Consider the following 113540-nt stretch of genomic DNA (forward strand, 5'->3'; position numbering starts at 1 on the left):
ACACATCAAACGAATGGATAACAACTGTCATATTCGTGACTTGTTAAATGCATTTTCTTATAAACAAAAAGATCTACCTAGATAAGTACATGAACAGAATCATAACTAGTAATGGCTTTTTATATAAGTTTGTAGAATAAATAGTCACAATCACTGTTCGAGAAACAATGAAAATATACAAAAACTTAAAACAATATAAAATGAATAAAATATTTGCTTAAGATTGAAAGTTTAAAATCAACTAGAGAAAAAATTAAATGCACGTTTCCTAAATATATGAACATACCTTTTACGTAAATAGCTAAAACTGTGGAAAATAATTTACTGCTGGTTCAAAGATTTCGTGTTTCCAGTCTAGTAGGTGCATGTCAATAAAATTAATGGCGACATAAGGATTTTGCAAAAAATCTACAAAATATCCCAAAATACTGAAGGTGACAACTGTAATACACGATTCCATATTCCGTCGAAATATGGTTTCATGTCATATTAGATATTAATATGCTGTCATTTGTGGTGGTAATTAATTATGTATTTCCTCTAATTGTTTATTTATTGTTTGTAAAACATCCTGTACTTAATGTAATTTTAGATATAAAACAATACAAAAAGTAAACACACCTTTTTTGGGACGAAGTCATGTTAACGTTAGGTGTATATCAATTAAAGTATGTAACGTATACGGAAAATATAGCCAGCAACGCTACAATAAAGTTTTATAAAATGAAATGAAGACATATAAGGGTCACCGTTTGCCCTTTGATAATAAGCTGTGAATCAGTCATTGCATGCTATAAATGATAAGTCTAAACGTGCATATGTAATCCCTAAAAAACTTTAAAAAAAACTCGTTCACACGTACATTTAATTCGAATTTAATTCGAGTCGAATACGAATCGAATTCGCTAATCGCGTTCCCAACCTTATCTTTCATTTAATTCGAATCGAATTATAGTACACATTATCCAATTCGCATTACAAATTCGTTTTCGTTTATACTAAATAGTTACTTTGCATTAATTCGAATTAAACTGTGGTGTGGACACTTTTTTAATTTGTAATTGGAATTATTATTGATTAATTAATGATGAGAATTAAAAGTTAACGTCGTTCGGACAGTTAAGCCAATTTGACGCGCATTGCAATTTGAATCGGAATTTACGTTCGGACATAAACGTTCAAATGCGAATAAACATATTCGAATTACATATGAACATAGCATCAGTGTTGGCGGACTAGTGATACAATAGTGTTTTTATTCTCTCGACATACAGGTTTATGTTTGTTTTATAGTAATTAAAGTCATATGAAACGAGGGATCGGTGAAAAATAATGTTATTCAAATTCTTGAACCAATGCATACAAACATCATCAACTTAGTCTTATGTGCACTATGTTGTCACTTTTTTCGCATAATTTCGTTTAATCGCTAATTATTTTTTCAATCAATCAGTGTTGTTGTGAAAAGATGGCAGGTAATTAAATATAAAAAAGAAGATGTAAGTTCATGATTCGAAGCCGAAGTTTAACGATTGTCATCTGTTTGTCAAAAACCAACAAAAATGGATGGACATTGAGCACGTTTTCAATCAGATAATAGTTTATTTTAAGGACATCCATGCGTATTGCGATCACCGGATTTTTACGAGATGGGTCACACTGGGGTCATTTTGCATACGGAAAATATGTCGGCAAATTGCTTAGCAATGAAAATAAAGTAAATTCTTCTAAATATGAACAAATTAACGAATTTTCTTCAGAAAAAAGTATATGTACATAAGTTTTATAATGAAAACCATCATTTGAGTTTTAAAAAAGCATATGCATTAATTTTTTTTAATTTGAGGTTTCTTATTACTATAAGATTATAACACAATGTTGACTGCTGTACCCTTATTTAACTTATGCCTAAAATGTTTATTTTTTTGTTTACACATCATTGCCATTATAATGGAATTTTATGCGACTGTTATACAAGTGAGGGGTTTAGCTAACTATAAAAAAAGTTTAAATCCACCATTTTCTACTGAAGAAAATGTCTGTCCTTAGTTATAGATACGGTGGTTATTCATTCGTTTGAAGTGTTTGAACTTTTGATTTTGACATTTGATTAATGACTAACCGTTGAGAATTTTCCTCGGAGTTTGTGATTTTTGTTATGCATTTAACTTTTGATTGATAAACCATTCCTCCACAAATTCCATGAACATCAAAATCAACAAAAAATATAACAACGCAAAAAAACTATCTCAAGATAAAAAAGACTAATTGGGACAGGTATAAAAAGTAATTCGAATGAAAAACTGCAATCATCGAAGAGACGTTTTACTACACAAAAGTCTTACTACATATTAGTTCAACAAACTTAGCCATACTACGCCACCGTGAATAGTGTAGTGAATTGTCACATGTATTGATTTTAGGTATATAACCATAAAAATCGTGACATAATGTAATAACAGTACTAAAATATTGCAAGTAAAAAAACGTCAATAACAGCAGTATGAACAATCATAAGGCTTACAACTACACCTCTCACGGCATTATTCAATCCAATAAAAATATTTAAAAAAAACCAAATTAAATAGTTGGGATAACATTAATGTTTTTTTTGTTGATTGTTATATAGGTTGACACACTATGAACATGATCTTCATCATGTTCATTATATTTGCGCGTTTTATATTCCCTTTATCAGTAACGCATTTGTAAATACTTTTCATAAATATGTCGAAAAGTTTGAATTTTGAAAATGGAATCTGCTCAGACGAAATCAGCTTGTTTCCATCAGGATATGTTTACCTTACTCCAGAGTATTTGTTTTCAGTTTCATTCATCTGTGTTTTGCAAGTCCAATACGTTTTATAGAGCTTTCTTTTACACGATACTAGTTTATGTGTCTGGAATATTCCTCACGATGAAGAGATAAAAAATTAACGAACAAACTAATACCAACTACCAAACATTTAAAAAAACCTTAACCAATCAAAACAACCTTGTCATATGGTCTCAAGTGAAGAGTTGTCTCCATGGCAATAATACCACGTTTTCTTGTTTGCATACTAAACAGAACAGCAAAGACTGTCTAAGCCGACATTATTAGACGGGCTTAAGGTGGTACCTAACACTGCAAGGAGATAACTCTGTTGTTAATGAAATATTAAGCTTCCCAATGATCAAAATTAGGGTTAGGCAAACCGCTACATAACAAGTGTAATTTTTCTGAGTGATTGGTTCAATTTTTTAAAAATTTTATGTTTTTGTCAAATGGTCAAAGTAAACATTGTCAAAATTTTATGAAAATTTATTTTAGCCAAGGTGTTGGTTACCACCTTAATACACGATGTTCCAGTTGGTGCTTTTTTTCCTCAGAAAATAAATTGAACTCACAAAGTTTTTCAGAACCTGTTGACAAATAGATTTTTAATTTTCAATGTAGCTGTGATTTGTTATCAAAATACCAATTTCGTGTTAAATTAAAAGCTAATATCAAAAAATAATTTAATATAAAATAAATCCTTGATTCTGTCCTCCTTCATTCCATTAATAAAAGCCATAACCAGTTATTGGTGTTCTGTGTTTCCTTTTCTGCCATCATTTGCTGCATCAGCCACATTCGAAGGTAACCATTTCCTACTTGGTTGCCTAAAAAATATACACAGTTTTTTTACTTACTAGTATTGACTGGGTATGAGTGGAATAGTTTAATGTCCCCGAGGTGTAAGTATTATAATATTATAAACTTACTTTTCTAAAAATATCTAGTCAGTAAGTGTTTCATAAAATAGACACAAAAATGTCGTGGCTAAATTCCGAGAAATATTATGACGCTTGCGGTCAAATAGTTTCACTGCGGTCCCATAGTTGGAAACTATTGACCAGTGAAATAGTTCAAAGCTTGCAATCTAAGAAATAGTGATAATATGGTGAACTTAGTACATGTAAAAGAATGGTAATCCCTTTCTTCATGATTAATTACGAGCGATAGCAGTAAGGGATTATCATTCTCTTACAAACTTAAAATATTGTAAAGTGCTCAAGGCTGAAATGATTCGTTGATTGGTTTTATTCAAGAATTAGTTTCATTGTCAGCATGGTTAATGTAAATTAAATATTTATTATTGATGCATGACTTCATTTTTCAGCATTTCATTATGCCCCACCTATGATAGAAGAGGGGCATTATGTTTTCTGGTCTGAGCCACCGTTCGTTCGTTCGTCCGTCCGTACGTCCGTACGTCCGTCTGTCTGTCATGCTTCAGGTTAAAGTTTTGTTCAAGGTAGTTTTTGATGAAGTTAAAGTCAAATCGACTTCAAACTTAGTACAGATGTTCCCTATGGTATGATCTTTCTAATTTTAATGTCAAATTAGAGTATTGACCCCAATTTCACGGTCCACTGAACATAGAAAATAGTGCGAGTGGGGCATTAGCTTACTGGTGACACATCCTTGTTTATGGGTTAGTTTATGTGGTGTAAGAAATGTTTTCTTATTTTTGGGAAATAAATAAATAAAAAGTGCATTATAAACAATAGGTGACACCAGAGTATAAAGAAAAGATGGGAACAGTAGTTTGATTATAGTGAAGTTACAAGCGTCCAGTCGGATAGAGTATTTTTTGAAAATACCACGACAGAGAGGGTAAAAAGGCATATACTTTTTTGCATATACCACGGTGGCTTTAAAAAAAGGACCGATATTCATTTGATAATAGTTAATTGGTGAAAAATACATTGGCTATCAACCAATCAAAACCCAGGATTCTTACATAATGTGTAATTAGTGTAAGTGTAAACACCAATAATTAGACAATCTACAACAATGACATAGCATTTTATAGACTGAAAGTTAAACAATTGATCACTCCGATTTGGGCTTTTTATGGAATACAAAAGAAGGTGATAACACGTGCACGTTTACGTCACTTATAAGAATATAACAATGCACGAAAGCACAATTATCAACGAAAAATAAACATGTAATTGTTGGAAATGTTTTATGTGTGAAGGAGTAATTGCTGGTTTTGTATATTACGATAGAATTCGACTAAACCAAAACAACAAAAATAGCATAAGTTGTCTACATCCCTTCAACTAGTCTAATAGAGTGCACATAGAATTGGTAAGAGCAGAAAAGTTCATCCAAATTACATTTACATGGATATAATTGGTAGTACAATTAACACGAGCTATAGATGCGTGGTGCATATCTGTTCAAAACACAAATGTGTCCATAGTATACGGATACTCTACTCAAACTATCTTTAAATTTTGAATTTTTAAAATACTAAGGCTTTTCTTCCTCAAGCATACATAACCTTAGCTGTATTTGGCAAAACGTTTAGAAATTTTGTTCCTCAATGCTCTTCAACTTCGTACTTTATTTGGCCTTTTTAACTTTTTTGGATTCGAGCGTCACTGATGAGTCTTTTGTAGACGAAACTCGCGTCTGGCTTATATACAAAATTTAGTGTCCTGGTATCTATGATGAGTTTATTTTCTATATAGAGTGAACCGTGAAATTGGAGTCAAAACTATAATTTACAATTAAAAGGATCATATCATCGGGAACAAACTACCCTAAGTGACCAAAAACTTTACCCTGAAGCATGAAAGACGGACGAACGGACGCACATATAAAAAAAACATCATGTCCCTTATGCTAGGTGGGGCACAAACATATTCATCTCGCCAAAATAAATTGGAAGCAAATACGTTCCAACAATAGAACACGTTAGGTTTTAGTAAAGTGGAGGCGAATGATCTGAAAAATTAACTGACAACCCTATGCTAAACACAAAACAACACCACCAGACAAATAGTAAACAAACCCAAAATAGACAACTTAAGACTGATCTTCACGATTCTCACAAAAAAACTGGGTGATCTAAAGTACACTATAATAGTGAACAGATCCTGCTCCACATGTTGCAGCCGTCGTGATGCTTATGTAAGTTCAAAGCCGGTGCTACATCAGATGTGGTACTAGTACTCTGTACGTCAAATTTAGAAAGCAGGTTGATAAACTCCGTTTTATAAATGTAATGGTTCACTTACTTGGATGGAGAGATGACTCATTGGCACTCATACCACATTTTCCTATATTCAATAAATCAAAAGGAGCTAAAACTATAACTTAAAAAGTTGTTTGCTATTTTTCCATATATATGTGTCTAGTTACCTTGTTGTATGACAGGCTTTGTAGCTGGCATTGTTGTTTGTGCCTCAGTTATCAAGAACGTTATACAGAGGATTACCAGAAACAAACAACCGGAAGACATGTCTATTATCTGAAATTTAATAAAACGTAAATGTACAATATTATTCTTTATTTAGGGAGCTACCATTTTATTGTTATGTGGGGTGGGGTGGGGTGGGGGGTGGGGGGGGGGGGGGGGGGCTAGGATGAAAAATTGAGTCCGGCCTTTTTTTTAGTTGTAATCTCTGTCCTGTCTTTTTATTTCTCAGTCTATTCGGTCCTGCCTTTTTTTCTTAGCTTATCCTTACTTTTTTACAACAATTGTCATCCTGCCTTTTTTTTGCCAAGTTACTCATCCTTTTTTTAACTCAAAATCCTGTCCTGCCTTTTTTCAAATTTCATCCTAGTAGTTTAGTTATCTTGTACATTCACATCTATATATAAATATATAAAAAAAGAAGATGTGGTATGATTGTCAATGAGACAGCTCTCCAAAAGAGATAAAATAACTCAAAAATTAGCAACTATAGGTCACTGTACGGCCTTCAACAATGAGGCTATATGTTGTGTATTACAGAAAGTTCAGGAATGCAACTCGTATACGCAAGTTTGGGATGTAGATGGTTGGTTTCCGTTCTATTGGAGTATATTATACAGCAAGATTTCTCTAGCCTTTGCAGACATTAATTTTAAAGTGTGTTTGATAGAATAAAGAACAGGTCTCTTGAAAAAATGTTCTAATGCTTATCGAATCGTAAAATCATAAATACATAGTTCATACGTATACACGTGGGTAACATTTCAAATAACACCCATCATACAAAACAATAGGTACTCCTGATAAAATTCTGATAATGTTGACCTTAGACTGTTTTGATTGCTCTGTTTGCGACCTCTGTGTGTTCTTCAATCTTTGATAATATGTTTGACTTTCCAGATGTTATGGACTATCGCGTTCCTCGTGCAGGTAATCTCCTGGTCACAATTTGTTCAAACGGAAATTATATGATAGAGCTTACGTTTTGGTAGGAACTTATATGAATAATTACATATCTAAAAAAACATGAACATACAAAACATAACAAAACAGCACTGAGCATTCAAATAAAGCATCACAAACATCACAAAACAATAGAAAAAGAGGAATGGGTGGGTTAAGTTATGTACTCTGTAAGATAAGGCAGTACTTATAACTCGCCATGTTGCTAATGACAAGTTCAATACAATAATAAATTTTATTCAGTGTTCAGACCCCATTGATGAAAGTTATAATGCATAGAAAATACGAAAATATCTTTTTTGGGCGACAAGTCGAAAACAATTTTTTTCTTTCAATTTTAGCATTACATACAGTGGCAGCTGAGGGTGAAACAGATACTTTTTTTTCTCTGGGAAAAACAAATTATTTGTTTCTCCAAAAACTAGAAGAAAACTTTTTTTTCTAAAAAAAATCTATAGCCCCCCCCCCCCCGAAAATCAAGTGGTTGCTGCCTTATTCATAATCGATCTTAGAGTAAGGGCACATCTTCACAGTCAATCAGCTGTTGTTCAGGTCAGACACTGCCCTTTAGCTGCATTTTAAAGAACAAACCAAAACCAGTTACAAAAAACATTTTCAATATTAATGCGATTTACATGTATTATTATTGTCGCCTTTAATTTTTTCGTATAATATCTTGTTTATCCGTTTTATCCGGTACGCTTCCGTTAGGTGTCCATTTTATGCGGTATTCGTCCGTTGGATGTACGTTCGACATCCGTTCTGTCCGGTACGTCTCCGTTTCTCGTCCGTTGCATGTTCGTTATGCATTCGTTAGGCGTACGTTTTAGTTGGTCAGTACATCAACGGACTCCCGTGGGTTATGATAATGTTATTCAATAGAATATAAGATTATATTATTAGTTAATCATTTGATAGAGTAAAAGGTTAAGGTATACATGAATTTTAAAATATTAAGAACTGACACGAAGACAAGTATAAACACATGTAGGTCACAATATGATTTCTTATTTTGAACATACATGAAATATTTGCCACTGGACGTAAAGCACGTAACCAAAAATGAATTAACCTTTTCAGTTTGACTCAATAAGATTTTCAAAACCTTACACACGAATATGTTAAAATCTTGATATATTTTATGAAAGTCTACATTAAAATTCATCTGACATATATGATAATGTTTTTTTATTGTAGCGGTAAGTTAACACTACGGGGCGCCGAATGGGACTCTTGTGGTTTTGTACTCAAAATTCAATTTTGTACGGACAAAAGTGACTTTTGTTCAACAAAAATGAGTTCAGTTTAACAAAATTTGTATCATACTACAAAATTATCTATCAGCGGACAAAAGTCACTTTTGTCATGACAAAATTCATTTTTGTTACACAGACTTGACTTTTGTTACCTAATTTGAAAATTGAGCGACAAAAGTCAATTTTGTATTTAAATTAGTTTAGTTTGGTTTCTGTGAACTAATTTGCATACAAAATCGACTTTTGTTACACAAAATTGACTTTTGTTACACAAAAATTACTTTTGTTACACAAAAATTACTTTTGTTACACAAAATTGACTTTTGTTACACAAAATTGACTTTTGTTACACAAAATTGACTTTTGTTACACAAAATTGACTTTTGTCTCAACAAAATTGACAAAATTGACTTTTGTCTCAACAAAATTGACAAAATTGAATTTTGTCTCAACAAAATTGACAAAATTGAATTTTGTCTCAACAAAATTAACAAAATTGAATTTTGTCTCAACAAAATTGACAAAATTGAATTTTGTCTCAACAAAATTGACAAAATTGAATTTTGTCTCAACAAAATTAACAAAATTGAATTTTGTCTCAACAAAATTGACAAAATTGAATTTTGTCTCAACAAAATTGATTTTTGTCTCACGAAAGTCAATTTTGTCTCACGAAAGTCAATTTTGTCTCATAAAAGTCAATTTTGTTGTTACAAAATTGAATTTTGTCACCACAAAAATGAATTTTGTCGTCACAAAATTGACTTTTGTCTCAACAAAATTGACAAAATTGACTTTTGTCTCAACAAAATTGACAAAATTGAATTTTGTCTCAACAAAATTAACAAAATTGAATTTTGTCTCAACAAAATTGACAAAATTGACTTTTGTCTCAACAAAATTAACAAAATTGACTTTTGTCTCAACAAAATTTACAAAATTGACTTTTGTCTCAACAAAATTAACAAAATTAACTTTTGTCTCAACAAAAATGACAAAATTGAATTTTGTCTCAACAAAAATGACAAAATTGAATTTTGTCTCAACAAAAATGACAAAATTGAATTTTGTCTCAACAAAAATGACAAAATTGAATTTTGTCTCACAAAAGTCAATTTTGTCTCACAAAAGTCAATTTTGTCTCACAAAAGTTAATTTTGTTTCACAAAAGTCAATTTTGTCTCACAAAATTGAATCTTACCGTACACAATTGACTTTTGTGATTTAATTTCCATATCAGGTAACAAAAGTCAATTTTGTATGCAAATATGTTTATATTTGCATACCTTTAAGACAAAATTGACTTTTGTCATGACAAATATGAATTTTGTCTACAAAAATGAATTTTGTCTACACAAATGAATTTTGTCATCACAAAATTGAAGTTCTCACAAAACAAGTCTGTAGCACATAGTTTTGTAAGACAAAAACGATTTTGTTATGACAGAATTGAATTTTGTACAAAACCACAAGAGTCCCATTCGGCGCCCCGTAAACACAACTTCACGTTATTTGTTTCTATTAAAATGCGGGACTACAATGACGGTTTCTTTTACACCTTTGATAGGTCATCCATTGAACTTTGAAAAATAAATTTCCAAATCGGCAACAAAAAACTTTTAGACGAATAAAGTTTTGAAGTAAATCATAGATTGCCTGTTTATCAAGGAAAATAATGACCTAACACAGGTCATTATTTTATGCCTTGGAGCATATATCATTGCAACATGGTATTGTCCGGGTTGATTCTGAATAAAAATGACCTGTCGTTCTGAAAGAAAATAACTCCATATAGGTATATAAGCATGTATAACCACATAATCCTAAAATTGTATTTGGAATTATCGACAAAAATCATTGAAAAGTCAGTACATAATTTTCTTCTTAAGTCTATTCACTTTGAAGCAATTGTATAATTAAAACCTACCTTCATCTGCTCAGCGTAAAGATCTTGTAAAATATCCTTGCAAACATATTGTCAACTGAAATATATACCCACCGTATTCTTTAAAAAAAAAATCGAGAATAATAGAAAACAATATTGAATTTTATTCTGTCAAAAAGGACACGCAAATGTCATTTTTATGTCTAAATGACACGTGACATAATACTTTTCATTTTTTTTTCTATTTGTAAAAATTGGTAACTAATTTGTTTGTTTTTAGTGCAAATACATTTGCATTACTAAAGGTGTTATTGATATTGTTTATGTAATTTTCTTGAAAGCAAATACATGTTTTTGTAGAATGGAGTTTCCAAATTTTTAACACCATTTTAAAAACACTCAGTTCTTTCCGGGCGTATCCAAGACACCCGCAGACACGACTTCACCTCGCTTTACGCAATGAAATAATAAATTAAAAACCAATTGTTCAGAGAACAATTGAAGGTCTTTCCACTAGTAAAGATCTATTTTGATATTGATATAGTAAAAATCAGTTAATAATATTAGTTCCTATGACTTTATGATGTATTCATATGAATTTAAAGAGAAGGTCAAAATCTAGAACGTCCTATTAACCTATGACCTTGACCTCAATTTCAAGGTCACAAACCAAGGACCTCAAATCAAAAGACTATAAGTCTTATTTATAGTTGGTTAATGAGTTATATCACCATACGCGTATTTTTTAATACAAGAGGGGAGAAAACTCACTTTTACGTTCAACGCACCCTTGCAATCAATATTTACATGTAACGACATGTCGCAACAAACAATTTAGGTAAAATAATTTGTCGTTATCTTATACAGTTTCTGGAAATAAGAGAGAATAAGCCAAATTCAAAAATTAGAATATGACCTTGACTTTTGACCTTGACCTAATTTTATTTTTTTTGGACCAAGGACCTCAAATCAAAAGATCCTAGGTCTCTAGCACTTATGGTTTACAAGATAGAAATGCATATCACTTATATCAAATGCATAAGGGGAAATACCTCTCATATGGAGCGTTCATATCACTTCGGTCAAAATAGGACAAATCATGCGAAGGATATAACGAGCAATTTTGTAAAATAAATTTGTCATAATATTTTACGGTTGCGAAGGAGTTGCGCTCACAAGGAAAACAGTGTTTGGGGAGATACATTTTGTAACTCCTACAAAGAAAAGTATTCGTTTACGCAGGGTAAATTTCAAAAACGCATAAACTATTCGGTATCATATACCAAATATCTAAGTGACATATTGCGAAACAAATGTTTATCGCAAGAACAAAATTAGGCGGAAGAAAAAAAAAATAATCAGAAGAAAAACAAAAGGTCTTTCCACAGAAAAGTGGAAAGACCTAATAAAGTATAACAATACACGTTGAAATGACTAAATATGATATGATGATAGAAAGATATATAGAAACATTGAATTTTGAAATTTTCACAGATGAAATTAACAATGCATTTATCAATGTACCACAATGTCACACCTACAAAACTTAGTATTTTAAAAGTTTGAACCTTGAACTCAAAAACTTTTGCACGTTCTTCAGATGAATAACTGGTGATCATTTCAATGTAAAAAAAATTAAAGATAACAAAATATTTAATTAAATTATCATGATGTTTTGTACTGACAGATAGCCAGATTCAGTAGTATGCGTCAAATAGTGAATCCAGTTCTATGTGTCTTGTATTTTACATTAATTTGAGTTACTTAGTTTAAGATAAATCTTAGAAAAAATTGGAGATTTTAAATCATGTAATATCAATAACCATCTTTTTGTATTCATTGAAAGTTGATATGTTTTACCGAACAAACCAAAATAGACTGACTTACCAGTGAGAGTTTTTTTTTAATAAAAGATGGTCATTACTGTTCTACTCGCACACAAGTAAAAACAAATCTATCTCAAATTTTAATATAGGAATGTATATTATATACCCAATTCACATCACTTCGGTTTTTTTAGGCGTCGTCGTGAGTTGATCGAACTTTGTCATAGACAACCAAGTACGGCAGAATGTGTTTTTTCCCCGATTGCAGTACTGATTTCCCCAAATGGTTACTGATTTTCCGCAATTGATTGCTGATTTCTACCGATGATCATGTTACGTACAGTCAATATCTATGCAACCTTCCTTTTCATTCATACGTTCTTAACATTGACCTCCAATCCCTTGGGCAATATGGATTATGATTATCAATTCTATAATACACATGAATATCAGGATATTTTTTGGTTGAGTTTGTGTTGCTTAGCACCTATCATTTTGTGTAGTGATTTGCAGATTCTACTGTGACAAAAAAACAAAGAAACCTATGAATCTACACATTTTAATAGTGATTTTCCTTTCTTCGATCATGGGGTTTGAATCATCTTTCGTAATAATCCGGTTCTGTTTTCTCGTATCCTTTAACCAGCTGCAACGATATTGATGATGTAAAAGGTAGCCCAGGTAAATATATCATGCACACTGTTGCAAAATATTGTATACTGTAATGTAATTTGGATCGGAACAGAAGGCATAATCTGCAGAACACGATATCAAAACATTTGTTTTGAATGAAGGATAATAGGAACACAGATCCAAATGCATCTACTTTCCTTTGAATGATTATTGAATGTTGATGAAAAACTCTTAATAGATGTAGGAAGATGTAGGAGTACCAATGAGATAACTCGCCATCCAAGTAATAATTTATAAAAGTAAATCATCAAAGGTCAAGGTACGGCTTTCATCGCGGAGCTTTGGCTCACATAGAACAGCAAGCTATAAAGGGCCCAAAAAATTACTAGTGTGTGTCAACCTTTCAAAAGGAAAAACCAGTGGTCTAATCTATATAAATACGAGAAACGAGAAACAATTATGAACCACATAAGCAGACGACAACCACTGAACGTCATATTTTTGACTTAGGACAGGTGCAAACAATTGCAGCGGGATTAAACGTCTTATATTTCCACAGGCGATGGGGTAGGAGGATATTCTTACACTAGAACAATGAATTAATTTTGTGAAGTTACTTTAATATATATAGAGAGAGAGACTGTCGTTGTGTTTAGACCATTAAACTTAAAAAAATCTGAATGGTAAATGTATCTCCCTAAGGCTAGACTGATTTTTGAAACAAACAACATGTTTACCTGTCGTGTGGCTTTACTCAATGAAATTGGACTGATTTAACCTGAAAGATTGATTGATTGATTGTTGGTTGCTTAACGTCCAGTGGCAAATATGTCCTGCATATTCAGGACGAGAACAAAATCATAGTAAATACGATAGATAGGTATGTCTTGTCATAATAGAGCCCATTTGGGATGACGGTCGGGGAAATTTAGACTGCCACTTGAAAATGAGGGTAAATTGGATATGGACAGATATTGTGCCTTGCAACAGACCACCTACGGGCCCTCAAAGAGTTGTTGCAAGGGTTCTTAACGTGCAAAGAGAGTGGCACTCTCTTTACACGAGACATCGGATTTAACGTCTCCATTCTCACCAGACGTGACTGCGAACTTAATACATCCCGCACAGCCAAACGGACGCCCCATTTCGGCAAGCATTTTACTACCGATCGGGAGAAGACCAAGTGACCATATTTCTATTCCCCAGTCACCCTTCGGGAGTTAACCTGAAAGAAACGATGGCAAAGTAAGGATATAAATGATTTGAAAAGCTATGTAGTATTATGATAAAAGAGTTATTTGGGAATAAAATGAGTCACTTTCTAATAGTTTATATATAGTTATCAAAGGTACAATTAAGGCGTATAATTCAATATGTCAGACGCGTGTTCCATAAACAGAAGACTCATCAGTGACGTCATCACAGCATTGGTGACCAAAAATTCTAAAAAGTAGTGCCGAGTATGGCCGCTATGGTTATATATTCCTGAAATGGAAAATCCTAATGACAGATGACTTTCCACCTTTCACATCCAAATCGTATATTATGCCAATATGCTTAATATAAACAATCTAATTGGAGCCATTAACCTATTATCTACAATAATTACAGTTTCACACATGTATACCTGTTCAGACGACTTTGGTTCTTTTGGTAAACGGCCACTTCACTCCTACTTCTTCACTGGCGTCAAATGTACGTATGACATATCAGATAAATGAGACGAAGCCAACGACATAAGGGAACATCTAAGGTTCATCATACATGTAGCACTTGGTAAATAACACCATATTACTGTATGCACAAAAACATATGCATTTATTTACGTCCGGTCATCGGCACGTGATTCTGAAAAAAAAACTTCATCAGATTCTTTAAAGCCAAAAGAAATGGACGTTTGGTTCAATAAACATTTTAAAACCAGAACAGTCAAATACATGAAAGGTTATCTTAGACTGGTCCAATCAGTAACGGATACGTTTTCATAAAGGGACCCACTGACTGCCATAAAAGGGGGGCGCTTCAGTGATTTTCTAAGTAATCAACATATTAATTTTTCGCATAAAAGGGAGACAGGCAGACGCTTTTCATACTTACTGAACGCTTTAAGTTTGTTTGTAGTTGAAGACCTTAAGGTTGCAGTCTTGTAATTGACTGCTCTATAGGCTTACATGCAAAACAGCTGATCTTTGAAAATAAAAACATAAAAAATGCTACATAGAAAAAAAAAATCATGTTCAACTTCATACCATGTATATACTAATGTGAAATTGTGATTAAATCGGAAAAAAGGGGTCATGCCACGAAGAATAAAAAGTTACGCAATCCTGAAGTCAAAACATTGTATTCTACTTTCTGTTTGCTATTTTTACTAGGCCGCACCACTTCCAGTAAACATGATATCCTTTCACTTTCCTGGAGTGATATCCCCAAAAGATGCCAGATTTTTTTAAAGTCTATATATATGTTTCAATTCAGCAGAAAAAACTAAGTTCAGTAACAAATTAAGAAAAACATGCACTATTTTGTTTCCCTCCATGTTTTGACATGCACCGGAAACTGGAGTTGTAATACAAGACTGGAACCTTAAAGTGACCTCTATTCGGTTATTCTAAATACCCTTGACTATTATATAGTTAGCAATCAAAATAACTTCTCATCTTCATAATTATAAATGTACATGCAAAATAAACGTCTCTATTTCTCAATTCAATCTTTTAATTTCCTTGTCATGATTTCCTGTCATCATGGTTACATTAATACTTATTTCCTTTGATGTTCTGTATGTGGGTATATATATTAAAATGATAGTGTCGTGTGTTGGACTAATTAATGACAGTATTCGTAGAATTATATTTGATTTCGCTGACATCATTCAGGCGCTGTCAGGATTGGGAACAAAAATACAATTAACCGTATTTTCAAGTATAATATATAATAATGTCTTTTTTAAACCTTTTTTTTTGTAACCTTCATATTGCAGTTTTGGCGAGTAAGCAATGACATGAATTATAAATATTCAGCATAAGGCGTAAGAGAGTAATGCAAATAAATCATTGTAAGGAAATTGCGGGTGTGTATGTATCAGCTTGCCATGCAACAACACAGCTTACACACAAACATCGTTTTATTCATTTCTAGTCTAAGAGGTCTTTTCAAAACTTTTACATTAATTATGTCACCCGATCGACAATGTCGGGTGACATATTGCTTTTCCTCCGTTTCTTTTTTTATTATTATGGCACCCTCAACGGAGTTGGGGTGACATATTGTTATTCTACGTTTCTTTTTTTTCTTATTATTATTATTATTTTTCTTGCAACCAATTTTGTCCAGGCGATTTCTCGAAATCCAATGGACCAATGTTGATGGAACTCTACTATAGTAAGGACCCCCACATGCAGAGTTGCAGTAAGCATGGAATGGTTCAAGATGGCTACCGTTTCCATGGAAACAGAACAAATGGGAAAAAATCCAGTTTTGGGTTTTGGTGAACTGTTTGGTTATGCTTTAACTCAGAATCATTATATTTTAATACAATGTAGGTGCCCACTATATACAGGTTTTGGATGAGTTTGGCTCTCATTGGAACTACTATGTTGCCATGGAAACTACACCAAATATTCCGAAAATCTCAAAATGCTCCAAATGTCATGAAACTTCACAGTAACGATGAGCAACATTAGAAGATGTGGCATTTGGAGTTGGAATTTCCAAAATAGCTCTTGTTACCATGGAAACAATGCAAAAAGGTAAAAAATTTCAAAAATTTCAAAAAAAATTAATATGCTGCAAACTGGATGAAACTTTAGTTTTTTTGGAGCCATTGGAACCAATCTTGGTGAGAGTTAAGTATAATGAGGAACACAAAATTTCGGGTTGCAATAGGTCTTAAGACCATAAAAAATGGCTGCCGTTACCATGGAAACGGAACAATTGTGAAAAATTCCAGTATTTGGTTTTGGTGAATAATTTGGGGATGTTTAAACTCAGAATCATTATATTTTGATACAATGTAGGTGCCAGCCATAGACTGGTTTTGGATGATTTTGGCAATCAATGGAATTTTTATTTCATTATCTAAGCTTTTAAACAGATGATGATGAATGGCCGTTTTACATCCAATGACAAATAAAATGCATATTCAAGACGATGTTAATGCAATATGAATATTAACCACTCCGTTTTGTACACGAACAGCATGCTGATCCGGGCCGTTGGGTCAAAGTACGGCCATCAACACGGAACCTGAAATCCAGTAAATCTGTTATGGTAGCACATTTGAAAGTTTTCTCTGGTTTAAAATTTAGCTCCTTCAACACCACGTTATTAATGGTTGTTTCATTTAAGAATTGCTTTTGTTGGGGTGTCTCGTAAAACTATTTTTGGCGCTACTGGTGTAGTAATCTTAGATTCGAAATATTGGCATGGTCAGACAGATCATAGATGTAAATTACCCATGAACAGACTATTCTAGTAGATTTTGTTAAAATTAAACTGCTATCAAACTTATTAAACATGTCTCACGTACGAAGCCATTTATGCCACTTTAATTGTGTGATAAACTTTAAATTAAAAAGAAATTATCTCTCGCCAATGTTTATAACTGTTAAAATCCTGTAATTTTATACCACATCTTTATATATGACGAAAACAACAATATTTATATAATATATAATTTTTTATTACCATGGATTATAGAAAAGCAATAAATATACATCAGAAAATAATTTTATTTTGAATGTAACGCGTCTTCTGATTGGCTGACGTTAATTTGTTATGAGCCCATAGAAATACTTTAGTCAAGTGACCGTGACGTCATCAACGTTTTTCTCCATGATTTTCTACGGTTTAAAATGGAATTTAGAATTAAATTATAAGAAATGACTGTAATATTTGTTCTGTCTATTCGAAATAACATTAAAAAAATGTGGTGCACACTGTTAAATAACCCGCTACGCGCGTTATTCAGTGTGCACCAATTTTGTTATATTATTTCTTCATGCACAGAAAAATATTACAGTCATTCCTTGAATAACATATCATAAACTAGCACATATCAATAACCTCATGTACACATTAAAGCATAGATTTCACGCGGATACTGTAATAACTTTTTATTAATAAAGATCAACCTTTATGATAAGGTCATTAGCATGTGGATGTTCAATTCGGACCCGTTGAAAAATCAATTTATGTCTTCAAACGATTTGATTGAACAAATATATCTGCAATGTAAATAAAAGTGTTAAGAATCTGAACACTTTTTGAACACCCTTTTGTAACACTTCTGGAACGCGTAACAGTGTTCTAAATATTAACATTGGTGTTCCAGTTTTTAATAGTATGTGTGCATCTTTCGAACGCTATGTGTGTTATTCTTGAACGGATAGTGTGTACTCCTTGAACGCCGAGTGTTTGAATCTTGAACGCGTTACAGTGTTCTAAATATTAACTTTGGTGTTCCAGTTTTTAACATCATGTGTGCATCCTTCGAACGCTATGTGTGTTATGTGTGTTATTCTTGATCGGATAGTGTGTACTCCTTGAACGCCTAGTGTTTGAATCTGGAACATGACCTTGTGAGCAAAATTGTATGCCGTTACGCGTTCCAAGCCTTGTAACACTTCTGGAACGCTGGGACTGTGTTCCAGAAGTATGTGTTAATATCCAGAACACATAGTGTATACATGTATTAGTGGAACACAATTTTACATGTTCCAGAAAAAAGTGTTCTATTCTCTGAAACATTATTGTGGTCTTGTAAAACAAATATTTAAATTGATTAAAAACATCTTTAATTGATTAAAAGAGGCAAAATTAAAAAAAAAAGTACAATACAATGTGAAATATTGAAGCAACTTTAAAATGACAAGTTAGACAAATTAAAAATATAACATTTGTAATTTGCAAAAATTAATGTGTCCAAATATTTAACCATAAACAAATTGTTCGTCATATTTAAAATTAGTATGTAACAACAAAGTTTAGTGACTTATGAACACAGTTTAACTCATCGTTTGCAACTTCTCAAGTCAAGCACTGTCCTGAATTACAAAATACTTATGTCAATGACTCGTTTATCACCAATATTTTCGATGATCCACAGCTTTCATAGCACTCAGATAGTCAATATCAAACATAAAATACCCTGTGTATATGCTGCTACTAGTCGAGTCGGTGTTCATGTAACACTGCTACCTTAGGTACTTTTGAACATGATTTGAGTCGTCTACAACTGATTTTGAGCTGCCATGTTTTTAGAACATTCGTCTTTTGAGCTTCCATTTTTTAGAACATTCGTCTCCTTGGGTTATAACTACTCTTTAACCTTGTTATCCATCAACTGTGAGTTCTAAAATATGAAATATAAAGTGTATGAGTAAACAAATTATGGATCATGTCGATATTCCTTAAGAATTAGAATTAAACTCTTATTTCGTTTTTTTTTAATTCCATTATACTTGTCAGCATTATTAGATAAGATACATTTGTTAAAGAGTGGTATACATGCATTTTCAAGTATATGGGCTCTCGTGTTCTAGAGCTTTTAAAAAAAGATGGTAGGAAGTGTCCAGCAAATGCTCATACAGTAGGTGTTTTAGGCAAAACTTTGTCGTTAGACTTGTCACTAAACTAACTGCTCACATTTCTAGAAACTAACTACCTTTTGCCTCTTTTTTTTTTTTAAAAAATATGTAGTAATTTCACTTATGATCTGTATACGGTAATTCCAATTTAAATTGATGTTATTATATCGAATTTAGCTGAAATAGTTTTCTGATTATAATGTTCACCAGTGAATGGTGCACATTTTATTGATAAATCTGCAATAACAAAACTTGTAAGAAGTCAATGGGCACTCCTAAAATTCTTAAACTTACATATGAAAGTACTTTTATGGTGCAGGATAAGTAGTCATCTCTTGAACTGCGAAATTTTCTCTTCATTCTCGGCGAGGTATGCACGAACAATTACCCCTCAGTACTGTAGTTGTGTTTGTAAGAATACATAACAATACATGTATGAACGGTGGACATTTGCTAAAATGAATTACTAAGATTTAAGTATTTAAGAATGAGAAAGCTATTAATATAACATATACATAAGAAATTTAAAATTAGTGTTGCAGTATGCCTTTTTACAAACTTCTGTCTTGACATTGGAACACATGGTGTTCAGAGAAAACGATTAGCTGGAACGTTTCATGTTCGAGACTAGTAACACATTTACAATAGCAACGATATCATTAAACATTTACGTATAAATTTACATTGGTTATTTTTTTTTATAGCATGATCATCTAAATATATTCTCTCAACGAACCTCCTACTTTTTAAATCGAATTATGGCATAACAGCACCGTTATGTGTTGACACAAAATGTTCTACTTCCATTTATACTTCAGTGTGTCCTGTGAAAGTAGAAATTTGTTGATTTAATACTAAAAAAAAATATGTGATAAATATAGATAATTAAACATACCTATTAAATCAAGCTTTGCTGTAATTCTTCAGTGAAGCTTCTTCAATCACTATCAAAAACCAAACTTCCGGTACATTAAATACGTCACGCGCTGTTATGTACGAGGGCATGTTTCGAACACATGGCGTTCGGGGGGGAATGGTAAATTTGAACGCATCATGTTCGACGCCAGAACGCTTTTACAATAGCAACGTTTTCATGAGCATTTACACATTTACATTGTAAAAAAATATACCCAAAGAACTTAAGTCCTTTAGAAAGAAGATTTATACTAAAAATCAATCATTTGCACGCTTATATAAATACGCTCTTTCATTTTTTTTTTTACCAAACTACAAGTATGGACACAGACGCAAATTGTCAGTGGGGTTAAAGGTCGTTACAAATGTATTGAAAGCTAGACTAGAAATGTGTATTAGCAAATTGAGTTGATGTGTACATGTCTTCATTCAAATGTATTGACTGATAAAAAAGGGGGCTTCAACTTCCACCCCTCTCTATGAATTAGTTGTTTGAGTGTTTGAATATGGAGTTTGTTAATAAATAGCTGCACTCTAAGCGCATGATATGTCTTGATTCCTTTAAAGCTTGCTTAAAGGTTGAACTATTTTGTTTTGTACAATTATTAGTCTATTTGTTTTCTCATTTCATTTGCCTTATATTTGTCATTTTAAGGTCTTTTATAGCTGACTGTGCTGTATGAGCTTTTGTCATTGTTGAAGGCTATTTGGGGACCTGTAGTTGTTAATCTTGTTTTAAATTTTGGAATGCAGCTGAAGTCAACAGACATAGACAATTCACCCAAGTTTTATAAAATGATGTGGAAGTGTTTATGTGAATAATTGAGATGGGAAATGAGAAAAGTGTCAAAGTGACAACAACCCAATAGAGTAGACAACAGCTGAAGGCCTCCAATGGGTTTTCAATGTAGCCAGAAACTCCTGCACTTATAGGTGTCCAAAAACTATAAAATCCCTTCTTTTTTTTAGCATATATAAAAATTCATAACACAGAAATGTATAATCTGAAATTTATTACAATCAAAAGGGACCTTAGGTCAATAGTGTAAACAATTCACCAAAGTTTAATTTAAGGTGATGGATGCATTTTTGTGTTATTGTTCAAAATTGGAAAATTCTCTCTTTTTAGCTCACCTGGCCCGAAGGGCCAAGTGAGCTTTTCTCATCACTTGGCGTCCGTCGTCCGGCGTCGTCCGTCGTCGTCGTCGTCGTCGTCGTCCGTCGTCGTTAACTTTTACAAAAATCTTCTCCTCTGAAACTACTGGGCCAAATTAAACCAAACTTGGCCACAATCATCATTGGGGTATCTAGTTTAAAAAATGTGTGGCGTGACCCGCCAAACCAACCAAGATGGCTGCCATGGCTAAAAATAGAACATAGGGGTAAAATGCAGTTTTTGGCTTATAACTCAAACACCAAAGCATTTAGAGCAAATCTGACTGGGGTAAAATTGTTTATCAGGTCAAGATCTTTCTGCTCTAAAATTTTAAGATGAATCAGACAATCCATTGTTGGGTTGCTGCCCCTGAATTGGTAATTTTAAGGAAATTTTGTTGTTTTTGGTTATTATCTTGAATATTATTATAGATAGAGATAAACTGTAAACAGCAATAATGTTCAGCAAAGTAAGATTTACAAATAAGTCAACATGACCAAAATGGTCAGTTGACCCCTTTAGGAGTTATTGCCCTTTAAAGTCAATTTTTAACCATTTTTCGTAAATTTTATATATCTTTTACAAAAATCTTCTCCTCTGAAACTGCTGGGCCAAATTAATCCTAACTTGGCCACAATCATCTTTTGTGTATCTAGTTTAAAAAATGTGTGGTGTGACCCGCCAAACCAACCAAGATGGCCGCCATGACTAAAAATAAAACATAGGGGTAAAATGCAGTTTTTGGCTTATAACTCAAAAACCAAAGCATTTAGAGCAGATCTGACATGGTGTAAAATTGTTTATCAGGTCAAGATCTATCTACCCTGAAATTTTCAGATGAATCGGACAACCCGTTTTTAGGTTGCTGCCCCTGAATTGGTAATTTTAAGGAAATTTTGCTGTTTTTTGGGTTATTATCTTGAATATTATTATAGATAGAGATAAGCTGTAAACATCAATAATGTTCAGCAAAGTAAGATTTACAAATAAGTCAGCATGACCAAAATAGTCAGATGACCCCCTAAGGAGTTATTGTCCTTTATAGTCAATTTTTAACCATTTTTCATAAAATTTGTAAAGTTTTACTACCAGTAACATTTATAAAATCGATGTGGAGCTAATATCAATAGATATAAACATTTCAACAAAGTTTCTTGAAAGTAGGGAGAAGTGTTTTCTAGTTATTGTCTGAAGTGTGGATGATGGACTGATAGACAACAGTATACTAGTATAATATGTTGTGTGTGAGACATTGGTATAATAAAATGGTTTTGAATGAATAATGATTAGAAACTGTTTAATGCAGTTATTGAGGGAACGACAGTGAAGAAATTGCTGAGATCAATGCGTTTGAATCCTAAGAATTCAATTTTTGTTGAAATGAAACAAAGTTCAATTTTTGACCCTTTGGATCTTAATGTAGACCAATTTGAAAACTGGACAATCCTGTGCAATTGAATATTACTGGCTTTTGGCAATATTGTGCAATTGAAAATTTCTTGCTATTGCGCAATATTGTGCAATTAGATATTTCTTGCTATTGTGCAATACTGTGCAATTAAAAATTTCTTGCTATTGCACAATACTGTGCAATTGGAGATTTCTTGCTATTGTGCAATACTGTGCAATTGAACATTTCTTGCTATTGAACAATACTGTGCAATTGAAGATTTCTTGCTATTGCAGAATACTGCGCAATTGAAATTTTTTACCAAACTATAATTTGCTTAATATGCTGATACAGCTAAAATACATTTATCGTCAAATTATAGTTCGAATCACCCTTATTCATCGTCTGTTTGACTCTGAAGCGATGAAATATTTTTTCACTCCCCATTACAATATTAGAACATTTCTAGTGTTCAATTTAGAACACTTGTCTTGAACATGTGCGTTCAAAGACTGAACACAATGTGTTATATTCTTTAACGCTGGCGTTCAATGTGGAACACGAATGTTAATAACTGAACATATTGTGTTTAAAAATGGAACGCGTCTAGACGCGTCAGGCGTCCGCAATATTTGCAGTGTGTTTGTTTGATTTATGGGCTCAGTCTAGTATGATATACTGTCATAACAGAGGCGGATCCAGGACCTCGATGTCTGGGAGGCACCATGTACCAAAATTTTGTTTTGGGATATATATATATATATATACAACTCGTCTAAACATCAACCCAACAATGTTAGATCTGTAAGTTTGCTTTCGCAAATTTTTGGTTCTTCCCTCGCCGGGATTCGAACCCATGCTACTGTGATATCGTGACACCAAATCGCCTGCACTGCAGCCGTCCCGCTAGACCACACGACCACCTGGGCTCTCAAAAAAAGAGCTTTCGGTGGCCATATGTTACCTTTCCACGTCAGTTTTAATCTAGCGGCGTACTACAGTACATGATATATAAGGCATGAAGATAGTATTTATATATGTGTGTGATTGGGTGCTAGGTTATTTTTGTGGGGGTGGGGGAGGGGTCAGATCATCGCTTTTATATTTCGATATGTTTTCAGTTTTTTTTACTTTTTCACTTTACTGCCAATTGATCTTTATTATATTCGACCTAAACATGCATCAAATATTTGCCACTGGACGTTAAACAACCATGCAACAATCAAACAATATTTTCTTTATATTTCATCACCTCTATATTATTTTATCTATATTTTTTGGCCTCGCTTCCAGACTTACTTTTTGCACGTTATTCTATTATCTGCAAAACACCTTCATATCTTTACAAATGGTGACCTTTTGCATAGTCTATACATGCTCATGGCATGCATGGTAATTGAAACAAGAACAATAAAAACATATTAAACAGCATGCTTTTAGAGAAATGCTTTTAGAGAAATGTATAAGTCCTAGATTCTGTTACAAACTAAATTTTAACAAAAATCAAATAGCATTTTATTAATGATTATCTAATAGGAAATGTCAATTTATTTTGCCTGGACAGGGGGGAAGCATTAGCGGAGAGGGGAGGGGTAGTAAAACAAATTATTGATTTCCCTTGAAAATAAGAGGGGAATGAAGTATAAAATTCCAATTAAAAAACATATCTGCTAAGTTATCAAAAAATAAATAGTTTATTTTTGTTGCTGAATAAATTTACAAACAGAAAGTTTTGGAAAAAACGTACATTTACAGGAAATGTTTGTACCTATTCTTCAAATACATAGATCAGAAGTTTCACCTGGTAATCAATCTTAATCGGTATTGTATCATGAACAAATACAAATTTGTAATATTCCAATCAACATGTAAATGTATTGTATATAAAATCTTTTGCATAGAGACATTACACACAGGTGACAATTAATATTTACACACCCACCGATAAGTTCAAGTGTCATAAATCACGCATAGGGACGCTGGTATTAATTAACGGCCAGTTTAAGAAGTCTAATCAAGCTGTGACAATTTCCGCACTAGATAAGAAGTTTCAGTAGTAATAAAATTATGTTAGAAAAAAAAATTGGTGACCTGAACTGGGGGGGGGGGGGGGCACGTGCCCCTTGTGCCCCCCGGTAAATCCGCCATGGGCTCAGTCAGTGATATACTGTCATAATTATAGTAAAGTACTCTAATATGCCTCTTTGATTGTTTTATCAGAACCTTAAACACTTTCAAATCAATACTTAAAGTAATCACATGTTGATTTCCGTTTAGTAGATAGTACTTACATTCAAAATATAAATTGTATCCCAGAAATGTGAAATCATACAGTTGCACTTAATTGTAAAAAATCCTTTTAATGGCTTCAAAGTGGAGTTTTTTTTTTTTTTTTAAATTTGACAGAAATAACTGCAATTTTTACCAGTTCCAATTTACTTCTGTAAATGATACAATTTTTTTTCTTTTTGGTCTTTTGTTCAATGCAGTTGTTTTCATAATTTTACTATAATTGTATAATATCAGTGGATAATATGTACTACGCATTAAATCCTTTAAACGGGTGCGTCTAAACACTGCTAAGGAGTCCTTAGTGCACTAAGGACTTATAACATGCCACTAAGGACTAGATGGGGTGCTGTTACATGCAATTTCTTTTCATATTATGGTAGAGAATGATATTTAATGCATAAATTTCAATTTTTGTAGAAAAATAATCATAGATGAATAAGATATTCAACATTATTTAGACACGTGCCCGTATTTCTTTGATGTGCCGAAAATCAATGAACCGTTTGACACGTGTCATATTACATAACTGATTAGACGGGAATCATGGTATTTGTTGTGTTTAATGGACAAGATTGGTAAAAAAATGAATTGTTGTTGAAATACTATTAATGTGGGTTTTTTTCAGAATGAAGAAGTATTTTTTCTCAAGTGTATTGAAGGTTTTTTAATTTGATGTTCATATATTAATAAATGACAGAATACGGGCGACGACGGACATGCGTTCGAACAGGTATGGAGCCGAAACACATTATTTTGTTTCTTGTGGTGCACTTTTCAAAATTTATTTTCTTATATGGAGACGTTTAGCAATGTTTTACTGGACAACACGTAATCAATAAGATAATAAACGTTTTACTACATGCAACCACCCTTGTGCGTTTGCTATGGTACTTTTTCAAAATTTTATCCTTTTTTTAAATTTACATATGAAGACGTTTGAGCAATGTATTTGGGGACAAAAAAAATCCATCTGATAAAAAATATTTACTACATGTAACCAAACTTATTTAATGCAAGCTACAAGTAAACAGACGGATTTAGACAGAAATCATGTTTTTGTGCGTATGCTATGGTTCATTTTCAAATTTTATTATCATATGAAGAACACGTTTGAGCAATATATTTCTGGACAAAAACGAGTTCAATACGATAATAAATTTTTGCAACCAATATAAAAAATGATGTGGTAGGGTTTGTGATGAGACAACTATTCACAAGACACAAAATGACACAGAAATTAATAACTTTAAGTTACCCATACGGCCTTCAACAGTGAGTAATTTTTACAAAGCACTCTCAACATTATATCTTTAACTTTAAATTAACAAATGCAGGAAATTATTCGTAAATAATGTACTAAACACTGTGGAACATTTTGAAAAAACATTTCTCTTTCATATATTAGAAATAAAACCTAATCTGACTAAAATTCGTTAAATGATTATTTTAAACTTCTTTTACTTTTAGAAGAAAAAAAAACAAATGCCAAACAATTTCAAAGTAATAAGTACCGCCTTTGTAAACTGATATCAAACTGGTTGAAAACTAGTGGTTTTGATAAATCACAAGGACGCCACATGATTTTTTATCAATTCAATCGTTTTTCGTACTAGTACGTAAAAAGCAGTAATAGAAAGTGGACAAATAAAAATCATGATTTATAGTTTTTTTTCGGAATTTACTCATGTTTTACTGAAGCCACTCGTAACGCATCTTTGTCGGAATTAAAATAAAAACAAAAAAGTTATAAATATATATATATTCATTTTGTCTTCATGTCTCTACATAAACATTTTACCAAACTGACCACACTCTTACTTACAATGTATTAGTTGGCGCACATCAACATTAAAACCTATGGCAAATAACTATGGCGGGAAATAAATGAAACAAAATTTATTTGTCCTTTTAATCATTTTAACTTTTAAATAAGAACAACACATTTTATTATGATAATCAAGTATTAATCTTTTCGATACAATTGTCACTTTCTTAAATTAAAGAATATATGATTGTTTAATCAGTTGTTATATTATTTGGCACGTGTCAATCGGTTCATTGATTTTCGGTATATCAAAGAAAAATGGGCACGTGTCTAGAAAATGTTGAATATCTTTTTTATTTATGATTATTTTTCTATAAAATTTAAAATCTATGCATTAATTATCAATCTTTAACAGAAAATGCAAAAGTAACACGTATAACAGTAGTCCTTCTAGTCCTTAGTGGCATTGTATAGTCCTTAGTGCACTAAGGAGTCCTTAGCAGTGTTTAGACGTACCGCCTTTAAACAATAGGAAAACAAACCCTAAACACGATTTTTGCTGTAAATCTATGGAACGTGGGTGAGAAACAAAGTGTACATATATCATCTTCCAAGCCTGATCATACATGAAATATTAATATAAGATATCGTTTGTTTTAGAGAAAAATATTACTGTTCAGCTGTTGAGTAACTCGAAAAATTCAAGCCCTTTCCGTGTCCGATTTTCTCCCACACGAGGCCTTCGTAGATCGGCGGAATATAACGACTGAATTATTCGGGTTAGCTGTTGAGTGGAAATTGGAATTATTTCTGATCTGTTATCAAAGGAAATGAAGACGTAATATATACACTTCTGTTTGATAATTATGTAATCGTCTTTAGAGCCAAGAAATACGAATTAGTAAATTATATAGACATCGACTCAAGGTGGTTGTGTGTCTTTAAATAATAATTAATGTTATTCAGTCGAAATTCTTTCTACTTAAGCGTCTAAACCGAGTATTCGAATCAATCAAGTTCGACTTATCAGTGGTCATTAATGAATGTACATTAATTTTATGAATATAATATTTATTTTTCCATTTGACTTTCAGGACAAAGCTCTGAGGGACAAAAAAAAACACATATCTAAATCCCTAAATGCACTCATGTAGCCTAATCTATTTATGGAGATAAGAAATGTACTATAGTATTTTAAGCCTCAAACTAAAGAAATCTCATAAAAGATAAAACATACGTAAACGTGGAACTAGTACATGTAGTATGAATATTTAAACTACATGTCAACAAAATGAAAACAGTGACATAACTTTTAACAAATCAAAATATTCAACAAAAAGGTGAACTTTTATTTATCTATTATAGTCATTATTTTAAGCATCAAATATAAAAAAAAAATCAAAAGATAAAAATATATAAAAATGAGACTTGTACATAATTTGATCCCACAACTGTTGATTGGAATAAAAATACGTTACTTAATGAAATATTTCTTAATTTTGTACTATTTTTTGAGGGGGGGGTCGTATACAACGCATCCCCTTTTATAAATATATTATTTATAATGTTCAATGAGAAGCTCATTTGTCATTTAATGTTAGCTCATAATAAAATCAACCTTTTTGAAGTTTTCGTTAACTAGTATAGTGTGACTTCTGATATTTGAGGTTAAATTAATCGATTAATGTGCCCTCATAAATATAAGAGGATGAAGGTTGAATGCTAAAAACACACAGTTTAAACTACGCTACAACATATTTTAAATCCTCTTAAATTCCGGAACTTCGTCAGTAGTTACAATATTAAGTTATGTTTCTCTTCCTTTTACAGAATCGAATGTCCCATTCGTGATGAATATATTAATTATAAATTAAACATAACACTCTACTATTGCTCAACGTCGCATATTACCCGCATAAGATTTTTTTCTTTCTTTTGTTTGTCATGTGTTGTTGTCCCATTACAGAAAACGTTTCTTCTCTTAATATTCATGTTAATTTAATCATTGTAATCAGAGTGTACAAATTTCAAAACAAATTTGACACTTATATTTCTCATCATTCAGCGGTATTCTGTCAAATTCCTGCAATTCTTTATGATAAAAAAAAGCAACTTGTTTTCAAAAAGATATTGTGACGTCATAGAGAGGCGAAAGGTCCCAAAAGGAGATTCTAGGTTAATTCCCTCCGTTAAATATCCAGTGTGCCATCGGAATATACAAATATTAATTAGTGTCAAGAATTTCAATAGAACAGCTATGTACCAGTCTAGGGACATTCAAACTTATTAAAGTTAAAAAATAAACTGAAAAAAACATGGCTAAAAAAGAAAAGAAAAAAACCCACACAAACAACAGTACACAAAAATAAATTCATAAAAGTGAAGACTGAACATCACGAACCCCACGAAATACTAGGAGTTTCTCATTTTCTCCTGAAGGGTAAAGATCCTGTTCCACATGTGGCACCTGTTTTGTTCATCCCATATAGTAGTTAACAATTCTCTTGTCACAGATGTAAACCCTGTATAAGATGTACTAGGCAGTTAAAGCACAGATAAAAATGTTTGTCCATTTATATTTTTACCAGTTTTACAGGAAACATCAGGTTATTATTTAGGTGAAGTACTGCTGGCGGTGGGTTGCTGCCAACAGTTTCCGTGCAATAGCCTATTAAACATTTAAACAATGCATTTCAATTTTTTTTTAAATATGTTGTTACTGATGACGATTTTCACGTTTACCATTCAGGAGTTATGGTCCTTGATAAATTCTATAAAAGGCACTTTATGTTGTTTCTGCGCAATAACTTATGAACCGTTCAACCAATGCTTTTTAAATTCAATATGTTGTTAGTGAAATGAAGGTCAAGTTCAGTTTTGACGATTTTCACTTTAACCGTTATGGAGTTATTGTCCTTGATACATTTCAAATTGAAATTTATGTCGTTTCCATGTAATATTCGATCAACCGTTGAACGCTTTTCAAATTCCGTATTTTTGTACCGATGAAAAAATGAAAGTCAAATAAAATTAATCACAAATTGATAATTTTCCCTTTTGCTGTTCATGAGTTATGGTTAATAGGCATATAACGTTGTAGGTCAAATAAGTGTGAACGTGCCCGGTTTGCTGTCAATTTGACAGCACTTTTCTTGTAACGGTTATGTCAAATTCATTAGAGATAGCGATATCATGTGCCATGAAAAGAAAACATGTAGCTAACAATGAAGACTAGATTTCTAGCAGATAAAAAAAAAATATGTGTTAGTCTGTGGAACCATATGTTTTCACATATCAGCATTGTCTGGTTTTAAGAGAACGATATTTTGATTTTGAGGGGTACAATGTTTGATATTGGGTGTCTTACAAAATTCAATGACTAAGTTGAAGATTTAATGATATACATAAGGAAAGTCATGCTAAAAAAGGAAACACTTATATATCGACACAGAAGTTCCGCTATAGTCCGTTTTTCCTGGTCCACAATCTCATTTAACACACACCGGTAGAATGGTAACTTCCGAAAATAGCCTACTTAGGACCAAGGATATCCATAAAATAACCACTTATGGTATTGTCGCCTGAATATAAGCTTTCAATATAATGAGGACCATATTAAAAATGGGAATTCAATTCGTCTTTGATAAAGACTTGGCATGCGCAGATGCACAGAAAAATATCACGTGATATGACTTTTTAACCTCCACGTTGAAAAGAAAATATCGCGAAACCCCGGTAATCCTAACTCACATTGTTCGTTGTTTCCGTCGTTCAACAGCCCGTTTCGATTCATTTAGACAAAAATATTCATGCAGTGTGTAACTATGATGTTTTTTATCATATCGACTTTTTTGTTGTTTACTGGAGAATCTTATGGTAAGTCATGATAATTTTGGGACGAAAACAATGTTTACATATGAAGTTAATTGATTAGCTAATATCTTGGATAGTCCCAGCTAATTTACCATATCAATGATATATTTTAAATGTTTCACATGATTTTTTTCACAACGATATACCCGAGACGCGCCATATTTTATAAGTTGAATAACACGGCCAATTACATGTGAATTATAAAATTATTTTAAATTGATATTCTTTAATTATTTTATTCGAAAAATTTTGATCAAGAATGCAAACATATTTCAATATCCGATCTAAAATTAAGTCTACAAACAAGCAATCCTCAGAAATCAAATCAATATTCAAATTTTATCCTAATGTTTGATGCACGGAGAACCAAAATGACAAGCATGGTCACTACACTTCCGAATTGGAGAAGTCAAGGTGTCAACTTTGTTAAACGGAAAACTAAAATGGCAAGCATGGTCACTACACTTCCGAATTGGAGAAGTCAAGGTATCAACTTTGTTAAATGGAAAACCAAACTGACAAGCATGGTCACTACACTTCCGGATAGAAAAAGTAAAGGTGACCATATTTCTATATCCTAGTCGACCCTTGAGTTTTTTGTACACGTACAAATATTTTTTTAGAAAAACATGAAGTTATAGCATGGCTTGATTTCGCAGTAATATATATAGAAATAACGCAGGAGCTTAACATTAGAAGATAATTTTTGTAACGCAAACAGAAGTTAGTCCGGAAGTGAAGCTATGGGTTTTCGATGTACATTTCACAAAACATGTCTAAACAACTTGAAGAATAGTCCCAACAATTTTGCGCTAATAATATTTTGATGTCCTAAATATTTAAAAATCAAAAATGGGTCAAAAACGTTTTAATGAATGTTGAGCATGATTTTAAAACAAGTACAGGGAGAATTTACCATGCAACTTATACCTTGCATAAAACTTACTATATACTTTAGCAATGTATACTTAGTACATTTGACTCTCCGAATCTCTCAGATTTTAAGTATTTAGTTTCACTGCAGGTATCCATCGCTTAAACAAGTAAACAGAACTGGAATCTTTTTAATTGCCATTACATCCTAAAATGTGCAAGTCAAGCCATTTTTGTCTGTATTGCAATATTGAGATTTTATAACTGTCCTCGATTCAACGTAAGCATCGCTATATATTTCATCAATATTAATACCACGCTGAAGTAAGTCCATTATTCATTTTTCATTATACAAAATTCAATAATGAATAATGAAATAGTTGACTATTCACTATCCAATGTTAAGTGATGAATAATGAATAATGAAATAGTTTATGTTTCATTTTTTCAAGTTGAGCGGTGTATAGTGAAGAAAAAAATGAAAAAAAATGACTGTGACACTAAAGCTATATCTCTTTTTTCTAAATTCGTCTTTTCGGTTTCATCTAACAAATATTAAAATTAATATCAGAAAAAAATAAATTAAAAAAAATTAATTTGATTTATTTATCTAGTTTCGGAGGATAAACTAGTGGGTTTTCCTAACTATTTTAAAAAGAAACTCCTTGGTTCAATGTATGGACGACCTGAATACCAAAACATATACATAAAATTTAAAATACTCTACGTTGTCTTTTATTTTTTTCACTGAACCTTCGCTATTCTTTTTCCTCTGATTATGGAATGTACTGCTGCAACCCGTCAGCCCGTATTTATGGAATAATTTATACACCAAATTAAAGCCTGATAGAGGAATAAACTGACTATAAATTATATGTGCCACAATGACTATTAGAGGGATTATGGAGGACTTAATGCCAGAATACGCGTGAAAGTTAAGAAATAGCCAATTTTGAATAATGAAATGGATATTTTGAATAATGGAAAAGACTGCTATGACCCTTTAGCCGTTAATTATAGATATACCTTATACCTCATTCGAAAGCATATTAAGAGGGGAACAAAAGGTCATTGCGACACATATTGATTATAAAACTGTATAGATTAAATCTTCTGATTTTTTTCAGGAATGGAGTGTATACACTGTACAGACTTTGTGGTTGACACTTCTTCTATCCCGTCTAAAGTTAAACAATACCTGGATGGTATTCATACTTATAGAACACCAAAATGTGAAAATGCGCATACTGTGGAAGTGGACAAAGGCGTAACAATGAAAACGTGCAAAAGCGTCCATGGTAATAGTTCTGGAGAAGTCAGTAAATGTGGACGATTGGTAACAACTGTAAAGGTGACGATAAGGCGTGGTGAAATAGGTACTTTGTTATTAGTTTTGATACAACTGTTCAAAATCTTTCCATATGATTTGAATGAAATATACATAATAATTAAGGATAAACGCCTTTTAAGACCATGATCCAAATTGGTCGGCCGAAGTTGCTCCATATAACATATAACACTGATATCACAGGCCACAATCAAGTGGATAATTGGTTATAGATTGATTCTAACATTGACGGTTTCAGCGATGAAAGGCGTTTTTAATTGAGAAAATGTGTTAAAACGGTTGTCCTTGTGATTTGTAAATGATACACCTATGACAAAAGAAAGAGCTTGTCAAAACATACAGTTAAATGGGCACAAGGGAAACAACAGATTTATTGTATTTTTGCAGTTTTCACTTTCCTACTTATTAAAGAGATGTGGTATGTCTGCTAATTCACGGCCCTTGCGTGATAAATTTTAATCCTAGTATCTTTGATGAGTTTATATACGAGGGCAGCTAAACGCTCACCAACCGCTTCTATCTCACTATATATTTTATTAGTTTGTCCAATAGTCGAAAGTTAGGTCAAGGAATTGCCTTAAATAATTGAAAAAAATTTGCCCGGTCAAAATAAAAGTCAGTCATATTCTTTCTATTTTCATTTTATTTTATTATATCAAGTTTTTGCATCATTTGTGTATTGATTTATGTCAGTGACTTAAATAAACCGTTAGCTGCGTCAAATTAAGGTAATATTTCAAAGTTATTAACTTAAAATATATCATATCCGTATCATCCGACTACTTAGTCTATAATGAAATTTCAATGCCTTTTTGATACTGATACTTTTAACTGATATGCATCACTATTTATTGCTTAATTCATATTTTAGTTGTACCTGTTACTTTCCACATCAGAGGATGTTTCAATGTAGAACAATCATTAAATAGAGGATGCTATCCAGAAAAATCTATTCTTAATCAGCAAAGAGAAGGTGTTTTGTTCCTCTTAAAACGGTTTATTAACCGTAACGGCTTGTCTTCATATAGAGTTGGAGAATTGAATGGCGTGCTCTGTGTAAATGGAGCGAACAACACAGACCCATGGAGGTCTTGGAGAAGGAATGCGGCTATGGGACATACTAATAACTGGATGACTTTTTTTGTATGTGCAATGGTTTCATTATTTTTCATATACAAAATATGATCAAAATTGTGAACCTGACAATTTGGATCTAGGATTGGATTTTGTTGTTAAAGGTTCTGAAATATTGATTTAATAAAATTCAAATAAATTCATTTCTTGTTTCAAGTATAATATATAATAATGTCTTGTTTAAACCTTTTTTTGTAACCTTTATATTGCAGTTTTGGCGAGTAAGCAATGACATGAATTTTAAATATTCAGCATAAGGCGTAAGAGAGTAATGCAAATAAATCATTGTAAGGAAATTGGGGATGTGTATTAATAAGCTTGCAATGCAACAACACAGCTTACACACACACATCGTTTTATTCATTTCTAGTCTAAGAGGTCTTTTCAAAACTTTTACATTAATTAAATTTACTATCCCCCCTCTTAGTGGTTTGTATAATTACTATGAACCCGTATTTAAGGAGGAGTGTAGGGATATTCTTTTCGTGATATTTCCATCGATGCAAATCCTTCTCCTCTACGTACGCAATACCACCTTAAACATATACATGCACATTATATGTATTTATTTTGAATATTGAATCATTGAAGATATTGAGTCTTTTGTAATAAGACATTTATTTTTCTTGTAGCACATAATATTTTTGCGAATTTTTACATCCCCGACTCTTAAATGTTAATGTTTTAAGAGCGTACCTGACAAACGTAAATTTATAAAGCGCTTCTGCTGCACGGCACTAATAAAATGTCATTTTCATCTACAGTACATTAGCTCGCTAATGAACTTGTTTCTTGTAGTGGTAATAAAAACCAATACCAAAGCACCAAGAATGAGCAATGACAGTTTATCTACTGTATAATACTCCCATGGGTAAATAAATTGTAAATAATTTAGCTATCAAACTATATTATGGGTAAAAATAACATAATTATATTATGGGTAAAAATAACATAATTACTTTCTTACATGTAACATCGGTTTAACGCAAAGAATTTCTATGCAAGTTTCTTTGAAGAAACTTTGCACTACCATGGACAATTCAACATGTAAAAAGGTTTCTTTTCAAACGACTTCGGAATTTCGTAAGGAAAATGTCAAGAAAAAAACAAAGTGAGTAGAATTATAATAAATTTGTTTGATTAGTTTCAATGAAACAGATAATGGATTCATTGTTTTGAGCATCGCTTCGTAAGTACAATGATAATTATTCATTTAGGTTGTTTAGGGGCCACCTGAAGCTCGCTTTCGGGTACAGGAGATTTTCTCGCGGCTGTGTTGAAGACCCATGTGTTGCCTTGGGCTGTTTTCTGATCTTTGGTCGTGTTGTCTTGTTTACACATTCTATGTTTCCATTCTCAATTTTATATTACAGTATATTGTTGAAAGTACAATTGAATACTTTTGATTTTATTTCATTATCTAATAGCTTTTATACAGAAGATGATGGATGGCCGTTTTACATCCAATGACAAATTAAATGCATATTCAAGACGATGTTAATGCAATATGAATATTAACCACTCCGTTTTGCACAAGAACAGCATTCTGATCCGGGTCCTGTTAGGTCAAAGTACGACTATCAACACGAAACCTGAAATCTAGTAAATCTGCAGCACATTTGAAAGTATTCTCTGGTTTTAAATTTGGACCCCTCAACACCACGTTATTAAAGGTTGTTTCATTTAAGAATTGCTTCTGTTGGGGTGTCTCGTGATGAAACTATTTTTTGGCGCTTCTGGTGTAGTAATCTTAGATTCGAATATTGGCATGGTCAGACAGACTATACATGTAGATGTAATACCCATGAACAGACTATCCTTGTACATTTTGGTAACATTAAACTGCTATCAAACTTATTAAATATTTCTCACGTTCGAAGCCATGTATGCCGCTTTAATTATGTGATAAATTTGAAATTAAAAAGAAATTATCTCTCGCCAATGTTTATAGCTGTTAAAATCCAGTATTTTTATACCAAATCTTTATATAAGACGAAAACAACAATATTTATATAATATATAATTTTTATTACCATGGATTATAGAAAAGCAATAAATATACATTAGAAAGTAACATATCATAAAATAGCACACATATTAACCTCATGTACACATTTAAACTTAAAAGCATAGATTCTATGCGTATACTGTACGGTAATAAATTTAAATTGTTAATAAAGATCAACCTTTATATTAGGGTCATTAGCATTCGGACCCGATGAAAAATCAATTTATGTCTTCAAACGATTTGATTGTACAAATATATCTGTATGTTTGATTTATGGGCTCAGTCAGTGATATACTGTCATAATTATAGTGAAGTACTCTAATATGCCTTTGATTGTTTTATCAGAACCTTAGACACGTTCAAATCAATACTTGAAGTAATCACATGTTGATTTTCGTTTAGTAGATAGCACTTACATTCAAAATATAAATTGTATACCATTTCATTGCCATTTGAAATGAAAAACACAATAAGGTAAGGAACAAATTTGTAGTTGAAGGTTTCTGTTTCACATGTTAAATTTCAGTATAATGGCAGAAATGTGAAATCATACAGTTGCACTTAATTGTAAAAAATCCTTTTAATGGCTTCAAAGTGGAGAATTTTTTTTTTTTTTTTTTAAATTTGACAGAAATAACTGCACCAGTTCCAATTTACTTCTGTATATGATACAATTTTTTTTCTTTTTGGTCTTTTGTTCAATGCAGTTGTTTTCATAATTTTACTATAATTGTATAATATCAGTGGATAATATGGACTACGCATTACATCCTTTAAACAATAGGAAAACAAACCCTGAACACGATTTTTGCTGTAAATCTATAGAACGTGGGTGAGAAACAATACATATATCATCTTCCAAGGCTGATCATACATGAAATATTAATATAAGATATCGTTTGATTTAGAGAAAAATATTACTGTTCAGCTGGTGAGTGGAAATTGGAATTATTTCTGATCTGTTATCAAAGGAAATGAAGACGTAATATATACACTGCTGTTTGATAATTATGTTATCGTCTTTAGAGCCAAGCAAATGAACACGTATAAGTATATATATCGACATCGACTCAAGGTGGTTGTATGTCTTAAAATAATAATTAATGTAATTCAGTCGAATCTCTTTCTACTTAACCGTCTAAATCGAGTATTCGAATCAACCGAGTTCGACTTATCAGTGGTTATTATGCATTGATTGACAGGAATTTCACCGGGACTGAGAAATTTCTCCGACTTATCCGAGTTCTCGTCACAACCGAGTTCGACACGACGAGTTTTGACTGAAAATTGTTAAAACGATTTGATTAATAAAAAACTCTGCCCAACTGATAAGTCGTAATTATTTTCAAAAAATTTAACTATTGTCAAGATTAAAAATCAATTGTGTAGAAAAATTAAATGATTAGAAAGTTGGGATACCTGACGATATGTTTGCAAGGACATTTGAAAGATACATGTAAATTCCATTTGAAATTTTCAGTATCAAAGAAAGTCAAAGTTCAGACTATAAGGTTACTATAATTGATAATGCTTAAAAACTTCAACAGCATTAATAATCGACTGGTCTGCTACCATAATCACTGTTACAAAATCAAGCCTGTTTAACCACTCCGAAGCACCTGAGATCGTCTCAGATTATATTGGGGTTCGTATTGCTCTGTCTTCAGTTTCATATCTTTTGGTTTGCTGATTGCTGTTTGTTTTTTCTTCATTTTAATAAAATTGAGAATGGGAATGGGGAATGTGTCAAAGAGACAACAACCCGACCAAATAAAAAACAACAGCAGAAGGTCACCATCAGGTCTTCAATGTAGCGAGAAATTCCCGCACCCGGAGGCGTCCTTCAGCTGGCCCCTAAACAAATATATACTAGTTCAGTGATAATGAACGCCATACTGATTTCCAAATTGTACACAAGAAACTAAAATTAAAATAACACAAGACTAACAAAGGCCAGAGGCTCCTGACTTGGGACAAGCGCAAAAATGCGGCGGGGTTAAACATGTTTGTGAGATCTCAACCCTCCCCCTATGACTCTAACCAATGTAGAAAAGTAAACGCATAACAATACGCACATTAAAATTCAGTTCAAGAGAAGTCCGAGTCTGATGTCAGAAGATGTAACCAAAGAAAATAAACAAAATGACAATAATACATAAATAACAACAGACTACTAGCAGTTAACTGACATGCCAGCTCCAGACTTCAATTAAACTGACTGAAAGATTTTGATTTCATCATATGAACATCAGTCACAATCCTTCCCGTTGTTTGTTTGCTTGTATTTTGCAATGGAAATGTCAGGTTCACTTTGTCTAATGAAATTTGATTGATCCTTTTTGGAATCTTCCAGCTCATTACAAACTTATTATAAGTTAGATAAGAATGTACACGTCCGATATGGTAATTTGAAGCGAGAAGTGTCGGCGTTATCTGCTTAAAAAAAGTGGTGGTAATCATGGCAACCATTTGAAAATGAATTCAGCAAGTTTGAAAGATGATAACGGATATATGTTCCTAATATCGTCATTAGGTTTTAATATAGAATAGTGTAAATTGCCAGTATACGTTACAAAAGTCACGTGATGTTTGACTGAGTTGGATATGGATTTTTTGTTCGAATTTTCAGCAAACATTTAATTTCGTCTTAGCAGGACTGTGATATATACTATCGCTATGGTTTAAACATACCCAGAGTTAAAATGGGATTAGAAATATGGTTCATCACAGAACTTTTTGAATTCCTGCAGTTAAACTTTGATTAGTTTGATTGTGGGATACATAAATCATCGGGACCATGTTCGGGGGGCACAACAACAATGCTTAACTAAACAACTCGTGCAATAAATATCTGGGAAGATGTTGATGAGTGCCAATGAGACATCTCTCAATCCAAGTCATAATGTGTAAGCATGGGCTCACACTGATCAGCAAGCTATAACGGGAACTAAAAATGATCATTCAAACAGGAAAACATCGTCTACAGTTCTATGAATATTGGTTAAAGCAACCGCGAAGAGACCGTGTCTATTTTATATAGGGGGTTAGTAGGCACGTTTAATTTCAATATACGGTTAGAAGTGGTGTTATTGATATAGAAAGATGTGGTATGAGTGTCAATTAGACAAATCTCCATCCAAGTGACAATTTGTAAAAGTACACCTTTATAGGTCAAGCTACGCCCTTCAACATGGAGCTTTGGCTCACACCGAACAGCAATATATGAAGAGCCGCAAATAAGTGGTGTTATGTCCCCTTTATAAAACCAACACAGTTTTCACGATGTCGAGGGTTATCTGAAAGGTTTCAACAGACGACGAAATAGATGACAAACGATTGAAATAAATGCAGAAAACACATTAAGGGGGCTCGCGGGTTTAAATCATTTGTTTTATTTAATATAAGATTTCGCTTACTTTTTTCTTTAAATGAACTTTATCTCATACCTGATAGAAAAAAGAAAAAAAAAAAGAGGGGTTTGCATCAAAGGGAGATAATTTGGAGATTTTTCAATGATATAAACATTTTAAAAGTCATCTGGGACCAAACCGAATGGATTTTTGGGGTTCATTTTTGTATCATATCATAATGTAATATCTAATAGTGTAATAAATAAAATTTGTTTTAAAAAACAAATGTTTGATTTTTTGCTGAAATTTTGTACCCGCGAGAAAATATCGACCAATGCAAGTAGATTCTTAATATTAAAGACTTAGTCACTTTGATAGGTCACTAGTCCAAATGCCACACGTAAAAATAGTCTGTAAGGTAAATTTGTAACGCACTTGTGTTAGTGTATTAGTGACCTAATACGATTTGTTCCTTGTATGTATATTAGGTCGCTTGCACAAGCGGATGGGTACCAAACCAGGACAAAAAAGTGGGGCGTCCAACTATATGTCCCCTTTCAAATGCATGTTGATCGTCCCAAAAAGGGTCTTAACCCCCGGAAACACCCCCTGGATCCGCCAATGCTGATATACGGATTTACGTCTGACTCAATAGGACAAATATCATATTGCAATCATAATTAACCAAAAGTCATTATTCGTGTTTTTCATTGCTATACATTGTATCATTATATTGAAGTAAATTGTTTTCCCTGGACTACTAAATGTATATCTATGTTTTATTTATGAAAGTGATGTTCTACAGGTCGACAAAAAGGTCTTTAGAGCTTATTTTTGTAATGTTCATGCAACCCTGTCTTAAACAAAAATCTATTCTGTTATATTCTGTTCTATGAAGAAATGGGAGACGTGAGATTTGAATAAAAACTGGTTAAAACCCGCCATATTGTCATGTGACTGTCCGAAACCTCGTCAGCAGCTGCCGTTTGTTATGTCTTGACATATTGAATAGTCACATGTCTATTATAGTTGAAAACGGTATGTTTCCCTCTCCGCGTCTTTACACTGTACATGTATTTGGGCTGCTGTCTCTTATCTCACGTATTTATTCATTCATATATTTGAGGGCAACGAACTATTTTCAGATACAGCCTCCATATATTTACAATAAATAAAACAGAAACTCACAAACCTTATTACCAAAATGCTTCAACAAATAATCAGATGAGAATCGCGAGATGGAGTGAACATCATTTCATATATCGCAGTATGGAAGTTTAAGGGAATTGGCCGTGTTAATTATGAAGTGCGATCATCATGCATGACCTATTCCTAATTGCGTCCAGTTACAAATATCAGATTCATATCAATGAAAGACCGTTTTTTATTAAATTTTCATTTCCTTCAAGCGAACGTATTTTAAGCATAAGAATACTTAAGAATTCAAAATGTATATCATTTTCTTATATTGCCTTGTTCATATAATAAAAACGTCACTTAACATTTCAACTTCATTTTGATTTTTTTTTTATCTTTCCAAACAAACCACCGTGGGAGAACAATGCAATTGAAAGTTTACAAAACTTAATGATATCACAATTCATCTGATATCTAATTTCTGTCACTCAGAAGTGCTTTGTTTGTGTGTATTGTCGTTGAAGTACTTCAAACTGCCTAAGTGGGTGTCACAACAAATGCATACATTTTTGTACACGTGTTTTTGAGGTTATAGTGTCTATAAATTTAATTTTACAAATAGGTATGTAGCTGTACATTTTGTGCATACTAATTCAGTCGCCCCATTGGTTGAATAACAGCGAATAGGGAAAAAAAATCACATTCTTGAACAGTTTTCATAATTTCCAATGGCTATGATTTCCAATGTTTGACTTTTTAGGTTTTTTATACATTTAGAAAATTATTTTACAAAGGTAAGACAAATGAAAGTAATGCTTCTTATGTTCACAGATAAAGTTGATGGTGACAGTTTACAAAAACTTCCAGCTTTATAACTTTCTGACCTCACAGTATGTAAGGCTACGGGCTCGGCGCCGGACATATCGATGACTAAATTATTTAAACACTATTAAAAAAAGAAAACAACTTAAATACTGACCTCCAAGGAAATTTTTAAACGCAATAATAAAAGCCAAAGCTCAAACACATCAAACGAATGGATAACAACCGTCATATTCCTCGCTTGGTGACAGGTCTTTCTTACAACGTTCTAACTATTAGTGATGGGTTGTTTAAATAGCGGCTCCATGTTTTGTTTTGAATACAACATAGTCACAGTCACCTTCACGACACACATCAGTCAACGTGTAAATTCGTTCAAGGGTAAGAGAGGAATTCGAACAATGGACAGTTAGTTCGACTTGTAAATATGTTATTTTGTATTTTGTTGTTTGCCTTTATGTATTTTTCTTTTTGTGTTATTACGTTGTTATAATGTTTTCAAAGTTTAAATATCTGGAATTTTGTATCATTACCTCTTTTTTCAATATGTATTTGAATAAAAAAAAATAGTGCTCTTGCATTTTCCAATCATTTGGCTTCATGTTTAAACGTTTCCGATACACTATCTTATCCCATTGCCAATTTTAAATCAGAATAACTTGATTCAGTCAAATAATTCAGTCTCTCATCGGAATCGATCTTTCTATTTATGTAGCAATCATAAAACAGCGAAATAAAACGAACGAATTACTCGGTTTAGCCGGAGTAGAGGCAATAAGGCCCTTATTTGGCCCAAAAATTACTACAAATTTAAAAGTTATCAGACATATTTTTAAATTACTGAAAACTTGACTAAGGTATAAGGTACTAAGAAAAACAAAACAAATTTGACATCTAACAAGTTACCATGGCAACAAATCATGACTTAATTTGCATATTTTGTAAAATTTTGTGATTTTCCTAATTTTTTCATCAAATTTTAAGTATATTTTAGATTGAAAAAGTATGTGCGCACCCAGGAAACAACTTTATATTTGGTGAGATTATGGCAATAGTTGTTATAAAGTTTCTGTTAAATTGTTTGCTGTTTCTCGGCTGCGCACGATGTTTCCACAATGGAAATAGAGATAGAAAACTGCATAAACTCTGTTTTTTTCTTCGTTTTTGTAAAAATAGTACACATAATGACGTAATTGTGACGTCATCTGAAAAAAATCCTTATTTTTTCATTTATATTTCTTGACCGTATGCATTTCTAAAACTTGGGCCAATTTGAAATAGTTTTCAAACATTTAATTTACTTGGGCCAAACCTTGGCGTTAATGCCCCTACTCCTTTGTATTTTCCCCCACAGAAATACTGGTATATGTATGATATGTATATATTAACGTGCTAACATATTAAATTGTCGTTAAAATCAAATTCTAACATGACGTCCTTCAAACGCTTTGAAAATATGAATATATTTCATGGGCTGTTCCCATTGAACCCCCACGTCATATGTTTTTTAATGAATGAGCGAATCGACGTCATAGAACAATGACGTCAGAATATAAGCAATTTACGGGAAAATACACGCTTGTGAAACGGAAAATCATCACAACAAGGAAACGTTAACAAATGATGCTAAAATCAGTTATATTAGCCGTTTTTGTATACATATGAGACATATAAGTACAATAATAATTAGATTAATCTAAAATTATCTAAATATGTTATTATAAATAGTTTAAGCATCATCATTTATTCAGTTTGCTCCGTTATTTTACGTCAATTTAATAGTGCGTTTATATATTGGAACGGCAAATAATGCCATCACCTAGAGCGCTTCGATCCAAAATAATTGCCGTATTTGTCCTATTAGAATCGAAATAATTCATGGGGGCTTGAATATATCTAGATTTTACCACAAGGGCCAACCCGTGGTAAAATCACGATATATTCAAGCCCCCATGAATTATTTCTTAATTTTAGATTTTCACAACGGTGGTTTGGTTTTTAACTTGTACAAAACTGGAAAAGCAGAATAGATAGATAAGATCATTACATTGGTGGCAATGAATTACATTGATTTCCCAGTTAGATAAAAACCAATAATTTCACATGTGAAATAAACGTGGTAATTTCACTCTCTGACGTCATGCAACAATAGGCGTTGTCAAAAAGACGTCGATAACGCCGAAACAAAACATGCGTAGGAAAAACATATAGTTCCTTACATTTTCTACATTAATTTCATATAAAAAATAAGACAACTTGTGACCGAACGCCGCTACGCTGCGCACTCGTTTAATCAATGCGTCGTTCGGTCACGCGTTGTCTTATTTTTTTATATTCAAATACGGCGTTTAGTTATACAATAATTGTTTTGACATCGATACCGAGGAAGGATATCTGTTATCCGACATTTCTATAATTGACCGTTTCATACTCTAAAGGACTAAAAATGGCAAAAATGAAAATACACGATTACCATTGGTTGAATTTCAATTGTTTTGGTCTTTTTTTTTATTTTACAAATTACGACCATGATGACTATATTTTTGAAAATATTTCACAGAATGCATAAACGGTGAATTGATAAAATTATTTACTAATTCCATAATTTTAATTATCGTGTTGTTTTTGTACACTTTTTATGCGAATGTGTAATTTGGTTATTAAGAACCGTATATTGGTTTTCATAACGATCCATAATGTATGCCCTTGTAAGAAAGATCGTTGACTTATATCTGTTAATATTAACATTATATCTTATTTAGTAATACGAATCAGAAAGGATACTAGTTATAATTTTACAATTAAATATTTGCGATGTTCATATAATTTACAAACACCGTCTCTTTTTGTTATACTAAACCGGGTATTATTAAAGTTACAGTTTACGTCACTACGCTCTAAATCAAAGGCAACCTGAAGGACAACGGCTAGAGTTTATAATATTTCGTTCTAATCCATAAATATTTAACTGCAGGAATAAAAACAGCATATATATTATATACGTTTACACAACATTGACATTACGATATATATGATTTTTTTTACTCTTCAACTTCATTTTCAATTTTTCATATTCAAAGTTATTTTCGGTGTGTTGATTATACAGTGGTCAAATGATCACGATAAACAAAATGTGCAAAACTTGAGAAATTCAATCTTCCATGTGTATAGCACATGATTTATTCAATCAGTTACATTTGGGAAACAAATATATACATTTGTATGTAATATCCAAAAATTTGTAAATACGTACATTTGATACGTAAAATATTTTTTCTTTGTTTATTTGTGTATAAAAACAAAAACTCTTTTATTGTGAATAAAGAGTAATATTTGTGTAATAGAGAATAAGACAATTCTGATGTTTAGCCATCCTTTTTTTCATGAGTTATTTCTACATTATATATGTTCAAAATTAACTACATAAAAATAGTAAGCAAACACATACTCTCAGGTACCATCACCCTTTTTAAAAAAATAACATCATGAAAAAATGAACCAATTATGTGTTCCTCTCCTAGCTTAGCTTCAAAGGTTTATTCCTTGAATGCCAACAACCTTTGTTCTACCGACAATTTACCTGTAAAATTATGTTGGCGTTCAAGAAATAGGTGCAAGTAGTTATCACAACAAAAGTGCATGCTTATTAAAACAATCATACTAATTAAACAAGGTAAATTCAGGTAAAAAAAATCATATTTTGCTGCTCCTGCTTGAACAAATATGGATTCTCTTCAAACTTTCAAACTTTATTAATCAAACTCAGACGCAGTAACTGCGCTACAGGAGCATCACATATGTATAGTATATTATAATTTCAGATGACAGAATGAGTATAGAAATTATCTTACATGTATATATTAAACTATATGATTTCAAGTTATTTGAACTTATACAAATGTATTACATATACAAAGTAAATATAGGTAGTAGCATTACCGTATATATATTATAATTATTAACACATATTTCAAAGGTAATACACAAGTTCATGCTTCAACTTTGTTTTGAGTGTACTCGATTCGGTTACAGTACGTCACACCACCACGTGCAAGTAGAGTGTTGTGTTATGGAATGTAAATAAATATGTCATCCGAGTACTAGATCATGAGAGTACTAGATCGTGAAGTAATGTGACTTAAAATGAAACTTTCAAAAGTGTTGCATCAAAAAGTCAGGACTGTAAGGATTTCAGTTTTCACAAATTCTACAATAGACTGTTGGAAGTTGTTTTTGTTCTCTCAATATTTCTAAAGTTGTGTGTGCTGTGATATCCCACCATATTTCTGATTAAATATCTTGAAGCTTTGAATATGTGTTAGATTACCATTTTGTTTATTTCAGTTTGTTCCGGATATTTTTCTTGGTTATACCAGAGACATATAATGTATTATATATGTCTCTGATTGTACAACTGAAATCTTCTTATAATTTATATTAAATAATAAAATATTTAAATTGATATGGAACTAAACAAATCTCTTATATCCCTTTGTTATGCTAAGTTCACACGTAATTCGAATTTGATTCGCATTAACTAATTCGAATTAGTTTAATTCGCATTCGAAACGTTTAATGTCCTGACGTCAATTAAAATTCGAATTACAATGCGCGTCAAATTCGCTTTACTGTGCAAACGATGGGCGTATTGCATTTCCGCTAATTTTTCAAAGTCCCATTACTACGTTTCCGCAAATTTAAAATATACGTTTCCGCAATTTGTATTTATTACTTTTCCGCAAGTTTACCTGGTAAATTATAAAGATTTGAATGTAAATATATATGATAAATTATTTATTTTTTATTTTTTGATAATGAAAATGTTCTGATCTCAGTATAGCTACAATTTGACTAGATATAACTACTGACTCGGGTAAGGATGAGTTAAACTTCATCTTTGGTTTGGCTTACTTGCCAACTGACATGATTGAAGTGCCATTGAAGAATGCTTTGTTGAATTAATTGCCGATGCTCCATCTGACGATACATGCATGAGGTCTGCCGATTATATATTGGATTTTATATAGATGGCAATTGAGATTTCCACCAACCATTTGGGCAACACCCCTTACCACGAGGAAAAGAGAACAACGAATGGTGTCGAGTCTTTTCGTGCCTACCACAACGAGCATTTTTACGCTAGCCATCCTACCATATTTGTCTTTGTCGATGTGTTATTGAAACTGAAGATAACATCTTACATAAAGATGAGAACTCTAACTGTAAAAGCAAGGAGATGATGGACTTCCTGAACAAAATACAAAATTTGTAAATGGTAAATGTGCTACTATGGACTTTGTACGACGTGTTGGCTACAAATATTCTGCAAGAATTGACTTATGATCTCATATATCAAGATATTTTTTAACATACGTTTTCATACATTTTAATGATGTATTTTACTTACATGTTTATGATGACCTTTAACGTAATAAATATTTATTTTTTTATTATAGCTTTGCTTTCGATCAATAAGTATTCCTTAATTATTTGCGGAAAAGTGATAATTTATTTTTTCCGGAATAATTACTTTTTTTCCGGAAAAGTAAGATATTTATTTGCGGAAACGTAAACTTTTTTTTCCGGAAACGTCATCTTTTTTTCGCGGAAAAGTAATGCCAATTTGCGGAAACGTAAAACGCCGCAAACGATGTTTACATTTAACTCGTATTAACAAAAACGTATTTCTAATTCGAATTGGGTAATTCAATTCGAATTAAATGTCCGTGTGGCATTAGTTTGAAATAATTGTATTAAACTAAAATTTAATTAAATATTTTAATATTTTTTATGTTATTTACATATATTCATTTAAAACATATTTTTTTTTTAAAAAGGAATAAAACGTTTTAATTTTCTTTATTTCTTTAAATTTATAATAATTTTACCCCTAAAATCTTCTATTTTTCCCTACGAGAAAGTGATAAAATGTTGCATTTCTATAAAGTTCATTCATTATTTTTAACACTTAAATACTTATAAAAACACCTATTGTTATTATATAAACATCTATTGAAATATTTTTGTTGGCATTCAAGGAATAGGTACTATATAAAATGTTGGCATTCGAGGAAGACACCGCTTCAAAATGTATCAAAAATCAGCTGGGCCCAGTTTCACGAAGCTGTCTTACGACTAAGACATGTCTTAGGATGGTCTAACGACATATCTTAGTCCTAAGTGGGTTTCACAAAGTGGTCCTAAATTAGGACTTCTCTTAAAGTTGGTCATAAAGTTAGGACAACGCGAGAGGTGTCTTATGATGGTCTTAGGATAGTTATACGTTTATTTAAATAAATTACACTCTTTTTTTATATTAATTTTGAAAAAAAATATCTTATTATCAACTTATTATCTATTCTCCTATTCCTGCTTATAACGTTATCTTTCTAGATTGACGGATTATCATGATTTGTCAACAATGAAAATTCGATGTATTGATATCAAGATTGCACGATTTTATCCCTTAACCTTATATAACCAATAAAGTCGAAATTGAATTCAACTCACTTGTACCAACAAATGTCATCATTTTATATTCCTTTTTTCCTAATTTTGCATTCAAAATTTCATATTCATATTGATGTATTGTTTCAAGATAATTTATATATAAATTTCTTTTATTTTTTACATTTATATTTATTTTGCAAATTATGTCATTATATTAATCAATACGTTTAGAATAATTTATGGTAAGACATACTATTAAATATTACATGATTTTTTTCCGTAAATCATATTTATATTTGAAAATTTAAGAACTTGCGACAGGTTTAGGATGTCTTAGCTAAGATCATCCTAAGACAGCTTCGAGACGAGGTCTGAGATATGTCCTAGGATAGTCATAAGAGGATCATTAGACATGTCCTAAGATATATCTTATGACATGTCTTAGGATAGCTTCGTGAAACCGGCCCCAGATGTGTCATAATCATTTAGTAATTGATTAGTGTCTCTTCAATGCGCGTCTTGAACGTGAAACAAAAATGAATAAACAACACTTCTAATGATCAGGTTGACACAGTTAATAATCCTAGCTATTGGGAAATCATAGAACTCCTTTTGTCATATAAAATACTGTCAAACATCCAGTCATACTATCTACACTGTGTCCACAAATTACACAAAAAAAAGTTTTTAAAGATATTTAGATATTTGTTATCACAGGCATTGTATATTTGTAAAGTATGATAAATCCTTGCAGGCATGTCTATAGATTTTTTTCAGTTTCATACATGGTTGACAAATTAAACCTTTATTAATTGTGCATCTGTTCCAAGTTAATTACATGTAGGAGTTTGAAATTTAGGGGAATTGTCTTTGGTTGGTATCCGTCATAATACATTTTGGTGTGTTAGTAGTTCTGCACATAAACCATGACTTTTGGCTTCTCGTTTATGACTCGCTTTTTGCTTACTTTTTAAGCTTAACTGTTTGTTGTGGGTGTTGTTCCTTGTTGAAGGCCGTATGAAGACCTATACAATGTATTTGCATACTTTTAAAAAACAGTACGTCATTTGGTCTCTGGTGGATAATCGTGTCATTGGCCATTATACCAAATCTAATGATTATGTTCATTAAATTTGATTAATATTTCAGGAAGATGGAAAAACAAGGAAAAGTCTCGTGTGCAGCTCGAGATCGTCTGCTTGGAAGAACGCACGTTGAAGAAGATATTTTAGATTGGGTAAAGAAATTACGAAAAGTGGAAGACAACAGGTAATAAAGGCACCCAATTTAAAAAGTAAAATCACAAAAATACTGAACTTAGAGGAAAATCAATTTGGAAAATCCATAATCACATGGCGAAATCAAATAACAAAACGCATGAAAAACGAATGGCCAAGAACTGTCATATTAAACGATACAAATTGCGAATTTGACATTAATACTGAACTGTTATGTAGGGCATTACTATATCTATATACTAGTATCATTTAAGGAAACTTTTCTATATGAGAATAAATTTTCCAACAATTCTTCCGAGTTTCTGGAGTAGGACAGTATCTTCAGAAGACATTAGCCAAATAAATTGTGATTTAATATCTAAACCACTAAAATTTTTAAACCGTTGTTTTATTTCATTTAGAAAGTTGAAACGAATATTTGAAAGTTTGTGGCACTAAAGCAGTAATTAAATTTCATCCTCAACCTCAGTACCACACAATTTACAGATACGTTCTGCCACTGTCAGATTTTTGTACCTTCCCCTTTCAATCTCTAAATCGTCAGCACTGATACGGAATTTCGTTAAGTAATTTTTATAGCTAAAATTTTCCTGCAAAAGGGGTATTTTTCTCAGCAAAATCTGCTTTTAAAAAGTCTATAAGTTCTAAGCGTGTAACCATATAGTGTATTGTCTCTGAAATCATTATTAAGCTCAGTTATTCGAGCCAGAGATGTATGTCAAATTTTACAGAAATCTGTGACATAGCCCATTTACTGTAACTTGACCTTAAATCATATTTTGATTGCATCTTTTCGCACATGATAAGGGAGCTACCATTTGATTTTTATGGGGGGGGGGAGGCTAGGATGAAAAATTTTGTCCTGCATTTTTTTTAGCTGTAATCTCTGTCCTGCCTTTTTATTTTTCACTCTGTTCGGTCCTGCCTTTTTTTTAGTTTATCCTGACTTTTTTTTACCTAAATTGTCGTCCTGACTTTTTTTTTTGCAAGTGTCTCATCCTGCCTTTTTTTTTTACTCAGAACTCCTGTCCTGCCTATTTTTTTCAAATTTCCTCCTAGCCCCTCCCCCCCCCCCCCCCCCCATAAAAATCAAATGGTAGCTCCCTAAGCAAGAACATATCACCGTTTAATCAAGGATGGAGTATGATGTTAGTTAGATAATGACATAAACACTTTGACACACAGTAATGGTCCGTTTACATGTTGATGCAATGGAAAACATGTATTATATATAAGTGGACATACACCTACACAGTCTATGTACCGTGACGGAAAATAAGACATATGTTTACTTTACGTTTATTCAAGATCACAAATTATAATAAATCGTGATCACAGATCTGGGGCCTGTTTATCGAAACTATCCTAAGTTCCGTCCTAAGAATTTCTTAGGACAGCATTTAGGATAAAGTTAGGACCGACTTACGACACGTCTCAGCATGCACATCGAAGCAATCTTAGGAATATCTCAGCTAGGATGTCCTAACCGATGTCCTAAGTATTGGCGGAAAAGAAAATACAAATTAGAAATATAAAAAAAATAAAACATGATATCACATTTTATCAATATATATTTTTTTTAATGTAGTTATCTAGAAACTAGTTATTAATGTTACATTAAAGATAATAAATTATTATTGTAAAATATTTAAACATTTAAACTGTATAAAAACAAAACATAAGACAAAAATAATGATTACGTTTTATTTTAAAAAAAAATAAGAAACTAATTGTAAACAAGATATATAATCGGTAAAAATCATTACATGTTTTTGAGTGAGTTGAATTCGAAGTGTCAAGGTTTCAATATTTAACAGTTCAAAGGCAAATCTCGTGCATTTTTCATAAACATACGGCGAATTTCAACTATTTTACTAATGCTAAAAACAATAATACGTATGAAAACGAATAAAACACGAGATTGAATATATCCTAAAGTTAGGACCATCCTAAGACCATCTTAAGACACCTAAATTGGTATCCTAAAGTTAGGACAATTCCTAGGAATTTCCTAAATTGAGAGATGGTTGATAAACCCATTTATGACCCTGATGTGTCATAAGTTGGTCTTAGGATACGTCCTAATCCTAAGAGAGCTTCGATAAACAGGCCCCTGGTAAAATTGTATCAGTCCTAAGGATTAATTTATTCAGAAACAAAAATATTTTGTGTTTCTTCAACTTTGTACTTGTTATGCTTTATAACTGTTTTGATCTGAGCGTCACTGATGAGTCTTATTTAGACGAAACGCGCGTCTGGCGAATTAAATTTTAATCCTGGTACCTTTGATAACTTTTTACTAGGTTGTTTTCCTCCGTAAAACAATTAGTATGCCCTCGGAATATACAAATATTGTCAAGAATTTCAATAACGGCCGGGAAACAGACTATTTTTTTTACTGACGTTGGGCACGATATTGGTGTCACGTAACGTCGTATGTTAAAGTCATCAAAGTCAAGTACTATTAGCGTGTTGTAATATTGCCTTTCAGTATACACGGTGTATATTCATAACGCTTCCTTTCCGATAGAATCGGCGTTTTTGCTTCCTTTCCGAGTCAGAAAACGCGTCCTTTCCGATACTGTACACAGAAAAAGATTACAACGTTGTATGGTAGGTGTTCTTTTATGCCAATTTATCAATGAAATACTAATATTTTTGAAAGAATTGATAGGTGACGGAACAAAGTACATAAACAAGAACCTAAAATAAGATTTGCTAATGTCTACAATCGATTACAAAAAGCATACGGGTTTACACTACAACAGCGTCGACGAGTACAACAAGTTTATCAAAAATAAAAGTAACGATTGCAAGAGCATTTGACCGTTTATCACAAGTTACAATTAATAAGACTATAATATAAGTTTGGAGATTTCATTTTGTATATATTATATGATTTCAAACACTTTCCTTCATGCAAAAACTGTTGTTTTTGTTAACATCGACCAAAACTCTTCCTTTCAGAGTTTGGAAACGCTTCCTTTCAGAGTGTGGACACGCTCTTTGAGATAAAGTTACTAGGAAACGCATCCTTTCAGATAAATTAAAAACTGTGACTGTGGATTTATGCAACTCTGTTTAAACGGTTTCAGAGGCGGATTAAGGGAGGGGGCTAGGACCCGCTCCCACCCTTTTTGGAAAAAAATTCGGTTGCTTATATAGGGAGTCACTGAAGCGTGACTGGATGGGCCCCCTCTTAGGTCAGTCAGTGGGCCCCCACTTAAGAAAATTTCTGGATCCGACACTGGTTTTGCTGTCCCGGGGCTTATACAATTCAAAACGATAGATCTCATATATAAGCATTGATCATCATTGTGTTGCAAAAACATTTGTTGAAATTATGCAACAAAATTAGATCTGTGTAAATTTTAATTCATAAATTTTGATTTTCCCCGACTTCATTGCTTAATAAATTATATAAACAAACCTCATGTGAATTGTCTTGTCTGTCAACTCAGGATTTAAAAAATTGCGTCTAATCAACATATTTTCAATTTGTACAAAAGCGACGTGATAACACCCACGCAAAACATTTGACGTTCTAAGATGATTACAAATCCTGAGACATTGATGGCATTGAAATTCCGTATTTCATAATGTCTTTTTTTAAATTCACGATTAGATAATCAGTGCGTCCCTGTTAATAATCAACCCTTAATGTTGATAACACACATTATTGATAATTCATTAATCTAAAGTAATACAAAATGAACTCCATAATAAATTCTTTTTTTTTTAATAATTGATATCGATTTTTTTCTACTTTTACTGACACTGATGCATATCATTTTAAAGAAATCTAGAGATACGGTTTAAGATAAATTATATAGAAAAACTAATCCACATTGACCGATACATTCCAGTAGATTCTTTGGATGCGACGGGGAATGGTACTTGCAATAATTGAGAGTGCACTTGAGCAAAATCGTTTTCAAGACTAGAAATGTCCATTTTCTTAACAAAGTAATAATAAAAATATGCTTCGCCGAGCGCAGCTGAATACGACCACAGAGGGCAAACCCTGAACAGTTCGGAGACGAATATGATCAATATTCAAACTTGAAACAAGTCTGAATTTGGACTGTAATTAAAGATTTCTTGCTGTTGTGCAATACTCTGTGTTGTTGCGCGGCACTTAGTTAATCTCGTACCATATACCGGTACACATTATTATCAAAATATATTGTGAAAAAAAAATTCCAAATATAAAATCCATATAAAAGTAATCAAGCACAAAATTGAGAATTGCAAATGGGGAATGTGTCAAAGAGACAACAACCCAGTCATAGAACAGACAACAGCAGAAGGTCACCAATAGGTCTTCAATTCAGCGAGAAACTCCCGCTCTCGGATGCGTTCTTCGGTTGGCCCCTAAACAAATATATATAATAGTTCAGTGATAATAATGGACGTCATACTAAACTCAAAATTATACACAAAAAAAACTAAAATAAAAAATCATACAAGACTGAAAAGGCCAGATGCTCCTGACTTAGAACAGGCGAAAAAATGCGGCGGGCGAAACTTGGTTTTTGAGATCTCAACCCTATTTGCGAGAATTTTCTAAGTCCAAGAACCATAACTCTGCAAAAAAAAATAATCATCAGACCAAAACTAAATTTTAACTTGACCTATAACTCTTAATGGCTAAGGTAGCAATACACAGTTAGGAAAAAAACTTAAAATTGACACTCATAATTTTTAAACACCCCCTTTCCCCTCCTGTCTAACAAAGAAGGCTTTATATGTGTGTTATGCATGTATATACTTGTAGAAAGAGAATCTTCCATAGATTTGATTTCTAATGGTCATAAGGGTGAAATATAATCCCTTTTGGGTGTAACCATGGCAACAATCTGCATTTCTTAGATACAAAATATAGCAAAAAAGGGGGTGAACATGTCACAAAAGTCTCCAAAATTTGGTCTAAAGGAAAATTTCAATGAATTACAGTGATACCTTTCCTGAATCCATAGGTTTATATCTATCAAGTGGTCCAAAAAAAATCATATGTCTTCCTGCTCGTTTTTCCATAAAATTGAATTGAAAAGATCGAGCGCAAAATCTTTGTTGATAAACACTACAATAATTTATGGACCTATGAACGGTACGGATAGGAAAATACGGACTGTCAATCATTGAAATGGCCTATAAAACATGTTAAAATCAATCTAAATGTTCATATAAACCCACTAAGAAGGCTATATTATTCTTCAATTACCTAAAAATCAATTTTATTGTACAAAAACTTTCATATTTAAAAAATTCACAGGGGCCATAATGCGAAACTAAACTTCTAACTGTGTATTGCTACCTTAAGGATTAACATTTTTTTTCCCAATTCCACTTTAAATGGATTTCTGTTTTCTACTAGTTAAAACGAGCATTTTCGCCTGCTAGTTTTGAAAATCGGTTCAGAAATAAATATTTTATGAAGGTTAGCAGTTGACACTGAAATGCAACAAAAAAGTGATTTTATGAAACATGCCATGTCAAAGTGCATTTTCTCCTTTTTTTAGTCAATTTTCTAAAACTATACCTTCTAAGCCTGTCTTTCCTTGTTTAAAAACCTAAATTAACCTTAACAGTAGACAACTTTTACAAGTTAAAGCTATTTTAAAGCTCTAGAATGTCAATTTTGTTGTGTATTACCATACCAAGGCCTTGGTTAAAATTTAGTCAATACTGAATTTATTTATAACAGCGGGGAAAAAATTGGGCTTAATTCATGCTAAATTGTGACTTTATACTTGCTAAAATAATAAATTTCATTTAGTCGCATGAAAAAATATAAAGCGTTCCCTTCTAAGGTTTCTACATAACGCGCAATCTTCTTTTCCAAGGGGTAGCCAATAAAGTATCAATTAATAACGGAACCAAGTCTATGTGTCAAAATGTCTATATTGGTTGCTAAGGACAATAAACAACAAAACTAACATACATTGTCATACTAAAGGTTGTTTCTTCCTTAGAATTGTATCTATAACCTAAATATCAATAGTTTTGTGGTATGTTTGTCTGAAAAAAAGGCAATTATTTGCTTTGTCAAATGCCGGATTAACATTTTTTTTCCCAATTCCACTTTAAATGGATTTCTGTTTTCTACTAGTTAAAACGAGCATTTTCGCCTGCTAGTTTTGAAAATCGGTTCAGAAATAAATATTTTATGAAGGTTAGCAGTTGACACTGAAATGCAACAAAAAAGTGATTTTATGAAACATGCCATGTCAAAGTGCATTTTCTCCTTTTTTTAGTCAATTTTCTAAAACTATACCTTCTAAGCCTGTCTTTCCTTGTTTAAAAACCTAAATTAACCTTAACAGTAGACAACTTTTACAAGTTAAAGCTATTTTAAAGCTCTAGAATGTCAATTTTGTTGTGTATTACCATACCAAGGCCTTGGTTAAAATTTAGTCAATACTGAATTTATTTATAACAGCGGGGAAAAAATTGGGCTTAATTCATGCTAAATTGTGACTTTATACTTGCTAAAATAATAAATTTGATTTAGTCGCATGAAAAAATATAAAGCGTTCCCTTCTAAGGTTTCTACATAACGCGCAATCTTCTTTTCCAAGGGGTAGCCAATAAAGTATCAATTAATAACGGAACCAAGTCTATGTGTCAAAATGTCTATATTGGTTGCTAAGGACAATAAACAACAAAACTAATATACATTGTCATACTAAAGGTTGTTTCTTCCTTAGAATTGTATCTATAACCTAAATATCAATAGTTTTGTGGTATGTTTGTCTGAAAAAAAGGCAATTATTTGCTTTGTCAAATGCCATAAGGTAGCAATACACAGTTAGGAAAAAAACTTAAAATTGACACTCATAATTTTTAAACACCCCCTTTCCCCTCCTGTCTAACAAAGAAGGCTTTATATGTGTGTTATGCATGTATATACTTGTAGAAAGAGAATCTTCCATAGATTTGATTTCTAATGGTCATAAGGGTGAAATATAATCCCTTTTGGGTGTAACCATGGCAACAATCTGCATTTCTTAGATACAAAATATAGCAAAAAAGGGGGTGAACATGTCACAAAAGTCTCCAAAATTTGGTCTAAAGGAAAATTTCAATGAATTACAGTGATACCTTTCCTGAATCCATAGGTTTATATCTATCAAGTGGTCCAAAAAAAATCATATGTCTTCCTGCTCGTTTTTCCATAAAATTGAATTGAAAAGATCGAGCGCAAAATCTTTGTTGATAAACACTACAATAATTTATGGACCTATGAACGGTACGGATAGGAAAATACGGACTGTCAATCATTGAAATGGCCTATAAAACATGTTAAAATCAATCTAAATGTTCATATAAACCCACTAAGAAGGCTATATTATTCTTCAATTACCTAAAAATCAATTTTATTGTACAAAAACTTTCATATTTAAAAAATTCACAGGGGCCATAATGCGAAACTAAACTTCTAACTGTGTATTGCTACCTTAAGGATTAACATTTTTTTTCCCAATTCCACTTTAAATGGATTTCTGTTTTCTACTAGTTAAAACGAGCATTTTCGCCTGCTAGTTTTGAAAATCGGTTCAGAAATAAATATTTTATGAAGGTTAGCAGTTGACACTGAAATGCAACAAAAAAGTGATTTTATGAAACATGCCATGTCAAAGTGCATTTTCTCCTTTTTTTAGTCAATTTTCTAAAACTATACCTTCTAAGCCTGTCTTTCCTTGTTTAAAAACCTAAATTAACCTTAACAGTAGACAACTTTTACAAGTTAAAGCTATTTTAAAGCTCTAGAATGTCAATTTTGTTGTGTATTACCATACCAAGGCCTTGGTTAAAATTTAGTCAATACTGAATTTATTTATAACAGCGGGGAAAAAATTGGGCTTAATTCATGCTAAATTGTGACTTTATACTTGCTAAAATAATAAATTTGATTTAGTCGCATGAAAAAATATAAAGCGTTCCCTTCTAAGGTTTCTACATAACGCGCAATCTTCTTTTCCAAGGGGTAGCCAATAAAGTATCAATTAATAACGGAACCAAGTCTATGTGTCAAAATGTCTATATTGGTTGCTAAGGACAATAAACAACAAAACTAACATACATTGTCATACTAAAGGTTGTTTCTTCCTTAGAATTGTATCTATAACCTAAATATCAATAGTTTTGTGGTATGTTTGTCTGAAAAAAAGGCAATTATTTGCTTTGTCAAATGCCATAAGGTAGCAATACACAGTTAGGAAAAAAACTTAAAATTGACACTCATAATTTTTAAACACCCCCTTTCCCCTCCTGTCTAACAAAGAAGGCTTTATATGTGTGTTATGCATGTATATACTTGTAGAAAGAGAATCTTCCATAGATTTGATTTCTAATGGTCATAAGGGTGAAATATAATCCCTTTTGGGTGTAACCATGGCAACAATCTGCATTTCTTAGATACAAAATATAGCAAAAAAGGGGGTGAACATGTCACAAAAGTCTCCAAAATTTGGTCTAAAGGAAAATTTCAATGAATTACAGTGATACCTTTCCTGAATCCATAGGTTTATATCTATCAAGTGGTCCAAAAAAAATCATATGTCTTCCTGCTCGTTTTTCCATAAAATTGAATTGAAAAGATCGAGCGCAAAATCTTTGTTGATAAACACTACAATAATTTATGGACCTATGAACGGTACGGATAGGAAAATACGGACTGTCAATCATTGAAATGGCCTATAAAACATGTTAAAATCAATCTAAATGTTCATATAAACCCACTAAGAAGGCTATATTATTCTTCAATTACCTAAAAATCAATTTTATTGTACAAAAACTTTCATATTTAAAAAATTCACAGGGGCCATAATGCGAAACTAAACTTCTAACTGTGTATTGCTACCTTAAGGATTAACATTTTTTTTCCCAATTCCACTTTAAATGGATTTCTGTTTTCTACTAGTTAAAACGAGCATTTTCGCCTGCTAGTTTTGAAAATCGGTTCAGAAATAAATATTTTATGAAGGTTAGCAGTTGACACTGAAATGCAACAAAAAAGTGATTTTATGAAACATGCCATGTCAAAGTGCATTTTCTCCTTTTTTTAGTCAATTTTCTAAAACTATACCTTCTAAGCCTGTCTTTCCTTGTTTAAAAACCTAAATTAACCTTAACAGTAGACAACTTTTACAAGTTAAAGCTATTTTAAAGCTCTAGAATGTCAATTTTGTTGTGTATTACCATACCAAGGCCTTGGTTAAAATTTAGTCAATACTGAATTTATTTATAACAGCGGGGAAAAAATTGGGCTTAATTCATGCTAAATTGTGACTTTATACTTGCTAAAATAATAAATTTGATTTAGTCGCATGAAAAAATATAAAGCGTTCCCTTCTAAGGTTTCTACATAACGCGCAATCTTCTTTTCCAAGGGGTAGCCAATAAAGTATCAATTAATAACGGAACCAAGTCTATGTGTCAAAATGTCTATATTGGTTGCTAAGGACAATAAACAACAAAACTAACATACATTGTCATACTAAAGGTTGTTTCTTCCTTAGAATTGTATCTATAACCTAAATATCAATAGTTTTGTGGTATGTTTGTCTGAAAAAAAGGCAATTATTTGCTTTGTCAAATGCCATAAGGTAGCAATACACAGTTAGGAAAAAAACTTAAAATTGACACTCATAATTTTTAAACACCCCCTTTCCCCTCCTGTCTAACAAAGAAGGCTTTATATGTGTGTTATGCATGTATATACTTGTAGAAAGAGAATCTTCCATAGATTTGATTTCTAATGGTCATAAGGGTGAAATATAATCCCTTTTGGGTGTAACCATGGCAACAATCTGCATTTCTTAGATACAAAATATAGCAAAAAAGGGGGTGAACATGTCACAAAAGTCTCCAAAATTTGGTCTAAAGGAAAATTTCAATGAATTACAGTGATACCTTTCCTGAATCCATAGGTTTATATCTATCAAGTGGTCCAAAAAAAATCATATGTCTTCCTGCTCGTTTTTCCATAAAATTGAATTGAAAAGATCGAGCGCAAAATCTTTGTTGATAAACACTACAATAATTTATGGACCTATGAACGGTACGGATAGGAAAATACGGACTGTCAATCATTGAAATGGCCTATAAAACATGTTAAAATCAATCTAAATGTTCATATAAACCCACTAAGAAGGCTATATTATTCTTCAATTACCTAAAAATCAATTTTATTGTACAAAAACTTTCATATTTAAAAAATTCACAGGGGCCATAATGCGAAACTAAACTTCTAACTGTGTATTGCTACCTTAAGGATTAACATTTTTTTTCCTAATTCCACTTTAAATGGATTTCTGTTTTCTACTAGTTAAAACGAGCATTTTCGCCTGCTAGTTTTGAAAATCGGTTCAGAAATAAATATTTTATGAAGGTTAGCAGTTGACACTGAAATGCAACAAAAAAGTGATTTTATGAAACATGCCATGTCAAAGTGCATTTTCTCCTTTTTTTAGTCAATTTTCTAAAACTATACCTTCTAAGCCTGTCTTTCCTTGTTTAAAAACCTAAATTAACCTTAACAGTAGACAACTTTTACAAGTTAAAGCTATTTTAAAGCTCTAGAATGTCAATTTTGTTGTGTATTACCATACCAAGGCCTTGGTTAAAATTTAGTCAATACTGAATTTATTTATAACAGCGGGGAAAAAATTGGGCTTAATTCATGCTAAATTGTGACTTTATACTTGCTAAAATAATAAATTTGATTTAGTCGCATGAAAAAATATAAAGCGTTCCCTTCTAAGGTTTCTACATAACGCGCAATCTTCTTTTCCAAGGGGTAGCCAATAAAGTATCAATTAATAACGGAACCAAGTCTATGTGTCAAAATGTCTATATTGGTTGCTAAGGACAATAAACAACAAAACTAACATACATTGTCATACTAAAGGTTGTTTCTTCCTTAGAATTGTATCTATAACCTAAATATCAATAGTTTTGTGGTATGTTTGTCTGAAAAAAAGGCAATTATTTGCTTTGTCAAATGCCATAAGGTAGCAATACACAGTTAGGAAAAAAACTTAAAATTGACACTCATAATTTTTAAACACCCCCTTTCCCCTCCTGTCTAACAAAGAAGGCTTTATATGTGTGTTATGCATGTATATACTTGTAGAAAGAGAATCTTCCATAGATTTGATTTCTAATGGTCATAAGGGTGAAATATAATCCCTTTTGGGTGTAACCATGGCAACAATCTGCATTTCTTAGATACAAAATATAGCAAAAAAGGGGGTGAACATGTCACAAAAGTCTCCAAAATTTGGTCTAAAGGAAAATTTCAATGAATTACAGTGAAACCTTTCCTGAATCCATAGGTTTATATCTATCAAGTGGTCCAAAAAAAATCATATGTCTTCCTGCTCGTTTTTCCATAAAATTGAATTGAAAAGATCGAGCGCAAAATCTTTGTTGATAAACACTACAATAATTTATGGACCTATGAACGGTACGGATAGGAAAATACGGACTGTCAATCATTGAAATGGCCTATAAAACATGTTAAAATCAATCTAAATGTTCATATAAACCCACTAAGAAGGCTATATTATTCTTCAATTACCTAAAAATCAATTTTATTGTACAAAAACTTTCATATTTAAAAAATTCACAGGGGCCATAATGCGAAACTAAACTTCTAACTGTGTATTGCTACCTAAACTGTATGGCAAATATGAAGTCACTACCTTCGAGCATGACAGCAAAAATGCAAAAAAAACAGATAACATGTGATTTCCTAAGTCTAAGGGCTAAAAAGTAATCAGATCGGAACAACATTAGGGCTTGATCTGCAACTTGTCATGGTAATATTATACTAAATATCAAACCAATATCTCTAATCTTGAATAAAGTGTACGGAAAACTGATTTCACAGACGGACGGACGGACAGAAGACAAACCTTTGTTGGTAGGGAACTAAAAAAATAAAGTTACACTATTCTGAAACATGCTTTAGAAATTCTACTTGCCTCTAAGCTGACCGAAATTTCGTGTACTAGTATCAAATATATGAGAATTGAAAATACAAAAACAAAGATTATTTTGCTCTCATGCTTCTTTCTCTGTTCAAGTTTTAAATTAGGATTTGAAATAGTTCTTTGTTAAATAATGCGTAGTGGCGTCCGCTGTCTATTAATTTTTCACATTCCAAGAAATCTTCTTGAACTTCTCTGATATGCCTGGACCAAATAAAACTATTAAATTAATCTTGAAATCAAACTATTCAAGATGAAAAATTGCAATTCTAAGCGTTGTTGTTGCATGCTTTGTTTGTTTCCTTTATGCAGAAATCACTATATATGTTTTCTAGTGTTTGCGAAAAATGTGGCTTTTAATGTATTATTACTAGTACTCTCACATGGTTATATAATCTGCCTGATTTAAGAAATTACAGAAATTATCCGTAACCCTGTATACATAGAGTTTATATCAAAAGCTGTCTTCTCTTTATATCACAAGCATCATTTCTAAAAAAAAATAATTACAGAGTGACCAAATAATTTTACAGGAGAGGGTTTGTTTTTTGGTCTAAATCGCAATGTTATCCTCTTTCCTTTTTTTTTCGTTTTATCATCCATCTTGTTAATAATATGCTCGGGGTAGTTAAATTTTTTTCGTGGTTTCGGAGGGAAAAAATAATAGACGGACGATAACTGATGTCAAAATCTTTCATAACAGAAACTATCAATTATATATTTTCAGATGAATGTTCCAGTAGATAAAACTGTTTTGGATTATCTGGGGGTACAGCTGTTGCCGTCAGATGATGACAATGAAGTAGCCGAGGGACTTTTAACTTCTGATGTAGAAGAACCAAATTCTGAAGATCAGGTTCCTGATTTGTTTACAGATGGGAGAAGTAGCTCACCATCTTCAATCAAGTGTTTAATATGCTTAATAGAATTTACCAAAAAGTGTAATCTCAAAAGACATATGAAGAAACATGATGGCACCATGAAAACTTGTAATGAGTGTAGCAAACTGTTTTTTAGTGGCTATGACTTAGCAAGGCACGTTAATTCTGTACATAAAAATATAACACATGAATGCAAAACATGCAGTAAAACTTATAAATCAAAAGTTGGATTAGCGTACCATGAAAGAGGTCATGCTAACAACTTCCGGTTTTTATGCCCCAACTGTGGCAAAGGTTTCAATTACAAGGGTGATTTTGAAGGACATAAGGCAGGCCATGATGATGAAAAAAATTTTGAATGTTCCAAATGTGAAAAGAAATTCCAGTATAAAAGCAGCCGAAATGTTCACCAAGGGCTTTGTGGAAAAAAGAAGTCTGACTACTCATATAAATGTGACACCTGTGGGAAAGTTTTTAAATCCATGAAATATCTGAAAGAACATATGAAAAGCCATACCAACCCGGATAGGTACCAGTGTACCGTATGCGGTAATTTTTACCAGAACAGATCCGGGCTATATAAGCATTCAAAGAGTACAGGACATTAAAAAGAAATTTATTCTGATTTTATTGACATTTACTTACATGCTAGTTGGTTACATTATATGTTCATTTATTTTTTTTATTAATTCAGTATTCAATTTCGGCAACATGTTTTATAAAAGAAATTAACCTTTCATGTTATGTCATTAAAAATAATTTAATTTATCGTTCAACTTCAGGATAATGCACTAGAAAATAAATACAATCATGAGAATACATTTTATTAGCAGTATACTAGTATAAGAAATAAGAAACAGTTTGTTACTGTTAAGAATCATGTTATTAAAGTACAATTACAATAATAGAATTTAGTTATTTTAACGTTAAAAAGAATATGTATTCAACTTTCAGTAATAAAAAAACACACTCTATAGTGTATAGCTATTGATGGTTGTAGTACCTCTGATGTTATTAAGATGATAAAAAGACGTTCATCCACTGAGACCAATTTCAAACCATGCAGAATTCTCCATATCAAACAAATGGTCTTGATTCAAATATGTAATCAAGTTCAACTTTCCCAAACTAGCTGGTAATTTAGCTTAACCGATATAAGTACAAAATGTTATATTAATCGCGTAAGAGTAGTAAAATACTAGATAAAACCCCACCCAAACCCCACCACCCCAATTTATCTAAGAAAGATCTATTCCAAGTCTAGTTGTAGGAAGAATTTTACTCTCATCACATTTATGATACTGTCTTATTGGCAAACATCCACGAGTTACTTCTTGAGGTTTTGAAATATCAGATTTCTTAGCCTGTCTTTGTTTTTTTCGTCTCCGCAAAGAACTATCGAAAAAATGGTTCCTGTAAAAATAAATATAATGTATTATTTGGATTAAAACTAGTAGTATGATATATTTCAATAAATTTTAGTGAAAAATTATTTTGCCTTTATTTTTAATAAATAAGGAATTGGTTTTCTTGTTTGAATTGTGAACACTGGTTTTTGTTGTGCCATTTATAGTATACTGTTCGTTGTGAGCTAATGATCCGTGATGAAGGCCGTACTTTGACCTATTATTGTTATCTTTTTATAACTTGTGACTTGGATGGAGAGTTGTCTCATTGGCATTCATACCATATCTTCTTATTTATATGTATTTTCAAATGCCTATAAATTGACTGATGTGAAATATATGTAGAATTGGCTCTATCATCATTTAACTAAAAATGCATTTGGATTTTCTACCTCTGGCATTGATTTTTTTTCATGGTTTTCAGCTTTACAATTGACTTTTTATCTTTTCGATCAGACCGTCAATGACGATGGATGGACGGTTATTTTATGTCCAGTGGCAAGTATGATGCACAGTGAAGATGAATAGGTATAAGTTACACAAGCTTGTTTTCAAGTTCCCTATAAATAAGTCAGGTGAATATTCAGGAAGAAAGCATGATATTGAGAAATGAATATGAACCCGTTTTGTAGTAATTCGTAATTTTAACGTGTTTTCTCATAATGTAACAGTTCGAATAGAAGACATGTCACCTTACGTCTGACACATTATTCTGACCCCTGGGGTCGACCAGTCTTTTACTTAAACTATTTAATGCCCCGTGATTGGCAGAGAAGCAGCAATTACCGTCGGAATGTTCAAGTCTTTAAGTTGGCTTGACACGATCCTAAATCCTACCATACTCGCGGTGAACACAGAGGCAGTCTTTTGTAAGTAAACAAAACTCTTTCTTGAGTGGAAAATGTTTTAGCCTGACATCTTTATGTTATCAATTTAACATTCGTTTATATAAGGCAATCATACTTTAATGGAATGTTTTGTATTCTGCCGCTTTCGTATTCAATACTATCAGATAGAGGTGTATTCTGCAAGCATTCATTGGTGCCAGATCCTTGTAACAATGGTGGTACTGGATAGACAGACTTTCTTGCTGATGTTATACTAAAAGACCTATATTAAAAATGTAAAAAAAGAATAATGTACATTTGTTGTATAAAAGTTATCAGTGTTTTATGAACCTTTAACTACAAATGGATACTAGTAATACAAGCAAGCAGTCTTTTTTTAGCTTATTTCTTTCATTTTTTTTTACACTTGTTATTTAACTATTATAAAAGATACTAACAAACAAATATAAACATATTTTGACAGTAACCCAATAATGAATGGTAAAGAAAATCTGTTTAATTATACTGTTACCTATCAGAAGGGTCGCTGCGGCAGTGAAGAATCTCTGTTATAGTTGACATCAAGCGAGGTATACTTACACCCTTTGGACATCCTGGTCTTGTTGTTTCCATCTGGCTTAATTCTCCGAAAAAAGTTTCATTTGCTAAGCTAGATATTGATCGCTGGTTGTACGTTCCAGTGTTCGTCAGTGCATAGAGTTGTATATTAGTGTCAATCTTTTGCAAAAATCCTTCAAATGATATTCTACTAAACCCTTTGATGAACATTCCATAAGGTGGAAAGGTGCCGAAGTCTACATCTGATAGCAAAAACTGTTTCATGCGCAATCTCATATTAGCTCTATTAACTGCTGAAATACCGGGACTATCTTCAGCCTCGTACCAATTTCTAACTATGCTACAAAAGTCTGCCTCATTTGTGTAACCTAAATTGTGCATTTCATTTTCTACTTCAATAGAAAATGTTTTTAGAGCGTATGCATTGTTTTGTTTGTCTACTAAGTCAACCACTTAACTCTTACTTATGATGTCCCTGTTTTGTGCGACAGCATGCCAAGCATCTTTTTTAATACCTTTAACACCGTCTTTACAAACTTTAACTCTTAAATTCACTAAAAGATGGTGAGCATCGACACACATCGGTTCAAAATTCTCAGTTTTACTGTTGTAATTTGGATAAGAAAATATTTCAGTTGACCCCACTCCTTCAATGTTCAATTTTTGGCTAAAGGGAGCGTCATCGTACCACTGTTGTTGCTCCCTTGGAAAAATGAGTGTTGCATAAATGACATTTAAAGTTTGTTTCGGAACGGTCTTGGAATTAGCTCGGCTATAGGATTTTAGTGCTCTTGAAGCAAATTCTGTCAATTTTAATAAATGTTTAACAGTTTTCTCAGACACAATTTGTTCTCCATTTCCAATTAGTTTACTTATGGCGTTAGATTGATCGAAGATGCATCCTTGAGGGACCGAAAATATGATCATTCACGGCGACATTTTATCATCTTCTATGTTTATGAAATGTTGTCTCATTGTCACAAAGTCCATATCTTATACTTTTTATATTGTAAAAGCAATAGCTTAAAGTAGTCAGTGCTTACTTCCTATGCTGCACGTACGGCTACATTGTATTTTAAAATAACATTACTTAATTAAACGTGAATCTGAAAGGAGTCGTTTCCTTAGACTCCGAAAGTAAGCGTTTCCACACTTGACGCTTTGACGGGTTTATCGGAAAGGAAGTGTTTCCTGGATTTTTTTAAAAAGGAGTTTTTATTGATGTTTCAGGTTAACGACACAAGGTAAAGTCATTTGATAAGTTAAAATATAATGAAAAGTTTGCGAATCAATACGCTTCATGCTTTTTAAAATAATTTCCAAGGAAAGAAATGTATTTTTTATCTGTAATCGTCAACGACGCTGAGATTGTGGAACTGTTTAAACTAATTTATATTATGTTTTTAATGAAATCGACTTGTTATAAATTTAGACAACACATTCAAATGTTCCGTGAGCTACATATTTTTATTTAACTTACCTCTTGACCGCTGCATTACTCATGTTAAGCTCGTGCTCCTGTGCGGTGTCGTCATCAAAACTCCGAAAGGAAGCGTTAGAGTATCGGAAAGGAAGCAGAAACGCCGATTCTATCGGAAAGGAAGCGTTATGAATATACACCGTGGTATAGCCTTTTAACAAATTGTTTCTGTGAATCGGAAAAGGAATTATAGGTATACGCTATGCTCTCTTAGGAAAAAAGAAAACGTGAGGTATACGTATTGAGTTCTATAGATGAAAGAATGTGTTGGATATTTAGTAAATGGTAGGAAGGATTTGTCAACTACAATTTGTTTTTAATTAAATGTATGTAAATTTATGTTTTTTTTTCATAAAAATAAAAAGGGACTATTTCATGGTGGATTTTAATCAAAAGTGGTACTAAAAGATTTCTTTTTAACCTTAAGCAGGACCGACAAACGTTGTTTGAAATAAAGAGCAGGAAGCTAATGATACATTTTTTCGAGAGATAAAAACGAAAATAAGACGATACGCACCTGCATATGTTTCATATAACAAAGTTTCACAAATATCTAAAAAAACAAAAATCCACCAGTATATTTTTGAAGTACTTTAAATTCGGTGTAATTTGAAACCCTGCATGTTCACATGCATAATGAGTTACTTTTAGAGTAACCAAAAAACAAACCAAGCATTTATAAATGAACAAAAATTTAGTAACCTCCGAATTGTCAATTAGTGTTTCAAAAATTGTTTAGCTTTTGTTTTTGTTTGAAGGGATTTGAAAAGTCGAACTTCCGGGAATGTGCATGGTATGCACATACGGAGCAAGGCTGATATGCAAATAATCACTTCAGTTAAGATATCCAATCGCTTATTTTTTCGTAGGATATGAAGTCGAAATATCTGTTCGTTCGGGACAAATCTTAAACTGAACAGTTTTATGCATACGGTCGCAGAAAAGAAAATATCAAAATTATATCGTCTGAACTAAGTATTTTGCTCATTCTTAAACAAAGAGCGACAACCGAATCTTTTTTGTTGTTGAAAATAGGAAATAGTTATCGCTACAATACAAGACATATTAAACTTGGGACAAGTCTCTGGTTAATTTATGACCATATGTTAATGTTTTGTGGTCTGAGAAAACTACAAAGTATACATGTACACAGATGTAAAATACCTGTACAAAAAAAAAATCATAACCAACTGGAAAAAATACTTACATATGTAGTACACACATAAAAGTCATTGATTAATTGTGCGCACATATTATAATAAATTGAGTGTAAACATGGTAAAGGTAGATGAAAAAACGAGGAACAAAAAAACAAACAACAACATTCAAGTAATATGCTATACAAACACATACATGCAGGTGGAGGGAATTTGGTTTCAAACTATTCATAAATACATGATATGTTTTAGGGAGCTACCATTTGTTTTTTTATGGGGGAGGGGGGAGGGGGGTGAACAATTTTGTCCTGCATTTTTTTTTAGCTGTAATCTCTGTCCTGCTTTTTTATTTTTTTTTGTTTATCCGGACTTTTTTTACCTAAATTGTCGTCCTGACTTTTTTTTTTTAAGTGTCTCATCCTGCCTTTTTTTTTACTCAAAACTCCTGTCCTGCATGCCAATTATTTTCAATTTTCATCCTAGCCCCCCATAAAAATCAAATGGTAGCTCCCTTATCATATTACTTTTGTACATTTTTTTGAAATATACAAATTGTAGTTCAGAAATAAGGACGCATACTTCGCAATACATGTATTAATTCCATAATCCTTTTTTGACGAATAATAATAGATAAAACGGCTGGCGACAGAAGTTAATCCAGTTATAAAACATAAAGGACTTTACCAAAACGTTTATGATTTAATTAATGATAGTCTTTGTGTTTATTGTTGTTATAATTAGGTAATAATAAGGTAACAGGTTCCTCGACACACGTACGGTAAGTCCAGAATTGTTGAAGTTGAGAGTCAAAAAGTCAAGAGCTAATGAAGCGAAATGATAATACAATGATAGCCAGGACAAAACACATAACAAGCGAATCGTAATTATTATTACACTTAAGACGTCCCAAATTTTACATATTATGTGATTACATATAGTTGCATATAAATAAGAGAAAAAGTTTTGTCACATTTTGGTTAAATAAGCCCTAACTAGTAAGCTTCATAAATCGCGTTCTTGGTGATAAATTCAATAAAACATTCACATATTATCCGACAAGCACCTATCGTGAACTGAAGTCGTGATTGGGAAAGAAAGATAAAATATTTTCAAATGATGGATGGAAGAAATAAGAACGTTGTTCTTCCGAGTATTCACATTATTGGAGCGGATGAAAGTGATCGTGATTCAAACTATGGAAGCCGTACCGAGCTTACGAGTACCACGGATATCGCTGCTCGTGCTCTTGGAAGAGTTTTCAATAAGGTGTTATCTTTCAATGGAAGTACGCCGTAAGTATAAAGCAAATAACTCCCCTTGCACCTTTACATTAACTCAAAATGTACTAACATGTCATAGAGTTTGTTGTGAACGTATTTTTTCATTCATACAACAAAATGGAAACTAGAATGCACAATGATTTTAACTTTATTTTTATTTGAAGATTCTGAAGAAAAAAGTAAGTAGGAAAAACGAAGCAATTGTGACAACCATCTCGAAACCATCAGACAAGTTTTATGAAGGAATAAACGTAACTGTTTTATTTTGAGTCTTTGACTTCAATAAGTTATACAAAATATGAAATAAGTTTTATGAATACGTATCAATAGCAATACATGGCTAGTAGCACTACGTGCAACGTATATATATATACATGTAAGAACCTTGATATTACCAAATTCCTGTTTTTTTGGTTGTCTTTCATTGTTTTAGGACAATTATTTTATTATCAGTATGAAAATAAAACGCCGTGATGTGTTATGCGACAAATGCCCAGATATGGTAACATATCTCCGTTCTTTAGACTACAAAACAACAATGTGTTTTACGTTATAATACGAAAAAAAACATATTTGTCATATTGTTTTTCATTCATTTTTTTGTACACCAACATTGTCATTAGTTTTGTCATTTGAATTGTTTTACATTTATCATTTCGAGGGCTGTTATAATGAATGCCGAACGGTGACCTAGTATGCTTGTGTTTTCCCCGCTGTGTCTGTTGGTTTCTTGTTAAGAGTTGTCTAATTGACAGTCATACCACATCTGCTTATTTTCAAATATAGAGATAAATTAATGAATAGTATGTCTTTTTTTGTTTTCAACAGTGTATTAAACATTTTTTTGTTAAAGAAAAATACTGATCTTATTTTGAAAGATGTTTTACAGACCTAGTAAAAAGATATTTTACAATCTCCGTATACTTGTATAGGTTATTTCATGTAAACATGGTTTGTGTTTTACATTTGTAAAGCGTTCACCGAAGAATCTTAAACTTTTGTATAAAGCACAGAACTGATCACGTTGACGAATTCAGGGTGAGGGTTCCGGGTTGGGATCCCATGATTTTGTCCGACGATCAATACTATGGAATGAGACATAATGATATGGTTGGAGACCCTTTTAATTCTCAATGGATTCTCCTTTCAAACATGACTGGATTCACCCCGGTTTCATACTAAATAATGTGCACTGTCAAAGTTTTATTCTATTTTGCATGACAAACCCACGTCAATCTCAATGATTCACCACTTTTATACACATATATATATATTATATTTAGTTTTAATTGCTCATGGATAAACTTTTTATTTGCCGTCATTTTTCATTAGATCACTTTGCACTTTTACCGTGTCGTTGTCGCTGTCTTTTCACACAATCGCGATGAAAACTTTCAATATCATTTTATTTCTGGCGCATTCCAAAGTTCAAACCCGAGTTATCTGTCTTTGATAAAATTTGAATCGATATATATTATTTTTAGAAATGTCATAAATATAATGATTATATACATGTACATGCATGTATGCAGAAGATGAAGGATTGGTTTTTTTTAATGTAAAGAAAAGGAGAAGCGTGGATTTCACCAATAAGACAGTTACTGTAACCAAACACACTTTTGACAAGAAAAGATTTCTGTAGAGATCAACATACAGCGTTTACAATTCTTCTTACCCCAACTATATAGTTCAAAAGGTTTGTTTTCTAAAACATGAAAAAGAAGGGGGTGTGGATGTATGACAACTAAAGGAAATCCAAGAACTAAAAAAACACCAACCCACATGAACATCATAAGGCGGCTTTAACTTTTTTTTAGATATTCATTAATTCTTTTTAATCGAAATCACAATTTTAGAAATCCCAGTTCACAGATTTTTAGAATGAAATCTTATGATGCATGTACCAATGAAGTAATATCATTGAATTTATTCAAACACATTCATACACACACACATATATAGCGGTTAATATTTCTTTGACCAGTGTATGCATCATGTTTCTATAAGATATTGATACTTTAAGACGAAAATGACCTGAGCCGACACAGTATATCTCACTCCTTTCATGTGACATCGGTAATTTACAATATCAAATTATACATCTCATCAATGTTCCATATCGAAAGCTTCTTTAAGCCAGGAATTTCAGAGCTTAGCTTTGTAAGGACTTTATTTTATTATTTTGGTATAACATTTTAATTAGATTAAAAATTCACTGAAATAATATTACACCGCCACTTAGACACCTTACGATTATATTCCATTTATACAGTCACATTTATATGTTATGTATTTAAATAATTTTGTTTCATGAATGGCCCGAATTTAAATAATTTTGTTTCATGAATGGCCCGAATTTAATAATTTTGTTTCATAAATAGTCTGTATTTAAAAGTTATTATTTGATATTATTACAACAAATAAAAGGCATTATATCTTGATATCCTGTTGCTAATAAATTTTAATATTGAAATAGGGTTAAAGGACAATTTATATTCTTCTCGTGGAGTTGGCACGTGGGAATTTCAAAATATATACATAATCAAATAACTAACATCGATAACTGATGTGATTACGTTGAATTTGTACCTCAATCAAATTGAGTTGGGAATAATACAGTTTTATGTTGCTATAGAAACGAAAATAACTTCGATATTGACGTTAATTGATTGTAGTGGAAACTGAATGTAAAAAAAAAAACAAGAAATGGCTGAGACAGACGACAGGTAAACTATTGTCTGAATTTATACAATATCATATATGTTTTGGCTCAATCTTTTTATTTTTATAATACAAATCCTTGTTTTATATATAAAAATGTATATATTTTTTACTGTAAGGATATAGATTTGGAAAGGCCTTACATACATATGTATACATTTATTACTGATTTGTCCGTCATATTAATATATATACTATTATTAGTCCGTTGAATTTAATAGGTGAACAATACATGTTCTTTTTAACATCTAGGTTTTTTTTAAAGTTATATACAATTGTATTCATGAACAATTGTTATGCGTTTACTTTTCTACATTGGTTAGAGGTATAGGGGAGGGTTGAGATCGCACAAACATGTTTAACCCCGCCGCAATTTTGCGCCTGTCCAAAGTCAGGACCCTCTGGCCTTTGTTAGTCTTGTATTATTTTAATTTTAGTTTCTTGTGTACAATTTGGAAATAAGTATTGCGTTCATTATCACTGAACTAGTATATATTTGTTGAGGGGCCAGCTGAAGGACGCCTCCGGGTGCGGGAATTTCTTGCTATGATTGAAGACCTGTTGGTGACCTTCTGCTGTTGTTTTTTTATTTGGTCGGGTTGTTGTCTCTTTGACACATTCCCCATTTCCATGCTCAATTTTATGATACGTTATAATTATTTTAAGAAATAATAGGTTTAGACTGGACTTGTCCAAAAGTAGATGAAGTATTTATCTGACAGGCAAATTACAGAACCTTTAAAGCGTCTACCATAGAAGGTTATACGAAGCAAAACCAAGGACATCCTTATATCTATAAAGAATTATCTGTATCAGGGTCAAACACCTTATGAATACGCAGACCAAAAGAAAATAAGACATAAAGTCAGCCTTGTTTTACTTAAACTTAATGCCTCTATCTATGTTTGTACATTATTTATTCAGGTAAATGTATTGAAATATGTATAATTGTCTCTATACCTTTGTAATTTTGAAGTTTGTTATACTAGTATACAACTCTTACAAAATTTGAAATTTGTAAGGACATATTTGTGTAAGCTCATGGACAAATCAGCTGGTTTCACATCTCTCAGAGTTGTTGAAATAGTCCTTTTTATTAGAAGAACGCATGATTCCCTAACCACAGGGTATTTTTTTCAATGCTATTTTTCATAATCGGACTTGACCTCGAAATGATACATTCTGGCACAGCCAAAACAACTACTAATGCCATTTGCGACCTGGCGTGTACTGTATATCGTCTATTTTGTTTGGTAGGTTGGGTGTATGAATGCTTTTTCTTTATTCTATCAGTCTATTAGAAAAGCAGAAATATTTTTTTTAACAAAACCATAGCTAGTTAATGCATGAAATCTGTCGGTCCGATTTTGCGTATTTATATATAATAGTAATGATTTTTTTTTATTTAAAGAGCGTCTATATGGTAGCTGGTAAGTTCCACCATTAACGTGGCTTAATTTAGATGAAATGGAGGACACAAGTCACACAATATATAAAAAATGTAATATGCATGCTCGTTTGGAGTACAGACGATACATATGGGTCAGTGCCGCGATGCCGTCATTTATATATTAAGATTAGAAGGTTGTATCATTTGTAAAGCAAAACGTTTTTCCACTGAATTATCAAAGTAAATATAATACAAAGCCAACTTTCCCGACCGATCGTATGGTATTTAACGTTATATGTAAATTCTGGGTTTTCGATTTACATGAAGTATTTAACGCGATGCTTTAACTGATCGACCATTCGAGTGATCACAAAAAATATTTATTATGCAAATTGACAAGTACAGAAACATCTTCTAAGATGAAAAGAAGGTGTATCAATAAATTTATCTGTTAAATTTGCTGTCAATGTGAGAAATAAGATATTTGTTTATCGTTAAATGTTTTATTAGATATATAGAAGACACACGTGTGTATATTAAACTATGGCGACATGTCCATGCAATATAGGTATATGAGAAAGTGAAATAAACATTTATCAAATGGTGAAAGTCCTTGATAACAAATACCTATACAAACTTGTAATATATTATAGTTTAAAATGTTTTTAAAAAAATAATCACAAAATTTGTTCATCCGTAGATACAAATAGTCAATATAACTGATGGGCTGAGAATTGAATAATTTATCAAGTCAGTTCATATCAAGTTTCAGACTGTATTACACAAACGTTGCATTATGGAGACGTTTAAATCTTTCCGCCGTTGAAAATCGGAATAAATGAGCAGGGATTTATTTCTTATAAAGGTATGGTTAATCCAATTACGATCCTTCATACCGTCGGACCACAAAAAGGTTGTCTTTAAAAGAAGTTAATTATTATTTTGATAGAAGTAAAGAGCCGCTAAAGAGATTACTTTTTATGTAAATTCTATTTGTGCATGTTGTTTATAAACCAATTATGTAGGTATTTGGGTTGGTGCGAAATTTTAAATAATAAGTAAAAACCGAACTGGTGGGAACACAGGTTAAAATATATAAGGTAAGAACATTTAATAATTATTAATTTCAAATTCATTTTATTTTTTATATAATAAAATGATTTTTTTTCTTGAATTATCTCTGATTCAAATCATGAAATGTTTTATAATTATTTTTTACGGCAACATGTTGAAAGGACCTCTCTGGTCAAATGGTCTAAATAGTCCAACTATCGTATCACTTGCTTGTCAACACTGAGATTGTAAGTTCGGACCTCGCAGCACGTTGCAGGTGTACTCGACAACAATTTTAATCGACTATAGGAATGTCAGTTTTAATGCCGAAGGTCGGAGGTTTTCTACGAGCACTCCGACTTCCTCCGCCAATAAACACTGACAGCCACAAAAAAAAGTGTTTAGTGCTGAAAGTGACCTTAAACACAAATCATTCTAGATAAAAAAAAAAAAAGGGACGAAAGATACCAAAGGGACAGTCAAACTCATAAATCTAAAACAAACTGACAACGCCATGGCTAAAAATGAAAAAGACAACAAACAATAGTACACATAGAAAACTTATAACTGCCTTAAATTATGTATAACAATGCCTGTTTTATTTTCAGTACAACTATTATGTCTTTGACAACGTAAGTGAAATAAAACCATTTGATAAATACACGAAACTTTTATATACATTGTAGTTTCTAGAAATATCGAACGTAACCATTAAAATGATTAGTTTAAAAAATCATTTTCTGTTACATGTATAATAGCCCAATATATATGCAAGAATATTCAATACTCCTAATTTTATTTAGAAAAAGAAAGATTTGTTCGGTATTAATTATTTGTTTTCCTTCTTTTCATTCTGTTGTTCTCAGTCCAGTCAAAATGCTGTAACTCGCCCTTGTCAATGCATTCGGTTATTTATTTTTTCATGTAGTTTTTTGTACCTGTCCAATGTCATGTAAGCTTTCAAATGAAATGACGTCAACTGAATATATTTATTTCTAAATTTTACCAAGAACTGTATTTGGAAACGTAACAGTGTAATAGGTATTTTTTAAATATTCATGAACTTGGTTTAATGATCTTTAATGATCATTTCTGAAATCTGATCTCAAATCAATTTTGAACATAGTCAGATATTATTAAGCGCGATTCTATTAAATGTTCTATAATTGTTAAGTCTCTGCAGATTGGATCATGTTTGCTTTGTTAATAAAATGCAATCACCATGATTACATTAATTAATTATTGGTAACTAGTCAATCAAAATAAATGGCTGGTAATTATTAACCGTAAAGATTTATTGTCGTAAAATTTGAAGTGAAAAGTTAAATTATTAACTTGATGCCTGCTGATAGGTAAATGATTATCTGTCATATACACAATACTTTAAGGTGGTATGGGTGTCTTCCTCCATCTTGGATTGTAAAAAACAGAGAACTAAAGGTCTAGATTTTCTATTAAGTTAGCAAAATTTGATGCAGCCTGAGGAATGCAGATATTTAATGTGAATTTTCATTTAAAAGAACCAATTTATAAGAATATAACTTATAAATTATAATATTTTTGCAAATATTAATTATTTTTGGTTGTTTTTTTAGTGTTTTTTTTTAATTAGCATTTTAAGGGGAGGTAAGTCTAAAACAGTGCATTTTCTGAAGGATTCTACATGGAATTTTCCTATTTTGTATTTTAGCGGGGGAAAACGTACGGTGACCCTATCTTTTCTTTTGATATTCTCAAAGCATTGTCTGAAAGCTATCTTTTCCTTAAGTATTTAACAATTATACCATTGTGTTTAGTTTCTTATCACAAAATGGTGTTTTTTCCTGTACAATCCATACAAAATTTGTCATTTTGTCACGTCCTGTAGCTTGAAAAAATGCGAGGTGACCTATCATTTTGATTATATTTTTCAACATATATTAATAGATACTAAGTTTTGGGAAAGTATGAACAAATTCTATCATTTTTATTTTAGACTCCCATACCACCTATTTTCATTCTGATTTACTAAAATAAAATTGCCAGGAAATTGCCATTTGTAAAAATATCGAATGTTACAAAAAAACTACTAAACCCTTGACGATTTATGTATAATCTGTAATGTCAATGAGGTTCTATTTGTCCGAATAAAACCCCAGTTTTGTTGAGTAAATACTTTTTGGATGGTAATTGTTATTGTTAAGATAGTAATGAATATTGTTCCTCGAACAATATTTAGTAGTAGGCTCGTGCAATATGATGTAGTACTCCGGATAATATTCAACAATGTTACTGAAATTTCCCTTTATAAAGATAAGGAGTTGTGGTATGCTTGCTAATAAGACAACAAATCCACAATAGTTCGGATGACGTGGAAGTTAGCGATTATAGGGAACTGTCTGTATTGCCTTCAATAATGACCAAACTAATACCACTCCTTGTAGTCAGAGTTAAAAGCCGAAAGGACAAATTTAAAACAATTCAAACGAGAAACTAAAACGACATCAATTATATACAAAATAATAAACGAAAAACAAATAAGATATTCAGCAACAAACGGCAACCACTAAATGAAAGGGTGCAGACTTTAGGCAAGTACATACGGAATGTTGGGGGGATAAACATACAAAAATGTATCAACTGTCTTTTATAGTATACACTAAAAAGATAGATGTGGAGCAAATTGAGATCGTTCCCATGACCTTAACTAAAACGATTTAAAGCAAGTCTTTGTCCTGTGATGTTTTTGTAAAGTATATCTTATTCTGTATTTACTGTTTGATTGACCAAAGTCCCACATGCATTTTAATGTATTAATTCTTCCTAATGAAATATCTTTAACAATAAAAAAAACATACGTTATTTCTACGTAAACAGTCAACTAATGCGTTCTTTTAAATATATTGTAAAACATATGAATGGCGCATTTAATTTTTCATACTTACATTACATTACTTACAACGGTTGTAAAATACCATTGTCAATTAAACCATTATACAACGGTTAATACAAATGCCGTTAAATCTTCAAAATAAACAATTTGTATTGTAAATGGGTTAAAGTCTGTGGCTTTAATATCCGAAAATGAAGTTAATATCGTTTATGAATGTCAGAAGTTTTGACTACTATGTGAGAAAAAAAAATCAATTATTTATGTTACAACATGTTTATAAACATCTCACGGTCTAGCCCCCTTGGAAAGATACGGCAACCTAATTTAAACTTTGAACAAGGAGAATAGCCCGCTTGACACATCTCGCATGTGACATTTCAAAATCGCAGTTTTATTACTTGTATTTCAGATCTTTATCGTACTTGCGTGTCACTTCTTTTTTAACTAACCAGGAAGTTTAAAGACCTTTTTTTCTTAACTCTAACAACTTTACCACAAGTATTTTTTTCCAGATTTTGATTTATATGTCAGTCTTAACGAAAAAAATTCTACAATGGTCCACTAAAGTGATTAATGAGACATCTTATTGCAATTTATTTCTAAAATAAAAATGCTAGGCACGCAGTTAAATTTGTACATAAAGTACAACATAGCAGTTTCATTAAATATATACTTGCTCATTTTGATTTAAATCCTGTTTTGCTTTTAATATAAAAAGTAATCGTACTCGACATCTAGTGTGTATCCACAAATATTGTCCATTTTACAATATATATGAACCATCACGTAAATTTAAAGTAACATTTAAACGATAAACACCCCATAACACTGGCATACAAAGGATGTTTTATTTTCTCATTGACACCTTTAATTTTATGTACATAGACGTTTTCAGTGGTGAATTTAACCGGAAAAAATAATACAAATATTAGCATTTATATTTTGATTTATTTGAAAAACTACTCCGAATTGTTTGCATATGGTATAAAATCTACTTAAGAAGTCTACTTTCTATTTAATTGAAGATTTTAGTGTCAATTTTGTTCAAATTTGTATCAAATTAGTGTCGTTACAGTAATACCGCTAAGAAATAAACATATAGTTACCCGTTTGCCTGTACTTTATACTCTCAAATAGTTACTAAAATATGGAATAGTATCAAAAGAAATGAAGATTTTCAGTTGAAATGTTTTGATGAGTGAAATTTAAGGACACTATCCTCTCCTTCCCTACACTCTTAGTGCTGTATCTCTATATTCATATATTAATATTTGAATATAAGGTAAGATTTTACGATCTTCTATATTGGCTAGAGGTATAGGGGATGGTTGAGATCTCACAAAACATGTATAACCCCGCCGCATATTTGCGCCTGTCCAAAGTCCGGCGTTCTCTGGCCTATGTTAGTCTTGTGTCCTTTTCAATTTCAGTTCATTTATATACTTGGGAGTTTTGTGTGATGTACATTTTCACTGAACTAATTCACATTTTTGTTTAGGGGCCAGCTGAAATCCGACTCAGGGTGCGGGATATTCTAGCTGTGTTGAAGACTCATTGGTGGCCTTCCGCTGTTTTTGCCCTTTGGTCGGGTTATCGTCTCTTTGCCGACATATTCCCCATTTCCATTCTCAATTTTTCTTTTTTGAAAATGTTATCCCGGAATGTTTGACTGTGTGATATTTGTGTGCAGATTCTTTTTAAGTGCAAATTTAATGATGGGCGGAGAACTTCAAGTTGAAAGATCAGATTATATCGCACGGTAGCGGCCTTCTTAGTTCATTAATTTTCATCCATTTCGTCAGTTTCTTTTAATAATTTATATCTTTATTGACGCTAAATAATATTTTTTTAAATGCGAAGATAAAAAGATAACCCACTGGTACATGTAAAATGCTTCAATTTACCAAATGATTAATTCAGCATGATGCAATTCTGTGCTTTATTTTTTTTTTAAATCTCCTTAACCTTTTCTTAAATTGAATTTCGTATCACGCTGGCGAAATATCATTTAACTGAATATATCACCTTTTTCGTTTCATATAATATTTTAACTTTAAAAATGGTCATCGGACGAACGGATCTTACTATGCAGCAGAAACATGGTTATTGTATGCCGACATTTTCTGTGTTTAGATGGGTTTGATTAAAGAATGTTAGGAGAATCATGACCAGATATTGTGTAAAATTAAAATTGAGAATGGAAATAATTATCATTATTATCTTTTATGCTATCAAAGTATATATAACCAAAATCGAAACACATATACAATCTATGGCTACATTATATATCATAGAAAAATATTGAACCTTCAAGCTGAGATATTTTTAACACATACCAGTCTCAGCTTCTTGTCAACATTTTGGTCAAGTACAACTTCTTTATTTAAGAAAACAAAACACCACGAAATGTTATCCTTTAAAAAAAAATCAGGAAATGACCAATAACGCGAGAATGTGTGATAGTGAGAATTTTGATACACTATGATGATAACTGTTAAGAAATAACGTAGTTTACTTAGTTTACAATCATCTCTTTCTTAGTTTAAAATTTAAAACTCTTAATCGGTAGGGATAAGATAAACGATTTTGACAAGGTAAAATAATTATAGTATATTTCCGAAGGTAAGACACTTTTTAAAGAGAAGAACGCGTAAAGTTGAAGGTAGGAATTGATTTTTATCTTTAAATGTAATAAGTATAATTATACAAAATATTTGAATTTGACAAAATTATATACACCTCTATCATAATAAGCAATCTTGACCCCCCGAATTTGATTCGTATTATTTACAGATTATAATTGAGATATTGAGAAAAGGAAAATATCGGTGTACGTACAACGCAAGCCATTATTTTTAAAAACAAATTAAAGTTCTATCAAATGCGTAATCTTGCATAAATTTGAGACATTTTGAAACAAATCTATTCAGTAGAACATGCTTTTCTAATTATTGACACTTTATATATTTATCGTTTAATCATCGAAATACCCCACAAATTTAAGGCAACGAATGCTATCTCTAGGGGTAAAAAAATACCTGTTGCAACTTTGCTAACGTACAGTAATTTTTTCTGGCCTTCGCTAAGGGTGTGCGGAATAGAATATATTCGATGCATTTTTGGTGGTCTGTCTTAGATTACACCGCTGAAGAGTGGATTCATTATTTGGTTCGATAACCTGTTGAAATTACAATGATCCTTTCCAATAAGCATATACTTTTTCTTGTTCTCGTGTAAGAAACATAAAATATGTACCGCTAGTCTGGATCTACCAACTTATTAGATGGTTCATTCTTAATTGATATTGAGTCTTTTTTATCTTGTTCCGAAAATCCACCAAGCATATATCATGTTAGCGTAAAGCAACCAGCTAATCGTCAACTTTTTTTTTAACCTAATTGTTTTATGACATCCTGAATATTAGTGTCCCGAAATTGTTTTTAAAGAGTGCAAAACTTTAGTTATTGAGCTGCAACGCCGACAGCCTTAGCATTTATATGAAGTGAATATAACATGTTTTATTTAAAAACAAGTTGCATTTCGCATGCAAGAAGTAGCTACGTGTATGTTATAAATGTGACAAAATACAAAATGTGTTACTTGAAATCTGTACAATATGTTTGTAGAGAACACAATAAATGAGAAGTAAAGATATCAAATTCAAAAGGTTCTGACTTTAGAACTTGTAAATATTTATTCTCTCTCATACTGCATTATATCTTTATATTTTGTAAGCAGTTTCAATGTGGAATGATGATAGATTTGAACTATATTGTAAAGCCCTTGTCGAAGTAAATATGACTTTTTCAATATTATAATATTAAATAAAGTATAATTGATGCCTTTGAAGAAGTTAATTCTTTAACTTTTGAAAAAGATAAACGTAGTCTACACCCCTTTTGAATATCAAATACAATGAGAAAGCCTTTACATTATTTTTCATGCTTTAAATGGTGGACTCAATCTATTTTGGTTTCATATTCTTCCGACTCAATCAACGATTGCTTAAGAAAAATAAAAAAAACAACAAAAAAAACCCGAAAAATATAAAACGATGATGTAGTCTCAGACTGTATAAAATAATGAAAACATCTGATTTTCACTATTAAATGCTTCATACATTAAAGTATGTGAAATTATAAGATAAAAAAAAAAAGTGAATACAATAAATCAAAATTGTCAAAACTAGTATGTAGTCGACAGTGAAAACCATCCGATAGTCATTTTTAAATGCTTCATACATAAAAGTAATGTTTTCTATTCCTGTTGTCATCACACACGTTTGCATTGTCACTGTTCATATCATTTACGTAGATGTACCTGCACACCAGAGCATAAAAGGAATTTATATACTGATCAGTAGAAATAAATAGATAAAAATTAATCATAAGATTTGTCAAATGTCAATATCACAAGTGTGAAGTTAATATTTCAAACATTATACTGTCAATTTTTGCAAGGATTTCTACGTTACTAAAGAACATAGAAAGATAAAATATTATAGTCAAAAGAACATGTCAACATTTTATTTTAGAAAATAGTTTCCATAAGTAACCAGATGGTTTATTGTTTGTAAAAAGGATATGTTTTTTTTTTTTTTTTTTTTTTTCATTTTAGACTTTTTTTAATGTTTGACGAACGGCCTAGCCTTATATATTTGAATTATTCCTTTATGACTATAGTCTTTCCTCAATGTCGATGCTGTAACAGGACCTTTTTATTCCAGTAGCAGTAAAAAAAAATCACTTCTTCTCTTAGAATAAGTCTTCACTTTTTAAAAATCATTCTACTGACATTATAAGCTTGATATTTTCCTTATATATTTAACATTAGACCAAACATGCAATCAACAAAAAACTGAGCTTTTAATGTTAAATCTAGCATCTATTATATGTCTGTTTTTAATCATTTGTTAAAAGGGAAAACAGATCCACAAATAGCCTCTCGGATTTATAAAGGAACATGTAGCAGACTGATTTGGTTCCTAACAGAAAAGAAAACAACACGAAAACATGTTTTCTTAATCGTCGACAGTATTGCGATCAATGTTAAACATCGACAGTATTGCGATCAATGTTAAACTCATTATGTACATTATTTGTCCGTCCCAAGTCAATGTTAAACTCATTATGTACATTATTTGTCCGTCCCAAGTCAATGTTACACTCATTATGTACATTATTTGTCCGTCCCAAGTCAATGTTACACTCATTATGTACGTTATTTGTCCGTCCCAAGTCAATGTTACACTCATTATGTACATTACTTGTCCGTCCCAAGTCAATGTTAAACTCATTATGTACATTATTTGTCCGTCCCAAGTCAATGTTACACTCATTATGTACATTATTTGTCCGTCCCAAGTCAATATTACACTCATTATGTACATTATTTGTCCGTCCCAAGTCAATGTTACACTCATTATAGATATAGGAAGATGTGGTGTGAGTGCCAATGAGACAACTCTCCATCCAAATAACAATTTAAAAATTAAACCATTATAGGTTAAAGTACGGCCTTCAACACGGAGCCTTGGCTCACACCGAACAACAAGCTATAAAGGGCCCCAAAATTACTAGTGTAAAACCATTATAGTACATTATTTGTCCGTCCCAAGTCAATGTTACACTCATTATGTACATTATTTGTCCGTCCCAAGTCAATGTTACACTCATTATGTACACTATTTGTCCGTCCCAAATCAATGTTAAACTCATTATGTACATTATTTGTCCGTCCCAAGTCAGGAGCTTGCTCATTATGTACATTATTTGTCCGTCCCAAGTCAATGTTACACTCATTATGTACATTATTTGTCCGTCCCAAGTCAATGTTACACTCATTATGTACACTATTTGTCCGTCCCAAGTCAATGTTACACTCATAATGTACACTATTTGTCCGTCCCAAATCAATGTTAAACTCATTATGCACATTATTTGTCCTTCCCAAGTCAGGAGCTTGTTATTCTGTGGTCGTTGTTGGTTTAGTGTCTCTCATATTTCTTCTTCGTTCGTTTTGTTATAATTATAACCAGAACGTTAGTTTTCGCTTCTAGATTGTTTCACATTTTGTTATTCTGTGGCCTTTGATAGATTACTACAATATATGGTATGGTGTTTTTCATTGTTGAAGGCTGTATGATAACCGATAGATGCCCACATCCTGATCCTTAGGGACCACACCTACATCATTTGGTCTTTGGTGGGTAGTCGTCACATAGATCTTCATACCACATTGTCTTGTATTTACTCATGTACCCTTTTACATGATAATAGATTAAAATTCTTACTTTAAACTGTTTATAAAAAAAGACACTTACAAAATTCTTATGTAACCAGCATTTGTACAACTTAGTATTAACACACATGATATTATGAAAAAGATAACAGATTAATTTTTTGATCTTCCCCTTACTTTTCCATATTTGCTTTTATCTCCGTGTTAGCAATGTGATTTAGCGATCAAGGTCACAGTTTACCACAGTTTCAAGAGCTTGTATTTAATCTAAGGTTTTATCTAGTGAACAATACTTGAAGTAACTTGGAATCACAAAACACCGTGTAGTGTAATTTTCTGCATATGCAAATACTATTATCTAAATTAAGGTTGAAACTATGAGTATTAACACTAACAGAAGTACATGCGGTACAGCTTATATCATGAACTCGAATATAGTTGAAATATTATTATATATTAAGAGACTTAAAATTATCCCAATCAGGAATGATTTCTATGTACAATGAAAATCTCAGTCAGGTTGGAAAGAGAATAGACAGAAAAATTAACGTAAGCGTTTCACACACGATCCTTGATAAACGTCAGCATATGCGAGAGTAATTTATAAACTTCTGCGGAAGTAATTTATTAAATGTCGGTGAAAGTATTCGTTGATCGTTTGCGAAATTTATTGGTAAACGTCAGCATCTGCCAAAAGTAATTGCTAAACGTCAGCATTTGCGAACGTAATTGATAAACGTCAGCTTTTGCGAACGTAATTGATAAATGTCAGCATCTGCAAACGGAATTGATAAACGTCATCATTTGCGAAAGTAATTGATGAACGTCAGCATCTGCGAATGTAATTGATAAACGTCAGCATCTGCGAATGCAATTGATAAACGTCAGCTTTTGCGAACGTAATTGATAAACGTCAGCATCTGCAAACGGAATTGATAAACGTCAGCATTTGCGAAAGTAATTGATGAACGTCAGCATCTGCGAAAGTAATTGATAAACGTCAGCATCTGCGAATGTAATTTAAAAACGTCAGCATCTGTGAAAGTAATTAATAAACGTGATCATTCGTCAGCCAAACCAGTGCTGTTCGAAAGTTCTTACATCTTTAAAACTTTCCGATTAAATTTTTCGAAAATTTGTACTCAATGGCGTTTGACATTTATCACAATTTAAACTTTAACAATCATTAGTTTTCAAAAATAACTTTCTACTAAGTTTATTTGTTAAACGCCTTAAAATGTCATGAAACAAATTAAAATCCACTTACAAGGTTTAATACTGAAGTGAGGTATAATACACTGGCATTCTACTAGCATTACAAAAAAAGTTTTGTCTGGAGATTATGAACTTATAAAAGTTTGTGTTTCGAAATCCAAGGCATCGCTTGAAATGTCAAGAATAATTAAATCTGAGCAGTTACGACTAGAAAGTAAGGAACCAAACTTCTAATTTACCAGATGACCAACTTAAATGTTTTATCCGTTTGAACCACAAAGACAAAGTAAGACACACACTACGATAATTCAGTGGAAGGATATTACATCCACGCCAATAGGACTTTTATTGATAATTATCTCATGTGACACGATACTATATGGTTGAAGTATTAGTAAATGGGCAATTGAGAAATCGTTTTACTGGTCTTATTTTCTAATCGTTGACGAAAAAGCTTCATTCAATTAAATTATCATGCACTATTAAGAAAAAAATATATGAGTTCAAGATCATAGCTTTTTGATATTCCAAATATATTTTCAATACAGTTTTGTCCATTTCAAATATTTGTATATCAATCTATAATAGAAATTTTAATGAAACCAAAATAAGGTCTATCTGCATTAAACCGTATGTTTGCCTAAATATGGCTAGGCCGGAAAGACGAACTATGGCTCTGTTTCGGTCCGGTGCACTACCCCTTGCCTACGAGATCGGCAGGTACTCCAGGCCGCCTATTCCGGTAGAAGAAAGACTCTGTGTGTTTTGTAACCTTGATAATGTAGAAAATGAAAAACACTTTCTTCTTGAATGTGAACTTTATAGTGACTTACGGTATAATTTATTTTCCGAATGCTCTAAATATATTGATAACTTTAGCAATCTTGATATGGACGATAAATTTATACAAATCATGAACTGTTCGAGTATCCAACACTATTTGTGTAAAATATTACATAAGTTTTTTATTCGAAGAAAATTATTTTCATAGTAAATATATTTTAATCAGAATTTATAACTGTTCTTAATTTAATTACCATACATATTTTTACCAGTAGAAAATTTTAATACAGGCAGTAATTTTTAAACTTTATATTACATTGTATACGTCAATTTTAACAATGATAGTCAAGAAATTATTATATATTCAGATTTTTAATTTGTTTTTAAAAAACTTTGATAACGGAAAATTTTACAAGTATAAGAACTACGATATAGGAAAATTTTATAAGTATAAGAAACAATTTTAATGAGTAACTGAATGTTTAGTTGTTTTATCTAGTGATCATTAATTGTATAAAGTTTTATACTGTTAGTGTCTCATAAGTCAGTATTTATGGCTGGATATTGATTGTTTTATGTGTAAATATTATAATTGTTGTATATGTTTTATGGCAATCAATATGTGACACTTTAATAAACAAATTTATTATTATTATTATTGAAAGAGATTATAAAGAATTGTCTAATATTTAATTTTTGAAGTCATAACCGAAGCCCGTATATGTTATGGCTATTTAAAACATATTTACGTAAATTCATATTAAATTGAAATGAAAAATGTTTTGAAGTTTTTAAATGACTCTTAAAGTATGCAATTGAAACCTATAATGACAGTATTCATCAATATCATGCAGCTTTTCAATTAAATAGAAAAATAATTTCTCCTTTTGAAATTTTCATAATGGGTAGTAAAATAGCTTCTTCCCACTTCTATTAGATAGTTAACTAAGCACACACAATACACATTATATACGTGACAAAAAAAGACACAGCATATGATTATTTTTGAGTTATATAAAGAATTGATATTTCAATGTTTGTATTGAAATATAATAAATCTGCATATAATTTATCATTTACATTTGATAAGTAGTTCTGCGTTGGCGGTGTAGATTTTCCATATATACATACAAGATATAATTCGTATAGTGTCAGCAAAAAATAAATTGAAATAAGATATTGTTTGTTTATCTGTTGCAGTGCTTTGGTCAGAAATAACGAAAAGATTCAAATAACAAACATAATATGTTAAATAAACATGACAGAGGACTTACAGAGAACTGTACATAATCAATCTGACTATCATTTCTACATAAGAAAATGCCTGTACCAATTCAGGAATATGACAGTTGTTATACATTCGTTTGATATGTTTGAGCTTTTGGTTTTCTCATTTGATTAGGGACTGAGCCTTTTGTGTTTTCCTCATAGTTCAGTAATTTATGTGATTTTACTTTTTACTGTGTCAGGGGTAATTGTCTGGATGATTGGCCAGACTTTGTTCCTCACATCAATATTCTCTTGAAAATGCATGAGCTTTTTACTAAATATTTTAGTTTTAAGTTTTCATTTGTGTGGCGAGCTACTACTTTTATTCATATACTTTTACCAGTTGAAACCTTCCTTTTTAAGAAATGTACTATTTTCTTTTCCATTTTCTTCACATAAATTTCTGTATCAAAGCAGACGTACTTACGACGGTTGTTTTTCATTTTTCCCTTCGGTTGATAAAGGTTTGCTTTTGATTTTATTCTTTTTATGGACTTCTTCCTTTGTGAATGAACCTTGGATTTAGGTATCTTTGTTTTGCTTTCTTTCTTATTAGGAAGAGGTCGTTTTCGTAATAGATCGTGAAAAAACCCCAACATTGAACATATTTATTGTCTCCGACATTGAAATTTCCTTGGAGTTCGGTATTTTTGTGATTTCACTTTTTAAGGCTGAATTTTGTTGTTGTTTTCTGTCCATCTAAAGCTAATGTCATTTCTCTTATTCATAAATAGTAAACTATGGTTCGACCAAAATTAAAGATCTTCATTACCTCTTGATAGTATAATACTTTTAGTCCGCGTGGAGGTAAAACTAAGCCTTCCAACTTATCCAAAGGGGTTAAGGGATACGATGGATTAATATTTTATACTTTTATCTGAAATATGATAGCTTTTAAGTCATTTTAAAGTCAATATACACATTTTTAGGTGTAGATTTATTTAACATTTTAACACACCTGACAGGAATACAATAAGAACTGTTTAAACATTTGCAACACTAAAGTTATCTTTAGTTGTGATACTAGCCAGATCCTGTTTGTAAATTTACATACATCTATTTGTTTGTCAATAGTAACCAAGAAGTTCAATATAGTGATACAAGTTGACATTAGTAGTACCAGAGGAACTGTGATATTACAAAACAATAGACATGACCACAGCAAAGCAATACTTTTAATATATTGTCACTTGATCGTTGTTCTTTTTTGCCAAGGTGTTGTCAGTTTGTCTCCAATTTACGACTCTTTTTATAGTTCTGTAACTATAGTTTGAAAATATCGAACTGTCATCAATACTTGATATCCGGGATGGTTAAGTTAAAAAATTAGTAAGTTCCTTAATAAATTTTCATTTATTATTATTAGATGAGTAAACCATACGACATTAACATGACCAATTTATCATTAAACTATATTTGATCGTTTATTTACAACTTCATACTATTTTAAATGTTTTACTCCGGTTAATTTGAAAATATGAAGATTTGGTGAGACGGCCAAAGAGACACTCTTGACGCAGGTAAAATGACACAATAAAAAGCATATAAACAATTGCCATACAAGAAGGAGGATCAACTAGCTATACAATATGTTCTTTACCAACCATTTCCTTAGGAAAATGTTTATTCAAAGTCAGGAATAAGATAGTATTTTCAACTCCCTCCGTTGGTTGATGAAGTTTGATCTGTCATTTTGTATGCACTTCTACATTTTGTAGTTACCTTGAAGTTCGATATTATTTTATACTTTCAAATAATTATTGTATCAGTTTATCGGTTGTTTTTTTATAAGATTTTTTTAGTGCACATAACTGTATGTAAACTGTACTTATTTGCTTGGTACTCTTTTCTTTCATCAGACATCTAATTAAAAAATATTGGTACATTAAGTTGTTTATTTTGTTTTGATTATTGCAATATTGACGTATTTGTTTTAGAATTAGAGAAAATAACAAGGAGTTACAAATGGTAATATCCGCATTGCAGTTTATATTTTATCCAATCATTTACGTATTACGCAAACGATCGCGGAAAAACAAGGCAAACATACTTAGCCACGGTTTTTATTAAAAACTCAAGAAAGCATAAATTGAGCGAAATAATGATTAATAATGATCTTGTATTAACAAACATGATTTAATTCATCACTTTCTTTTGAAGGTTTCAATTAAACCTACACAGGAAGCGTTTAAAGTAAATGTACGTGCAAATCAATGTACTTTTTAGATATCTTTTTTGAAAGTCATCGACAAAATAGACACTTGTGTTAGTTAAGGATCGATTACCCACAATCACTTTAATATATCAATATGAGTAGTCTACCTTCTAAAGTATTTTCAGTGCAAAGATATAGAAATTTGATTTGTACACTTTAAGTACCTGTACTTTAATGGATTAGTCGATAATGCTGATAGTTTAAACAATAGGTTGTCATCTTCAACAACCCATTCAAAACCCATTTTAAATGTCACGTGGCAATAATGGTTGACCCTTTTTAAGGTCAAACATTAGAAAATTATTTGTGATGTATTGAATCTTTATTGCAGAGTTTCAGTTTGCCTTTTAGTGAATAGTAAAGTCAATATTCTTTTAATTAACGTTGAGAATAGTTTTATCAGGCAATATCAACTATAATTCTTTTGAATCTGAATGGGACATTTGTTAATATTTGTCAATATTACTGAGTTGATTTAAAAGATTTAATTGAGTTAAAACTTCTTATTTGATGTGAGCAAACTACAGTTATAATTTGAGGTAATTTGAATTGATATTTTAACGGTTTCACAAGTATTTTCGTACATGATATAAAGATTTTCTGGTTTGATCAAAAGTGTTATGTACACGCTATATTAAAGGGATGACTGTAATATTTATCTATCAAGAAAGAAATAGCATACAAAATATTTGGTGCACATATAATTTATTTTATCCTAATTCTAAATTCTATTTAAAGACTGAGTAAATCAGTTACACGATTTATTTTACTCTATGAGCTGACTGATTGATAGTCAATCAGAAGACGTGTTAGATTCAAAATAAAATTTTAACTTGTATAAATGATATTGCAATCTACATTCACGCGAGCAAAATAAGTGATCCTTAAGTGCCGCTACATCTTCTCGAACAGACGACACTATGAAATGTCTTTGTATGTTAAATGCAATAGTTTATAACTTGATATCTTAATTTTACTTACAGGAAAATGTACGAGCTCACAAATTATGTTTCTGATACGCATTCGTTTTATGAGAAAACAGATGAAGAACGTCAACAGGAAAATAAGAATGAAAGACCAAATAAAAATGTTCCGCCAGTATTTAACAAGAGACTGTTCGTTACGTCTGGTAATGTGGTCATCACAAAAGAAGCTAGGCGAATTATGGCGAGAAATGCACGATACAGACCAGAAGAGGACCCTGTTTTATCTAAGACAGATTTGCGTACCATGAGATCAGTTGTTGAAGGTCTAAAACTTATTCATAAAGATCAAGGTCACATCAAAGACGCTTTAAGTCATTGTGTAACCATGGAAACATACGATGCTTTCCAGTATGTTGTAAAGAAACAATGGGAAGACGTATTGTCGTGTTATTACATTGTGCACGGGGCTGCTGAAGTGACGTATGACATGCGTGCTACATCATCAAGAACTGTGTATCAACCAAATATTATTTATAGTCATGGAACTGGGGAATACCTTGGAATTGTGAGTTCTGAAGACAGGACAGAAGACATAGCTCCACCTGCTACTGTGTATACTAAAGAATTTTGTGAATTTCTTAGAATTGATCGTGATAAATTTCACAGGATATGTGAACGATTCAAATCTATTCTTTTAATGGAAATAAGACGTTATGTTTTTGGAAAGTCATCAATACTCGCAAAAGTGTCCAGAGAAGTGAGAGAAAAGATTCTACCTCTTATTCAAAAAGAAGTAGGTACATTTTCAATATTTATATCAAAAGTTATGTAATCTGGATATGTGAAGTTTATTAACTAAGTATTAAAATATATTTTTTTAAATACCATTTGCATAAAATCATTTTAGAAAGAGACACAAATTTTACCTTTGGTTAGTTTGTCCTTTCGTTCACCCTGGCGCGAAAGATATAGATTGTATGTTTTTACTGTTTTCTTAAACTATTATGAATTTCTAATTAGAAGTTTTTGTACTGGTCTTGTTTGTTGTTGGAATGTATTAATGCACGTAGAATGTTGACCCGTCAAAAAGTCGTCACATTGTTGTGTACTTGTTTTTTGTGCGTTTGATTGCTTCGGTCAATTATTGGCCTCTCATCGCATGTCCGTTTGCACAACCATTTTTGTTTGTAGTTTATATTGGTATACCAACTCCAGTCTGTGTATTGGTCAATGACTGATATGTTCTTTCATTTCAAAGCGCGATCTAGTATCTGACGTATAGTGTAGTGGGGAAATTGTATTAATACCAATACCAATACCGAACTCTTTAAGATAAATTCAAAAAGATGGAAAGCCCGTAAACATGACAAAACTAAACAGTCTCCTTATCTACTATTTAAACGATTGGAAAACGACTGTCATATTTCCTATCTAATATCATTTCGCGCGTCTATTTACGAAATTTTATTTTAGATTCCATTTCTTTATGATTGAGGAAGTACTTTCATTTGGTTTTAGAGGATAAGTCTTAGAATTTAATTATATTATATTTCATTTTACAGGAATACTCACCAAATAAGACAATTCTGCATCAAGATGAAGTTTCAGAATACTTATACTTTATTATTTCTGGTAAGTTAAAAAGAGGCTTAAGTTACTATGGTTACCACGAATACATTATTGTTCATTGGGCTGATCATTTTAAATTGCTAAAAAATGACACCGTCATTGAAATAAAATCAAATACAAAGAAAAGACTACGTTCAAAACTAAAAGACTGATCTACATTTATACCAACCAGAAAATCCAAGGTATACTCAGTTACTCAGGAAGGAAAATCAGATCAGGTGTTTTAAACCGAATAAGACGTTATATAGTTCACCTCTGTAAGATAATAATAATCAAGATTCTGTGTTGTCAACATCATAACTTTTTCTAAAAAAAAAAAAAAATCTGCTACTGCATTCAATATCGAAAAACATCTTCAAAACTGTATTAAAACATCAAACATAAATTTCAAATCAATCTAAATTTAATTAAGTTATGATGACTTATTACTAACCGTGAAATTACGCGATAAACAGTCGTTTTTAATTTCATACTTATGGTGACATTAAAGAACGCCATACAATTATATTGATATCTCATGTAAGTCATAAATTACAAAGATGAAAAGTAAACAAAATGCATTCAGATTTTATGACTGTAATAATATAAAAAATGATTTTTTTTTTGAACTGTTGATTGACAATTGCAAAGCGAAACGAAATTTATATTTCATTACTTAAAGTCTATGTATTCCTCAATATCAAAGATTAAAAAATGTATACAAAAAAGAATGACTTCACCTCGTCTTTCAAACGAAGATGTACGTCAAGTATCGTAGTAACAATCTCATTACCATCTTCGGTATGTTGATAATTGTGTTATTGTGCTATGGTAGATTTTTATATTCTTGTTTTTAATTTTTGCTTATGTACTTTGTCTATATGCCTTTTCTTGTTAATTTCTTATATATTGTGTTTGTTTTCATTGTGATTAAGACTAAAACACAACGTTGACAGGTGTACTTTTATTTTGACATTTTGACTTATTCTGTCTGTTTGTTTTGTTCACAATCGTTTAGTTTAATATTGAGTTGTTTATGTTTCGTTGTTTTCCTCTTATAATTGAAATGTTTCCCGCGGTTTTATTTAGTAGCCATGTTTGTCTCTTTCAATCGATTTATGACTTTTGAACAGCGGTATTTTACTGTTGCCTTAATAAATAAACTCATCATAGATACCAGGACTAAATTTAGTATATATACGCTTTATAAATGTATTGTGATCATTTCGTCATTTTTTATTTGGTCATACTGTTTAACAAAGACTATAAGAGATCTGTCAAAAACATTAAATTCATTTTTAAATTTCAGTGTTTTACTCAGTATTAAAAACATATTGTAGATTAACACAGGGGTAATTTCAAAAACTATCGTGCCAGTTTTACCTGTTTACGCAAGGAGTAGTCTTTCACCATTTTTTTATCTATGATTTTATTTTTTAGGTCGGTGTCAATTGTGCCGAGAAGTCTACATACCAGAGGCACAAAAGACAGTAACATTCTACGTAGCGTGTAAAGAGCCAGGTATAGTTAATTACGGAATAAATTATTTGTGATGTTTGAAATGTGAATTTGCTTTTCAGGTGAAGTGCATAACAGGAGATACATGTACTTACCCTTTTGACACACCGGCCTCGAAGTCATAAAACTTTCGAGTCAGTTTTTTGTACTCGTACTCGAAAATCAACCAATCAAAATGTTGAATTTCCTGTTTCGAGCATGATTGTTGTGCTCCAAGCACTGAGCAAAGTTTTATAGTTAGTAATTTACTCAGTTTGATTTTATACTTATTTGTTTCTTCCTACCAATTCAACGCAACTTGAACATCGGTTAACTACTGTTGCTCATATTGGCAACGTTAACTTGATATTTAGTTACATTGTGTAAAGAGAGGATAAATCTAAAACAGTTAACAGTATCAAGAAAAGTGCTTCGAAGGCATGAAATTATTAAACGTGTTGTTTTCATATTGTTAACAACACTCTCATTTGTACGATAATTTGAAAACCACAAGTATTGCAAATTGCATTATATGTAAATATTGGAATAAAAAATGTTTCATAGAGTTTTCAAATCAGCATGATTGATTTTGATAGCCACCTATTCATTTGCTACAAATATTTAGATAATACGTTTTATTATACAGATTCAGCTTTCTTTATTAGTTAATTGCTTTTACATAATTATTTGTATGTTTAAAATCATTTAATTTGCATTGGTTATGCACATTGAAATATGATAACATTATCATTGTATTCTCTAGACTTTGCCGGTTTATTCAGGAAAGCATCAATCACATTAAAATTATTTGTTCCAACTGTCATTTTGTAAAACGATATTGTCATACGGGGTCTGTTTGATTAATCAAAACCCTTTATGTGTATTTTTATCTTTCTGTAGATGAAATGTTTGGAGTAGAAGGCGTACTTGACAATGACCCAAGCTTCAACTCGGTTATTACAACCAGTCCAACTATTGTGTATCGAGTTCCAAGGTAAACAAACACACGGTCTCATAGAATCTTGCATGGTAAAATTAAAGGCACTTCATTTACATATTATACAATTTTTAAATAAAAGTATGAACTTTGACGTGCAGTGTAAGTTTCAGTTATTAATGTCTTTAACGTTAACGATTTGTATGTCTTGCTTTTGCCACGCAATGTTTTGACTTTTGACTAATTCCGAGTCACGTAATCCATCATCTTAACAACAATAAAATGTTAATATCAAATCTTTCAAAGTTGTTTTGAGAGGAAAAGTAAAAATGGAATAAATGAAGATATTACTGAAAAAGTGTTATGTATACATGCTAATAATGTGTATTTTTAGTAAAACTCCTCAGTCAAAATAACAATTTTGTTTTAGAATTGCGTTTGATATTGTAAACAAAGAAAGTCTATCAAAGATTATTGCAAAACACAGAGACGAGGAGGTAGAGGATGCAGACTTAATGGATAGAGGCTACTTCAATTCTATGTGGAAAAATTACAAACATTCAAAAATCAGTGAAGCTCTGAAGGAAAACGGAAAAATGAAGTATATGTGTAAAGAGGGACCAAGTCACGTAGCTGAAAGACCACCATCAGCTCTGTATGTATTCTTGTCCCCCTTGGTTTAAGATTTTGTTTCTTAAATTTTGTTGTATAGATCTGTATCTTGAACAATATTAATAGTGAGAGATGAAAAGAGTCAAACAAACAGAAGATACAAATACACGAACAACATAACCTTTTCTAGCTTTCGATGTCATCTATTTCATATGCTACTTTTATCAGATCAATATCAGTGGCATTCCAGATCATATATTCACACAAATACTGAATGAATTTTTTTATAACAATATGAACCACTCATATTCTACTCTTAAATTCTTACATGATTTACACCTAGCCTTGTGTATATATGCATATATGTTCTAGGTTTATTTGTATCTTTTCATAAGAGAAAACGGTGAATAATTTAATTAAGGAATGACTGTACTATTTTTTCTGTCTATTCGCGTAGCGAGTTATTTAACAGTGTTCACCACATTTTTTTATGTTATTTCGAAAAGACAGAAAAAATATTACAGTTATTTCCTATAATTTAATTCTAAATTCCATTTGAAACCGCAGTAAAACATGAAAAAACGTTGAGGACGTCACGGTCACATGACTTAATTATGTCTATGGGTTGATAAACAAAACGACGTCAGCTAATCAGAAGTCGCGTTGCATCCAAAGTTAAATCATTCTACATTTCTTACAAAAAAAATATATTTATGTCTTCAGGGAACAACACAAGGAAAATATGTACAGATTTATTCAGAAAGGAGCAGAATATGAGCCATACAGGGTTCGGTCGGCAATACAACGTCCGAAGTCTGGTCATAAACTACCCAATCGTCCAAAAACGGTGGCCAACGTTAATGTGACGGACAATGGTGCAGAGGGTAAGGATACTATTAAGTTTAACAACGACACATCAGGCATAATAAATAATTGTATTAAAATAAGCTGTTTTAAAGTAAACCTTTTACATCGAGGTCGATCATATCAATAGGATAATCAAAATTCAAAAGTCAATGAGCGATCGACCAATGAAAATCGACGGAAATGCAAACGATTCTACAAATCACTAAATATAAAACTGAAATCTGCCGAATAGAGTAAATCCTTTTAAGTTAATCCAATAGTCATTTTAGGAAATTAAGTCCAAATCAATTCAATAAACAACTTTAATTTGACACTTAAACGTACGATTGCCCGATGATTATGTTACCAAAAGTGGTATTTCGTTTTCAATTATGATCATAATTATATTATAACATATGCATGTTCAAGTTGTCCCTCCATATGTTATGCTTGGTTGATAGTTATTTTGATGTTTTGACATGAACGTGCCGTAAAGAAACCACTTACATATATTACTGGCTTGTAGTCGGTCTAATTTTATTAAACGTTGTATTGTTCATTCTTATAGAAGAAGAATCTTGCAGTTCAGATGAGGAAATAGAACAGAGTCAGTTTATTACAAAAGATATGGCCAAAACATTGGACAGCTTTTATGCTAAGGTAAATTTTATTTCAGATCTGTTGTAGTTTAATTGCTTGAAAATCTTGTTTTAATCTTTTAGATAAGTGTTCAGATAGAAAGTGCTTTTAATAAATTCATAAGTGTTGTTAGTGCAAGGGAGGTTAGCCATTTTAGATTTGTCTTTATTACATTAAAATGCATTAGATTTAAATGGCATTGCTTAAGCTCAACTTAGCGAACTGTATAGGTTTAGTATAAACATATTAATCATATGTGATACCGAAGTATGTACGACGACTTTTTTCATATTTTTCGACAATAAGGAGTTGTCCTTGCTTCTGTATAATGTAAAATTATAGATCATAAAACAATTCAAAATTAAAAACCAATTGTTCAGAGAACAATTGAAGGTCTTTCCATCAAAAAAATGTATTTTGATATGAAAAGTTGTGAAACTAAGTTTAAAATGTCATTTCAATCGTCAAATGATAGCTCCTAGTAAGCTGATTCCAAAAATATATTGTTTCCATACATTTTTTTTTAAATAAGGGAGATAATTTGTTACTTCCGGTTTGAAAAATGTTACTTCCGATTATATTTGAATATTTACTTGACACTGATTCCAAAAATATCTGGTTCTATATACTTTTATATTAATAAAGTACAAAAAAATAGCTACTTCCGGTTTACAAAAGGTCACTTCCGGTTGTTTTTTTCAAGGTTAAATGGTTTGATACCTTTTTCTAAAAGTTGTATATCTTTATCATGTATACATATAGAATAAAAGCAAAGGTCAAAATCTAGAACGTCAAATTAAGCTATGACCTTGAGATCAATTTCAAGGTCATAAACCGAACCTCAAATCAAAAGACCATAAGTCTTAATTATATTTAGTTAATGAGTTATATCACCAAACGCGTATTTTTAAATACAAGAGGGGAGAAAACTCCCTTTTACATTCAACGTACGCTTGCAATCAAAATTTCCATCTTACGACATGTCGCAACTAACAATTTAGTAAAAATAATTTGTTGATATCTTATACAGTCTTTGGATATAAGTGAAAATAAGCCAAATTCAAATATTAGAATATGACCTTGACCTACGACCTTGACCTAATTTTCATTTTTTGGGACCAAGGACCTCAAATCAAAGGATCCTAGGTCTCTATCACTTATGATTTATAAGATAGAAATTCATATCACTTATATCAGATGCATAAGGGGATATAACTCTCATATGGAGCGGTCATATCGCTTCGGTCAAAATAGGACAAATCATGCGAAGGATATAACGAGCAATTTTGTAAAATTAAATTGTCATAATCTTTTACGGTTGCGAAGGAGATGCGCTAACAAGGAAAACAGTGTTTGGGGAGATAACTCCTACAAAGAAAAGTTTTCGGTTACACAGGGTAAATTTCAAAAGTGCATCAATTGTTCGATATCATATACCAAATATCTAAGCGACATATTGCGAAACAAATGTTTATCGCAAGAACAAAAGTAGGCGGAAGAAAAAAAAAAAAAAAAATTAAAAACCAATTGTTCAGAGAACAATTGAAGGTCTTTCCATTGAAAACAATGTATTTTATTATGAAAGTTGTAAAATTAAGTTTAAAATGTCATTTCAATCGTCAACTGTTAGGTTATTGTACGCTGATCCCAGAAATATATGGTTTCTATACAATATTTTTTTTAAATAAGGGAGATAATTTGTTACTTCCGGTTTGAAAAATGTTACTTCCGATAATATTTGAATATTTAATTGACACTGATTCCAAAATGATCTGGTTCTATATACTTTTTTATTAATAAAGTGCAAAAAAAAGCTACTTCCGGTTTACAGAAGGTCACTTCCGGTTGTTTTTTCAAGGTTAAATGGTTTGATACCTTTTTCTAAAAGTTGTATATCTTTATCATGTATACATATAGAATAAAAGCAAAGGTCAAAATCTAGAACGTCAAATTAAGCTATGACCTTGAGATCAATTTCAAGGTCATAAACCGAACCTCAAATCAAAAGACCATAAGTCTTAATTATATTTAGTTAATGAGTTATATCACCAAACGCGTATTTTTAAATACAAGAGGGGAGAAAACTCCCTTTTACATTCAACGTACGCTTGCAATCAAAATTTCCATCTTACGACATGTCGCAACTAACAATTTAGTAAAAATAATTTGTTGATATCTTATACAGTCTTTGGATATAAGTGAAAATAAGCCAAATTCAAATATTAGAATATGACCTTGACCTACGACCTTGACCTAATTTTCATTTTTTGGGACCAAGGACCTCAAATCAAAGGATCCTAGGTCTCTATCACTTATGATTTATAAGATAGAAATTCATATCACTTATATCAGATGCATAAGGGGATATAACTCTCATATGGAGCGGTCATATCGCTTCGGTCAAAATAGGACAAATCATGCGAAGGATATAACGAGCAATTTTGTAAAATTAAATTGTCATAATCTTTTACGGTTGCGAAGGAGATGCGCTAACAAGGAAAACAGTGTTTGGGGAGATAACTCCTACAAAGAAAAGTTTTCGGTTACACAGGGTAAATTTCAAAAGTGCATCAATTGTTCGATATCATATACCAAATATCTAAGCGACATATTGCGAAACAAATGTTTATCGCAAGAACAAAAGTAGGCGGAAGAAAAAAAAAAAAAAAAATTAAAAACCAATTGTTCAGAGAACAATTGAAGGTCTTTCCATTGAAAACAATGTATTTTATTATGAAAGTTGTAAAATTAAGTTTAAAATGTCATTTCAATCGTCAACTGTTAGGTTATTGTACGCTGATCCCAGAAATATATGGTTTCTATACAATATTTTTTTTAAATAAGGGAGATAATTTGTTACTTCCGGTTTGAAAAATGTTACTTCCGATAATATTTGAATATTTAATTGACACTGATTCCAAAATGATCTGGTTCTATATACTTTTTTATTAATAAAGTGCAAAAAAAAGCTACTTCCGGTTTACAGAAGGCCACTTCCGGTTGTTTTTTCAAGGTTAAATGGTTTGATACCTTTTGCCAAAAGTCTCATGGCTATATCATGTATACATATGAGCTGAAAGCAAAGGTCAAAAACTAAAACGTCAAATTTATCTATGACCTTGAGATCAATTTCAAGGTCATAAACCAAGGACCTCAAATCAAAAGACCATAGGTCTGAATAATATTTGGTTCATCAGTTATATCACCAAACGCGTATTTTTAAATACAAGAGGGGATAAAACTCACTTTTACGTTTAACGTACTCTTGCAATCAAAATTTTTGTGTTACGACATGTCGCAACTAACAATTTAGAAAAAATAATATGTCGATATCTTAAACGGTTTCTGGAAATTAGTGGAAATAAGCCAAATTCGAAAATTAGAATATGACCTTGACCTTTGACCTTGACCTAATTTTTGTTTTTTTGGACCAAGGACCTCAAATCAAAAGATACTTGGTCTCTTGCACTTATGGTTTACAAGATAGAAATGCATATCACTTATATCAAATGCATAAGGGGAAATAACTCTCATATGGAGCGTTCATATCACTTCGGTCAAAATAGGACAAATCATGCGAAGGATATAACGAGCAATTTTGTAAAATAAATTTGTCATAATATTTTACGGTTGCGAAGGAGATGCGCTAACAAGGAAAACAGTGTTTGGGGAGATAACTCCTACAAAGAAAAGTATTCGTTTAAGCAGGGTAAATTTCAAAAGCGCCTAAACTGTTCGATATCATATACCAAATATCTAAGCGACATATTGCGAAACAAATGTTTATCGCAAGAATAAAATTAGGCGGAAGAAAAAAAAAAAAAAAAAAAAAAAAATAATCAGAAGAAAAACAATAGGTCTTTCCACAGAAAAGTGGAAAGACCTAATAATCAGAAGAAAAACAATAGGTCTTTCCACAGAAAAGTGGAAAGACCTAATTAAAGACAAACATCAATTGAAGACCAGAAATATAAACTCGAGTATATCTAGAGGACACCATGCAATCTTCCACATCGAACAGTTGTCTGTACAGAAGTACAACAATTATGTAGAAGTACTCATAGGTCTGTCATCACCACCAGCTTTAATATTTTCTTAGTAACAAAATGATACTGTTTGATTTTCAAGAATGCTGTTTTATCTAATAGTTATAAAATAATCTTCTTATTCAGAGCTATAAATTATAATGACTGTGTTTACCTCAACTTTGTAATCTTTTTGTTAATAATGTACTCTTTCCTCGAAATTCTTAATTATTCTTCTAAATGTTATTAACTCATGTGAAATTTATGTAACACATTTCATTTCAATAACTAAGTAAATAATCTGCTTTCACTCTTGTTTGGTATAGGCATTACACCACTTTACCTAAATATTTAAAACTATTATTTACAAGGCATAATTTGGCAACTAAAAGAGAGTGTTACAATTTTAATTATAGTTAAGATCAAAATGCATGACATTGTAAAAGTTTCCATTTTTCCTGTTTAAATAAACCAAACAATTGTGAATCAAGTTGTACCGAGTCGAAGACAATGATGCAATGGTGTTGCTACAATTTACCAAACCATTATAACTTTCTGTAGAACCTAATTTATTTTATCAATCTGATATCTTATTCTGCTATGAATTACATTGTCTACGTTTAACACAGGGAAAACAAAATAGAAGATTATCTATATTTAAAAAGGTAGATATGCGTGTGCATTGCAATGTTGCTCCTTATATAACTTTACTATGTATATTGATGCTTTACTAACAAACTGCTTGAAACTAATACTTCAATTCTTACTCTGGTGTTTAATGACAAATACCCATTAAACTACCAAACATGAATTTATTCCTTAATCACCCCATTTCAAAATGTTTTGCCATTAAACCCATCCTTCCTATGCATTGTATGTCATACCAGAAGAAATATTATAAATAGATATGGTATGGTGTCTTGTATTTAAGTTTGTGTTCCCTTTTTTATTCTAAATGTTTTTTGTTAATTCTGTTTCCTATTAACAATCTACATTTTCCGCCCTTCATCCCGATTGACCCACTCTGCAGATTCGTTGTTTGTTTGTACTAGTCCTAACTATGCATGAAATATTTGTTTGTTGACGTTATCATCAGTGTCTTGTAGCAATAATATACGAAACAAAGTATAGTTTGCTAAACATCGCATTCACGTAGTATATCTGTTATATACCGTTCTATCGTTCGTACAATGTTTAATAAAGATACCGAATTTCAAAAGTAAATAGAAAATCAAGGTACTAGTAAATAGAAAGAGGGAGGTAATTAAAACCTAAAAAAACATTCAACTATATCAACGAACAGTGCAAATAGAAGACATTTGTCATATAGGCATTTTCTGAGGACAAATGGTGAGCGTATAAACCTAGTTTTATTGCTAGCTATACCTCCTACATGTATGCCACTTGTTTAAAGACCTGTTATAATGACAAAATTATATGAGCAACCCAAACAGACTAAGGCATCATTATTTGCATTTACCTGAGTTAAGTAAAATGGCAAAAATATCGAACACAAAGGATAGTTCTAAACAGAAAGTCCAAAATCAAGTAACGATCAACCCAATTTCTGGAGTAATAAAAAATTGTGTAATTTGTACTCAAATGAATATATGTAGCTATAGGTAGCCTGCATGAATATATACATTAATTCAGTTATTTCGTTTTCTGACTTTTTATATATCATACTATGTTTTCCACAATCATCTCAATTGTACCACTCAAATTATAATCAGAGATTATTTATTTATAAATTTCAAGAAAAATATGAAATAATAAATTTGCACGATTTATTTTTTACAAGCTGAATATATTCAGTCATCTTATATTTGATTGTAACAATCGTGTATTTGTATGTCATATTAAAGTCAGGCATCATGTTTGTTTGAAAATAGGCTTCGGATATATTTGTATAGCTTTATACATGTTATTAAAAAAAATTACATAACACGTTGTGAGGTTTTGTTCCGAAGATTTAGCTACTATGGAAAAGACGCAGGAAGAAAATTTAATTATATTTTAGTTATTTTTTTATAATACATTTTGACATATAATATATAACCTTTTTTTTAATATCATAATCATAATTGAAACTGTAAAGTTAAATCTCCGTCAAGTCAACTTGTCTTAAGAGACGGTAAGGTTATCCTTTTTAACAAGCTGTGGTTACATAGTCCCAATTTAAGTTGTCTCTAACAGAGATTTATCAGGCTAAAATTGCATGTCCTGTACAGTAAATATTGTGCAATTTCTGACATTGAAAACGGTGAAATGAATACAAATCCTTTTATAACATTTTATAATAACATTTTAACGTTAGCTTCAAGGAAATGAGGAAGATATGTTGAAAGCATTAGACGAAAATAGTGAACTAGGAAAACATCTACGGAAAGCATGGGAAACTCCCGGAACAGATCAAAAAGACAAGGATGGTTTCATGGTATGGTAATCCTTTAATGTGCCTTATTAATAATGTCAGTGAAAATGTGGAAAATGCATGAAACGCTGATGGATTTATTGAAATAAACACGAAAGTAAAATTATTCATTTTTTGAAAACATTTAACATTCTGGACCATAACATACAGAAAGAGCAATAACTCGTGTTGTTCACATACAGCAGAAATAGTCATGATCTTTGACAATACATACAAATGTTCTTCATTTGAACAGCCACACAATGATGTAAAGTATATTAATTGAATAACTCTAACATTCTAATGTTAGCAATCAAATGTAAGGTGTATGGTAAAATAATAATAAGGATTCCAAAAAGCGAAGAAACCAGGATTAAGATAAAGAAGGGAATATCATAGCGTTAATTGTTCATCCTTTATTTGGAATTTTATCTTTTTGTAGTCGAGCGTCACTAGTGTGTCTTTTTGGAGACGAAACGCGCGTCTTTCGCGAACGTGAAATTTCATTCCTGGTATAAACGATGTGGGTTTTATTTGTTGTCATAAAGAAATGTCGGAGTCAATTCTGCCTACAAATGTTTGCAAATAATATCTTTAAATAAGACTGATATTTGATAGCTTTGCACATACCTTTATATAAAAAAGAAGATGTGGTATGATTGCCAATGAGAAAACTCTCCACAAGACAAAAAATGACCAAGAAATTAACAAATATCATAGGTCACCGTACGGCCTTCAACAACGAGCAACATCTTTTACACTAGTGCAATCAAAGAGTGAACACTTATCTAATATTGTAGACCATATGTTTACCTCTCATATAATGTTGGTAAATTGTGTAGTTAAATTATATCCGATGTTTCATATTTTTTATAACAAAGAACAAAATAAGAGAGATTGGGTGACCTTAATATCCTTTTGTCATCTTTAAACAGGAAAATGGGGTGTTAGCCACAATGGAGTCAGATGATATTGTGAGAAAGGCGATAGCCATGGCAGACAAAAAAGCAACAAGACAAAAGAAACGTTCTTCTATTGAGGAAGAAGAGTAAGGATACTTTAATATTTTTATTCCTAATATGAATCTTATCTTTTCAAACGGGAAAAGATTGGCTTAATAGAATGAATAATAAGATATACAAATGTATCACAAAATTGAGAAACAACTGACAAAATGTAGAATGTACTTTTTTCAGTAAGGTGACAAATTGGAAGCCAAAGACACTCATTTTCTATGTGTCAATTGTTTCCTGAGACGAATGTGTCTCTGCTATATGGTTTTTACCGAAGTTCGATTTCTTTTTTTAAAATTGTAGCTAGAGATTTCAAAACTACTTTTGGATTTATCATTATTGAAAAAAACAAGATTTATAAAATATTTATTAACATAGTTTCCTATCGTGCTTTAAAATTGACCCAATTTAAATTGTTATTATACAAGAGATTTGTAGTTAATTCAAAGCTTGATGACATTTAATCCATAAAATCTGTTTTGTATTTCTGTTATTTACATTTGGTTTTTCTACAGTGCTTTAGAAGAGTAAGTATAGAATGAAAGTTACCATTGCATGATGTGAATTCCCTGTTTGCCGTTTACATTCCCATTTAACATAATACCTACGTTATTCAAAGTGCACTGTATTTTACAAAATCACTGCAACTGTTAATGATTTTACAAGATCACTTAGCATCTCAGAGTTTTTACAAGATCACTTATCATTTCAGGGAATTTACAAAATTCTGGATTTATCAATTCACCTTAATATATATAACACAGTTTTTTTCTTCAAAAGTATGTCTGCTTTGTTTTATGAATTCCATTTTGTTATGTGCGCTTAATATTTTCAAATGGATTGGTTTAATGTAAAGGACAGGTATTGTATATTGTGATAAAAATATTCACACTCGAAAAGCGTATTATTTTAAACTTATCAAGGTCCCAATGAATGATGCTTGATGTTTGATGCGGATTGTAAAAGGCGTTCCAAAATTAGTGGAGAGTATTAAACGGCCTTAGCACAATAACAAAGGTCATATCAAAAATGGCGGTTATTGTATTTTACAAATGATGTTATAATTCATAAAATTAAAATGACCAATACACAGTATAGTTTATATTATTGAATATGTAATAATGAAAATTAACTTTGAGAGATCATGAGTCTCAAGCAAAAACCATTCGAATGACTAAACAGCAAATGTATGCGGGAAATAAGTATATAGTACAATGTATGAGTAAATGATTGGTTATGTTTGGTAACAAATTGTATCTTTGTCATACTCGTATCTCTAAACGAAAAATCCCTCCCTTAGACATGTCAAGCAGATTGAATACAGTAAGACTTTTAACAATTTTTTCACTCCCCGTTGTTTCCGCTTTGCGAGCGTGAACGATATACAGATGTTTTCCTACCCTTCGGAATGAATAAAACCAAAGTTAATTTAATAATTAAATTTTAACTGTTTTGATCTGAGCGTCACTGATGAGTTTTATGTAGACGAAACGCGCGTCTGGCGTATTAAATTATAATCCTGGTACCTTTGATAACTATTAATAGAATTCAACCTTGACAATTAAATTTTGTCGTTTTTTCGTCGACATCTTTTTACGTTGTTGATACTGTGAATTCATTTTTTTTTCGTGGAAACCGAATTTCGCGGTTTGAAGAAAAACGTGCATATTCGGTGGTATTTAATTTAACTGATTTTGGCAAAATCTACATACATTCTTTTAGAAAATTTGTCATTCGTAGACCATTTGAATTCGTTGTTCTCATGCTCTTACGAAATCCACGAAAATTAGTTTCCAACGAATATTAAAGAATCTAAGTGTACAATGTACACGTATAACCTTTCATATTTACATCATATGTTTAAATTTGATATAATATATATCTTAACGGTTGATATTTCATTGTTTTCATTAGATGGAACACAGTATTACATGCAGAAAACAAAAATGCAAAGTTTATGGCGGCAGCAAATAATATGCGCGTGAAAATACTACGTAAAAAGATGGAAGATCTACATAAACGGAGGGTAATCATGTTCGAAAAACCCATAAAACCTACGAAGGATGTCGTAGTCATAGATCATAACAATAATTCGAGGAAGAAACGGTTCATGCTGGACAAGTTATCTGATATGGGAACAAGATCAAAGGAAGAGAAAGACGCAGAGGTATATAATTACATCTAAATTATCAATAACGAAAAACATGTTAGTTTTACTAAATGTCTATTCATACGTATAGTATAGGTTTTAATACAGCAATACAATTTTTGGGATTCCTACTATACAGGTATTTTAATTGAAGGACTTGCAACAAACGATGTACAATTGTCGTATAAAAGTTTTTAAAACAATTATATATAAAGGCAACAGTAGTATACCGCTGTTCGAAATTCATAAATCGCTTGGGAAAAAACAAAACAAATCCGGGTAACAAACTAAAGCTAAAGGAAACACATCAAATATAACAGAAGATCTAGGACACAACAGAAACACAACACTATATAGTAACACACACAGAACCGACCTATAATATAACGATGGCCATTTTCCTGACTTGGTACAGGATATTTTATATTATTTATTATTATTATTTTATATTATTTAACGGCTATATGAAGGTTTATGTCCTTTTTTTCGCCCACTATTTGTTTGGTTAATACTTGTACCAAGTTATGAATACGGCTTTTATTTTAAACCTTTTCTTTGATTAATAACGTTTGATTTTGTCTTGGATTTCGGTATTTTCGTTTTACTTTTTGGTAATATAGCTTGTTAAGTAATTATACATCTATCTCTTGCCTACAAATGTTTGAAATTAACATTACCTTATGAAGGTTATTACAAAAACGTGCTTCCGACGCACCAAATTTATAAACTGTTTATTCAACAAAAATATCCGGAGTTAAACATGATATTTGCAAAAAATCATTGTAAATTGAAACTCTTCCAGACTGCTATTGCTATGAGAGGAACAATGTTCATAACAAAAACAAAGCGAAAGGTCTGCCAATCAAGAACTCAGGACGATAGTGATGTCATAAGCCAGGAAAGGAAAGATGAAGATGAGGAATTTCTCGAAAAGGTTTGATGTTAAAATAATTTATTTATAATTTGCATATTTATCAATATTTTAAAAATTGAAAAAGACTTCGGGAAAAGGTTTGCTGTTACAATAATTTATTTATAATTCGCATATCTTTCAAAACAGTGAACAATATGTTTCAAATCCAGGAAATGATGCTGCGATTACTGCATAAAATTCTTGCAACTTTATTAAGGGCTCTCATTTGTTGAGACTACATATAACGACAGAAAAATAGCATCTTCGCTAGCCAAGGTTAACGACCCACTTCGCTCCTCTCCACCCTCTGTGGATTGAGATATAATTTCTACCAATAGATGGTGCAACATTGTAATCACAAATGTTGGCTTAATCTGTCAAGGGTGGAGAGGAGCGAAATGAAGCGTAACCCTTGGCTAGCGAAGATGTAAACATTGATAGTGGTGGTAAATTTAGGAAATTTTGAAGGTAAAAAATACCGGCAATAATAAGCAGTTACTTGCTCATCTTCATTTATTGACTGATAAGTACAGTACATGTGTGTAAGATCGTGTAACAAAATAATAAAAAAAATTCTAAAATCAAATTGTAGTTTTTCATTACTTCACGTGAACCGAATGCGAACTTAACTATGCATAGAAAAATGACACGAAAATATCGTTAATTCATAATTAATATTAACAGCATTTATCTAGACTCAGACCAAGTAGTGCCATTGTTACCAAAGAAGAACAAACAACCTTTAAAACTACTCATAAGAAAGGTAAGACATAAATTTTTAAGCAGGTCAGTTACAATAATCAGGGCAGACATTTGGTGTTTACATTTTATAAATCTGTAATTTCTAAAATGCAATACACTTTAAAAAATATTGGTTTATTTTGTTGGAGTGGACGAGAGAACACAATAGAGATGAACATGGATAGCCCCCATACCAGATATATTTTTTCATAGTTATCGAACAAACTGGAATATAAAATTCATCATGCATGATATGATATGAATGACACATTATGAATATAAAAAACGTTTCAAACTATGCACTACGTAACTGCATAGCATGAATGTTTCAATATATATATATATATATATGTGCGATTCTAGTATCAATTTATAGGCAGGGCAAAACTACATTGTATTTCCCTATTCTACTTTATAGCATTTGCGTCCCGTAACAATGTCACAACAAATCGTTATTTTATTGTTGTCTTTCATATAATTGTCATAAAAAGAATTGAGCGCGTCCATTTGAAAATTTTATAAGGATATAAAGCGTTGATTGTGTGCTTAATTTTAGCATGAAGTGCTTCCACATTCAATCCTTATAAAGTTAGATCTAAAGAGCCTTCACATTTTAAAGCTACAGAATAAAAATGTAAGGTAAAACTTGCACGCCATGCCTACAACGAAGAATAACTTTGATTTTAAAATTACACTATAAAAAAACTGTGAGTTCATAATTTATTTGAAATTTGATTTTGAACTGAAGTGCCGGCTTTATCTTCTTTAATATCATTGACACTTGAGTTGTTACTTTTGTATGAATCAAAGTGCAAAGCCGAAATACCAAATCTACAAACAGACATGCGAGTGAATAAATTGTCGTGGTTTTTAATAAACGTCAAATAAAAAGTTTCATATCTATTGCAGGGCCATCCAGAAGGACGTTAGGTCTATCAACAAGTTCAATTAGTTCATGGACAAGTTCATCGTCAGGTTATAAAAGTTCACAAACATCACTTCACAACTCGTGACATCTGACTCGTCTGAGTTCTACCATTAGTGCCAATAAACTGTTATATCAAATTGAAAAATGAAATCGTCTAATAAATGTATACGCACAATGTAAATTACTTCATACTTAGTCAAGATTGTTACATGCCAGAAATAATGATATATAACTAGCGCTATAATCGGTTCTAAACAAACTGATATGAGGTCTGATATTTTATATCAATCTAACGATTGATTACGAACAATATTGATTTTTTTTTCAAAAATAGAAAATAAACTGACGCCGCCATGGCAAAAAATGAAAAAAAAAGTGCTCAAGACGGGTAAGCAGATCCTGCTCAACATGTGGCACACGTCGTGTTTTTCATGTTATTACAAATACGGTAAAAAAGTCTAATTCGGTAGGTCAGGTCACATTCATCAAAAGGGAAGGGGATTGTAGTTACGACGTAAGAAACATCCGATATCAACTGTGAAACGGATATCCCATAATGGTCAACCAACTCATCATGGCGTCCGTAATATTTTTGAAGGGATGTTGATATAAGAAGGGATTGCCTCTAGTTTTATTATTAAACTGACATCATCTCGTTTTTTATCGGTCTGCCAATGCAATAAGATAACAATTATTTGCACGATTGATCATATCTTTATAAAAATTGTGATAGTCAATTTATATAATTTGAATACAACTGTTGCCAAAAATAATACCCCACGAAACTGATAACCTCTCCAGACATATAACAACTGTATAAAGATATTTATACGCACATTTCTGATTACAAAAAAATATCTACAAACGTAACATACCATATCAAATCCGACACACGATTACATGTGCTACACATTACAATAATGGCGTTCTCTCAATCAGTCAGAAAAGGACAGGTACCTGTTTATTGTAATTTAAGTGAAAAAGATAGACCTATTAAATGGAAATGCATCGACTGTAATATTCTCATGTGAGATCGCTGTAAGGAACAAGTACATTCTAAATTCAAAACTGCACAAGAACATAAAACAATTGACATTAAGGATGTAGGACTGCACATAGAGGAAATTGATTTCAGCAATATTAAGTGTATAAGACACTCAACTCAATCTTGCTGTCTTTTTTGTAAAACATGTGACTGTCTCGTCTGTCCAACCTGTTTTTCAAAAGATCATAAGAAGCATGACTTAACTGAGATAAGTGAAGAGTACAGTGCGAAAATAAAGAGGATGAGAGAAGGACATGGTGAAATTAAAAGAAGTAATGCCAAATCAGCTATCCAAAAAGAACAGCTTCAGACACTGGTAAATGAGGAGAACATGAAGCATTCAAAGGTCCGAAAATATATTAGTGCACATACAAATGCCATCGAAGAACAAGTAGAAAAACATTACCTCGGTAACATACTGGATAAGAGGCATGCAAATGCTCTTTTATCACTCACCACTGATCTTAATGCTGTCTCCTTATTCAATACACAGACAGAGGACAAAGCCATTGATGTCCAAGATTTCATTCAAATTACCGACGGTTCTAAATTCTTTAGAGATGTTATGAAGATGGAGAGATCTCTTGACATACCAATACAACAAATGCAATCAAGTTACATTTCTTCACCAAAATTTATTCCAGGGAATGTCAGCCAATCAAACATTGGATCATTCAAAGATGATGAAAATTTGTCAATGGAGCCGAATATATCTCTAGTAATCAGCAAAGAATACAAGTCAGAATTTCCAACAATAACCTTTATCCGACCATGCATTGACAATTCATACTGGATATGTTCTAAGGAGAGTAAATTGCTTAGAGTAGAACCTACTGGTACCAAACTTATCACAATATCACAATATCAGATAAGGATCTATGGTATAGCAGTACTTTCATCAAATGATGTCCTCTTAGTGACAAATGAACCAAGTCTAAAATATCTAAATCATATTACTGGTAGACTTAGCGACACTGTTTATAGTATTGCCCCGTTCCTTCCAATTGGTATTCACATTGCCAATGGTAATAAACATGATAAAGTAGTTGTAGGAGGTTTAAATGAAAAGCTAGAAAGTAGTGCCGTGTTTGTAATGAATGAGCAGGGAAAACACGAGACTGTGTATGAACACAGCCATCACAATCAACTTATATTTGCATTCCCAAAGTCTATAACCAGTACCAGAAATGGAAACTTGCTGGTTGTAGATTGTGATCCAGCTCGTAGTAGTGGAAAAGTAGTAGCCTTAGAACAAGATGGTGGTATGATAAATGAATATACCGGCCATTCATATCCCAATGAGGACCAGTCATTCAAACCGAGGGATATAGTGGCAACTCATAAAGACAACAAGGTTATAACAACACAAAAGGATTCATTTTTATACATTTTAAACAACCGAGGTGACCTAGTGACATACTACAACACTCATAACATAGGAATATTCCATCCATACGCTCTTGCTTTCACTACTTCAGGACAACTTTGCATAGGATGTAAAAAGGCTACAGGAAGTACTACCAGGGAAGCCAAAGTGTATGAAGTGAACATTACTGGATTTTAATATTATCTTCAATTTAGAATTGTGAGCATGCAGTACCAGAACATATCATAATAAATGATCGATTGATTGTATTATTGGTGTTAAATGCAACTTTTAAATCTATTAGCTATTTCTTTGTGAACAGTTTCTATTTAGGGCATACGATACAGTTTTGATCCCATATTTATATTTTGATAAAACAAAAAGTTCAATATAGACTATTTGGATCTGATTAAATCCAATATGTAATAAAAAATATACCTCATTTGCTACTTTTTTAGTAAAATGAGGTCAACATTTTGTGTATTTGCTCCAATTTCGGATTTGTGGTCGCATTTTACTTTTCGAAAGAAAGACATAACTTTTTTGTTTGGAAAGATAAACACAAATTGTTTAACAAAAAAACAATTTAATTTCTGTATTAAATAAGTATCATAAAAACTTATACATCTGCATTCCGAAATAACTCATATTCATCAAATATTCATGAATGTAATAAAAAAAACATAATTTTTTGCTCTATTTTTATCAAAATTAAAAAAATTGCACTATTTACGTTTTCATAAAAATTGGCAATCATGTTCTTCTTACGTTATAAAACCAAATGGCAATTTAAAACATAAGGGTTCATGAACTCGGTTTTTAAGTTAAATAAGTTAAGATAAATAAGTTTGAATGATAAAAATCAGTCGAAATCGGAATCGTTTCCAGATAAGTCATAATTTAACGTCGCGATAATAACAACGTCATTACCCCCCTGTTACTGTATCGTATGTCCTCAATAGAGGAAAGGAGAAAATCACGATCTTCGCCAGGAAAACTGCCAAACATAGTTATTTAAGCTTGGAGTCAGATCAACCCACCCCCAACCCATTCTTTGAAAAGTGGGTAGTTCAGACGAATAAATATTACTGATACGAAATTTATTTTTCTACTTTCAAAGCTTTTGAACTACATATGCTCATTTTGTGTGTCAGACGCCAGTGTTGTCTACAAAAGTCTCATTATTGATGCTCGAATCAAAGTTAAAAGGGCTAAATAAAGTACGAAAATAATTAGCATATAATTGTGAGTACATGTTTAACACAAATTTAAAAAGATCATTGCTCCTTTATTTGGTAACAAGCCATATGAATATGCTGAAAATGATTTAGTTCATTTTTCCCTCTGGTCTTTTTCACATAAAGATTTCTTACCATTAACAACTCTTGAAATATTTTTATGTCTTGAGCATTTTATACTTTTTTTTAAGGTAATTAAAACTCAGAAATTTCGGTAGAAAACTGTAGAGAAATGAATAACTTGCATAATATGTAATAACAAAAGTAATCGACATGACCTTTAAACAGCTGATTTAGCTGACCAACCTTCATATTAAATAATAATCAAATGTACCTAGCCGGTCTATACCATTCACACGACATGAAATAGAATGAAATAATTAGTACATATAGGAAGATGTGGTGTGAGTGCCAATGAGACAACTGTCCATCCAAATAACAATTAGGTCAGCACAGAAGTTGAGTAAATGAAAACCAAGTGACAATCAAAATATAGAAATATAGAGGACGTTCACAAAAACTAAATTCACCGAAATACTTTTTTGTCGCAAAAACCATCATAATATGTGAAAAAAGAATGCAGCGATTTCATTGGATTAGAATATTTTATCGGCAATCAAAGACGGGCTTCAAAGTTATTGTGACGCTGCCTATTCTAGAGGTGGTGTGAATCAAATGTGGATACTTAAAATTTCCAAAGATCTTTTAGAGTACATACAATCTAGCTCTCTTTCATCTTGTAATAGTATTTACACATTTGACTTCACTTTATACAAGAATGCCACATTTCAAGCTAAAAGACAAATTAAAAGAGTTGGTATTGCTTTGTTTCATAAAAAAGAATGGCCAACGAAGACACAAGTATCATGTCTTAGGAAGGAATAAATTCTACTTTGTAAAGGATCACTCTGATTCAAACAAAAAATTCTCTCAAACTGACATTATCAATATTCTTGATTTCTTGATTGACAACATATTTGTTACGTTCGGATGACGTGTTTTTCATCAGACTCGTCATTCCAATGGGAACGGATTGTGTCCCTCTTCTGGGGAAAAGTTAGCAATATCATTTAACTCTACTTTCCGCTATAAAGATGATTTTCTTTCACTAAATAATTCCAAATTTGGTGACTATATTGAACGCATCTATCGCATTGAACTAGAAATTAAGGATACAACTGATACAGGTAAGTCGGCCTCATATCTGTACTTACATCTTGAAATTAATCATGAGGGTCAATTGAAAAACAAAACTTTACGACAAAAGATATGATTTCAGCTTTCCAATTGTGGACTTTCCATTTCTGAGTAGCAACATTCCAGCAGCACCTGCATACGGTGTATATATTTGCAAATTGATACAATATCCCCGTGTTGGCATTTCCAATCATGATTTCCTTGATAGAGGGTTGTTGCTCACAAGGAAGCTATTAAATCAAGAGTTTCATATGGTGAAGTTTCAATTATCTCTTCGTAAATTTTACGGACACCATCACGAGTTGGTTGACCTTTAAGGAATAACCGTTTCACAAATGATTTCGGATATGTTCCTTACGTCATAACTACAATCCCCTTCCTTTCATAAATGTACCTACCGATTTAGTCAATTTACCGAATTTGTTATCTCATAAGGAACACGACGGGTGCCACATAGGATCAGGATCTGCTTACCCGTACGGAGCACCTGAGATCACCCCTAGTTTTTGGTGGGGTTCGTGTTGTTTATTCGTTAGTTTTCTTTTGTTTTTCTATTTGTCCTTTTAATTTTTAGTCATGGCGTTGTCAGTTTATTTTCGATTTATAAGTTTGACTGTTCCTCTGGTATCTTTTGCCCCTCTTTTGTACAGAACCACATATAAATAAAGTATAGTTTTTTTAGTATTCAAATTGTATATAAATAAAAATGTGGTAATTTTTCTTTAAACGTATCATTAGTGGCGAAAACATACTATACACTACGAAAAACCAACAATTGATGTGGTACGGAAAAATTCAAATAAGCTACAAAGAAAACACAATACACGAAGGAGGAATGTCAAAAACGTTACGGATAGAGAAGTATACATTTCAAAGAAAACACATTCCAATACGCTGACCAACATTAAGACTAATTCATCTATCAATATCGCTACCAAAA

General features: G+C 31.7%; 2 protein-coding genes and 2 long non-coding RNA genes across 12 annotated transcripts in view; 2 read left to right on the top strand and 2 right to left on the bottom strand.

Annotated features, from left to right (window-relative positions):
- The window catches only part of LOC134693824 (uncharacterized), a 6615-nt gene extending 6138 nt beyond the window's left edge, over positions 1-477 (bottom strand). Inside the window, exon 1 of the long non-coding RNA XR_010102490.1 lies at positions 287-477. This is a non-coding gene — a long non-coding RNA (uncharacterized LOC134693824). The remainder of the gene's footprint in view (positions 1-286) is intronic.
- Positions 478-18580: 18103 nt separating this feature from the next.
- LOC134693023 (uncharacterized) lies at positions 18581-19803 on the bottom strand. Its single transcript, XR_010102315.1, has 2 exons — positions 19684-19803; positions 18581-19154 (listed from the first exon to the last, which is right to left on the bottom strand). It is a non-coding gene; the product is annotated as an uncharacterized LOC134693023 (long non-coding RNA).
- A 10809-nt stretch (positions 19804-30612) lies between these two features.
- Positions 30613-34278, top strand: LOC134693220 (uncharacterized). 2 transcript variants are annotated; one of them, XM_063553961.1, is made up of 3 exons: positions 30613-30783; positions 32781-33029; positions 33873-34278. In XM_063553961.1, the coding sequence occupies exons 1-3, from the start codon at positions 30717-30719 to the stop codon at positions 34184-34186; spliced, it is 630 nt and encodes a 209-aa protein (XP_063410031.1). In that variant the 5' UTR covers positions 30613-30716; the 3' UTR covers positions 34187-34278. The 2 variants fall into 2 exon arrangements, with proteins under 2 accessions (XP_063410031.1, XP_063410032.1); XM_063553962.1 differs by lacking the exon at positions 30613-30783 and adding an exon at positions 31269-31338.
- An 873-nt stretch (positions 34279-35151) lies between these two features.
- On the top strand, positions 35152-107928 carry LOC134693426 (uncharacterized). Of its 8 annotated transcripts, XM_063554241.1 has the most exons (16): positions 35152-35246; positions 49052-49171; positions 89491-90226; positions 90996-91065; positions 92482-92562; positions 93439-93532; positions 93906-94130; positions 94811-94971; positions 95502-95593; positions 100227-100262; positions 101915-102034; positions 102946-103058; positions 104938-105190; positions 105975-106106; positions 106770-106848; positions 107736-107928. In XM_063554241.1, exons 1-16 carry the CDS (start codon positions 35167-35169, stop codon positions 107837-107839), a joined length of 2496 nt encoding a protein of 831 aa, XP_063410311.1. In that variant the 5' UTR covers positions 35152-35166; the 3' UTR covers positions 107840-107928. The 8 variants fall into 8 exon arrangements, with proteins under 8 accessions (XP_063410311.1, XP_063410312.1, XP_063410313.1 ...); XM_063554242.1 differs by lacking the exon at positions 100227-100262; XM_063554243.1 differs by lacking the exons at positions 35152-35246; positions 49052-49171 and adding an exon at positions 68503-68761.
- Positions 107929-113540: the final 5612 nt, after the last annotated feature.

Source organism: Mytilus trossulus, chromosome 12 (assembly GCF_036588685.1).
Source record: "Mytilus trossulus isolate FHL-02 chromosome 12, PNRI_Mtr1.1.1.hap1, whole genome shotgun sequence".
NCBI lineage: Eukaryota > Metazoa > Mollusca > Bivalvia > Mytilida > Mytilidae > Mytilus > Mytilus trossulus.

Excerpts from the sequence above, each read along its gene's own strand:
- LOC134693220 (XM_063553961.1), top strand. The coding sequence starts at position 30,717 with ATGCAGTGTGTAACTATGATGTTTTTTATCATATCGACTTTTTTGTTG. Across the intron at positions 30,784-32,780 it reads GTTTACTGGAGAATCTTATG|GAATGGAGTGTATACACTGT; the intron begins GTAAGTCATGAT and ends GATTTTTTTCAG. Across the intron at positions 33,030-33,872 it reads GATAAGGCGTGGTGAAATAG|TTGTACCTGTTACTTTCCAC; the intron begins GTACTTTGTTAT and ends TTCATATTTTAG.
- LOC134693426 (XM_063554241.1), top strand. The coding sequence starts at position 35,167 with ATGGACAATTCAACATGTAAAAAGGTTTCTTTTCAAACGACTTCGGAA. Across the intron at positions 102,035-102,945 it reads AAGACAAGGATGGTTTCATG|GAAAATGGGGTGTTAGCCAC; the intron begins GTATGGTAATCC and ends ATCTTTAAACAG. Across the intron at positions 106,849-107,735 it reads TAAAACTACTCATAAGAAAG|GGCCATCCAGAAGGACGTTA; the intron begins GTAAGACATAAA and ends TATCTATTGCAG.